Below are 144,179 nucleotides of genomic sequence, written 5' to 3'. Positions count from 1 at the left end.
GTGGATGAAATCTAGCTGCAAAGCCTCGAACGGATACGTTGGAGGAGCAAAATCACCAGCTGGAGTTGGAGTTCCCTTACCAGGATTGTACATCAAACACACCATACAATTCTTAACCAGATTCTCTGCACACTTAGGAATACCAGCATTCTGCCATACTGGAGCTAACAACTTGCAAATCCCTTTCACACTGATATGAGCCATTCCATGAGCCATCGTAACCACTGGAATTACATACGCATTGGGTAACAACCATCTCTGATGCTCTGACAATTCAATCCAAATACCATTCGAATCCAATTTACCCTTGCTTTCTCTCCATTCATTCAACTCTTTCTCTGTAGCTTCAGCTTGGATAGATTTCACACTCTCAATCGTATCTTCACACATACTATCCGGAACCCATCTTGCCGGACCCGCAACATACATTCGACTCGTCACATCTCTCGCAGTTTCTTTCGCAACTTCATCTGGAAACGCATTACCACGACCAACATCATCAGTAACTTTCTTATGCGCACTGCATTTCACAAACGCAACTTGCAACGGCAAAGTAAGAGATTCAAGAAGTTCATTCACCAACTGACCATGCTGAATCTTAGTTCCATGCGAAGTCAGGAACCCACGCTCTTTCCACAAACGCCCAAAACTATGAGCCACACCAAACGTGTACTGTATCGGTGTACACAGTCTCTCGTTTTCCTTTCGACAACACACACGCTCTCGTCAATGCAATCAACTCTGCTGCTTGCGCTGAATTATGTGGGATACGTGCAGCTTCAACAATCGTATGCAAAGTTGTAACAGCATATGCTACAGTCGTATCACCATTCGGAAGCCTGAAGCACGAACCATCATCCCATAAGGTACCATCACACTCTGCAAGAGGAGTGTCCCTAAGGTCTATCCTCCCTTTCTTTTCTTCCTCTGTCCTTAGGAAGCAATCATGCTGTTCAGTAATATCTGTCTCTACTGAAATCGGCAACAACGTAGCTGGATTCAATGTGTTGCATCTCTTTATATGCACATGACTCGCTAAGAGTGTCAATTCGTAACCCGACAACCGAGCACTAGTTAAGTGCTGTGTCTTGGTGCGATTCAACAAGGTATCCACTGCATGTGGAACCATCACAATCAGTTTATTGTCCATCACCAAACCAGCAGACTGTCAAATCGAAACAGCCGCTGCTGCTGTAGCTCTCAGACAACTCGGCAACGCTCTAGCTACCGGATCCAAAGTCCACGAAAAATAAGCACATGGACGTTGCTTATCGCCGAACTGCTGAGTCAAAACTGACAATGCACATCCCTCTCTCTCGTGGACATACAACGTAAAAGGCTTGCTGTAGTCGGGAGTACCCAACACAGGAGCCGAACACAACGCATTGCGCAATTCTGAAAAGCTCTTCTGACATTCGTCAGTCCAAGGAATAGGATTTGGAGTATCCTTAACAGTAAGAGCTATCAAAGGTTTTGCAAGCAATGAAAAATTAGGGATCCACTGTCTACAGTACGACGTAATACCCAGAAAAGCACGTACTTCTCTCTGTGTCTTAGGCACACTCATTTTCGCAATAGCTTGAATTCTTTCTGGGGTCAGTTTCCTTCCCTCCTTCGATAAGAGGTGACCTAAGTAGGTAACTTCTTGTCGACAATATTGCAACTTCGAAAGAGACACCTTATGATGGAAATCAGGCAAATGACGTAACAATGACAAAGTAGCCTCTCTACAAATCTCTTCATTGTCAACAGCAACTAACAGATCGTCAACATACTGAATAAGAGCAGCACCATCAGGTAAAACAAGCAAATTAAGCTGTGTTTTCAAAGCCTGACTATAGATCGATGGACTCTCACAATAGCCTTGAGGAGCGCGCTTAAACCGGAAACTTCGGCCTCCTAAAGAGAAGCCAAAAATATCCCTACTCTCCACGGCAATCGGGATGCTGAAGAAAGCATTCTTCAAGTAAATCACCGGAAACCACGTGGCTGAAGCCGGAATGAAAGTCAGTAAAACGGTGATATCAGGCACAACAGGAAATTGCGGAACAACAATCTTGTTCTCCTCACGGAGATCGATCACCAACCTATATACAGGAGGTTGTGAAGAATCAGTTCTTTTCAGAACAGGCAAAACCGGACTATTGCACACATTACCTCTCGTTTCCTCAATCACACCTTTCTCAATCAGATCATAGATGATCGCCAGAAGTGCTCTTTCACCATCACTGGAAATCCGATATTGTGGAATATGTGGCATTCTAGCATTCGCTTTCAACGTCACAACATATGGTGGAATCTCCAGGAGACCCACATCATTAGGACCAGTAGCCCAAAGAGAATCAGGGAGAGAAGACAAATCAGGTGGAAGTCGATCTTTAGATAAATACATCGGAGAGATCACTCTCTTACCCAATGTAAGGTGTACTCCCGAAGGAGAACAATATAGCATCGCATACAATCTCTTCAACAAGTCTAATCCCAACAAGTTCTCACCACAACCTGTCGTCAGAATAAGGGGTGCTTCAAATTCACAAGGTCCAACAGAAATAGACAACGGACTAGAGATCGGATTCGTAACCGGGGCGCCAAAAAAACCTACTGAAACATTCGTTAAGCCAGACAAAGGTGCGCCAGGGAGTTTAGAGTGCATAATAGAACTCTTCGCAGCACCAGTATCCAACAGAAAAGGCTCTGACACACCTGATGCAATCACTTCAACATAAGGTCCACTCTAATCTACTGGAACTGAAACAACTCCCTCTCTTTGTCTATGCCTGTCCTAGCAATCATTACCATCCACATCCTCACCTTCGACATAGTAATCATCCGTATAGTACTGAGCCGTCCTACCAGACGCACCAATCTGCTGATCAAAGCTATTCATGGAATTCTGTGGAGGCAATGGACGCGCATTCTGACCATGACCTCTACCTCTAGGAGCTTGCTGAACGCCTCGACCTCTCACACCAGAAGCACCATTCGTGCACTGTAACAGAACCGGACAACTACTCTTGAAATGACCCTCTTCTTTACAATACGCACACTGATTAGGGCCTACGGGAACACGCTGTTGAGAAGACTCGAACCTTTGCGATTTTCTCTGATATTGCTGAGGTTGCTGATAATCGCGCTGATTATTACGAGGCGGATAAGCTTGCTGTAGAAGAACTTTAGTCTTCAATTCCTTAGTCTTCCTATCCGCTTTCTCTTTCTCATCCTTATCTCTATTCTCGTAGTACTGGGCAGTAGCCAAAATCTGCGCTGATGAAGAAACAGCCCAAGCACTCTCAGAATCCTTCAACTTATTGCACAACTCGGGAAGCAAATTATGCACAAACTTGTCAACGAACAACCGTTGACCACCTCCCGTACTCATATCCTGACCACTATAGTCGATAAACATCTCTTCGAACCTAGTGAAAAAGTCAGACAAGCTTTCGTCTTTCTTCTGCTTGCACGCAGACAATTTGTCCCAATTAACACGCATAGCAGGCATCAAAGTCTTCATATAATCAATAATCCTACCAGGGAGATCAGCAATCACGTTCTCTGGTTTAGAACCACCAACTTCTCTAGCATCTGCGGCCCTAAGATTATTCCATGTATCACCCAATTCCTGTGCATGATCCGTATGACTAATCAACAATCCCCATAAAGGCTGTGGAACTACGTTTCCAAACAGCATGTCTATATCAGCCAAATTCATAATGCATGATCCTGCAGTCTGAGATAATTCCTTATAGTACCCTGCAGGATTTTTACGTGGATCAGGCAAAGTCTGCTTAAGGGCTAAAACTTCAGCACGCTTCCATGGAACATGTACCCAAACACGCTGAAAATGTGGCTGAACAGATGGATTAGCAGCTGCATCACCCAGGCTCCAAACCGGGGGAACCTCTTGCATCGGATATTTTCGCGCCTTTCTCCTAACTGAAGAATCGGGCTCAAACAGTCGCTGAGAAGGAGATTCACTCCTAAACGACAACAACGTTGCAACTGCTTTCTCAACCTCAATACCCACTAGAGTTCCCTTCGCAAACTCAGACCGTATTCGGTACAACTCAGGCGGAGCTTGTCCTAACTTACCATCTTCCCATTCTTCACGAAGGAAAGAACACATTATATCAAAGACATATCTCTGTGTCAGTGCTCCCCATCGACGGAAAACATCCATAACACACTCGAGACTATAGTGCAAAGGGTACGTAACCCATTTACGTGCTAAGTGATCCAACACTGTCCGTTCATCGGGACCAGGCAATTGGCTACGCAATTGCTTACGCTCTGGAACAGGAGACATACCCAATGACCCAAAAAGAGGAGAAAAGAGACCGGCAACAGTATCGGTCATTCTCTGTCGAACAAAAGGAGAAGTTGACAAAAGAACAGGAGACAAAGCAGAATGAGAGGAAGCCAAAGTCGGAACAGTAACAGGAGGAGCAGGCAATACAGGCGTAGGAGTAGCAGACGAAAGAGGTAGAAAAGGCGGCGACCCTTGAGAAGGCTGCGCCATAGGAACAGGAGCCAACGGAAGAAGAGCTGGCTGTTGAGGAACCACAGGTGGTAAAGCAACCGGAGGTTGCGCAACTACAGGAAGCGGAGGTGCTGTAGCACTCTGCACATAAGGGGGTGGTGAACTCAATAGGTGCAACATTAAAGGATCTTTCGCAAGATCTTTCTTTTCCTCTTGCTGTTGAGGCGGCAGAGCTGGATAGCACTTGTCTACCGCCAATTTACGTTGCCTAAGCAACTGTTCGCTTTCCTGTTCTTCTTCATTATCCCTAAACTGTATAGCAGCTTGCACTATTGACATACCTTTTTCTCTCTTATTTCGCTTCGCTAACTTAATTTCTTTCTGTTTGGCTTCCTTTCGCCATAAGCGGAAAGAGTCAATCATTGCCGGCCGGGCTTTCTTCTTGAACAGTTTAACTTCGAGATTGTCTAAAATGTCTGTCTCAAAGCTACCATAACGGGGCCACAGTAGGACACCGTCTTTCCTGGTATACCTAATCCATACTTCATTATACGTGATGGGGCCCACTCCATGTTTTATATAGAGCTCATAGGTCGGAGTTCCAATCGGAGGAACCGGACACGAGTCCTCTAATCGGGAATCCCTATTACAACCACAACAAAATATCTTTCCAAGTCTGCTAAGACCAGGCATCTTCGCTCACTAGTCTAGCTTTAAACTTCGAGGGAATATCAACGACGATAGTCTCGCAAATACACGAGTCCCTTGGCTTTGAGGCCTGCAGGTCTCAAATCAAAGAATCACAAGGGGATACCAAAACAAAACTAAGGACTGGGAGACTCTCCACTCATACTTAACTGAAATGTCGATGGCGACGCCAGAAGACCCATCTATCGTCTCGCTTTACAAATCGTCTAATGGTTCCAAGACAGGGCGACAGTCAGGCCAGCAGTCCTTCGTAGCCGTCGGAAAGCGGGGAACCTCGCAGCAAAGACTTTCGGACCACGACGACATACAGGGGTCGATGAAGTGGCAGGCCTTCCTCCAGAATTTTCACACGAAGCTCCTCACAATCTTCAGGCTTGGACCGGTACCGCTGAAGTCGCCCCATGTTGGGCGCCAACTGAAGAACCGGGTTTTAGAACCCAGCGGCGCCAGTGGAAATGCCTGATGTCTTTGGGTTCACCTGTCTTAGAATACAGAGACACGGGATACTTCTCGGTGACGTCAAAGACCAAGTTTATTGGCTGCAACCAGGAACAGAGGTCTACGAAGCACAACACGGGTGGTTCACTAGAGACTGCACAAATTCATAGAGCGGAGCATCGTCTTTTATGCTAAAATTCACATTCCTGGCTAGCATCAGTTACATACAAATGGACCAATCAGATGATGACATTTCTAACATATCGCATGACGACAAACCCACTTTCCGTTGTCCAACCCACCAGAAATGACTAGGCAAAATCCAACATTCCTGCTCGGACAGGCCGGACGGACCCATAATAAAAGACCTCAACCCAAATCAGTAATTAAGCCATAAAGGAAGGAACAGAAGCAGATGAGAAGCAAGATAGAAGGGTGTGTGCATGTACCATAAACTCAGCAATGTCCTGCTCTTTGATCTCTATCTGACCAGCTGCCTAACAAGGAACTGGCTCAACGAGGTCAGCCTCGGGCAAGGGAGTCAGCTCATTCAGGTCACGCAAAAGTCAGCTAAAGGTGTACGTGTCCCTAGGACTCGTTCGGCTGTAGTCATCGGCCTATGTGAGGGCAACTACAAAATGGCTGCTGTACACAAAATGGAACCCGAAGGTTCGAACGAAATCCCTGAATACGTAGTGCTTCCCATTGATCTATTATGACGAAAACACTCGTACATGCCGCACTCGTCATTTGCGGTCCGCTGATACCAAAATCGTCATTATCCGACAACCTTTATTGAACAGGTTCAGAATCACGGAACCTCAGTAGTTATAGGCGGATGATGCAGTTTTGCTCTCAAGAACTGCTTTGAACTCTTTTGTGACCTTCATGGACAGTCTGGATGTGCCCACCAATTCCATGAAATCTTGTGTGATAGTGACTAGGTCCAGGACCTTTTGTTTTGGTTCAGGGTCAAGAATTATCTAGTGTGTATCCCTTTTCTTATCTTGGAGTTCTATTTAATAAGTAAGGAATCTGGGCCCCACTTTTAAAGGCAATTTTATTTTACTTTTGACTTATTAATGGTTCTGTTTTTGATTTAGCATCGAAGTTAGTAAACAATATGTGTTGGCAATCTATCAGGTAAAATGCATTTTCTGAGTGACCTATGGAAGTCATATTTATGGATATATTGACAATTCATTACAGGTTCTAGAAAATAAGTTTCTTAGGAATTTCTTAGTTTACGGAATGTTCCACCATCTATTTCCCCTTATGTGGTACACCAAGAGGTGGGACTGTTTTATTAAATCTGATATCTTGCTCTGCAACTCCTCCTTCGAACCACCATCTGCTCAAGTGTTGAGTCATTATACTGTATTGCCTCTTCTTTGGGCAAAGTAAAACGTGTTCCTCGGCTTGCTTATATCGAAAATATATTCACTCAACTAGGCCACTGAGATTTATTCACAAACCCCAAGATTTTGGGCCATATGTATCAAAAAAGAGTTTTGCGATTCTCAAATTGTGGTTTTTAGCTAATCCGAATTAGAGAATCGCAAAATGCAATGTATGTAGGATTTGCTAAACATTTTGCGAATCCTATATATTCCTTATTTGCGAATGGCAAATTGAGATTCGCAAATAAGGAATACCTTTCCCATTCATTCCTATGGGCAAGGAGGCCCATAGGAATGAATGGGAAGGCATTCTCAATTTGCGATTACCAATTAGAGAATCGCAAATTGAGAATGCAATTTCAAGGTTGCAAGGGTGCCAAAAGTACACCCTGTTGCACCCCTGAAATATGCATGTGTGCACATTTTGCGCACATACATGCCAAAAGGCATGTATGTGCGACTGATGGCACTTTAAGAAAAATCAATGCTTTTTTAAAGAAAATCGCAAATTGCCGCCAACTTGAAGTTGGTGGTAATTTGCAATTCTTTAAGGCCAAATAGCAAATTCTGGTGCTTCTAGAATGCATTCAAGGAATCGCAATTTGCAATTCCTTAATTGCATTCGCAAAATAGAGAATCGCAAATTTTGCAATTCTCTATTTTGCCATGGCTTTTGGAATGATACATCCCAAAAGGCTTTTTCCAATTCTATTGGCAAACGAAACGATTCTGTGATTCGACCCATTTGCAAATGGGAAAAAGGCATGATACATATCGTCCTTAGCATGGCCTAGAGCTGCTTTTATCTTGACACGGAGGAGCATGAATTGCCCAAGCCCACTGTGAGAGCTTATGTTTTACTTACTTATAGTCTGTCTTGGCTGTGCCCTACCTGTTTTTTTTATTACCAACCACTGACGTTCCTACCTATTTACACATTTCAGGGTGAATCTGATACATTTGCCTTTATCTATCCTAAAAAGGCTGGGGGTGGAGGTGCCCTACCCCTTGTGAGTGTGACCATGTCTCTCCAGAGGATTTGCTCCATTTGTTTATTAGGATTTGTGGGTTTTACACTGGTCCTCGAAAAGCTTTTATTATTTCACTTTTCAAAAATAATTCTTTTTGACGGATTTATCCTGCTATGTTATTTTTGCATTTACTAAATAATAAACGTGTTTGTTACTTGATTGCTTACTTTTTATCTGCTGCTCTGGCCAGTAGAAAGTCGTTTGACTATTAATTTGAGATTTGTGTGTAAGATTTTAAACTAATAAATGAGTTTTTACCCTGGTTTTATTGTTAACTGGGTTTTTTAGTTTTGCTTCATCTTTGAGAATTTGATGCTGCAATGCATTATGTTGTTCTTTTATGGTTTCTTTTGTTAAACCGAATAAAGATTTTATGATAATATGTTTGAAGGGAGTCCAATCCATCAATCAACTTAGATTTGTAGAGCTCAATTTATCAGTTTCTAGATGCTGGGTTCTTGCTGGGATCACTTGAAAAGAAATGTCTTGACTTCCTTTCTTAATCGGGGAGAGAGGATGATGTTCAGTTGTCGTTCCAGGACTTGGTGGTGAGGTAGGAAAAGGAGCGTCCTCTACTGTTGCTTCGGCAGATGCAGGGCTTGTGAGCGAGGGTGAGGAGGGCAGAGCATAGGTATCTGGAGGGTAGGTGGAAGTTCAGGCAGTGATTGATGTATGCCGGGTCGTGAAGGGTCTTGTAGGCATGTGTCAGCATCTTGAATTGGCATCTTTTCTGGTTGGGGAGCCCCTGAAGTTTCCTGAGGTACGGTTGGTGTGGGTCCATTTGGGGAGGTAGAGGATGAATCTGGCAGCTGAGTTCTGTATCGTCTATAGCCTCTTTATGAGTGGGGCGGTAAGTCCTGCATGGAAGGCTTTGCTGTAGCCCAGCCAGCTGCCGATAGGGCTTGGGTGATGGCTTTCCTGGTATTGACAGGGGCCATCTGAAGATCTTTCAGAGCATGTGAAGGCTGTGAAGGTTGTGGAAGCAGGCAAAGGCAACTTCGTTGATCTGATGTTTCATGGTGAGTTTGCTATATAGGATGGTGCCAATGTTGGAGGTGTGGCTGTTGGTCTGGGTTTGGACTGCCACCATGTGTTGTTCTATGGGGAGATGTTGTTCCCAAAAATCAGCACCTCTATCTTCTCTGTGTTGAACTTCAGGCGGTTGGTTTTCATCCAGTCAGCGACACTCGTCATGCAGTTGTGGATGTTGGCCCTAGAGGTGGAAGAGTCTTCTGAGAGTGAGAGGATGAGTTGTGTGTCATCTGAGTAGGATATTATGTTGAGGGCGTGGGTTCTGATGATGCTGGCCAGGGGCATCATGTATGTGGTGAACTGGTTAGGACTAAGGAATGAGCCTTGAAGAATGCTGCAGATAATGTTTTTGGATTCTGAAGTGAAGGGTGGTTGGCGATTCTCTGGAGTTCATCCTGTTAGGAAGGATGCTATCCATTTGGGTTGTATGGCATCACAACGCGGGCTTTTACCACGCATGCTATTACAACGCTGTTTTTACAACGCAAGTTGTTACAACGACTTGCGCAGTAAGCGCTGGATAGTGGAATAGTTTAATTTTCTATTCCAACTCCAGCCCATGTTACAGTAGGGAAGGTGTTGGAATAGAAAATTAAACTATTCCACTATCCAACAGCGCCCTCCAGCGCAAGTCGTTGTAACAACTTGTGTTGTAATAGCAGCGTTGTAAAGGTAGCGCGTGGTAATACCCGCGTTGTAAAGGCTGTTCCCCTCCATTTGAGGGCATTTCCCTGGATCCCGATGTGGCAGAGTTTCTTGATAAGGGAGTGGTGGGATGCAGTATCGAATGCTGCTGAGAGGTCGAGGAGGATCAGAGCCACTATCTCTCCTTGGTTGAGGATCTTCCTGATATCGTCAGTGGCAGCAATCAGAATGGTCTCAGTGCTGTGGTTGGCATGCAAGCCGGTTTGGAAGGTGTCCAGCTGGTTGTTGCTCTCCAGGTGTTTGTGAGTTGGTGGTTGATGACCTTCTCAAGAATTTTGTCAGGGAAGGGTAGCAGTGAGATTAAGTGGTCGTTCTTGAGTTCGTTGGGGTTTGTGGTGAGTTTCTTGAGGAAGGGTCTGAGTTCTGTGTCTTTCCATTGATGGGTGAAGGTGGCTGTGGTGATAGATGTGTTGAAAATGGAGGTGAGTTCGAAGCTTATTTGAGGTGACTAAGTAGTTGGCCTCCATAGTCGTGACTTATAAAGCTAATAGTGAGATTAGCCTATGCATTGATCTCCGTGTCGTAAACAGAGAGGTGGTGGAGGATACGGTTCCACTCCAAAGTATTGAAAAGATGATCTCCACCTTGTCTGAGGATAGATATTGAACCACACTTGAGCTAATCTTGGCCTACCATCAGGTGGTGTTGAATAAGGACTCACAGGATTTGACTGCCTAACTCCCATGTATCTGTTCACACTTAAAAGAATGCCTTTTGGGTTGATTTCAGCATGCCCTGTTTTTTGGAGAGCCCTGATGTTATGTTATAATATTTATTAAGCACTCGATTACCCCAAATGGTGTCTTGGTGCTAGACACAATATGGCAGTGATTGTGCAGGGTTAATGGGCATATAGTGGGGCATTAAATAGCCAAGGTTTGGGGGATTTTCTGAACCCCAAGGGGTTAGAGGAGGCTTTTTTATGAAATGGAAGCTGATTCCAATCAAGGGCGGCAGCCTACACGAAGGTGCAGCCACCCCACTTCGCACGTGTAAAGCTAGGTACTTAGACTGATGTCAGTTGTGAATGGCCAAGAGGACATAAAAGTGTTGTCAAGGTGATCTTTTGTGCTATAGGGGAAGTGTACAAGCATATGATGAGAGAAGGTAAGGTATTGATGGATATTGCTCTGACTTTAAAGCCTGTCAAATGTAAATTCAAAGTTAAGATGGTGAATTACTTGGGACATTTGATAACGGATGATGGGGTGGGTCCCAGTAAGAGATGATAGATGCCAGCAGAGTAACAAAAGTATGTCTCAATAAGGAAGAATGCTGATAATTTCTTAGAATGGTAAAATATTATGGAAGGACTATGCAGTTAAGAGTGCATGCAGGAAGAAAAGGGTACGAAAAAGGCTACTTCAGTCGGGACAAGGAGTGTCAGAAGGAACATCAGTCAGTAAAGGAGGATTTTATGAATGTGTCATGTTTGCAGGTATTCATTCTAGGTCAAGAAACCATAATTGTTACTGATGCCAGTCCCAATGGTTAGGTGGCTCTCTCATTACAAAAAAACAGGGAGTTGAGCAACTTATTACGCGTGCTTCCTGCTCTCTACACAGTGCCAAGTATAATTACTCAGTAATAAAAAGGGAAGCACTTGCTGTGTACTAGGTACTAGGCAGATTACCAAACATTATTTGGGGCACAGAATTGAAGGTGTGCATGGATCACAAATCCTTAATTGAGTTATTCATAAAAAAAGGCTTAGATAGTATGTCATCCAGAATACAGAGATGGCTCATGGGTTTAAAGGAATTTTCTTTTTCTGTTGAGTACATACCTGAGATCCGAAACTTGTCCTGTAGATAATGGGATCTTAATGCATCGTACTAGGTTGAAGCCGCCTGACGGGGTTAGAGGTAAGGTTTTAAAGCATGCTCTTTATGGATACATGGATGTTGTAAAGACCAAGGAGAGACTCTGTAGTGATTTTTGATGATCTACATTGAACAAGGATGTTGAGCGTATGCTGAGAAGTTGTGTTGAGTGCAACAGTACTGGCAAATGTTTGAGAGTGAGGCAGTTACATATGGTGTACAAGACTATACCGAAAGGTTGTCCTGAGGAACTTCAATTCAAGTCATAAATCTGGATCAGGGAACCCCTCAACCCCCAAAGAGGAGAGAGAAAAATGTTAATAGATCGCAGGGGCAGCAGAGAGACATTTGGTCGACAGGTGAGACACCGAAAGAAAAAGATATGTGTCAGATGGGAGAAAGAGAGTAAGAGAGAATATATTGCTGAGTTAGAGAGGGGAGAAGAAAGGTATTGGACAGATAGAAATAGGTGTGAAATCGGGAGAGGCAGATGAGAGAGCTGATGAACACAGCGACAGGCGAAAAAGAGCCAGGAGAGAGGCAGAGAGGTGGAAGGCAGGTAAATGATGTGATTGGAAGCAAGTGAAAAAGACAAAGCTATGGGACCTAGAAAAAGAAGGGAAGCCAGGTGTGAGAAAGATGATAAAGAGAGGCTAAAAAAGACAGCAGAGATGGAGAACATGTGAAAAACAGGCACCTCCGAGAGGAAATAGTTGACTGTGACTTCATTAAGGTCAAAGGGTGTATTATGTCACTTCCGCTATCCCTGTGATTTTGGTAAATCAACATCCATGGGTCTGGTTGAAGATTTGCAACCACGTATCTGATCCACAAGATAAATAGGCCTATACTGGGAAATATTAATATTTGCATACAGTTCATGGAGCAGTCCTGGTTTCAGTATCTCTACATGTGCAGATGGTTCACGTACTGGAGAATCTGTATTGTATAAGGCTAGGAGTTGCAGATTTTAAAAATGTGTTTTCAATCTTTAATAAACTTTTGCCTTGCAAGAGTCCTCCATTACTACACCCACCGAGCTAAAACGGGCGGATTCGATCTACTTTCTCACACATTTTGCACAACTTACGACTCATTCAGATGCCTGTTTAGAAGTGCAGAATAAGATGGCCTCTGCCTATAAAGTTTGTGAATCTCCTCAAAATCATACCTCTGGAGTGTGCTCACCTTATTTGAGTTAATAATTCCTCCAGATCCCCCACTCTACTCTCTAGGAAATGCTGATGGATCTCCCCCAGCTCCCCAGGTCAAATTTACAAATGTGAAAAGTCTGCATACGGCATTGGACCAATTTATAAATGCTTCATCATAGTGCAAACCTAGTTATTTGAATCACCTGTCAGATTAGCATGCTGTGTGCCAATCTTACATGCTGGAGACTAACTAAGTGGGACAAGTATGCCTAGATGCGGGTCTCGTGCACACTGTGCCACTGGAACAAACCTACACCAGGCTGATCAGCCTATAACAATGGTGAAACCAGTCCTGGGTTGCTTGTGTTCTAGTTCCGGGAGGACCTAGATTGGCAGTTCAGGGTGGACTGTTCCTATTGGAGCAGGGCCAAGACTGATTTGCACATAGCTGGGTCCAAACTGTGGTCGCATGGTATGCAAAATAAGGATGGATTGTGGTACGCCCTGGAGTAATTACCAATGGCTGAGATGAATTCAAGCATTCCATTCATCACTTTTTTGAATGCTGTAGTGTGTCACCTCAAGTCTAACTTAATGACAGGAAAGTGTTTTGAATTACGCCCTGACTGTCTCCACATACATACGCATACTGATGACAAAGGCAGCAGAATATGTTAGATTACTGGAACAAAATCATGTATTTCTCTTGAGGTGTATCTTCAAACTCTGGCATTTGAGATATATGCTCTCAAAAGTGATTCAGTTTTCCTTTTTTGTAATTAGATGCTGAACAGCCAGAAAGGACGGGTAAGAGATGACTTTGGCTTTAGAAGAGGCTTGTCCATAGGACCAAACGTTCCATTACTTGGAATTACTGTTACCAGCTGTACAATACCTCATGGGGGCAGAAAAACAATATATGCTAAATTGGACCCTGAGTGTCAACTATAAAATTGGGAATTACTGCTGGAATTAGATTTAGCATATCGGATTTCCTAGTAATTATTCATTCTTGGTCTTATTTTCACTAAGAGACAGCTCCTGTTTTCAGCTGCCAGAGTTCTGAAGGCAAATTGTCCAGGCCCACAGTTTTACCATGTTACTTATAATCTCGATGGGCCCAGTCACTCCCATTAATGGGCCCATCCGAGATCAGTAGCAACTCAAAATGGAGCCCCTGTGGTAAGGTCAAAATTATCAGCAGCAAAAGATTGATATGACTTCATAGATTTCTGTTGATTATATCAACAGAAAAGGGAGACTTGGTTGCCATTTATCCTGGTGTGCTAAACAGAAAACACTGAGTCCAATTTACAAAGGTAACTTTCGTGTAGTAAAGTTATGAGTGCAGAGTTTATTTACTCAGTGCGGATCTCTGTACTACCCACTGCAGAGAGTGCGCAGTGCGAAGCTTCCACCTCGAGTGCAGAGGTTCTGCCGCGAGTGCCAAGACTCTGCCAAGACTCTGCTCCAACTAGTGTGGAGATTCCTCATTCGTAACTTTACCTTCATGAATCAGGCCCACGGGGAGTGGTAATGCTATTGTAACATGGATAGACTATGGGTCAGCTTACAGAAATTCAACATTTTACCTTACACGATAACTCTAATTGCGGTCATACCCCATCAAGAATCACAGCCTACGCAGAGACCATATGCTATAAAACACTGTACTTTTTATTTAACAAGGGGAGAAATGTAGTGTTGTGAGGCTATGTGTGTTAGGACCAAACCAAAAATTACTGTCCATTAACCTGTCTCCCGTTCCCCTCCAAGATGCTTGAGAAAGCACTTAACAGCGAGCTGACGGAATATCTGGATAAGTATAATATCCTTGATTCCACTCAGCATGGTTTCAGAGCTCAGCATTTCACTGAATCCGCCTTGATAATGGCGACAGAAGAGATCAGAAAGGTGATGGATGGAGAGGGTAGGGCCCTCCTCATATTGCTCGACCTAACCACAGCATTCGACTCTAAACCATGCGGTACTTGTGCAAAGGCTGAAAGAGGCTGGCATCAGGGATAAGGCTCTGGCCCTCTTGGCATCATATCTGACATCTAGGGAACAAGCAATCCACTGGGAAGGACTGCAGTCAGGAAAGTTCACTGTCCCATGTCGAGTGCCCCAGGGCTCCGCCTTGCACCCTACCATGTTTAATGTGTACGTTGCATCATTTGCAAGACTGATAAAAAGCCAAGGTCTCACGCTAGTGTCATATGCGGATGACACCCAATTAGTGTTGACAGTTATGCAAAGCGTGGACTTGATGGCGTAATGGTTCCGGAACTGCCTAAAGGCACTGACGGCATGGATGACTATAAGCTTCCTGAAGCTAAACATGGAAAAAACCAAGGTCATAGAGTTCGGTCAGAAACCTACGGTCTGGAGCCAACTATGGTGGACACCAGAAGCTGGAGAGTTGTCCTGCCTCTGTTCCCAAGGCTAGTAATCTAGGTTTCATGATCAACAAAGTCCTAACACTCGCCCTCCAAATAAATCAAGTGTCTTCTGTATGCTTCTTTACGCTGAAAGTCCTGCGTAAGACTCTTCCTTTTATCCCATCCTCATTAAGGAAAACGGTAGTCACAGCACTAGTCTTGTCAAGAATAGATTACTGCAATGCACTATATTTGGGTGCAAGTGCAAGGCAGCTCTCCAAACTTCAATCACTACAAAATGCAGCCGCAAGAGTACTGCTTGATCTACCCAACCATCATTCAACGTCCGCAAGCATAAAACACCTCCATTCGCTCCCGGTTTGACGGAGAGTAGACTTCAAGGCCCTCTGCCTAGTTCATAAAGTCATCGATGGAGGACGTACAACTATTATTCCCCGGATATTTGCCATCCTGCTGCCTAAGGTCAACTAATACTGGACAGGTACTTCTCCCTAAAACCAGAAGAGTCAGGTGGGGAGGAAAGGGATTCTCATGCCAAGCGGCTAAACTGTGGAATTCCCTTCCCACTCACATGAGACTACAGTCAAGCAGGACCCTTTTCAGAAGAATGATCAAAGCCTGGCTCTTCTCCAAGCTCTAGATCCGGTAGCACTATGGATTGCACTTACCTCAGCGCCAAGACGCCTCTGCAATAGTGCGCTTAACAAATATTCAGTCAGTCAGTCAGGACCCTTGCAGTTCTAGGCGGGCACAAAAGAGGAAGTACGTAACTGGGTGGGATGTGTTAAGGTGTGGTTATTAACGGTTATGACGTAATCAGAGAACAGTGTGTGATTATATGCTTAGGAATAAAGACGTCCAATCCAGAGAAAACTTGTGTGGTGTATTCATTTGCCTGCTCTCGGGCTGGGGAGGACTCTACAACCATATTTCCAAAAGGTGTACAAGGAGCTGGTTTTGGCGTGGGGTTAGACACATGAACCAATTGCAGGAGGGATGCTGAAATACGGAGGGAGAAATTACATCACTTGCCTTATTGTGAAGAGCTTATATAGCCATGCTGTCAAATGACAGGTTATAGGAATTAACTGATTGCATAGGGATGCGTGATGAAATATGGATGGGGTTTATTTAACCTCTACCCTAATTTGAATAATTATTCATGAGCTGCTTGGAATACTGAAAATGATTCTAATGCACATTATTTGTAGTAGAATGGTGCCTGTTGAATCATTTACAGTGAACTACCAAGTACAGTATCTGTGGGCTGAACTTAAGGTGGTCGGTTCTGAGTATGCCTTACCCGCACATGAGAGATTCTCTGGCAGGTTTGTCGGACTCCTAACGCTCCCCCTATTGCTGCACAACTCAGCACCACCTGCCAGTTCTCCATATATCCATGAAGGAGCACGGTTACCTTTTGGCTGGGACCTCCAGTAATTTGGGTATTTTTAGAGCAACAAGGGGGACCCAGCGGGTAGCTACGAACCATGGGTATCAACTGAATTCTAGAAACAAAGGTTCTTAGCTTATTTGGGAATATAGCAATACTGTATAGAACACAATAGGCTACTATACGTTTGAACTCCCTTGCCCAGCCGGACAAGGAATTTATTTATCAACAAATATCAAATATGGTTAAAATACATTTCTACAGCAGTAGCGAGACACAATCCTGTGCCGTACTAGGAGAAAAAAGGAAATAGAAAAGAGTGAAAGGGGTGTTTTCAGGCAAAAGAAAGGAGCAGGCAGGGCACTGTTATAGGTAAAGGATAGTCACAGTGTCGCCTGGAGTAGCACATACAAAACCACATATAAATTATTTTCCCATGAGTTGGCACAGGATTGTGTCTCGCTACTGCTGTAGAAATGTATTTTAACCATATTTGATATTTGTTGATAAATAAATTCCTTGTCCGGCTGGGCAAGGGAGTTCAAACGTATAGTAGCCTATTGTGTTCTATACAGTATTGCTATATTCCCAAATAAGCTAAGAACCTTTGTATCTAGAACTCAGTAATTTGGGGACAAAAACTACTGACAGCATAGGTTAATCGCTGTACATCCCTGATCTCATCCTCGTTTAGCATAGGCACAACACACGCACACAAGCACGTGCAAAGCACAATAAAAGTGCCAAATTATGTGCATACTTCCTTTTTGAAGCCTCGACTGGGAAGCACAGCTTCTAGCAAATACGAATAACTTTGTTTGACTTCTTTTACAAGAGCAAACACATTGTAATCCAAGAAGGAAGTCCTCTCTTGTCCAGCTGCAAGTTATAGCCTGTTAAACTAGAATTTAACCAGGGTCTATTTGCAATACCATGATTAAGATAAAAAGGCACCTAGAGCAGGTGCACTGAAACCTATTCGTATAAAAAAAAAAAAGAGAATTACCTGCAATATTTCAGTACTACAACATAGACATATGTTAAATGCGCCGACTGCTGTGCTTATAATTGCGCTGGGAATTCTCAGAGAAGGAAGGAAATGAACAAAATAGTCATTATTTCCTGGAACTAAAACATAGTTTCAATCATAAGCTCCAATATTATTTCAGCAGCCTTTCAGATGGGAGGATGCTATTTGAGCTATTATCCTTTCAGGCCAATAAGCACTAAGCACATTCTCTTAACATTGTTTTACCCACAGGCAGCTGTATGATAAACAAGCATTTACAATGCAACGGTTTCGCCTTTGTAAAATTTAGAGCTATTGGCATTGTAAATGACACATTTTTTATTTATGTGTTGGTTTTGAAAACAGATAAATAAATGGCATTGCCATTTACATTATCAATAGCTTAATCTCTTGCAAACAGTAAAAATGATTAATAATAACTAACCTCCTTCTTATCAAAGGACCAAAAACCCTGCCTTAAGTTGCAGTCATTAAAGAGCTTGCTGACAATTTAGGAGCTCCCTGAGTGATGGTGTGTGTTTTGTAGGTGTGTGTGTGTGTGTGTGTGTGCACGTGTGTATTGCTGACATGCAATGCTCACATTCAATTAGGAGCTCCCTGAGTGATGGTGTGTGTGTTTGAAGGTGCGTGTGCACGTGAGTATGCACATGTGCACGGGTGTGTGTGCATGATCATTGTGTGATTGAACGTTCACGAGTGTGTATGAATGTGCGCATGTGAGTGAGTGTGCATATGCATGGATCCACAAGGCATGACAATGTATGTGCCACTCTAGTTCGTTGGTCTGCAAGGATTTTTTCATCATGCCCTCTGAGGAAATCATGGACCAGAAACAATGTTTACTGCATGTGTGAGTGAAAGCAAGTGAATGTCAGAATGCATATGTTTGTATCTGTGGCAATGTTGTGTTGAAAGTGGTGCGTGTATGTGTGAGGGTAAGTGTGTGAAAGAGAGAGATAGCCTGCAAAAGACCTTGAAGGGCTGGTGTCAATATGCAACAAATGTCAACAACTCATTCTCCTGCTCATCTATGCAATCATAAACCAAAATGTACGTGTGTGTTCGTGCATGTGCACTCGTGTAAGTGTGTGTCTGTGCGCATTTGTGGAAGAATGCACAAGTGTATTAGAGTTTGAATGTGTGAATAATGCGTACACCACTCTAGCTAGGTGGTCTGGCATATTCGGCCTCCCATTAACATACTCACTGAAGCAAACATAAACTAAACCAAATCTTGTGTGTGAGCTGTAGGGTCTGTTTCCCTTGCGAAAATAAGAGGTGTGAAGCAAATTACCACATGGGAGTCAACCCCGAGCTCCCAAAGTGTCGTTGCCTGCAGGGGAATGAAATCAAATCGTGATGCCTATTACCCCTGTCCCTAATCTTAAGGTTCCCTGGTCCACTCTATAAGAAATCCATTGTGTCCTTGTTATCGCGTTTCCTTAAACCCATTGAGATGGACCGAGCAAACCCAATTACACAGATAATGCCTGCGGTAATGTCAGCTCTGGGGTGGTGTCGAGAGGACTGCAGGGCCAGAAACAAGGCCAGCTCTGCTGCCCCTGGGCCGAGGCACACCTCATCCCTGCTCCCGCGTCACTTTCTCTGCCACATACACACACACGCACACACAAACAGGGCCACAGAAGCAAGGCGCTCAAACAGCACAACACCAGCATGAACACCCAACATTCACGCAAACACGCACACTCACAGTACACACACTCAAAAGGACGTGTGAGCCCAAAACACAATTACTGGAATAACTCACCGAAGCACACACATACAGCAATCAAACCATGCACGCCTATAACAATACAAACTCCTGTGCATTCGGGGTAGGCACACAACCACAAAACACAAACAAAAATGTACAAACATATGTAACACAAATCACAGCAAAAGAAGCACAACCAATCACTCACACATAATGCATACATTCGACACACACGGAACACTCTTATGTCACATAGACATGTACATATCAAAACGACATGTGCACATACCCAAAACATACATTGAACACAATTATAAACTTTCAAAGGCGCACCAATGCAGTTTAGCATACAAGACACGTATGGCAAAACACCAAATACAAACTAAACACACGCACCAAACACACACACATATCTACCAAAAGTAACGAAAACAGGTAACACAAAACCACTGGCCCAGAGCACACTGTGCCCCTCCAGCTCAAAGACAGCTTATGGCTTTGCAACGGACAGGAACAACTTGGGCAGGTACTAGGGGAGGGGCAGCAGGGTCGGAGATCCGAAAGGACCAGCACAGCAGTATTTATTTATTTTTATTTAGGGCATTTTTATATAGCGCGGACATTACCCAAAGGAACATTAAAAAAGCAATGGAGGGGGGGTGGGATCGGAGACACAGACAGCTGGAGGGGGGGCGGGGTAAGGCAGGACAGGAAGCACGAACAGGGGGGGGGGGCAGGACAGCAGCAAGCACAAACTTTCGAAGGCGCACCAATGCAGTTTAGCATACAAGACACGTATGGCAAAACACCAAATACAAGCTAAACACACGCACCAAACACACACACATATCTACCAAAAGTAACAAAAACAGGTAACACAAAACCATTGGCCCAGAGCACACTGTGCCCTTCCAGATCAAAGACAGCTTATGGCTTTGAAATGGACAGGAACGACTTCCGCAGGTACTAGGGGAGGGGCAGCAGGGTCGGAGATCCGAAAGGACCAGCACAGCAGTATTTATTTATTTTTATTTAGGGCATTTTTATATATCGCGGACATTAGCCAAAGGAACATTAAAAAAGCAATGGAGGGGGGGTGGGAACGGAGACACGGACAGTGGGAGGGGGTGGCGGGGGAAGGCAGGACAGCAAGCACGAACAGGTGGGGGGGCAGGACAGCAGCAAGCACAAACTTTCAAAGGCGCACCAATGCAGTTTAGCATACAAGACACGCATGGCAAAACACCAAATACAAACTAAACACACGCACCAAACACACACACATATCTACCAAAATTAACAAAAACAGGTAACACAAAACCACTGGCCCAGAACACACTGCGCCCCTCCAGCTCAAAGACAGCTTATGGCTTTACAACGGACAGGAACGACTTCCGCAGGTACTAGGGGAGGGGCAGCAGGGTCGGAGATCCGAAAGGACCAGCACAGCAGTATTTATTTATTTTTATTTAGGGCATTTTTATATAGCGCGGACATTACCCAAAGGAACATTAAAAAAGCAATGGAGAGGGGGTGGGAACGGAGACACGGACAGCGGGAGGGGGGGCGGGGGAAGGCAGGACAGCAAGCACGAACAGGGGAGGGGGCAGGACAGCAGCAAGCACTCACCAGAGGTTGACTTCTTCTGGCGGCGGTCGGGGCAAATGACAAAATAAAAGGCTGCAAAAAAAAAAAATGTAAACGCCCACCGCCGCATGACCTTTTAAAAGGGGCGGAGAGGGATAAAATGTACGGAACGCCCACGAATCGCCTCGGACAATGACGGACATATCTCTCTTCCAATGGCTAGCCTCCATTTATGGAGCTAGCCAATGGAAGAGAGAGGCGGGACAAAGCCACATACTGCTTCTCAAAAGATTTCGCCTGCGCGAACGCTGCTGAGCAGCGGACGCCAGGCGAAACCTAAAAAGCATTGGGTACAAAAGTCCACAACCGTTCATATTTACTCCAGCTCCCATCTAGTCCCAAATTTTTATTTGGAAGAACAGCAACAAATTAGCTAAAATGGACCCTAATGTTAAATGTATATTAAAGTAAAAAGACACAGGAGGTCATTTATATATAGCCTACAGTCTGCCTTGTCAGTGGAGGCCATCGCTGAGGCTGTTCCAATGAAGACAGTAAAGTTTTGCCAAGTGGGCGCCATGTTTGATGTGCTTGCTCCTCGAATTTTTCACGAATTACCTCCCAAAATTGACTTTATTCTTGTAAGACAAAAAATATCATAAACCTGATGCTCGGGGACTTTTCTCCATGCACCTGGGGTCCATTGGGCAATCCCCCTGCCTGGTAAGGTCATGCTTTGCATGGCGGCCCCGGGCAGGGGAATCTAGTGCCATTAGCTCCACCCTAAATAGAGTGGGAGGAGGGCCGGACTGGCCGTAGCGGGCACCGGGCGTTTTCCCAGTGGGCCGGAAGCGGGTGGGTTTTCAGTTTAGCAGCAGTGGAGGACGGTTTTGTTACTGGGGGCCGGTTTTGCAGCTGTGCTGCAGTATTGTCCCCTGTTACAAAAGCAGGAGCAGTGTGTCGCACCAGCACCCCACCCTCTCCCCTCCGTGCCGGTCTGACTTAATTGCCAGTTGATTTGTGTTCCCACTTTGGCCCTGAGTAGGATGACTATCTCAGTGAGCCCTGTGGTGGAAAGCTGGTCAGGATAGGGGTTTGATGAGCTGGACCTTTTCCTGACTCCAAATAGAGTGGGGGAACCATGAGCTTGGCGGGACAGGAGCAGATTTACAATGGTCCTCGCGCTTTGCAAACTCCAAATGACAATAGTTTGCAGGCAACAGATATGTCTTTAGTTATTTTCTTAAGTAAATATGATTCTCAGCCTTGGGCATATGTATGGGAAGCATTATCCGACCTTAACTATCGAACAAAAAAAACTCTATCAATAGTTCCAACTCTGAGGGTCTTTCAACGTACTACCTCTGCTTGAACTCTGTGGCTTCAAAGGTGCATAGCGATTAATCTAGCTGTCAGGAAAAGTGGGAGTAGTCCTGCAAAATGCCTTTTGCACCGTTGTACTCAGTACAATCCTCAACAAGGAGTCAGTGAAATACACAAACAGCACGGGCCAAAATCTCGGAGGGACAGTCCTAAAGACAGTTAAGCAGCCATATTTTGGGGGGAGATGGCGTCTTGGCAGATGGCACAGATGGTTATAACAATCTAAGTGGGAGGGGGTGATGGCACACAAAAGTTCAATGATTCTCAGACAACAGAGGCAAAGCTCGTCTGTAGATTCTCAAGCAATGGTGGCACAACTTGATCATAACATTGATCAGCTGGTCCGATTAGCATCAATGTGGAATCCCAGATTCTTCACTAATTGCTATTGGTGTAGGAAGTTTACGGAGGCAAGTGGGCCACAGTTCACTTTACCACAGACCTTTCTTTTTGGGCGTGATCAATACTACCCAATTTTCGGAACCTGGCCTGCATCTGTTGATCAGTCCCTTTCAGACAGGAGTGGGATATATCGCTGCCACCAAAGAGTGGTGGTATCACTCTCTAAGCTCCACATCCACTCTGGCAACAAGCATAAGCTAATTAGTAGAAAGAGATGGACAAGGGACTTTACTTCTGATGTTTGGGGTATTTGTGGGCACAGTGCTCAGAACAATTGCTCTTGGAAGAATAATTATTACTTTACTTTTAGTTTTATGGGTAATTCGGACTATGTCCAGTCAGTGTTTCAGAGCTTAGTTTCCAATTTAGATTCTATACATTTATATGAAAAATAGAAATTGTCCCTTTATTCTGTTGTCTGCTCGTAGGCCTATGAAAATCATTATCGCCGCTTACAACAACTCAATGAGGCTATCTTCGTTCTTTGGTGGAGCTGGCTGGATTGTTTGCGCTGCATAAGATTTAAGTGGCGCTCTATTTTCGTTTCAGATTCCCATCCTAATGGGGCTTTTACACTCTCTGCTAGTCTTTACTTTCCTTCAGCATTGCGATGCACCTCTTTTTTCATGGTTTGATTGACTATATGTGGGAGCTACGTTGAAATACAGTCAGAACGTTTGATAAGCCTTATTGCGTGTGCAAAAAAATACAGATCAATTAATGTCTGCTTTTATTTGTACTACATGCATTATACTGGTCACATGGGTACTACCCCATTACCAGGAGTGGGTTCTAAATAGATTCTAACTAGTTTGTCATACTATTTCTGATCCCATGGGAATGTGAAGATGGGGTACTCAAGTCTGCGACTGTCAATATTCATGTCCTAATGTTTTTATATTTTTTTGCAGAGTATTTACAGGTAACCCAAATATTATTCTAAGATAGTTTTGATGTTCTGCAGAGGGTTACATTTATTTTTCCTGCAGGCTAATAATGCACCGATGTGGATGTCTAAATAATGCATGTAGCATGTTTATTCTTCTGAGGAACTTCTGTATCAATAAATAGTTATCGTTTTGTAATTTCTTTGTAGGAGTCAAGTTCTTTTCCTTTGCTTCCCACATAATTTGACATATAATATGCTTGGAGCCTAAATTGAAGAAGAGGAAGGGTATTTGTTTTAATATACATGTTGGAAATAGCCCCTTCTAGGGTTCCTTCCCTCAACTTTTTGCTTGTCTCCTTCCCGGTTTTCCGCTGATATAGGTGCTAGCCTTTGGACTTTGAGCGCGTTTGACACTGCCATTCAGTACCAAAGTGCTGTGCTTATCATATACATACTGGTGATTGGGTATACAGGATTGGCTGATTCGAGTTAGCTGTAAGTCCATTGTCTAGGGGTATGACATATACCCATGGTCTTAGATCTGGCTTTATCCCCAGACTTTTTGCCTTTCTGTTTCTGACCTGTTTTTGTTGGTTTTATGACTCTGGGCACTTTACCACTGCCGATCAGTGCTAAATTATACTTCCCCTGTAAATTGTTATGATGGATTGGTGTTTCCATGATTGGCATATTTGATTTAATGGTAGGTCCCTAGTACAGTGTACTGTGTATACCCAGGGCCTGTAAATCAAATGCTGCTAGTGGGCCTGCAGCACTGATTGTGCCACCCACATGAGCAGCCTGTCAATGTAACTCAGACCTGCCACAGCTGTATCTGTGAGAAGTTTGGTACTGCCATATCAAACTGGCAAGTGCACTCACTTGCCAGAGCGCCATCCAGCGCAAGTCGTTGTAACGACTTGCGTTGTGAAAACCGCGATGTAATAGCATCGTGATGTAATTACTGCGTTGTAAACAATGTTTCCCCTGTGGGCAAGGTGCAGTGTGTGTGAAAGGTAGGACATGCCCTGATGTGTGTGGCATGTCCTGATAGTGAACTACTGCCAATTCGGTTTTTCACTATTGAAAGGCTATCTGCCCACAGGATAGAATGGGAGTTTATTTATAACATCTTATAAATATAACTTCCCACTGGGACAAGTTTGAAAGATGTTTAGTATGTCTGAACTCAGAATATAAAAATGCATATTTTAGTAAAGATGATTTTTATATTGTATGTTTGAAAATACTACTTTTAGAAAGTGGGTATTTTCTTGCTTAGCCATCCTGTGTGCCTCTGCTGGTTTGTGGATTGACAGTCTGGCTTTTGAATGACTGGGGATGTGCATTCTCTCAGATTGCCACCGGATGGGGGTACATGTGTGTCCTGCCTTTCCTGGATGAGTCAGGGCAGGGCTGAATAGACCTGGGCTGCATTTAGAGTAGGGGGAGGAGATTTCTTTCACACCTGAACGGGCCTGGTCTGTCTTGGACAATGCTGTCTCCACTGCCTGCTGGGCAGCTGCACCAGAGAGGACAGAACTGATTTTGGCTGGGCAAAGAGCTGTTCTGTCACCAGAAAACAAAGGAATTTGTGGTATAAAAAGTGGGGCCTGAACTTCAGATTACTGCTGAACTAAGTAACCTGCCAGGAAGAAGAACTGGGAAAGCTGGAGGAGGTGTACTGCCCATGTACTGTATGATGTTAGGGTTGGCCTGCAGTGTTTGCTTCTGTCTTGGGCAAGGAAAGGACTGGACTGTGCTTTCATCATCTTGCTGTTAGAGTTTTCTCCATGGGCTTGAAGTAGAGCTTGCCTCCTGTTGGAAGTCTCAGAGATAGAAAAGACTTCAAATATCACTTCTGGGAATCAAGAGGAACCTTTGCCAAGGAGAAGAACTGGAGAAACTGAGGAGGAGTACGGCCCCTTTGCAGTTTGCTGTCTGGGGTTGGCCTGCAGTGGCTGTTTCTGCCAAAGAAAGGACAATGACTTTGCTGTGTGCTATGTCCCCTGCTTGAGGAAGATCTCCAAGGGCTTGAAATAGAACTTGCCTCCTGTTCTGAAGTCTCAGAGATACAAAGACTTCACCACCAGCTCCCCTGAACTTCCTTGCTGGGAGTTCTGTCCTGCTAAGAGGTGCTTGCTGCTGTTTTGGACCTCTGGAAGCTATTTGTTGCTGGGAGCTGGAAAAGTAATGCAACTTCAATAAGCGCAATGCATTCACACCTGTTTCCAACGCATCGCCAAAGAAATCTATGCAGCGCCCGCCACGGCTCGAGAAATCACCACACTCCGAATCCCGTGCACCCATCTCCGAAGTCCGAGATCACCGCACCAATTCAGACGCATGCCCTGCTGTGCGGCTGCAAGAATCAGCGTATCGTGGGACCGCAGCAGGAGAGAACAATGCAGTGGCACTGCGGATGCCACATCAAGAACTGATGCATCCCGATTGTCACGTATCATATCTGGGTGCCATACCAGCAAGAACACCGGGGTCACAGTAACAAACCGAGGCATCAACTCCCCGCACAGTAAGAAACCAACGCATCACCTCCCCTTCAGTAAGCAGTAGACGCATCACCACCCCTGCATGGGAGTAAGGTACTGATGCATCACCTCCCCTGAAGCAAGGAACCAACGCATCACCTTCCCATGATGTGTGGAACTAACGGATCTTCTTCCCTGCAACAGTTTTTGTTTATGTGCACGACGCATCCAAGATACTTTGTGTGAAAAGTGTTGCATCTGCAATTTGTTTTGACCAGAACTATTTTTACCCTTTAAAAAATCATATTTTTGTATTGTGGTTTTGGTCTTGTGTGGTTTAGATAAAGATTGTTTTTCTTAACGGGTGTGGTGCCCATTTGTAGTGTTTTCACTGTATAACTGTATGTGTTCACAAATGCTTTACACATTGCCTCTGTGATAAGCCTGTCTGCTCATGCCAAGCTACCAAGGGATTGAGCGGGGTTATTTTAGAAGTGTATCCTCCTTACCCTGACTAGGATGAAGGGTCCCTACTTGGACGAAGGTGCAAACCATTGCAAACTAGAGACACTCATTTCTAACACATGGCATGTATCTTGAATGTTCCTCCATGAGCCTGCGGCACTGGTTGTGCCATCCACATATGTAGCTAATTGATTGTGCCACAGGTTTACCCTGGTGGGGCCTGTGTGCACAGGTCACTGTTACTCGGCTTGGCATTTAAAAAGCTACGTGCCAAGGTACTGCATATCGGAGTTCTCTCTGGGGACAGTGTTGGGAAGAGGTAGGGCATGTGTGTGTGTGCGTTACATGCAACAGTCGTGAATGGCACTGGATAGTGTGTTCTGTATGACAGACCCGCTTCTCAAATTGGATTATCATGGGGAAGGTAGGGAAAGGCTATGGAGCAGTATTTCATACGTGCAGAATAGTAGCAGTATGGGGCCATATGTAGGTGGCCAAATACCGGTCGGTAAAACCGAAAACGGCTCATTTTCGGCGTTACCGACCGCTATATAGCCATTTGAGATGTACGTATTACCGAATGGCATCGGTAATAACGAATTGGTAAATAATTACCGATTCCTTATTTACTGATCGGAAAATACCGGAACAATGAATACCGAATCGGAAATAACGTATCGGTAAAAACCCCAAAAATGCGATGTAGCAAACCTCGTTATTACCTAATATGACAGAAATCGGTAATAACGGTACGGTATTTACCACTTTTCCAGAGCAGGTGGTAATCAGGTGCAGTGCATAAATACAGCCCCAAAAAGCAACAGTCTGAACACAATGGCGGGCCTCTACCTCATAGCAAGGCGGCTACGCTTGAGAGCAGTAGGAGTGAGGATCTGGAGACTGGAAGAGCGGGTGTACAGACTACGCATCACTTTGTTCCAATTGACTGAACCTGAAATCCGTGAAAGGTACAGACTGCACCCAGACACCATCCTTGACCTAATACGGGATCTAAAACCCTATCTGGAGAATCAGACGCCAAGGGCCAACGCAATCCCCACCCATGTCCAGGTACTCTGTTGCCTGCACCTCCTTGCATCAGGAAGTTTCCAGGGTGTGATAGCCGCAGTGGGTGGTGTGTCACAGAGCTGTCTATCCCGTTTCTTCAACACCTTCCTGGATGCCATGATGGACAGAATGGAACAATACATTTCCTTCCCCAGTACACAGGCGGAGCTGCAGAGGACCAAGCTGGAGTTCTACGAACTTGCACAGTTCCCACACATAATTGGCAGCATCGATGGGACCCATATACCCATCTGCCCACCTGCAGCAAGTGAATACATCTACAGAAACCGCAAATCTACCCACTCCATCAATGTGCAGGTGATATGTAATGCCAAGAACATTATAACTGCCATTGTGGCCAAATTCCCCGGGAGTAGCCACGACTCGTACATCTTCAGGAACAGTGGTATCCATACACATCTGCTTGCTGGTGAATTTGGAGACGGATACCTACTAGGTAAGTCAATGTGACACACCCTGATGCACACCCTGGCTCAAGCTGTTGGTCACCTAAATTAATGGCACTTTCTTCTGTACATAGGTGACAGCGCATATCCCCTCCGGCCTTATCTACTCACACCATATCTCAACCCAGCCACCCCAAGGGAGAGGAGATACAATGTGGCACATGGGAGCACACGCAATGTGGTGGAGCGCACATTTGGATTGCTCAAAAGCATATTCCGTTGCCTCCACAAAACTGGAGGTGCACGTCTGTACAGCCCCATCAAATGTTGCAAGATAATAGCTACATGTGCAATGCTACACAATCTGGCCACAAAAAAGGAACAGCAGTGGAACTAACTGACTCAGAGAACGAGTACGATGACAACCTTCAGCCAGAGCCCTGCACAGCTGGTGTTGCAAATGAACATGATGGGAGACAGAGACGGGCAGAGATTACATCAAACTATTTCTGAGTGAGTAACGACACAGGGCCAGTAACAGTTACATGTTAAGGTGTTTATTAAGCACACCTCCAGTATTGTGATCAATGTCCAATCGGACATGGGTTACATCACCCATCTCATGTATGGCAACAGGCATAGGTCTCTACTTCCTGCGTCCACGCGCTGCACGTGCATGTTCCCCGGCAACACTGTCTGGTGTGTTGGACTTTTCCTGTACAGCCCCGTGGCGTTCACTGCGCCTCCTGCACTCGGTGGGGGAGGGTGTAATGCTACCACAGCTGGTAGCCTCCTCACTGTCCCCCCCCTTCCATTGTGGCCATCTTAGCATTCTGCATGAGCTCTAAAACTGAGGTCATAGACCCCATCCCCCTGGCCACATGCCTGCTGCAATGCGCCATCTCCTCCTGCATGGCGATGGACCAGCGACACATCAGTGATGTTGCAGTGGCCATCCGGTTCACCGACTTGGTATAGGCTTGAAGCCTCTGCCTCTCCCTGCGCCTGCCAAGACGGTCCTGCTCAAGCTGGCTGCAGAGGTTGTCCACAGAGGTAGCTACTCTCTCCATTCCCGCACACAAGTTCTCTGCCATAGCACTGATGCCCTTCTCCATCCTGTGCATATGCTTGTCATCTCCCTCCATTGCAGGCGCTGGACCTTCAGCATGTTGCCTTCCAGTCCAGCAAACACACTGTCACCCTGCTCGGATGCTTCTGAACTGTCTGGCCTTGCCCTGCGGCGTCGGGATGAACTGTGGGCGCCCTCGGATGGAGTGCCAGCCCTCTCCCTGTTGGATCCCTCATGTATTGGACTTTGTTCGCCCACTGTGCCCTCCTCTGACGACTCTCCATCTGCTGGAGGTTGGCCACGGCATGCCTCCTGCCTGACTGTGGTGGTGGTGGTGGTGTTGGTGAACGTCGCAGTGGGGACTGGGTGAGAGGTGATTGCGGCGTTCCCTGGCGCTGTGGTGATGGCTGTGGTGGAGGATTTGATAGCTGTGATGGCGTCGTGCTTGTGGTCCCTGCAGGCATGCTGTCATCCTCATGTTGCCTCCCCTCTGGCCTGGCTGACTTAGCTCTGCTGCCCTCTGCTGCACTGCGAGATGACTCGCCTGTAATGACACAAATGTAGATGTACTCACTGCTCTGTCTGCAATGGAATTACATTAAACATCATGCCTACTGAGCACAGTGATTGTCATGACGTAGCCAATTACTTTACCATGCTATAGTGTTTGCTAGCCTGACTGTCCTATACATAACTTCCCTCTGACTACAACACCCATCATGCATTGCAGGTAATCAGTAAGACATGGAGTGGAGTGGGAGCCCCTATGCCACTATGGGGGTTGGGGTTGGGGAGGGGGTAGCACAGCAAGCTGGGCATGCTTCTTACCTTGTTTTCTTGCTGCTCTGGCGGAGCTGTCTGCGTCTCCCACGCCACTCACACTCTCCGGCTGGATGGTGGACTCCACCATCTGTTCCAGTGGTGTTGGTGCTGGGGCTCGGTTCTTTACACCACCTGTTTTGGCAGCCTGCTTCTGTCTCTCTGCCATCCTCAGTTTTGCTGTCTTCCCGAGGTCATACCACCTCTTCCGGATGTCCTCTATGGTGCGCTGGGTCACACCTATGGCATTGATTTTGTCACGAATGCCACTCCTGATTTGCCTCTTCTGTGACTCTGGCACTTGGTGGGACTGGGCTCCAAACAGCTTGTGATGGTCTTGGCTGAATCCTGTATCAGTACCTCCAGCTCCTTGTCACCGAACTTCAGTTTTCTTTTCCTGTCACTTCCCTCCTTCTCCCTGTCCTGGCTTGCCATTTCCAGTGCTTGTTCTCTTGTTTGGTTCTACTTGCTTGTAGCTGTGAGGCTCTGTTGATGCTGGCTCCTCAGCTCACCCGCCTGCCTTCCTCACAGTGAGCTCCAGGTCCTGTGCAGCTGCCTGGGTGTGGCCACTTCCTGTTTGGGAGGTAATTGGGTGATACAGGATTGGCTGATTCAACAAATTACGAATTTTTGAATTACCAAATTGGTATTTTACCGATTCGGTAATGCATTCTGTAAATCCGATTCAGTATTTGTATTTCGGTATTTTATTTTTTTACCGATTCGTTCACATTCGGTATTTATTACCGAATTTTAACGAATCGGTAATGTTTACCGATTTTTTATGTACATCGCGTTTACCGAAAACTTAATACCGATTCTGTAAAATTCGGTATTAAGGATTCGGTAATCTTGATTTACCTACAAATGGCCCATAGTGTTTGATATCGATGAGTTAGTAATGGCAAATCCTCTATGGTAGTGCAAATGGATTCGACATTACTAAGGTGGAGATGTCACTTTGGGAATGTAGCCATTTTAATGCTCATGGCTCTGTGTGCCTGTCGCCTGTCTCCAATTCCCATCTGGATGCTGGGGGGGACAGCTACATATGTGCATTCCTGATAGAAGGCTATAAACTAGAGGCTCAAGGGAAACTGCAGACCTCTGACTCTGAGGGGCCGTTCTGGGACGGTAACATGGGGTGGAATTGGGACCTGCATTCCAAGGGCAGATTCTTGGCTCCACCAAAGATAGTGATCAAAGCTCCCGGGTAGGATGGCAGACAGGACAAAATCTAGAGAGGGCCTGTGATTTTAAAGGTGGCCTTTTCAAATGATCACATCTTAAAATGCCTTTGTGGGTATAATTACTGGGGCTTTGGCCTCGGAACGGAGAGACACTTTTGGATTTGGTACCAAACTACGCTGGTTCGACACTGGGATATTGACAAGAGGAACCATTAATGCAGGAGAGACTGCATTTGGATTATCTGTATACTTGTGAAGGCCTGGAGCTTGTTGTGCTCCATGAAGGGGACTATCACTTGGTGAATTTTGCCTGGATGTTGCTGGGATGCAGCTAAGTGGCAACTGTTGGGCCCTAGATCCCTAAGTACTTTCTGAGGGCTGGTGGCTGGCCTTCTGTCCACAAGATCCCAGGGACAGAAAAGATCTCTTAGTTTCCACGAGATCATAAGGACTGCAAAGGGTGCAGCGGAAACGGGTGGAAGTGATCTTCGGTTGGCACAAGGACCATCCTGACGTACATCGTCATTATACTGTGCAGAGGAGTATGCTCGTAAAGATCAGTGGCCTACCTGAGGTCCTGGGATGTGAGGAGGTCAAGGAGCGCGGGGGAACCTTGCATAGTCTGAGGGACCCGTGCTTGCAACCTGGGAACCTGTGCTAACTTGCACTCCAGATGTGTGGTGTCCGTGGGGCGTTGCGGGACATGAGCTAGGAGCTGAGCCTGTCTTCGACTTCCAGATTGGGAGGGCAACAGAGCATGACATCACGACCTCTGTCCGAGGTCGCTGGCTCCCTCTCCCTGGACACACGTCACAAGGTACTTTGTTGTGGAGAACATCGTGACGGGCCCAAAGACTTTCGTTGTGCCTTGTTGCCACCTACGGCTGGCTTGTGGGAGCTAAGGTAACTCACACCTCTGCTTGTGGGGAAACATTTCCAGAGACTTGGAAGCACTCCATCATCCTGGGGTACAATCTTTTGTCTACAGGGGGGAATAACAATCTTGCACTGGTGCAGGTGCCACTGGGTGCTTGGAGGTCTAATCTGAATGGACGAAACAAAGTAGCTGTTTCTTCCATTTTAGGTGGTACTGACAATCTTATCAACATTGCACCAGTAGGGGCAATGTGTACCATTGCCTGGTGTAGTTGAGTGACAGCAGGGCTGGATCATGAGGAGTACATGAAGACCTGTAATTGCTTGACCAGTGCACAAGTTGGGGGTTATGCGATAGTGGGGAAAGTCATGTTGTATGAATTTCTCTGATTAGGGAATGAATGTTCATGCCGCTCTGCCGCTAATGGGAAAGTTTGACATTTGCATATAACTATGAAGTGTATATACAATGTGTTTCTCATTTTGATTTCAATGTGTGTGCAATACAAGACCAGTGTTTTATACATATGGTGTGGAGTCTTTTTGTGGCATACACAGTGTGTTGCGAGGGTGGTAATGTGCGAATACTTTACACTCGGACCCTGATGATAAAACTGACTGCTTGGTGACAAGCTACTCAAGAGAGGGTACAGGTTATTGGACATATGTATCATACTCATCCTATCTAGGATGGAGGATTCTGCTAAGCTCCAGTGCGTCCCAGCCAGCGGCAAACCACTGAGTCCAACAGTACACCCCTTCAATATTTGCAATTACTTAACCAACTCCTATATTCAGATGTAATTCTTAAGTTCACTTTTACCACACACTTCATAATTATGCAGATAAAAAACATTTTTGTCATATTCCTTTTTAGTGCTGCCCTTGGACATGGTATCTCGCTAATGATTTTCAGTTCTACCTTACAACACCTCTACTCGTGATCTTGTATATCAAGTAAGCAATTTTACATATAAAGGCATATATAATATGAGCTTTGACAATGGTGATCTGGTGCATTTATTTGGAATTTATGAAATGTTTACTTATAATAGCTTTTGGTGAAATATGTCTTCATATATTATCTTTGAAAAGTGTTTACACTGTCACACATTTGCATGTTTCAAATATATGTACATAGCACCCTGATTTTCCTTTGATGCTGTTTTACGTAAGATTGCAATCACAAATTGAATCCATGAACCTCTCGATTTCAAATCAAAGCCTGACACCTCATCTTAATTCAAAGATTTAGGGCCCATGTAGAGTTTTGTGGGCAAGATACTCTGACACAAACGTCAGAACCCTATTTAAACTTTAGGAAATCACCATGCTTCTATCTCATCCAAGCTGTGGTTTTGACGTGGTGTTTCTCCCAATGATTTTGAAATCGGGCTTCTTCGTGCGGAATTCGTTCTGGCTTTGGCGTGATCCGTATTAGTGCCTGGATCTGTTGTCTCTTCATTAGGAGGATTACATTCTCTTTTGCGTCTCGTCCTCTTTTTTCCCCGTTTTTTCCTGGAGTTTGTTTCACTGGGTTTTCTCGATTCGTGAGAGCCAGAGACCTCCGAGGATAAGGTCCCGATTTGTAGGACTGGACTTGCTCTACTTGTGTCACTTAATTCGCTTGATTCACTTGAAATGGACATCCCTGTTTCGTAGATGTCCGAATCAGAATCTTCCTCGGAGAATGATTTATTTCCTAAATGTAGATCTCTCCCTCGTGGAAGCATTTGGGAACTAAGAGAAGAAGAGGGATGTTCGATATTTAGAACGCCCATAGGGTACATCTTGCTTTGGTCTGATTGCTCCCCTTGCTTAGTTTTCACCGGTTTTACCCCTAATGGAGCACTAGTCCCTTCCATGTCCACACTAGGATCTGCAATTTGATTTCCTAGGTCTGGATCTGAAGTGTTATTTTCCTCTACATCGAGGTTCTCTTGGGGCATACCTTGGACATCCACGCTCAAATCGCTTGGATGTTTGATCTGTAATTTTTCATTTTTTAAAGCATTGGTCGGACCATCCTTGGGTAGGGGACTAAAAATATTAGAAATTCTGGGCTGAGAGGTAGCCTGGGAGCCTGTTGTTTTTGCAGCAGCCTTTAAATTTTTTATTGTTTGAAGCCTCTGTGCTTTCTTGGCCATTAACTCCAATTTTGCGTTATCCTCTATATCTCTCCCCTTCTCATTCTCATTCTCATTCTCACGCTCTTTCTCTTTGACTTTCCGTCTTGCTTTTTCTTTCTCCTTCTCTAGTTTTTTTCCGCATTTTTATTTTTATTTCTTCCACTCTCATGCGGTTCTTGCCGTTCCACATCTTTTTCCTTTTCCTTTGCTTTGGATCCTCTTGTTTCAGGGCCTCTCTGTCTATCATTAGGTATTTGCGAAGCATATACCGTTTCCATTTCAGCGTTTTGTGGGGGTTGATTGTTTTCCAGAATCTGTGAGTTTCTCAAGCCAAAAAACAACGGGAAACAGAGGCAGCCTTGGAATAACAGCAGAGCCCTCATTGAGTGAAGTGTTGAGCTCAATAAAGAATTTTCATATGGATGTCAAAAAAGATAGCCAAAGGAACCGGGCTGCCATTGAAAAATTGCAAGGCGCGGTTAAAAAAGTCGGCAACATATGTACTGAGATCTCAGAAAGAATGGCCGCAGTAGAAACTCGCACGGAAAATTTGGAAACTGACGTCGCCAAACTGCAAAAAACAGAAAAGGAGCAGGATGGAATAATAAAAGACCTCATGGCAAAAGTCGAAGATCACGAGAACAGATCCAGACGGAATAATCTAAGGTTTCTTGGTATCCCAGAAAATTTTGAAGGAAATGACGCTAGAGGGACAATGATCAATATACTCAAAACAGCGTTCCCGGAATTGGAGGCCTGGGATATGGATAGAGAGACACAGCGTGCCCATCGCTTTCCTTTGATGCTACCAAAACACGCCCATAAGCAACGCCAATATCCCAGGGCCATGCTGGTCCATTTTGGAAACTTCCTTCTTCGTGAAGCAATCTATAATCTTGCCAGACCTACAAGCCAAAGGGAATACAAAGGGTTTAAGTTTTTTGTAAGACCAGATTTCGCCCACACCACCGTTGAGCGAAGATGGAAAATGCGCCAACTTTTCGCGCCTTTTGAAAAAATTGGAGCGACAGTTTTTTTACAAAACCCGGCACGGCTGAAAATCATATTCAAGGGCTCAACAAGAAGCTTTACTAGCGAAGTACAGGCCGAGGACTACTTAAGAGAAATTTCAAAAACTGGGACACGAAATTCAGGAAAAGAATAAAAAAAAAAAAAAAAAAAACACACTTAAAGGAACTGTGGAAAGAGATGGTCATTGAACTTAGCTGTCCTAAACAGCCTTAGAAAGAGTTAAGGTTTGGAAGTATGGGGAATCACTAGAAGGGTAAAATGGGGTGGAGAAGAATACAAGCTTATAAAGCAAAATTTTGTAAGGTTATCTGAACAAGTATAAAGACTCTGGGAAACACTATATTCCATCAACCTGCTCAGGCCACGGGGTCCTCTGTGGCGATCTGATCATACGGACGCCCACAACTAGGACCCAGGACCTAGGATGCCTCATAGGATGGTAAGGGGGGGGGGTTGGTGGGGGGAATCAGGGGTGGGATAAGGGAGTAGTGGGGGGAAGTATAGGACCAAGATATTCCAAGCATATGAAGGATAGAAAAGACTTTGTCTCAATGGTGCCAGATAATTCTGTAATGACCAAGAAAATTGGACATGGATATGATACAAGGCAAATGATAATAATATTCATGATATTATGGCTAAGTTGAAAATTGCTTCACTAAATATATGTGGCCTCAATGATATTAAAAAAAGGCAGAAGGTAGCGGCAGGGCTGCAATTAATGGAAGCTAATATTGTTTGCTTACAAGAGACTCATATTGAAGGTTCTCAGCATTTCTTATTGAAATCATTGGGGTATAACCTTATCACCGCCTCGACACAGGGAGTCCGAACTAAGGGGGTGGCAATTTTAGCAAAAGGTGTGGGGCTCCAATTTGACCGAGTACTTTCTGATAAATTTGGTAGATGGGGAATCGCCGAATGCAAGTATAATAATGGACTGAATAAAATGACAATCTGTACCATTTATGGGAGTGTTTGTGATGAACCCGAGACGCTTACATATGTTTCTAATGAGTTAACTCACTGGCCCCTACCTCTCATAGTTTGCGGGGATCTTAACTTACATCTCCCCAGTGACTGGACAATGGGGCTGGAATTTAAATATCACGGTAGGAAACCTAGAGTTTTTCGGGCACTTAAAGATCTGTGTATGGTACATGGCCTAATAGATGGGTGGCAACATAATCACAGTGGAGATCCTGGCTTTACGTTCTATTCATATCCACATTCGCGACATGCTAGATTAGATTACATGTTTATGTCAAATTCATTGAAAGCTGCATGTACGGTAGATAAACTTCCGCGTTTATTATCGGACCATAACCCTCTAATTCTGAACTTATCTTATACTTTGAATAAACGTCCAATTACTACCTGGACGTTTGAACGGGCTCTGCTAAAGAATGCAAATTATTGTCAACACATGAGGGGGTGGATCCCGGGTTTTATAGCAGATAATTTTGGAAGTGCTCCCGTAGCTATAGTTTGGGATGCTCTAAAAGCGGGCATAAGAGGCGAGACACTGCAATTCTCGCTTAGGTCTAATAAGGAAGGGAAACTCCGCTTAGCTGTACTACAACATAACCTGGGTAAAGCCGAGGAGGATCTGATCGCTGCAGCCCAACAGGGCCAAGTGCTGGACAATGCATTGGCTCAGGTAGCCATTGCAAGAAATTTTATCACAGAAATAATAGTAGAAAAGGCCATCATTAAAGCATCAGTTAATAAGGAGAAAGTGTACGAGCTGAGCGAACTTGTTGGGCATCAGCTGGCGGTGCGCACTAGAGAAGTGGCATCAGCAAGCACTATCAAAGAAATTCAGGACCCCAGATTAGGCTTAAAGACTGACCCAAACGAAGTAAGGGCCGCATTTCAGAGATTCTATCAAGAACTCTATACAGAACCCATTGTGGGGCTTGAGGACCCAGATTTATATTTGAATGTAAATCCGGGGCCCATGCTCAAGAAGGAAGATCAGGAAATGCTGGATGAGTTACCTAATTGGGATGAGATCCTGCTCTCTTTAAATGCGCTAAATAGTGGGAAAGCGGCAGGACTGGACGGGATTCCATCAGAGTTCTATCTGAAATTTGCTGATCAATTAAAAATAGTAATGATTGCCTTATTTGCTCATATATTTCAGGGAGGGGCCCCTCCCTCCTCATGGTCTGAAGCTAAGATTGTGGTCTTCCTGAAAAAAACAAAAATCCACTTGATTTAGGTTCATATCGTCCAATTACCCTGATTAATGGAGATTCAAAAATTTATTCGAAAATTCTAGCAGCTAGACTGGCCCCAATAATTAATAAAATAGTCTCCAAATATCAACATGGGTTTATACCAGGACGGTCAACAACTGACCACGTTCAACGGGTGATCTCGCTATTTGATTATACAGAGTCAACAGGAGACCCTATGGCGCTTATCCTCCTTGACGCGGAGAAAGCGTTCGATAGAGTCTCCTGGAGATTTTTATGGGCGGCAATGTCTCATTGTGGAATCAATAACAGATTCATCATGGCTACCCAAGGGCTATATAATAAGCCAAGTGCTAAAGTATTGGTTAATGGGCTCCTGTCAGAGAATTTTGCGATCACAAGAGGAACCAGACAGGGTTGCCCATGCTCAACTCTGTTGTTCGCGATCTATATTGATCCTTTTATTCGGTGGTTAGACAATTGTGTATCTATACCACCGATTCAAATACGTAATTATAACACAAAAATTTTGGCATACGCCGATGATATTGCGCTTGTCACTAGTGATCCTAATTTAGCCATGCCAGTGATTGAAGAAGAGGCACACCTGTACGGATTAGTATCTGGATATAAATTGAACTCCAACAAAACCCAGATTGTACTCAATAATGAGATTGTGATGGTAGATGCAAGAGTGACGGAGAAGGCCGTTTACCTAGGTGTTACAATAAGTGCAAAAATTCAAAATATTGTGGATATCAACCTAAACCCGTTGATCTCTCGGACTAAGAAAGAGTTGGCCCGACTGGATAAACTACATTTGACCATAGGGGGCCGCTGTAATCTGATTAAGATGCTTTTTTTGCCCCGTTTTTTATACTTCTTCAGGACCATTTGCCTTGAGTTCTCCCCCAAAATCTTTAGGATTATTGAATCTATGCTTTCAAGCTTTATTTGGGGATATAAGAAACCCCGAAGGGCCCTTAAACGGCTGGTATTACCAAAGGAAAGAGGAGGGTTATCTCTACCTAACTTTAGGCTGTATTATTGGGCCACCGTCCTGAAATATTGCGTTAAACTGATTTCACTTGATGGTATTAACCTAGAGATCCCGTCACCTCAAGAACTTATACTAGGAGAAGATTGCGCTGGTTGTTTTTGGCGACATACCACCGATAGCTACTTCAAGAAAGTCAAGTTTAAAACTATTGTAGGTGTTTATAAAGTATGGTGTAATGTCCGTAAGATTTTGGGGTTGGGGCGATTTTCATTTTATACGCCAGTGAACAGCAATAACGATCTACCACCTATATTTCACGATAGCTGTATGAACAGATGGGCCTCGGTAGGGGTGGTGCAGCTGGGCTGTTTTTATAAACAAGGCTGTCTCAAGATGTTTGAAGACCTACATGAGGAATATAATATTAGCCATAGGGACTTCTTTAAGTTTCTGCAGGTCAGGGATTTCTTATCAAAGAAAACTGGCCGGCGGGAGAATTTTCAGAATAATCAATTGATTGATAATTTATGTAAAGAAATTACCCCCAGGATTGGGGAAATTTATGCAATATTGAATCTAGCCTCCCCAGATGATATGGATAAACAATGCACTGCTTGGCAGGCTCTGCTGGGAGTCCATATTACAATCCCCCGCATGGCTTATGATTTAGCCCAAAACTCGTTAATGTCAATAAAGCTACAAGCACAATTTTATGAAACATTTTTTTTCCTGTATTACACACCTAAGAAAATCGCCAAATGGGGAACAGGGAAGGGAACTACGTGTCCTCGCTGTGCACTCTATGGGGCTGATATTGTTCATATGTTTGCCACTTGTAACATGCTCTCCGGCTTGATTAAAGATATGTCAGAATTTCTTTCTGAAGTATGCCAAATAAGAGTAGAAGTTTCAACAGAGGAAATCATGCTGGGGGTAGCGAATGGTGAACAGCAGTTAAATATACAGGGATTGATATTTGTGGCTATGGCAATATTCCGACTTAGTATCGCCTCTGCATGGCTAGATCCTAACCCACCGGCATTCCAACAATGGAGGGCTAGACTATTAGCGACCTGCAGCCTGGAAATGGCAATCTATAGGAACAAAGGAGCTAAAAAAAGATTAAGGGGCATGCAGATCTGGGCACCTATCTTGTTGTGGATTCAGAGACATTTATGATTGTATTCTGTTTGTTCATTTCTTTTTCTCTTTCTATGCTTAGGAAATGCGAATCGTAATGTATTAATTTCAGATTTATGAATGTAATAAGTCGTTTCTTTATGACATGGTCTTGGTCAGGGTGACGGGGGAGGGGTGGGAGGGGTGGGAGGGAATGTATTTATTATGTAAAAAATGTTAATAAAAAGATTTAAAGAAAAAAAGGAAATCACCATGCTTCCTCTGGCAAAGACTTCGCTGGCTTGTAAGGTGGAAACCTCTGAGTAACACAGCCCATCAAACATTAGGCTGTATCTTAGACCATCTGCTCTATTTAGAGTGGACGTTCTGGCATACTTCTTTCTTGTTTGGGACCGCTAGAAAAAGCTTGGCAGTGCTGAACAGTAAAGCGAAAAAATTACCCTGAAACGCTAGGAACAACTTACCAGAATGTCGGGACATTTAGGTTTTTTATTTTTCAATAACAACTCCCCCATTAAAAATATTGGCCACCCAGACAACTTTCAGTGACTTTAGTGGAGCCACAGTCGAAGGCATAGAGGTCTTTGCCTGACTGTCGAAGATCCCTCCACTGACCTAGTAGAATTGATTGCAGCCCACCCTGTTGTAAATAAAGGCCTAGATTCAGGGTCAGCTGCCTTCTAGGTGCTTATAAAGATACCACAAGTAGGCAGTGTCTCCTAAAGATCAGATAAGTGTTAGTCATACAGTAGGCTCCCTTACCTTACAGAGCTCTATACCACAGAAAATGCTAATATCAAGTGTATGCACAAATGTGATGTCCTGCTATGCACTATTCACATGCGCCGTGGATGGGGCACACTCACACAAAGCACGATTGTAGACAATTCATGTTCACCCCTAAGTTCGAAAATTCACATAAATCACTTCTGTTTCTATAATATGGACTGCTAATGTGCAACAGTCATGTATACCCATAGAAGAATAATGTGACAATTGTGCAAGTCTATTTCACCACACATGTTGGATAATAGTGTGATAAATTAATATGAAGCAGTAATGTTACTAATGGATGTTGAGAAGTGTTGTGCAAAATGCATGGTGGGAAAAGATGTAGAAAATTCATAGTGTGCAAAACTTTAAGAAAAAATCACGATTGTCAGAACTGCGAGGAGTTTGAGACCAAGTGTTGGAGGAAGTACATGTTCAAGATTCTACATATAAATTATTGGATGTGTGAAATAAGTCATGCTTCCTTAATCAAAGGGTTAAGCCTTGTCTCTGTAATCTATCTTTTCTTGCGTAGCTTACCTAAAAATACTATTAAAAGGCTCTATTTTCCGAAAAAAACCGTAGCAAAAAAACAAAATCTCTTCTTACAAAATAGCCTTGTAGGTGTTGTGGGAGGAGGGATATGTACTAAACAAGAACAAGCATAAACCAGAACTTGTTTATTTAGAATGATATTCCACTTTGCCAGATGTATTTGCACCTACATGGCTGCAGATGAGCACAAGTTGGAGTGCTGCCAGTGGCTGGTGTAGATTGCCACGTGAGCCGCTTGGAGCCGGCCTCTGGGCGGTGTCATTGCTATGTTAAGGACGGCTCTTTTCAGGATGCTCAGGGCTGGAAGCAAATTGCTGCTCAATGTCCCCACCTTTTCAATGAGTAGAAGGGGTACAAGGACCATCTCTGCTCCAGGAGACACAGGGGCATATTTACAAGCCCCTAATGGACCGGTTAGCCACTTTTTTTGATGCTCAGGTGGCATTTCGACATTCCCCATGTTTACAAGGAGGCAATAAGCCAGTTAACGTCGCTTAACGCCACTTTATAAATATGACCCTTACTGCCACAGTCTGCTTCAGCATAGGGGCGGGCAATGTGTGTTGCTGTGGGCGGTACACCGCAACACCCATTGCTTTTTGATGCCGCCCCAGATTTACAAGGCTGAAGAAGCACCAAAATTTAAGGCCAGGTAGTACCTGGTCTTAGAATGGCGATACGAGGAGAATTTATTAATTTCTCATCTTCTTTTTTTTCTTTTTGTGCGCTGCATTCTGCTGTAAACATAGAAAGAGCAAATCACCATTATTGAATGTTTTTTGTGCAGGAAGGTGTCCCTTCCTGCACATAAACAATTGCCCCTACAGAGCAGTCACCCTTGCAACATGGCGCAAGAGTGCCTGCGTTGTTGCTAGGCACCTTTTTTAGCACCCGTGCTAGGGGAAATGCAGGGGTGCGCCGTATTTTTCTAAATACGGCACATCCCTGCATTTTGAACATGTTAGAGTGCGGCATTGCCAAATATGGCATAACACCGCACTCTGGCATTTTCTTATAAATATCCTGCATAGAGTGGAATTTAGAAGCAGGGCAGTCAGAAGTTCATAGAGAGACAGTTTTGCTAAGAGAGACCGAGTCAGGAAGAAATGAGACACCTACCTCTGCACTTCATGTCAACAACCCAGCCCCATCTCAGCCTACTGACAGGGTGGGAACCGTTTACAAACTATTGTTGAGGGATCATGTGGAACGAGAGGGGGTGAGGTAGTGATCTTGTGAAAGGGGAGTTTGGAGGCAGAAGGTGCTCAGAATTTCAAGGGTGTAGTTGTATGGTTAACGAATAATCAACCCCACCCTACTTGTGTTTTCACGTGCCCTTTTACCCAACTGGTTGTTTATTAACTCAACCTATAGGTTGTTTGTCAGAATATCGAGCACAAACATATCGTGCTCAATGCATACATCTTTAGAGAACACATGCATATACATATACATATAAGAATTATAAAAACATACAAAACACATAAAAACATCTAATAGGATCATGCGTGCACAGGGGTGCATGCCTGATCAATAAAAAGTTTTAAACATTCAGTAAGTGGATTCAAGGACAAATACAACAAGTATGAATTCTTGATTGAAAAAGTTGGACGGAAACATTGCAGCATAAAAACACATAAAGCTGTGCAACAGGCAGGAGACACGGGCCAACCTTGACTTGAACTACAAACCGTTGGAACAAATACATAATCGACTGTTGTATTAATAGTGGAGGACCCAATTATAATACACATGTGCGAAGAGAAGAATAACAATGTAAATTTCTGATGAGATCAAATGGATTAACACTGGCTGAATGATTATGAGTTACAATATGGGAAACATCACTTACAATGCAACTTTTACCACGCAGTGCCTTTACGACGCAACATTTACAACGCAAACCCTTACAACGCATTGCACTGGGGGGGCGCTCTAGGATAGGGAATAGGTTTAATTTACTGTCCAACACCTTCCCTACTATCCACGGGGACTGGAGTTGGAATAGTAAATTAAACTATTCACTATCCAGCGCCCCAAAGCACTATGCGTTGTAATGGTATGCGTTGTAAAACCCGCGTTGTAAAAGCATGCGATGTAAAAGCATGCGTTGTAATGTCGTACATCCTTACAATATTGCCAGTCACTGCATTGATCTACCACAGCATTGAGACCACTACATTGAGGAAGACTACATCATTCAGGCAAGTTTTTATGGTCGGGCTTGATAGTGCAGTTGTTGCCAGGCACTTATGTGAGCATCACTAGAGAGGGCCTTCAGCTCCACCCATATGTTGGGAGCCAGGAGTACATGTTTTGATTGGGCAGAAGTTGTGATCTTCCACAAAAACATTTGCTCAGCGCTTAACATCCACACAGCTATGATCTTTTGGTTTATTTATCCAGCCGCCTGAGCTTGAACATTTACGGGCATACACAAATGACATTATAATGCTAGTAAAGTATCTTAGATAACTTGTTAATTTATGGCATTTTTCTGTGGCAGCAGCACAGATGGGACAAGGGCAGTCATTAACCTTCATAAATGTTTAGGTCTGGCTTGACAGTGCAACTGTCACCTGACCTCTTAACCTACACCAGTATCATGCTACAGTTCTTTGCTTTCACACAAATACATATTCATTCCTATTCTATTTACGTGTAATACTTCACGATACCATACAACATTCCTTTGAACCCAGACCAATTGGCAGTGCAAATGATTGTTTATGGTTTTTACTAATACCTCAAACTCAGTACATCAACCATGCAACTATCTCAACATTATTTTTACCATAGATACTAATAAAAATAGGAACAATAATATTAATAACAATAATGATGCTGAGCATCATAATAATACATTTATTTGAGAGAAATTATGTGGTATGCTTGCTTTTGGCACTGATTGGATCAGAGGCCTTCTTGCGTCTGCAGATCACTTGTCTCAAGGTCCCCTCCGGGAGCCCCTGCCACCCCAATATTGCAAGAATTCCTAACTTTTGGGATAGAGATACTGCTATAAGACTAGTCTGTTAAAACCACACCTTATTCTTTGGAGGCTATCCAATCCCTTTTCTCACAGACATCATTCTAGTGGTACATAAGTGTGGAGGAAATATCTTCTGATTAGAAACAACTCCTAAAGGAGGGTACACAGTAAGCCATGCTCTATCCATCTTGGTTGAAGATTACCCATCAAGGAATATTGTATCTATTTGAACCCTTTCTGAAGGGTCTACCTGGGACTAGTCCTCAACACAGTGACTGTGATGGCCCTCGACCCTCCTCCTTGAGGGTCAATGACACAGACAAGCCACTCGACTCATTAAGAGCATATTACACTACATTGTGGAGATATGCTACACAGAAGCTACTGGTCCTCTATTGTTTATTGTTGGTACATCACTATGCACTAGCATACAAGTACCAGAGTCTTTGCATGACCCTAAATAACCTTTTTCAGTTTGATGAAGCCCCTAATATCATACATGGGGCAACACAATTCATGGCAGATCAATAACGGCGTCTTGCGATTCCAGGATACTGGGGTGCCTGACCCTAAGATGGCGGCCCATCGAGACACAAATGGAAGGCCGCAGATGGCTGGCTCTACACCTCTTCACAGCAAAATTAGTTCCACAGCACAATGGTGCTTCTTGGTATGACCTCTCCTGATAGCCAATTGTGTACAAATAATCTAGTAAACTATCAACTCACACTTGCACTAGAATACTCACAAGCGAAAACACTGGAATATCAAACAGACTATTCAAGAGATGAGCTCAGCTACACATTAGTGTCATAAATAAGGGAAGAGTGAGGTTTAACTCCTCATTAACTTTAACAACAAGAGAAGTTTGATTCACGAAGAACTCACTGGAAGATGACCAAGGAGAAGGAGCTTTAGGTTCATGCTCCTGGGCTCCGAGAGCACTCCTTACTGCTAATCCCTGTGTTCACTCCCCCACCCGCTTTTTTTTATCCAACTGTCACTAAGCCACTAAGAGGGAGTCTAGTCCCTGACTCCTCCCAGCCATACCCCTCTAATGACCTAGAGACCGGGGAGAACTCTGGGTGATAATCCACCTCCCTAACAGAGTCAAAATGATACCGGCCAATTCAACTCCCCTCTGCGCCTCTGAACCGAACTGCCTGAAACCCCATGGCCCTATCATCTCCCCTCCCCCAAGCTCTCACTCAAAGCAAAAAGAAATTTCAAACACAGGCTGATAAGACAACACTCTTAAACACTATTCGCTGACATATTTGTATTTGTATGGGGTATTTCTAAAGCGCAAACTGTCGCTCCGGAAGGAGCATCCTGGCGCTGATAGACTAGTAGGCGTGCCTGAGGTGAAAATCTAGATGGCTGCCATCACAAAGTCGTCCGGCAAACTGAAGATCCAGGTTTTTAACTGTCTCCTGAAGGCATTTTCTTGTGTGAGTAATCTGAGATTTAGGGGCATGGAGTTCCAGGCCTTAGATGCCAACACTGTGAGACTCTTTCCTCCTTTGGTTGTGAGCTTGAATCTTGGGCCCTTATTTATGAAGGACTTGCGCTGCTGGTGTGTCACTTTTAACATGGGAAAAAGTGACGCACCGGCGGCGCAAGTCCTTCATAAATAAGGCCCCTGATGTTTTGATTAGGTTACCTCCCGACGACCTCAAGCATGTCAACGGGTCATATCGGGTGAAACGTTGCCTCAAGTATTTTGGGCCTGTCCCGTTGAGGGATCTGAAGGCGATTAACAGGATTTTAAAAAGAATCCTTTAATGTAGAGGTAACCAGTGGAGGGTTCGAAACGCAGTAGAAGCAGAGGATCTTCTAGGCAGTTTCAATACTAATCTAGCTGCCGCGTGTTGCACGATCTGTAGTTTTTTTAGTGTGGATTTTTTTGTACCGGCCATGAGTCCGTTACAGTAGTCTAATCGGGATAGTATGAGGGCCACTGCGACCGATTTGCGAGACTCTATGGGTAAAAAGTCAAATAATTTTTTAAGGGATTTAATGATGCTGAAACCGCTCCCAGCTGTGCACCTTACATGCTGGTCAAAAGAAAGGGAGGAGTCGAATAGGGCCCCTAAGTTTCTTGCAGTTTCTACTGAAGGAAGGGGAGCGGGATAGTTTTCTGGCCACCAATCCTTGGAACAAAAAGAGACCTCCTTTCCCAGTGGTAGAATCTCTGTTTTGTTAGTGTTACATTTTAGATGGTTGTTTTCCATCCAACGGAATACATCCATCATGCAGGTCTTTAGATTTTGTTCTGCTTTAGTAGAGTTTTTGTCTAGGGAGACCACGAGTTGGGTGTCATCAGCATAAGATGTTACCAATATGCCGAATGACTCTATTAATGCAATAAGTGGGATCATATAGATATTGAACAATAAGGGGCTTAAGATTGAGCCCTGGGGGACCCCTGTAGCGACCTTTTTGTCTTTGGAGAGGAAAGGGGGCAGAGAGACTGATTGCGATCTATCGGTCAGGAAGGATATTATCCAAGCTAGGGCGGTGTCAGTTATCCCTATACCTCTAAGTCTATTGATCAGAATCTCGTGGGAGATGGTATCAAATGCTGCCGTGAGGTCCAATAAAATCAGGACAGCCTTATTACCTTCATCCTGTGAGAATTTAATGGAATCAGTGAGCTCTATGAGTGCAGTTTCAGTTGAATGTCTTGGGCGGAATCCTGATTGTTGTGGATGTAAGATGTCATGGGTATCTACGAAATTCTATAACTCTTGATACACTATCTGCTCTGTTATTTTACCTAAAACTGGAAGGAGTGATATTGGGCGGAGATTTGACAATTCGGTGGTAGGTTTGTTAGGCTTCTTCAACAGTGGCTTGACGATCGCTTTTTTCCAGTCAAGGGGTACGATTCCTGAGCTCAATGAGGCATTGACGATGGTATTAATAATGGGGTTAACTATGTCGATTAGCTGATGTAGTATCTGAGGAGGGCAGGAGTCGGAAGGTGCTCCAGATTTACAGCCTAAGATGACTTCTCTTGTTTGAAAGAGGGAGGCAGGTCGAAAGGTGCTCATAGCGTGGGGTACATTGTTGCCACTCTCCAGTTGGATAGTAGGAGCATCCGGAGGAAGGCTAGGGAAGTCCTTTTGGATGAGCGCAATCTTCTCCTCAAAGAAGTCTACAGTTTGGTGGCAGAAGATTTCTGAGACTGGGATTGTCGGCTGGAGAACTTTAGGGTGCGTAAAAGAATTAACTATAGAGAAGACCGTTTTTTGCTTTTGTTGGGCGTCATTAATGGCCTTGATAAAGTATTCTCTTTTTGCCAGCTTAATATTGGCCAAATAGAGTTTACGTTGTTGGACATAGGCTAATTTGGCAGATAGATCATAGAACTTCCTCCATTTGCGTTCCATTTTCCTACATAGTAGGTGACTTTCTGTTAGCTCCTGCGAGAACCAGGGGGCATTTGATTTTTGCTTTTTGCCCTTACGTTGGTGTGCTGTAGGCGGAGAGCGTTCTGTAATGACTTGTTGCATCCAGGAATGGAATTTCTTGAGTCATGAGAGGCGTCCCCTGACATACTAGGCTGTTGCCGCTGGCATGGGGGGTTTGCTTTTAGCGTCTCAGCAACCTTCCTCCAATTTATATTACAGGTTAATTGTTGATGAGAATTAGGTGTTTTGGTCGGGCCTGGGAGATTGATATTAAATGGAATGAGACTGTGGTCTGTCCAGATTTGTGGGACTGGGTTAAGAGTAGAAAGTGCCTGAAAGTTAGAACAGACTCCGTCCAATGCATGCCCTGCGTAATGAGTGGGCACTGGGTGACTCCACCAGTTGATGCAGGCCGAAGATATCCAGAGTCTGGTAGAAATTAATGGATTGGGCGCCATTTCTAGACTATAACTGTAGATTGCTGATTACTGCTCCTCCAAAGGCCAGAAGAAAATGGACCTAATTTTCCACACCCAGAGCCCTAAGAAATGGAACACCATTCTTAGAACCCACCTTAACAAATCTAAAACAACTAGCACTCCTCTTAGCTGAAAACTGATGTTCTCAATCTCAAACCGCCCTTCTTTGCGACAATAAACAGCAGCAGCACATTCCTGATCCAACCCAACAATGACAATCATGTCTCATTTGACTCCCTTTTCCCCACGCTACACAACACCTTCACTCATCTACGCTATTCCCATTCAAACAACTCCCTATCCCCTAACCGTCTGACCCCCCTGGAGAATTCTCAAAACAATCCGTAAACGCACCTCAACAACACTAACTCCAACTTATCCCCCTCCGACGACACCCTCTCCGCCACTTATCCTGACTCGAACAATACATACCTCTCATCAAGAAGAAACCCGAGGTACGTCTCTGAGACTCTCCAACCCCTTGCCGACTTCCACCTCTCCCCTCCACGATACTATTTCCAACAGGCAACAAGTGAAACCGTCCCTCAGTCAATAGCTCCTAGCTCTCTCCCTTCACTGGCACACAAGAAGCTGCTGCTTGATTCTACACATGATTTTTTACACCACCTGCCCACGGCTATCCTCAGGGGCAACATAGGCAACATTAACACTGTGAGCCACACTCCAAATGATAAGCTCTCTCCATCCCTGGACTGCCTTGCTCTGGACATCCTGAACCGAAACTCCCCTACGCCTCCCTCTATGAATATGACTCAGAGACTTGCTCTGCTGGAAACCCAGCTAGAGATCGTTATACGGGGCATCAACAAAATCTTATCGAAACTCACTATACCTCTGTAGCCCACCCAACGCCCACTCCCTACACCCATAGTTACCAACACAAAACACAAGTCCCACCAAGGCCCAAAGGCATAGCTGGAACACAAACCCCTTCAGAACCAGCACCAGAGGCTTAAAAGAACAACAGCTGCAATGTCTGTGAGAGAGGAAATCGCTATTGCCAACTCCTATGACACAACTTCAGCTGTCAACCTCAGCTCCAAATTCCAGGTTATCACTGGATTTGGTGGAGACCGCATCGCACCTAGAACGTCAAGGCCCCACTTATATCCCCATGGCTCCCCTGATGAAGAAACTCAACAACAAAGGAACGACTAACTGCATACTCATAAAGTGCAGATCTGCTATCAAACATGCAATAGAACTGGCAGAAACCATCCTCACCCATGACATAGACATCACGTTCATCACAGAAACTTGGATGAATGAGTCCCCCTTCCCTATCATTGACATGCTTGTATCCCCGGGGTTCTCAATCATCAATAAAGACAGAAAAAAATCACAGAGGCGGAGGTATTGGAATCATCCACAAGAGCAACATCTCCGTAATGGAAACGGACTCCTTCAAATACAACACATTTGAATATCTAACGTCCACCATCAAGACAACGGACAACAAAAAGCTATACTGCCATCTGCTCTACCATCCGCCAGGTAACCCCCCCTCATTTGGAGAACACCTGTCTGACTTGATAACACACTGCTCACTCTTGGACTTTAACCATATAATACTAGGCAACCTCATCCTACATTGGAATGTTGAAAATAACTCTCTGATCCAATCCATGAATGAACTTCTATGCAACAATAATCTTATCCAACACTGCACAGAGAAAACCCATTACAGAGGCTCAATCCTGGATGCCATTATAGCTCACGAAGATACAGTCACTATTGACCACATCCTTCCTGTTGACTGGTCAGACCACCACATCATTCTATTTCACATCAACCAAACAATCCACTGCCTACCTCGTACACAGGAATCCCTACATTGGATGAGAAATCTAAGACAGATTCCATTTGACGACCTGGAAGAAAAATAAGTTCACTCCTTACCACCAACACATGCGACCTGTCTACAACTGAACTTACCTCACACTACAATGCAACAAATTGACCAAATAGCTCCCTTGAAAAAAAATAGTCAGGAACATTCCATTGAGATCCTGGTTCAACACAGACCTTAACTCTGAAAGAAGACAACTAAGAGCTGCAGAAAGACTCTGGCGAAACAGGTTGTCCATAATCCACCTTGATCAACTCAAAACGGAAAGCAAGAATTATAAAAAACACATCAAAAGTGAAAAAACTTCCTTCTTTTGTGATGCACTAAACAATGCCAAAAATCGTCCCAAGCAACTCTTTAATCCCATTAGACAACAAACATCCAAGCCCCATTCAACCTCAGTGCAGGCTTCCAAAGTCTTATGCCAACTTCTTTACCAATAAAATCAAGAAAAATAAAATCCCCAAGATTAAGCTCTCCCTGGTTGACCTCCTCCGTCCACCCAACGAAGGCCCGCACCCCTGCAAAGAAGACAACAACCCACCCAGGCATCCGCCCCCCACTAACTGGAAGTCATTCAATCCCATCTCCGAAGCAGAAATTATTGAAATGATTAGCAGATTCAAACCCTCATCTCACATAGTGGACCCTACCCATACTCAACTGGCTAAAAAACTCAAACTCACCCTAGCCCCGCTCTGGACCAAGATCATAAACAACGCCCTGAGAACCAGAATCATGCCAGATTGCCTCAAAATCAGCCAAGTCACGCCATTATTTTTAAAAAATGGGTCGATCTCAATAACTTCAGGCCTGTCTTTAATTTCTCCCATCCCTGGCTATCCCTCAACCACCTGAAACTCAACCAAGATAAGACGGAAATCCTTCTCATATCCAAGAAAGCGCAGACCCCCCCAAATCACAGAACGGCTAAAAACCATTGATGCTCTAAACTGTAATCTCATCCCGGCCGACTCGTAAAATCACTGGGAATCACTCTAAACCCAAATTTAGACATGGTCAAACATATCAAGAACACTGCAAAAAGCGCTTTCTTCAACCTAAAACTACTTAACAAAATAAAACCCTTCATCCCTCCCAAAGACCTTAAACAGGCTACACAATCCCTAGTTCTGTCCAGACTGGATTACGGGAATGCAACCCTCACAGGCAAGGCAAAATCTCACCTAGCCCCCCTCAGATCATTTCTCTCCTGCCCTCAGAGAACTAAAAAGGCTCCCAATCGAAATGCGTGCCACTTTCAGAACTGCTTGTCTCACACACAAAGCCCTGCACACTGGCAAACCTGCCTACCTGGCATCCAAACTCAATAAAGCGGGTCAGACAAGGAATCTTAGGAGTACCAACACTCTACTTTTCATTCCTCCGAAAATCCGCAAACAAAAAACCTTAGCACGCTCCTTCTATGGAAAGGCAGCCAAAATCTGGAACGCCATCCCAGTCCATATCAGGACTTACCCTTCCTTCATAATATTCAAAAGCCAGCTCAATTACCTCTTCCTCAACCGAACTCTTCCAAAGGGATAGCTGCCGCCTATTAGAGGATACAGTCAGTTTGATAAGATTTACACCCCCTCCCTCTGGACTCGCTCCTGGGTCCTCCTTCCCTGAACAAGACTCGTCACAAATCTATGTGTTAACTATTGTCACTGTTGTAAAGTGCTCCAATACCTTCGGTATAAATAAATAATAAAGTAACTAACATAGTGGTGAGCACTCAATAGCTTTGCTCCAACTCCCTCATATTATATAGGAGGGGTAGGAGCCGGCTCTCATGGTACAATTACAGGGATTATTCACTTCATGGAGGTCTACAACAGCTAACCCTATCTCTTTGCAGGAAGTTTGGCAATATGGGATTTAAGTAGGGAAAACGTGAGATACATGCCCTGGTGGGATGGATTGGGCCACCAGTATGAACGGAAGGCAGGAGAAAATGTGTTGATATTGTTTTGATATTTCATGTCATAGCCAGGTTCATAGATTGTTCATCGCTTGGAGCGCATTAATCAGCAAGAACCTGCCTTTATTGATTGCACTTCACACCCTTTCAGGAAAACTCCACCATGGAGCAATGTTATGATTAGTTTCCTGTTCTCGTTCTTGAGTTGGAATATCAGGGGACTCGACAACATTCGGAAAATGCATCAGGTACTGCAACATCTTGATAGGCACCAAATAAGTGCAGGAAGCGCACTTCACCAAATCTACCGACCTGATCTTTGTGACTAAATGGGCTATCCACCACATTGCCTCATCATACTCCTTCTATGCACGGGTAGTGGCAATCCTGTTTAAAAAAAAGTGCAATTTAAGATACTCGGCAATCAAATAGATCACCATGGCAAATATGCAGTTTTTTGGAGTATGCTGGAGACATTTGCATCATTATCATCAGTTGCTAGGCCCTATCACTGATAACTCTGAGTTTTTTTTAACTCTCTGAGGCAAGGCACTGTCCACCGAACCCCATGGTCTGCTAATGGGGAAAGGGGCAGGGGGAGATTTCAACTGCATCCTACAGGAACTCTTTGACAGATCCTCTAATTCAGATGGAGGTAGACCAGCAGCTGCTTACTCTCTAAACAGCATAGTGTCAGAAAACAAACTACTGGACATTTGGTGGCACAGATATTAGGATTCAAAAGAAGGTACATTTTGATCTGCAGTTCATAACATGAGAATCACTCCTTGCCTCTACATAAACTAGAAAATCCTGGGCTACCCCTTGAAATTGGGCAGTGGTGTTTGGGATGGAAACCCTGATGGACCAGTTATTCTGTGAGGAACTGAACACTTGATACTAGAATAGTTATAGTTTAATTTAGGTTTAGCAGAGCATATGGGTACAGTTTGAGAGGCAATCAAGTTGGGTGATCAGAGGCAAATGCAAGGCTAAGCAGAATGGGATAGTAAAATACATCTGTCACACCTGAAAAATGAGATCACGGATTTAGAGAAAGCACTTGTACTTTGTGAGCACACATCCATCTAAGGCTGTTTCAAACCCCTTGTATTGTTAAATCCAGAAGAGGTGGTCGTTCATTCTGACAGCCAGACTGTGGAATACCTTGCCTGTGGCTTGTAAAAGTTGTCCATCTGAAATGGTTTTCATGAAAAGTATTAAATCGTTTTTCTTCTACCCAGTAATAATCCCCTCTTGAGCTGATGTTTGCTCTTGAACTCCGTGGACTATGTTATGTTATGTTATGTTACATTTTATTTGTACAGCGCACGTACGCCCGTACGCTTCATGGCGCTAATAAAGTTTTGGAAAACACAGCATAACACTTAAGGTACATTGAGCAAAGGTATGTTTCACATCAAATTATGTTAAAAATGAGCCTGTCTAAAAAGCCAGGTTTTGAAAGCCTGTCTGAAGGAGAGAAGATAGTCGCTCTGTCTTAGCGATATTGGTAAGGAGTTCCATAAGGAGGCGGCAAGAAAATGGAAACTACTGCCGCCCTGACGTTTTTTCTTGTATAGAGGAACCATTAGCAATTATTGATGGGCCGAGCGAAGATTCCGTGAGGGGATATATTTGCCGACCAAATTCCTTATGAATTTGGGTCCCTTGCCCTGCAAAGCTTTAAAAATGATGCAGCCAGCTTTAAATGTAGCTCTTTGAGCTACTGGCAGCCAGTGAAGTTTTTCTAGTCCTGGTCTGATAGATTGCCATTCAGATTGCTTACAAATGAGCCTGGCTGCCTGGTTCTGAACATATTGTAATCTCTTCAACTGACCTGCTGGAAGACCAAGATACAGGCTATTTGAAAAATCAAGCCGAGATAGTACTAACGCAATAGTTACCTGAATCAGAGCAGAGTAAGTTAGGAGATGGGAAATTTTCTTTATCTTTCTTAGGTGAAAGAAACTGGATGAAACTACCATCCCTATATAACTTTTTAGCAAAAGATCCTCACTGAGGGTCACCCCTAAGCTCTTAACTGTGTGGGATTTAGTGGGTGGAATTCCCATGTCCGATGGCCAGAAGTGGGGACCCCAACTGATTTCACTTTTCCCGGGCAAGAAAAGTTCTGTCTTGCCCGGGCTAAGTTTGAGGTGATTCAGATTCATCCATCTCTGGATATGGGACATGGTTTCCTGAAATTCCACCACAGCATCAGGGGAGTCCAGTGAGAAAACAAGTTGCAAGTCGTCTGCATAGTTAAAAATTGTGACTCTGTGATTTTTCAAAGAATACAATAAAGGACGTAAATATAAGTTAAAAAGCAATGGAGACAGAGATGATCCCTGGGGGACACCACAGGTAGATACAGTTTTTGGGGCTGTAAATGTCCCCAATCTAACAGACTGAGTACGTTCAGAGATGAAAGACTTCAGCCAACTCAAAGCTGGGCCCCTGAGGCCGGCCTGCTCGACACGGTTGACAAGAATAGAATAGTCAACCGTGTCAAACGCAGCCGACAAATCAAGTAGTACCAATGCCTGATGAGCGTATCTATCTGCGTTAGATCTCTGGGTATTCTGGACCCCAAGTATCACTGTCTCGGTAGAATGGCATGGGCGAAAGCCTGCTTGATTTGGTTCTAAATATTCAGTTAATTCAATAAAATTCGAGAGACAGTTAGAAACATGAGCTTCCAGAATTTTTGATAGGTAGGGTAAGAGGGAAATCGGCCTGTAATTTGTAAGGTCATATGGATCAATGCCAGATTTTGTTGTTAAAGGGATCAGCAGAGCATGCTTAAACCTGCTGGGTACCTTACCCTGCGCAAGTGATTTCTTTAATAAAGAAAGAATACTTTGAGGGAGAGCAAGTCCTATTTCTTTAAAGATGTGGGGGGCAAATATCATCAGGCGATCCGGATTTAACACGTACAAGGAGTTCCGAAAAAGTTTTAGGCTCAATGGGAGAGAAGGTATCCAGTGTACAAGGATTACAGAATATATCATTTAGTGGAGTTGAAGTAGGGGAGCTGATTATGTTCTGTTTAATGGTGATGATTTTATCCCTAAAAAAGTCATTCAAAGAGTCACATAATTTTTGGGTAGGGATTATAGGGGGGGGGGCTGTCCTATCATCATTGCAAATATCATTTACAATTTCAAATAACTCCTTTGATTTATTCAAGGAGTTCATGATCTTTGCAGAAAAGTAGTCAGTCTTGTGTTGTAAAAGTATTTTTTGATATATTTTCCTAGCAGAGCAATAAATCTCTTTGTCCTGTGGTAAGTAGTTTGCTCTCCATTTCCTTTCTTTTTGTCTAATTTTAAGTTTTAATTTCTTCAATTCTGGAGTAAACCATTTATGGGCATCCTTCCCTCGCGATTTGGGAAAGCTTACCAAGGGAACATAGAGATTTACCGCTTGGCACAGCCATTGTGAAAGTGCCTTTTCACTGGATTCTATATCCTCACATTGAGGGGGAAGGGTGGTAGTATTTAGAAATGCGGGTAAGTCTAAAGACTTCCACTTCCGAATTTCTCTGCCCGCTTGTGGCCTAGATTTGATAGTCCCATCGTTAGCGCCTGGACACCTTTTTAGGTCGCTGTGCACTCTATAAAATGTAATGCATTTTATTTTAAAGCCAAATAAAAGATAAGGTATCTGAATACTCGGAGGTTGCTGACAGAGAATGGTTACTACACAGCAAAAATGCACAGGCCCATGAATATGGAGAGGAAGAGTGCCCTGGTGAATCATTAGTTATGATATATATATGATATATATGTATATATGTATATATATATATATATATATATATATATGTATGTATATGTATATATATATATATATATATGTATATGCACAGGCCCATGAATATGGAGAGGAAGAGTGCCCTGGTGAATCATTAGTTATGATATATATATGATATATATGTATATATGTATATATATATATATATATATATATATGTATGTATATATATATATATATATATATATATATATATATATACCTACTGGTCGCCAGTAGGTATATATAGTTAGGATTTTTTCTCTATGGGATTTTTGAAAATTCTATGTCTAATAACTTTGGTGTTTGTGGATGGAATTGGCTGAAATTTTCAGGAAAATGGCACATTTTGTTTCTGAGCAGCCCTCGAAATTTTGTGGGGGGGTCGTCAAGGGGGGGCCGAGAAAAAAGGGGGGTCCCAAAACGCGTTTTTCCCATGTTAATTTCCATAGGGCGGTTGGCCTCACTTTTAGCTCGAACGGCTGAATGGATTTGCACGAAACTTGGCAAAATTGTAGGGACTGTTAGCTCGATGTGCCTTTGCTAGGTCTCAATATATGTGCTCCAGTGGGTTTTGAGTAATTTAGGTTCAAAAAAAGATATATATCTGGGCGGAGCCTAACCACACATCTGATCTGATTGGCTGTCAGCACTTCATCCAAGAAGTGTTGGCAGCCATCTTGGGACCAATATACATGATAGCACCTCATTAAAAAGCATTGTAGTTAATAGAGGGTTTTAGGACTTTAGTTACATTATAAATCATTTGTTGATGGTACCATACTCGTTTTAGGAATTGTGGTGGGTTCTAAGGTGATTTTACCATGTGAAAAAACCTTCTGCTGTGATATCATGAATATTGTTTGAAAGAAAACTAATATCTCATGATTTTCCCACAGTGGTTTGGAAGGGGATCTATAAGCTAAACTGAAAGCATATTTTCTGTAAATTCACATTATCTTTCTCAGTCATGTGAAAATGAAGTCTGACATTCTCAGTAAAACATGTACATCCAACAAGGACAGAGACTGTCAGTTGATTCCTTTGTGTTCTACTGCAGCCTCCTAGAGTGTTCTAAAGAACAACTAGAGCGCTAACAGTCCTACTTATTACAAAGGTATGGCACACCTGAAGCCATCTTGATTGGAATAAAGTGGTAACTCTTAAAACATTTAATTTAAAAAGAAACAACATGAGGGGGTATATTTTGCCATAGAAAGTATGATTAGTGCTGCAGAATGAAAAATGAGGGCACATTTTGAGTGACTTCTCAAATCCTTTTCTATTTCATTAAAACATTCTGACATGCAGTCTCCCAAAATGGCCACCAGAGACAAAAGAGCCCAAATGTAGCCCAAATATCACCCAGATGTAGCCCAAGTATAGCCCAATGTCAGAATGTCCCAGAGTGTTCTAAAGAACAACTAGAGCGCTAACAGTCCTACTTATTACAAAGGTATGGCACACCTGAAGCCATCTTGATTGGAATAAAGTGGTAACTCTTAAAACATTTAATTTAAAAAGAAACAACATGAGGGGGTATATTTTGCCATAGAAAGTATGATTAGTGCTGCAGAATGAAAAATTAGGGCACATTTTGAGTGACTTCTCAAATCCTTTTCTATTTCATTAAAACATTCTGACATGCAGTCTCCCAAAATGGCCACCAGAGACAAAAGAGCCCAAATGTAGCCCAAATATCACCCAGATGTAGCCCAAGTATAGCCCAATGACAGAATGTCCCAGAGTGTTCTAAAGAACAACTAGAGCGCTAACAGTCCTACTTATTACAAAGGTATAGCACACCTTGAGCCATCGTGATGGGAATAAAGTGGTAACTCTTAAAACATTTAATTTAAAAAGGAACAAAATGAGGGGGTATATTATGCAATAGAAGGTATTATTAGTGCTGCAGAAAGAAAAATTAGGGCACATTTTGAGTGACTTTTCAAATCCTCTTCTATTTCATTAAAAAATTCTGACATGCAGTCTCCCAAAATGGCCACCAGAGACAAAAGAGCCCAAATGTAGCCCAAATATCACCCAGATGTAGCCCAAGTATAGCCCAATGACAGAATGTCCCAGAGTGTTCTAAAGAACAACTAGAGCGCTAACAGTCCTACTTATTACAAAGGTATGGCACACCTGAAGCCATCTTGATTGGAATAAAGTGGTAACTCTTAAAACATTTAATTTAAAAAGGAACAAAATGAGGGGGTATATTTTGCCATATGAATTATGATTAGTGCTGCAGAAAGAAAAATTAGGGCACATTTTGAGTGACTTCTCAAACCCTCTTCAATTTCATTAAAATATTCTGACATACAGTCTCCAAAGATGGCCACCAGAGACAAAAGAGCCTAAATGTAGCCCAAATATCACCCAGATGTACCCCAAGTATAGCCCAATGACAGAATGTCCCAGAGTGTTCTAAAGAACAACTAGAGCGCAAACAGTCTTACTTATGACAAAAGTATGGCACACCAGAAGCCATCTTGATTGGAATGAAGTGGTAAGTCTGAAAACACTCAATTTAAAAAGGAACAACATGAGGGGGTTAATTTTGCCATAGAAAGTATGATTAGTGCTTCAGAAAGAAAAATTAGGGATCATTTTGAGTGACTTCTCAAATCCTCTTCTATTTCATTAAAAAAATTCTGACATGCAGACTGAAACATGCACTTTGAATACCAGCAGCAGACGCCCCTGGTGAGCAGTAGCTTTACTACAGTGATCTAATGTGCAACTAGAGTGCTAACATTCAGAATTTATGGCAAATGTGTGACACATCTGAATGCCTTCTTGATGGAACCAAAGTAAACAAGCATTGAAAATGCAATAGATCTCGCCCTCGTTTAAGTTAAAGCCATTCTGTTTGTAATGAGGTGGCTTTTTAGCTTTGCTTTTATTAGTGTTTTTTCAACTTTCATGTAAATAACATGCATCTGTATGCATATAAGTATATGTATGCATGCATTTATGTTTGTATTTATATAGATATACAGATGATATATGTTTATATATGTATGTATATATATATATTCACTGAAAAAACCATAGGCTATAGACCATATATAGTTAGGAATTAGCATTTACAAAACCTTGAAAATTCACTGAAAAAACCATAGGCTATAGACCATATATAGTTAGGAATTAGCATTTACAAAACCTTGAAAATTCACTGAAAAAACCATAGGTTATAGACCATATATAGTTAGGAATTCGCATTTACAAAACCTTATTTTACTCACACAAAACCATTGAAATTCCATATATAGTTAGTTGCACTAACTATATATCGCGCACCCGCAATCCACTGCTGATGATGTCACATATTACATCATTCATGACATGGTCAGTGACATCACTGATGACATCACTGATGACATCTCAAATGACATCACTGATGACAACATCCAGTGACTGTATGTTTCTGTACAGTTAAAATATGTCTTACATATTGAAGAATGAGTGGATGTATAAGTGTCTGGATGAAGGATTTAGTAGGTGCATGACTGACTGTATGAGTGAGTGATTAAATGTGTCTCACTGAGTGCATGGGTTAGTGACTAAACTGTCTTAATTTGTGCATCATTATGTCTGTTGTTCTGTAAACTGTTGCATGTGTTGATAAGTAGCTATATGAGTAACTATATGGGTTATTGATTGGTTGCCCAAGTATTTGTATGGGAGACTGAGTGTGTGTGTGGGTGGCTGGGAGGTGTATGACTCTGTGCATAGATGTGTGAGCAGTTGATTCACTAGATGTATGGTTTCAAAAGTGCATGTGGAAACAGCTGTATGGGCGGTTGACTGTGTGCATGAGTGTATTGGTGAGTGAATGGATATCTCAGTGCTACATGTCAAAGTAAGTACATATGTAAAACACAGTACATGTGAGAGTTGACATATATAAATAACTGTGCATAAGAGCCAGTGAATGTGTGAGTGGCTGTATGGATCATTGTGAACTTGTTTCAGGGATTGTATAAGAGAGTAAATATGTGTTAGTATATGTTTGAATAAGTAAAGTTTGTATAACTGTATAGTTGAGGAAATGGAGGTGTGATTGATTCTTTGCATGACTGACTAGGTGTGTGAGTAACTCCATGGATGAGTGACAGTCTGTGAGTGTCTGTTTACACTGATTGTATCTAAGGTTATATTAGAGTCTGAAGAGGTTCATCGTATTATCACATGAATGATATCATCAGTGATGTGATCAGTAATGTCAAATGAGATGTCATCAGTGATGTCATCAGTGATGTCATTTGAGATGTCATCAGTGATGTCATTTGAGATGTCATCAGTGATGTCATCAGTGATGTCACTGACCATGTCATGAATGATGTAATATGTGACATCATCAGCAGTGGATTGCGGGTGCGCGATATATAGTTAGTGCAACTAACTATATATGGAATTTCAATGGTTTTGTGTGAGTAAAATAAGGTTTTGTAAATGCGAATTCCTAACTATATATGGTCTATAACCTATGGTTTTTTCAGTGATATATATATATATACATATGTATATATAATTTATATGAGTTATCACTGAAATTGATGTTCTGTCGAGTTTGCCACACCAACAAACGTCCCAGATTGTGGATATATTTTTCACATACTGTGCAGATCTATACTTCTCAATAAGATTGCACTCACCAGTAACATTTCTGCTAACTAGACAGTAATTATTGATTGGAATAAGTCACAGATCTTCCCCTTTACTGTTAATACAGTCAGATTCACACCGGACATCCCATTGGTATGATATGAGAGGTCACTCAAATAGCTAGGGATAAAGATCAACCGGCATACAGATTTAGAGATGAGAGAAATTATGGTGCCACTCTGGATGAAAAGTCAAACCACCCGGTGGTAGTCCCTCCCACTGTCACTGACAGGGAGGAAAGTCCTTATGAAAATGATTATCCTCCCGAAATTGCCTAAACCCTTTGTGAATATTCCTGCTTCTCTCAACAGATTTTTTTGTTCGAACGCTCAAAAACCAGATTATTGGGTTAAATTGGACGGCAAAACAACTCTAGAATTAGGTGGCATTGACATTACTCTTCCATCACAGTGGTTTTGTGGCAACAGCCTTCGAGTTATACTATTTGTGTGCAGGGTCAGGCTTAAGACTGATTTGCATATGGCTGGAACCGAACTGAGGTGACATGGTGTGAAACAAAATGATGGACTGGGATGCAATCCAAGTACTTGCCAATGTCTGAGATTAATTTAAGGATTCCATCTATCACTTTTATGTATACTTTAATGTGTCACCCTAAGTGGGACAGCTATGCCCAAATATGGGTTCAGTGTAACCCTGGGCGGAGACCTCCGTTCTGCATGCAGTGTGTGCGTAGATTTGCCTTCTCCGCGTTCCGTGGAGAAGGCAAATCTCTGCACACTCCGCAGCGGACCGGAGTTGGCCAGCCCCGCCTCCATACCCCCACCCCCATTATAAAAGTAAATGAAACATTATTAAAAAATTATTTTAAAACCACTTACCTGGCATGCAGTGTCCCCAGGCTGCCCTCCTCCTCTTCTTCGCCGTCTCGCTAATCCTTGTGAGAACTGCGCATGTGCGCGTGCCAGAGTAAATCTAGAGTAACGCAATGCAGGCCCAATCACTACCTTGCGTTACTCTGCCTGAGGGAGGCATTTCAGAGGTTGAGATTAGGTGATCCCACGCATCCACTCATGGATTTTGGAGCGTTATCAGATTTGCCATCAGTGGTAGACCTGGTAATGCGTCAAAATGCTACGCCTCCAGAGGTGAGGCGTAACAAGTAGAATTCTTTATTTCTCCTTGTTACTTTCTCTTTCTATGTGTGCTGCATTACAACGCAGGAATCCTTGCACCATGGTGCATGGGTGCCTAGATTGGCACTGGGCAGCACATTGTGCGCCAGAGGTAGAAAAAGACAGGAATGCACTGTACTTTGTGAGATACGGAGCATTCCTGCCCTTTTCCTATCACTCAGCACAGTAAGTTGACTTGCTATGTTGTGTGATTTCTTAATAAATATGTCCCAGAGTTTCTTACTGAAACTTTAGGATGGAGCTAGCAGATTTGATGTGGTAGAGGAGATCGCTCCAGGCTTTGAACAGATGCCATGCATCTGTCTGTAAGGCTCTGTAAACTCCAAGTATAGTGGATGTTTCCCATCCCATGTTTACATTTAAGTTGCAAAGGTGCATTATATCAGTCCTATGCAGTCCAGTTTACGACCTCTGGCTTGAGTCGGAATCCTACTTGGTTTAGTATTAGGTTTTGCTAAACCACTGCTATCATATGGCTTATTTCGTCATTTTATTTATTTAAGCGATGGCTAGACCGACCCGGAGGTATCAGAGCGCTTTACATGAGTATAAGATACATCATTACAAAGGTTACACAGTTGTTGGAGCATAGCTACATAGTTACATGTTAGGTCGGGACAAACAATCAGGTCGAGATAAATAATAAGGAAATATGCATAAGGGAACAAGCAGGCAAGGGGAGATATTCGAGGGAGAGGGGGTAGGAGCAAGGAAAGTAGACAGTGAAAGAAAGAGGAAAAGAAGAGGTGGAGGGTGAGAAACACAGCATGAAAGTAGAGGGGAAGGGTGACGGGGTCACAAACCGGTAGATGAGCAATAGTTACGCCCAAAGTCCAGTAAGCTGTGATCCCAAGGGGAAGTGGTATCATTCCCCCAACTCCGTTGCGAGAGGCTCCCTTAACGCAGTGGACTCTCTCAGAGGGGGCTCTGAGACTCCAAGCCTACCTACTGGATCCTACCCCAAAAAGGGGAGAGTGAGTGCTTTGGCAAGGGGCGCCATACCATACCTCAACTGTGAGTGGCTCCCTTTGCACAGTGGACTCTCTCAGAGGAATCACTGAGACTCCAGAGTATAAATAATTGGTTCTTTCCCCAACAAGGGGAGAAGGAGTGCTTAGTTAAAGGGCACAAGGGACAGGGGCTAGGAGAGATTATGAAGAGAGGGGATAGGAGCAGAGGAAGTAGACAAAGAATGAAAGAGGGAAAGCGGTACGGAAGGGTGATAGAGAGCATGAAAGGGGGGGTGAAGGGTGCACAAGCTGGTAAACAGGTAGATCTCAGCAACAATGTTGCGAGAATTAGTAGGAGGGAGGGGAGGCAGGCGCCATAGCAGGGAGACGAGGAACAACTGTGCCCAATGTCCGGCTGGGTAGGTGACGGTCAAGGGGATTCCAAGGCCAATCTGCTCTATAGCTGTCTAGCAGCTCCACCGGGAAACAGCCATGTTGCTCCCGTCTCAGAGTTCAAGAAAAACAGTTTTGAACAGATACATAGGCTACAGTTGCATGGTGCAGAGCGGAAGAACTTGTCCCAACTAGAGGACAGGGGAAAAAGAGGGGAGGGGAGATATAAAACAATCTAGAGAAGGAGTAGGAGGCTGCCATTTAGACTGCAGAGGAAATGAAAGCTGAGGCAGACGCCATTTCAAGGTCAGGCACATCAAGTCCAGGCCTCTATAGGTCCCTGAGTAGGCATTGAGATCTTATCTGATGTCCGCCATCTTAAGGTCAGGCAAAGTTCAAAAATTGCTCCTACGTTCACTTAAAAAGATCTGGCCCCCAAACTTGCCCCTTCTTACTCCCAACGTCTCCTGCCGTATCGGGAGACTAACCTGACTTTTCTTGTGGCCTTTTCACCGTCTCATGTGATCGATGCACAGCGGGCACCATGCTGAGGTCAGGCACAGACCACGCTAGCTTTTCAACTCTTAGGGGGTCATTAGGATGGAGGATTTTCCGCATCCTCCAGGCCGGCGGAAGCCACCGACGGCCCGAAGGATGCGGAAAATCCTCTGCGGACCCACCAGGATCCACCGCCACATTAGGATGGCTGGTGGGTCATCGTTTAGGTCCGCAGCTTTTCTGCCGCGGCTGGCTTACAACCGCGGCGGAAAAGCACTAAAATGGTGAAGGTGTCTCTTAGACACCGTCAGCCAGATTAGGATGTGCTTGGGAATATGCTTTTCCGCGGCGGCTTTTCCGCCGTGGAAAAGCATGTGTAACTGCACTGCAGGGGCCCATTGCGGGCCCCCTAGGTGTAGTGGGGGGTGGGGGGTGCACATGGGGGGTACCTATGGTACCCCCCTGCATTTGCGTGCACAATGCAGCAGGCACCGCGCGGTGCCTGCCGCTTTGTGCACGCAAATGCTGTGCATGCATTTTTAACATTGCTGCGGGTGCAGCTTGAAGCTCCACCCGCAGCAATGTTAAAAATAGAGGATGTGACCGCCACCCTGGCGGTCACATCCTAATCTGCACAGAGGGAACGCCGCAGCCCATGCGGACGTTCCCTCATGCTCTGGGGTCGCGGACGGACTCAAGTCCGTCCGCGATCCTAATGACCCCCTAACTCTGTGCCTTCAGGTTGCCGAGGGGTCATCCCTGGTCCCCCGGCCCTCCGTGCAGTCTGCCGGGTATTTTAGAGGTCATGGAGAAATTTCATCTTTTGATTGTTAACATGGGAGCAGTGAACTTTGCTGGTTGGTTTTGACGTTACTGTACATGCGCGCGCATGGCATGTGTGTACAATTTACACCAGTATATTTTATACCGCATGTGCTTGTCTCTCAATTTCTGATTATGATTGCTGAATGGTTAACCATCTTTTGTATTTATTCTCTCTTTCCACAGAGCTAAGCGTGTAATGGTTGCCGTTGTGACGATTCTGTTTCTGATACTTTTCCTTCTATCTGGATTTCTTTCCTTCTTTTTTCGTCTTCCAATCCGATATCATGGAGGCGAACAGTAGGTGTTTGTTAACTTTAAAACATTTTCTTTATTTATTGCACCACATTATCAAAACAACATAATACATCACTTTTTTCTACACATTCATATGTTCATGAAATGCCCCAAATATGCATTCCGATCTTACGCTTCTGTACACCTTTTACAGAATATAAACTGAATTCTAAATTAAATAAATTATACATTTTAGCACGCCATCATTCCAAATGACGAGGCTCTGGCTGGAGCCAATCAGCAGCAATACACAACCTAGCGATAGTCATTGCAATAAAAATTAAATAACAATGTTTGTACATAGGCGTCCCTTTTTCTAAATCTTTGCCAATACCCAACAGCATTATAGCAGGGGTAACAGTGATGGGTATGCCCGTAATTTCTGATAACTGATGTTAATAAGGTTTTCACATTTTTGTTGCTTAATAATAGTTTAAAAGAGAAAAACTGCTATACCAGTAGAAAACAAGCATTGTCAAAACCAATACATTTGCCTGTAAAGAAGGAATACACGCACACAAAGGCGTGCATAAATGTTGTTTCTGTATGCTGACAGATACAAACCAGACCTTTTGACTTTGCCAAAGCTTATTTGCATTTGGTTGGAAAATTAAAGTTGATACAAACCTATATCACTGTACCAGTAACAGTGGAATCTTTTTCCAGAAAAATGCAGGCAAATGCTGTGCTGTTTGACCCATTCTTTTTTGTCTGCCTAAAAGGCCGCAATGATGTATGCTAAATGGTCCCACACATAGGTAATGCCTAATGCCACTCAGTGTTAGATTGGCTGCCGGACACTGGCAGATGGACCAGTCTGAAAGTGTTAGTATGGGCTGTTTTTTGGACTGCCTTGACCATATCAAAAAAGAACAGCCCGCTCACTGGCCCTTTGAAGCTGGCCTCTCTGCCAGTGCCACATTACATGAATGGTCTGCCCAACACTGATCCCACTAACTGACCAGGCTACACCTTGTACTGCAATAGTTACAAATCACTTCTGCCTGCACAGAGAACACATTTCTCCTTTTACTCCTGATTTCGTTAGATTCTTGGGTTATAAATGCCCGTATTTAAGGTTATATAGCTGAAGATGTTAGACACAATATTGACCACGAACCTATCACTACACCATCTCCACTATATTTCCCACCACAACATCGTGCATATAAATTGTACACTACACCGACTTTACTCCTAGCCTACATTTACATGCGTTTTTATTCAGATTTTCTTTTCTTTGACAAGTGTAAGCTCTTTTTTTCCTGTGCTTTCATTTTTGTAATTATTGCGCATACCCAAACTCCAACTCTCAATCTATTTAGTTTATTAAACAACATGTATTTTTTACTAACTTTATTCTAACATGTAAATACATATCATTTAAAAATATATTTGATTTATTAACCTAATCAAGATATATTTTTCTTTTTTAACAATGGTAAAAAGAAATTATTAATTTTAGTAGTAGTAACATATCCCTAACCTTTTAATCTATATATTTAATTTGGAATTCATTTCCATTAATTTATTCTTAAGGTATGTTTAATTTATACATTTCTATGTAGTGTATGCGTTGTTTGTTAGTCCGACACAGTGGATAGCAACGATCCCCCATTTAGCATGCTATACTATTGATTACATTTATTTTCATTTAAAATTAGTTTAATCAATAATCTAGCCTCTAATACGTTTTATTCAAATGTAATTTATTAGTATGTTAATAGTAAATCTTTGTAGAACATGCCACAAAGCTACTTCTTTTTTAAATATCATTTATTGTAATATATTATAAAATATTGTATTTTTTATTAATAATTAATGGCACCAACCCTGAAAATTATTTAATAAAAAATATAAATTGATTTTGTGTAATTTAAGATAAAAATTCAAACCCCAAAATAAAATATTTCACTTAACTGGTTGGAGGTGGTCAGGAGATGTAAGTCAGTCTATATAGCAGTAGGATGATGACTTAGAGGCGATGCAGCTGGGTTATACCATACTTAGACCTTGCAACAGGTGATTGCACATTCCCAGTGTGTGCAGAACAGAAACACAAAGAATGCCTCTCAGGACTCATAAAGCTCTCATTAGCAAACCATCTGTTAATTCCTCCAAGTCCATTTCGAATAGTAGGCGAGGACAATTCTCCACCACATCTTCTTGCATACTGACTGATCTATATCTTGATCTCTGCCTATAATCTGGCAACTACCATGTCTGTGAAGGTGACAAATGCATATTGGCTAGAGGAAGAAACCACAAAAACTAACACAGTCATTCTACTCTCTCAATACAGCTTCTTTTTTCCTTTGCAGCCTTCCTTATTTAATCATCATATAGGTTTCCTGTGGGAAAATATATAGGATTCCTGTTGGAAAGTAAAAATTGTATTGAGAACTAATTGGTGTGACGATAACCTATGAGCACCCTTGCAAATGGCAGGTTGCCTATGAATTTGCTTGCTGTTGCCTGCATGCACATTTGCCTCATTACAGGCCTAGTTTATTATATTTTAATTCTGTAGGAAACCTTAGAAGAATCCTTTAAGATGGCCTTATAAGAATCCCCTACAGGCATTTACTACTGCTCTACTAGAGTTGTATTGTAAATAAATCATAGGAATACACTTTGAGTCATTAACACATTGAAAGTAAAACATGCTCTTCATAACTGATGCTACTCTCTTCTGAGGAAGAATAAAGCATTCCACATTTCCTATAGTGAGGATTTTTTAAAAACTTTTTATAGAACACCCTAAGTATGCAGGGCCATAAAACATTAAGTGGGCACAGGAGGTTCTAATTTAAGACAAGTCTCTGGCACAAAATTAGGCCATACTATTTTAGAACCATATATAGTGGCAACTGTTTTTTGATACCGGAACGTTAAAGATACTGGCTGGAAATGGGTCAGCTTTTGCTGACAGCTATAAAGTATACACCAAAACGTAACAGAATAATATACACAAAGCAACATAACAATCCAATTAAAACATAACGGGGAGCAGCACAACAAAACAGTCAAAAAGTAAACACAGTACAATAAATATAGTACAACACAATACATCACCACCCTAATAAAATAAAAAAATTAAAACAAACAACTGTGAATACTACAATGGTAGAAGGAGTTTGCACCAAGCATTGTCTTATGTAACACTAAGATAATGATATATTTTAGTAGTGAGAGTCTGCCTAATGCCGTGACAATATATTGAAGAAAATGAATGTTGATCAGACATCGCTTTGAATAAATAGATGTTTTTAAACAGAGAATTACATTTTGTTTTTTAAATGATACATTAGAAACAACACATTTATTCTGTTTGCTTTTGCAGTCCAGCGGGAATTACTTATTTGAAAGAATACTACATTAAACCATATTGTCGATATGGTCCATTTCTACTTGGCATTCTTCTAGGTATTTTCATGTTCCAAAGAAATGAAGCAGCAATTCAAAACAAGGTATGAAATCAAGTACTTTCAAGCTATTGCCACATTCTGATAACTTCTATCTGTGCTTTAGGTCTTTAGCTAATGTGTTTATGTAATGGTAAGCAATGTGCAGCTTTATAAGAAACTGAGTTTTTGTAATGGAGTATTTAAATGTGTAAAGTAGTTAGTTATACAGCATGGCCTTTGTAAGAGGTCAGTTTCTACCTTAAAATGCCAGCCTGTCTACATCCCTGGTTTGGATTGCAGCTGGGATTAGAAGCCTTTATGTTTTATGCCAACAGTTTAATTCCTTTTTATTCATCCAATGATTCAAGGTATACATGAACACAATGGAGTAGCTCATGCTTCAAACTGTTTCCTGATTTCCATGTCCACACTTAGTTTATTTTGCTTATATAGATTGTTAAAAGATCAATCAACAACCTGACAAAAGGGACGGAGAAGTGGAACTTTAATATCATCAATTATAACAAATTCCTGTAATTGGTTTCAAATTCTACTATGTTTACAATATAACTATGTTTCTCCCTATTGAAATAGGCATGAATACAGTGGGGTGACCCACAGCCATTGAATGTTCCTGTCATTCTCCATCAGGGTTCAAAATCAACTCACTTCAGCAATTTTCACATGCCTTATTTGGCAAACCGACACATCATTAATAGAAATGCCATTCACAGTAACTCCATTTTTATTTCTCACATCCTGTTGTCCTCAGCTTCCTTGTAGCTTTGGCACCCATTTCATATTCACTGGGCAATAGTCTCTAAACAGCAGACTACTTTGCAATAAATGTTTTTTTAGTGCAAGGTTCTTAGTTATTGTGCTGGATGGGGTCCTTTCCAGTAGTAAAGCTTTGCTTCGGAGAACTCACACACCCTTGCACTATGGCGCATGGATGTGCTCATTGGTGCATGGCTGCCAATATTGCACCAGCGAAGGCCGAGAGAAGAACAGCACCATATTTTGGGAGACAAAGTACTGTTCTGCTCTCTCCCTTTCATGCAACGCAGTGTAGCATGACTTCTTAGTAAGTATGGACCTATCATTCATTTATATAAACTTGCATTTATTATCTTTATGAGGGCAGCTAATAATCATGAGATTTCATGAACCAAGTTTCATCTGCAAATACACTTCTTCAATGTAACAAGGGAGTTATGTGAATATCAAAAGTGGATTTTGTGATGTGAATATTCATACTACTTGAGATGACGTTTGAAGGATATGTAAATTTAGCTCTTATAATGTTTAAAAAAGCTTTATTTCAGTAAAACATAAAATACATAATATAAAAATCAATCACTTTAAAGATGTGCCTTACCAAACAGAGTAATACATATTTTGAAAATGATTAAAAACATACTACATTTCATATGCAATACTTTAAGATTGAAACAGTCCTGATACACAAAATGAAGACATGGCTTTGTAGGACATTTTTAAAGAAGAGAAAGGCGGAGGAAATAAATGAAAAAGGAAGCAACAAAAAAAGAGCACAGAATATTAAGCAATTTACTATTGTAAGTAAGTAACAAAATAAGAAGTAAAACACTTTTAACCACAGCAAGGTAATACTTTGAACACAAAGCACAAGGAATCAAAGTAAATTAAAATACTGAAATGTGATTATGATGAATTATTGTGATAAGCAGTTAAGGAGGGTTAAAACCTTATTACATAACAATTGGACCATTAACTAATGACTTCTGTAACAGACAAATATGGAGTGAATCATTTCTGTAATGCAACACTTTTTTATTCAGTACATTAGGAGGGATGAAGAGCAGTATCTAGTTGATTCTGACTGATTCAATTCCACTAGTTTTCCTCTTACAGGTAACATATTCCACGATGAAAGTAAACTACTCAGAAATATATTACATAAAGTCACAGGAACTTCAGTATTCATTACAGAATTAATAAAATCCTAAACTTGAACTCAAAACTAAGAAAGTAAATCAGAGCTGAATAGCATATGTGGAATGCTGCCATTATGTTGTAAACATGACTAGCATTTATTTGGTACCATATGATGAGCTTTATTTAATGATGCCAGGGACTAAGATGTCCTGTTATATAAGTAAAAAAGTGTTTGCATAATATTTTCAGCTGTAAATGTAGAGTTAACCTTAAACTAATTTTCCCGCAGCTGAACAGATCAGATGACATTAGGATTTTTGTCCCCAGTGGCTTTCAACCTTAAATTGTCCTGGATAATATATTTTAGAATTTGTAATTTATAAATGATTGAGGCTTTAGAACAATTAGGGGTAAAGCAAAAATCATTCAGAACCTTCTATGACTCATTCGCAGAAATGTTAGTGAGAATGGGATTGAAATCTAAAAACAATGAAGTAATGTATAGGCAAAAAGAATAAGTAGTACGTTTACACGTTTTTTTTAATTTGAGAGAAGGACCTTCAAAGAGCTGATGAACACATTTAAAACTATGAAAATTCCAATCTTTCCAGTCACTAGTTCTATTATTAACTTTCATCTTTTTGTTATGCCACAAGCGGGATATGAAGAATAAATCTCTGTCTGAAAGACGATATGAAAAAACTGGAGATAAAATGTAGCAGTTTTAAGTAATCTTGAGTAATTTAAAATACCTTGGTCTATTAGGCACCAATGCATACTCCTAAAATTAAAAGAAAGAGATAAAATGTTTCTCCACAGAATTCCAATCTGGTTGATCAGCAAAATCTGTGTCTTTGTACTAGATCTAAGTCTAACAATGCAGAAAATTGAAATTATACCAATAAAAATCCAAATAATTTAATCCAAACTATTCTTTTCATTGTTTTAACTTGGATAGTGAGATTCTCACTGTTTTATTCAGCAGAGGAAATTAGACCTTTTTTTATCAACACATTCAAAAAACGATTTTTGAGTCTTAATTGATAGTATGGAAATCAGATAAAAGACCAAAGGAGACAACATCATTTTTAATGGTATTTAACTCATCCCTCCAAGAAAGGCATAGAGATGTCCATTTTCCAAATAATATGTCTAATTAAGTTTTAACATTCTGCAAACTCAGCATATTCAGGACTTTAATATTATTGATAAACCAAATAACCAGATATTTAATTTGAGCATTATTCACAAATTAAACCATAATCGTGGAATATACACTTAAAATAACATGTATTTAAAGGAGGAATAGTGGATTTATCAATATTAAGTTTATAGCCGGATAAATTGGAGAACAGGTGTAGCTCTTAAAAAAAGCTGGAATGTACAATCTGTGTAGCAAATGGGTTCCATCCATTTAATCCTCCTGGATTTGCCATTTAGGACTACCTGGATTCTGGTCCCTTACTGCGAGTGACTCATACCACATAAGTTTCACTCATGGTAAATTTTGTGGAAATGGACTAAGAGTGCTAATAGCCAGTGCCTGCCTTGTATCAGAGGGCTGCTGCAGTGCAGCTAGGGTAAGAGGCTGGTAGCATGTGGACACAGGAGCTCACATGAGTAGCACTGTGTTTGCACACAGGTAGTCCTTTGCAGAGTAGCGTAGGCCTTGTAATGTGAGTAGGCAGTCATAGTGTAAGTCTGTAGTGGTTACAGAAAGTCTGTGGTGTCTGACTGAATTCTGGGAAAGAAAATTATTTCCACAATCTCAACAAAATAATTATATTTTCAATTGTTGTTTACATTTACATTTATTGATGCGATAATCTTCACAAATCATATCTCTGTATCATGATTCCATCAAAATTCATAAATTATGCATACATTTTATTTTGAGTTTGTGGAAATAATTTTCTTTCCCAGGGAACAGTGCGCATTACTTGCAGATTTTTTCTGCATCTCTCCTGCAATATTTATGGTGTTAGCCAACACACGTGTGTAATGCAGCACCCCAAACAGATTAACTTATTAACTTAATTAACTTGATTGAACACTAGATAATTTAGGGTGTGCACCTCAATATCGAATCTTAGTCTGACTGAATTCCACATTATCAGCAAAATCTGCACCTGAGTACAGTTTCATCCTACTTAGGTCTACAAGGTTCAGTAGGCACATTGTCTCTTCCACCCTATCTACACGCCTGATGAAACTTTCAGAATTTTAATATTTTCCTGGTTCAGCTCATAATTAGAATCCAGTCCTTTGTTCCTATTACTGGGCTAAAAATAATTACTTTGCTGGCCAACAGTAGGATCAAAGGCCTCCCCATACAATAGTATTAACAATCATCCATTTTCTGGGAAAGGAAGGGGAATGGAGGAAATCTATATCTTCTAATTATCTACAGGTAATCTGCAGTGCACCAGTGCAAGAAAGCCGAAACCCACAGAAAACTGGGAGGAAGGGCACACCTCCGAAGCCAAACACAGGAGTGGCCTTTGAAGTTTAGGTGTAAGTGATCAGGCAGCTGTGTTAGTTGGGAGTGGAGCTGAGACTCCCAGGGAATGTCTTTTCACCACTTGAAGTAACCATCATCAAAATGTCCCAGAATGCTGTGCATGAGGGTTGGGACAGGAGCAGAATGATGATGGGGCACCCTGGGATTGACCATGGACATCTGGCTTCTAGAACCTTCCATCCCCCATTTAAAAACCCCTGCACAAGGGAGAGATTTTTGAAAAGACACTGGACATGTGAGCAATAATGGCAATAGAATGTCTGGCTGGAAGGAGAAGCCACCTGCACCACAGCAAGGATGGACTCTAGCTGCCCCCCAGAACTTGGATGGGTCTTTCAAAGGGTTGTATGGCAGTACAATGCATGCAATTACTTTGCATGCCTTTGACACACACTTTTTGCACGCATGTTTTTACCGCGAATATGTATTTAAAAAGCATGCCAATACCATGCATTGTTTTTAGATTTAAAAACAATGTATTTGTAGAGAGAGACCCCTCCACCCCCTCCCAACTTACCTTAAATGCGTGGTATTGGCATGCGCTTTAAACACATATTTGCAGTAAAAACATCCAAGCAAGAAAATGCGTGGTGAAGGCACAACGAGGTAAAAACCTTGTTGTAAAGGCTAATTCCCCTCTCTAAGACCTGTGGTGCTGGCTCCCTTATGTACCCTCCGGAACCGTTGGAGGAATGGACCACCTGGGGGACTCTGGATGGTTCCTCTGGGACGTCTGTGGACTGCCCCTTGACTTTGTTGACACACAGGTGCCTGTCAAGTAGCCAGGAGGCTGTGGGACCTGGGAAGTGTGGCATAACAGTGTTCTGCTAGCTGGCTGTGAAGGGGCTGGGGAAGATGCCCCCAAGCAGAAGAAAGCACCAGGAACCTAGGTAGATGACATGTCTGGGGTAGGTAGCCAGGATATCAAGCTCCCAACTAGAAGTGTCCTATAGAGGATAGGAGGCCTGAAGGAAATCTTCCTGGTAGCTAAGGCCAGAGTTATCACCATTTAATGCTCAGTCCCACAGGGGAACTGAGCACAAATTAAAGTGGGTAGTGCTCCACTATGATTTCAAGTATTCCAACAGGTAGGGTCAAGCCCCTGGGTGTTAGCACAACCTTTCATTGAAACAAAATACATGGAGGGATCCATGTGGCCCCCTGCCTGAGCCCACCCCACCCCCTCGGGCCTGCTGCAATCAGACATGCACCCCCATCCACCTAGAAACAAGTAAATTAGCACTGGGTGCATTGCCTGCCCCCATTGCGCATGTTTGAGTGAGGGGCATGCAGCCAGCACAGACAGTGGAGGACAGCGTGGCTGCTGCCTCAATACATGAGCTGAAGACAGTGGGTTTGATCCTACCTGAGGTGGGAGTAGAAGAGAGTGTTGTAGGCTGTCATGCCTGTCCACTGAAGGTGCACAGTGAGCCAGCAGGGTCCATGGGGGCACTAGGGCTCCCTCCAAGGTCCACATTGAAAGTAATTCTTCTGCTTGTCCAGGGTGGCACCTGTAAGTATGAGAAAAGCGATGGAGGTAAAAAGGCCCATTTGAAAATAAATTGCGGCATGAAAGCCACTAATCAAAAAGCCTGGAGCCAAGGAGCACCCCATAGCTCTTGCCAAGGGGAATGATTGCTTATTTTGCTTCTGTAATGCACCAGGAGGGGCAGGTGCTCCAATGTTGGCTACAAAGTATGTTTGGTGGCTGCCAGAAGATCAGCATCCCCCTGAAATGTTTCTGAAAACCTGCCCTAAATCTCATGGGGTATTAAATCTCTTACCTGTTTCATGCTTTTCTAGAGCTTGACATTTTGCTGATAAGTTCTGAAGTGCGTGGTCGCTTGTTGGTTGGTCCTAAAGCTAAGGCAGAAACATGGTAAATGTAGAAATAAGACTCTGGGACATATGTTTTTCAATTTAAATGGTTTAATGGCAATGTTTTTTGAATATGCAACTTTTATATTACAATGTAATTGAATGATGGTACTATCCCTAGTGACTTGAAGTGAACTGGTACTGTTTCTATTGATTGCAATGTTTTGCATTGGTGAAGCATGACGTGCTGCTGCTTTTGCTAATGTGGTGCTACCCTGACAAAGCTGGTAGGCCTGCGTATTGATAATGACAAACCTTATATTGTAGAATTGCATCTAGTACATGTAAGGTTACTATAGGTATAGGATTCAGGACGCACTAAAAGTTGAACGTGTTATAAGGGTGTCATCAAAGTTATGTTTGTATGCCTGACTGCATATATTTGTAATTAATGTGCAGTACTTAGTAGTGTGTGTAATAAAAGTATAGTGTGTGTGTAATAAAAGTGCTTTTCCTTTTTATAAGAGAAAGTACTGATGGGACAATGATTTATTGAGTGTTGTTGCGTATCAGCGAGCTGCCGTTAGTAGCCCACACCACCTCCCCTGAGTAGGCCTTGGACTCCTCAGCTTCACTACCCTGATAGTTTAACCGCATCGCTGCTGCAGCGATTTTTGCGCTGTGCGGCATTTTTTAAATTACCGCGATACATGACGAGCTCAGCTCGTCATCAGCACATGCCACCCGTGGGTGATGACGAGCTGAGCTCGTCATCAGCATCGAAGGGGTTAAAGTGCTACAAAGAGGTACTCAGTTCCAAGTTAAGAGAAAGTTGTGGAAATATTAGGTATGAATGACTCACATCCTTCGCAAATATTAGCCCAATTTCTTATAATCAAGAAATGGGACATCTAAAAGCACATCATAAGCATAAACTGAAGCTTTGAAGCAAGTTTTTACAAATGAAAATCCCTAAATATTTGCACATTGGTTAGGGCAACAAAAAGGTATTCAAAGCTAAAACAAACAAAATGGAGACAAATATAATCCTTGACTAGTACCTAATCTGAGAAGAAAAAAAAAATGAGGACAAGGTGCCATTGATCAAAACAAAAGATTTAGGGCAACTCTAAAGTGGTAAAAGGTACTTAAGACATTTAGGGCCAGATGTAGGTCGGTCGGTAACGGCCGAAAATCGGTATTTTCGGCCATAACCGATCGTTAAATAGGTGATAGGTATGTAGGGGGCATTATTTTACCGAATCGGTAAAATTACCAATTCGGTAATTTTACCGATTCGGTAAAATAAAAAATCGGTAAATTTACCGAATCTGAGCCACCCAGATGTAGGTGGGACTCTTCAGAGTCCCAGAGGCCTTACCGAATCGGTATTTTACCATCAATTCCAATTTGATGGTAAAATACCGATTCCGGTGTGCATGCACATGTGTGCATGCACACCTATGCCATGTGACAGGCAGACCTGCCCTTAGGGCATGTATGCCTGCCACATGGCACCGAGCCTGTTTTGGGGGTGCCAGAGGGTGTCAAAGTGACACCCCCTGCACCCTTGTGAAAATCGGTAAATACCGAATCGGTAATGCCCATTGATTCCTATGGGCTTCAAATACCGAAATCATCCGAATCGGTATTCCAGCACATCTGGAATACCTACATGTCCACCCCATAGATTTAGCGATTTTTAATTACCGTATCGGATAAAATTCAGTAAATAAAAATCGGTAAATCTATTTCACCTACATCTGGCCCTAGGGACCAAAACCAAACCATTTGGTAGTTTTAAACATATAAGACCATTCCACTCTATCATAAACCATCTCTGCATCCTAGGCAATAGCCAGCACTGGAACAAAATCAGAAGAGACCTTACTAAGGACATTGAGCAATACTCTGGTGTTATCTAAATATAATCCCCTTGTTTAAAACCTGTCTGGGTGACCAAATAGCTAAGGAACAAAAGTTTACAAACTAGTTGCTAGAATGTTCGAAAAATACTGTGCAGTCAATTAGTATTGAAGGAACTGGACTGTGATATCGCATAAGCCTAAGTTCTTGCCTCTATTGCATCTAAAAATATACTGTTCACCTCCTTTAAATTAATACAATTCCCATGTAATTGATAATGTGTATAGACTAATACAGGAGCAAAATGGGAATACAACTTCATAGAAAACCATCTGGTTCAGGCTATTTCCCTTTTTAAGAGTATGCATAGCATAAGTAATTTCTTCCATAGAATTGACTCTTTCTAGTGTGGAAAAGTCACATGTAAAAAAAGAATGTCTCTGCAATCCCGTACAAATATTAGAAAATCTTGTTGAGAGTAAGAAGACCCCAAAGACTATAACCTTTCTTGAACATGTTGAAAACTTGACAAAATCTTAGAAGTAGTGTGAACAACCTAATACAGGTTTATACATTGTATCTGAGACTTTTCTACTTTCATTTTTAGGAAACTAGCCAATAGTCTTCCTATTTAGTTAAATTCTGCATACATTGTAGCTTTAGATTTAAATAGAATCCCAGTAGCATTCTCTAATTTATATGTGTAAAAGTGAAGTTTAGCATAATAATATATTTTAAAATACTTTACTACTTAGATGAGAAATACAACTGTTCCCTGTTCCTAACATGCAATAACATACATTTAAAATTTCGGGGCCGATTGACAAGGTAAACTTAGACTAAAAGTCTTACTTTTATGACTTACAGTATTCACAAAGGAAAGTTACGAGTAGTATCTCACGTCCGAAATCAGGGTGGAGTTTCTACACTGCGTACATAAAGAGCGTGCTAGTAACCTACCTTTGTGAATACCGAAAAGTAATAAGGTAAGACTTTTGGTCTAATTGTAGACCAAAAGTCTAACTTTACCTTTGTGAATCAGGCCCTCTGTCATTAAGTTTCTTTTTAAAGCAACATAATTTAAAATGAAATGTTTTAAACAAGCTTTAAAATCATCCCATGTAATCTGGATTGATGAATCAGAATTGAGCTATAGGATTTAGTTAACAAAATCATTAATAAAATGTGTGTACGGCTCAATAAACTTTTTATCCTTAAGTAATGCAGAATTAAATGTTTAGTGCATATTTCTGGAATTACCAACTACATAATCAGAAATAACAGGAGCATGGATAGAAAAGAAACGTTCCCCAATCTCTGATTTGATAAAATTATGATTGAGGCATTGCTTGCAAAAATATAATGTATTCCAGCATTAGAACCATGTGAGGGGAAGAAGAATGTAAATTCAAGAGTATCCCGGTTGGATACCTTAGGTATTAGAAAGAGCCCTCTGTGTTAGCATCCTAATAAATAACGTTTTCATTTTATTAGAAACATATTTGAATTATGATTTCCTATCTAAAAAGGGGTTAATAATTTGATTGCGATCCCCACCAAAGACCAAGTTATCTTGTGAACAGTCATAAATTAAGTTATTAATCTCATCCCAAAAGATGGTCAATATTAGTGGGCCCATATGCTTTAAAAATCAAAAACAGAACTTCAACATAGACATCCACAGGGGTTTATCTACTATTGACATCACTTTTCTGAATACCAAGTTTAAACACAGGTCCCTTATTCATGTCACAATCATTTCTAGTATGCCTTTCTCTTGTTGATAAAGGGTGCACTGAAGTTGGGTCATAGTGCATACATGTCCCACCCTTGCCCAAGGCCCAGGTGTAAACATTGAAAAATCAGTCTCTTTCTTGTTTAATTGTGTGTAATCAAACAGTTATCTTGCTTAGTGTGCTTGTGGAGTGTCACCTGCTAATCATGAGTGCCTTTAAATATACACACTGCACAGTATCAGACTCGGTATAGTCTCTCCCCCTGCACTCTTGGTGGTCCCTTGTGGGTTTGAACCACATACTTTCAAGAACTCTTGTAAATAAATGTCAGAAATGATTTTTTAACTGGATTATATCTGGAGCCATCACTGTTTAAATCTCATTGTCCCCTTACATCCTTTCCATTAATATAATGAATTTAGCATAATCCCCAATGCATTTCAGACCCTCTCGAGGTCCTTCATCAGGAGGTTGTTTTTTCTGCTAAACAAAAGAAAGTAGTGTGCTCCATATTCTAATCACACAAACCTTTTCGTCATGCTACATGCCCTAATAAACATATATACATTCGTCATTAAAATCTTTTAGCAACCACTCATCACATGTGATCAGTAATCATTCATTATATCACATTCCTTGAATATATTAGAGCAATGTTTATTTGAGATTGTTTTAAACTAAGAACACTTACTCAATGTATAGGTTATTTGGCAAGTTCCATTCTTTATAAATAAACAAATGAGGAAATAAACTCTGTTACAGATTTCAAAGGCTAACACAACAGGAAAATTAAAACTTTTAATGCAACATTATACAAACCAATCCTTGTGTTGTGAAATTTTGCATTGAAAGTTTTAATTTAAATTTTTAAAATAAACAAAGTCATGAATAAGAGACAAATTTATATACGTTTATTGGAACGTAGCATGATGGAAAGGTTTATGTGATTTGAATATGGATCACACAACTTTCTTTTGTTTCGCAAAGAGCAACCTCCTGACGAAGGACCCAAGGGTTCAAAGTCAGTGGGGATTATACTAAATTCATGATATTAATGGAAAGGATATATATGGACAATGATATTTAAACTTTGAAGTTACTCAAATGCATGTTTCATGAATAAAACTGATGTGAGAACTCAAAATATCATTCAGTTTAATTTGATTTGTTTCCCCCAGAGATTTATTTGCAGTAGTTTTTGTACAAAAGTGGTTGGCACCCACAAGGGACCTACAGAGGTGCTAGGGAGACACTATACCAAGTCTGATATAGTGCCCAGGTGTTGTATTTCTTCATGCACAGGTGCTAACAACCTTAGTTAATGAACACAGTTTTGCTCAATTTAAAATTGTAAATCATGCCTTATTTAAAGTTCGTTAAGTGTGCTGGTCCTTATGTTTAGCTTCAGCCCATGCAATTAAAACCTATTCTCAGTCACAGAATACAATTAATCGATGTGTTTAGTTATTGTTTGTAGCACATATATGACTTGTAAGGCCAAGAAGACATTATTGTGGAGCCACCAATCATATATTCATTATCCTCTGCCCCCTTACTTCTTGCCCAAAGTCTGGTCTGATCTGCAGGCTGAATGATCAAATGAAGTCTTGACTTGAGTTTATGAAGAGTGGGGAGGGAGTGCAGTGTTTCAGGAATTATTTAGGATACTAAATTGTTGTGTTGTACCTTTTTATACAGAGGCAGGCTTTCATTGGATGGGTCTGCTCCTTGTGCACCATGTTTCTGGTGATTGCATTGGCTTTTTTATTGGAGGACTCCTATAGTTCATACTCCTTCACTGCTGCCCTTTATCAAGCACTGCACAGAACAATTTGGGCAGCAGCTGTCGGATGGATCATTATTGCTTGTGAAAATGGATATGGAGGTAGGTGGATATCTTTGTCTTAAATTAGATAGTAAACATTTTAAAGAATTAAAAAAATCTTACTTTGGAGCCCAGCATGCAAAAACTAAACATGCAGTTTTTCCACATTTGCAAGAACTTCTCACTGTTCTTTGATTTCAAAGGCCAAGAAATGAACCAATCACAGCTTTGAAGTTTGTATTTGAATAGGAAAAAAATATCATCTTTGTCGTCATGCCACCTTGACATGGCAAGCTATCTGGCAGTGAGCATTTTTGCCATGTCGACAACAAACGTTTGGGAGAAAAAACCCTTTCATACAGCATGCACATTTATATATGGTAGTCAGACCACCAAGGAGCCAGTGGATGCAGGGCCTCTTCCGCTGAAGCGACTTGGTGGCCCATGTACCCAGCCCTAAATTAGACACATATACGTTCTTCCTGGGACGCCAATCAAAAGATTTAAGGCTCGATTGAAATGTGCTGCTTAGACTACTTGAGGAGAGCTTGTGTGCTTGGCAGTTCTGTGGACTCTTTACTGTTTACTGAGAGGCATGTATGGTTCTTTTTAGGCAGAGTTTGGTTTTGAAGTCCCATCAAAACCTCCAATGGTTTATAAATTCAGTTCTCCCATGGAGAGACTATAGATTGTCTCTTCAGCTTATTTCTCTAGCCTTTCCATATGGGAGGCTCACTGAGCTCTGCCTCTGACAGACTGAGACAGCTCTTGTTGCAGTGGTTACAAGGGTTTGAGCTTGTCAACCCAATGGCTTCTACAATGATCTAGCACTTTTAGTACTGGGAGTCTCCAGCCAGAGTTTCTCTCCGTTGTAGGCTTCTCAGTTCTGTTACTTTGCACTTTGAAACACAGGCAGCGTGCCAAGACACTGATTCACTGTACTCTTCAGTGTGTCCATGTACAGGCACAGGTCACAAGGCTGATCAATTGGTCAGGCATGTGGAGGTAAGTATTTTTATGTGTACATATAAGTTTATTATACTTAATTATACTTAACTTCACTTCTATGTATGATATATATATATATATATATATATATATATATATATATATAATATATAGTGAAGGTACATAGATGTGGAGTTAAGAGTTGTAATCTGTACTTAACTATATACTATTATCTCCGCAATATCCTGGTTGGCTATAATTTGGCTTAGATATTATTGCAGCACTGATATTCATTCCTCTGGAGAACCTCCCAGTGCCTTTCAGTTCTGTCCTGGGAACCTACACCTTGTGACCAGATGCACTCCTTAACCAGAACAGTCTAACAGGAAATGTTACATAGCATATCAAATTGTTTTCTTAAGTGCGCTCATGTTTTAATTTCTAGATGAAGCAATATTAAAGTACAGGTGCAGGGGCTGTACCTAAGATGTTTGATGCTCGATTTGCGGGGTCCAGGGATCCCAGTTCCAGATAGTATTGCCCAATGTATGAATAGATAGTTTTGGAGGAGATTCACTTGAGGCACTGGACCTCTATGGCCTCAAAAAAATGTTCATGTGAAACATTATGAGTTCATGCTCCTCAAATTCTTTGATGTTGAGGTAATCAAAGAGCTATTGAGTCATATCAATGAAAAAAGCTTATTTTTTTGGTTTTTAATAAATAATCTTTAAAAAATTCACCATCCTTAATCATGTTTGCTGTTTTTTTTAGAATCATATTGAAAAATGCTAACAGCCGACACTTGTTTCGACCAATGGCTCAAAATAGGCCACCTACCCCACATATTCCACGTTGATGCTTCCCAGTGGGAAATATCGACGTGGAATTATCCCGGACTAAGGCTTTTCAACACAAATCAAACCTTGAAAAAGCCCCGGCCTATTTTTTATAGTTTAACTTTCTTTTATTGATTTTAAGGCAATTAATAATGCACATTATAGACCACACATACGCCTGTTTTTGTTCCCACGGATCTCTCTCCCTCCACCCTGGCTCTGTGCAAACGAATGAAGAAGTTTGTAGTCTAAGTAAGTGTCCAGAGTTGTAGTACAGGGCGGTAGTCACAACTTGATAGGCAATTTGCGATTCTCAAGTTAACAAGAACATCCCTCCAACCCATCCCGTATCCCAACCACCCCCCTCCATGGAATGGGTGTACCATGTCTGTATCGGAACAAATGCGCTTGTAAGTGGTTTAGGATCTACCAGCCTTCAGGAGGACTCCATTGTCTGCGGTGTATCGGTAAGCCGGAGCAGGCGAAAGTACTTTGGGCATGTGACTTCATTGAATTCTAGTGCTAGCAGAGATAGTAGAGGGCGCCAGATAGTGTGAAATTAGGCAGTTGAGTAAGGTTAGCTTGCAGACGTTCCATGCCAATAATGTACCACAGTTTATGTAACCAACCAGTGTGTGTTGGACGGGTCCTTGTGCCCCAAAGAAACAGGATGTGTTGAACTGCTGCTGTAAGTGCCAGTCCCATCTGTTTCCCCCTAATTGATTTCAGTGGAAATTCAAGGGCATTCGGCAGCCCCCGGAGTGTGTATGCATGAAAGCAAGGTATTTTTTTGTTTAAGTGGGTGTCTATGTCGTTGAGAACAGCCGTCCAGTATCCCGTCACTTCCTTGCATTCCCAGAGTGTGTGAGTTAGTGTTCCCTCTTCGTCACGGCCCCTCCAGCATGTCGGACTATGGTCAGGGTTGCCTCTGTTCAATCTGACCGGTGTCAGGTACCAGTAGATGGTCACCTTAACCGCTGCTTCTCGGCTTGTCGTAATGTGATTCACCCGATAGTAGACATCTTGCCATTCTTTTTGAGATAGGTTTCTGCCCAATTCCCTCTCCCACCGTCTCTGCCTGGCCAAGCGTCCTATGGGAGCTCGGGGGCAGAGTATTTGATAGAGTTCATAAATCATCTTTCGGTCCGATTGTTCGGACTTGAGCCATTTCTCGTATGCCGTTAGCTTCCTACTGACTAGGGGGCACACCTCTGGCTGCAACAACTAGTGACGGAGTTGGAAGTATTGGAACCATTTTGTGTTCTTAACATGATACCATTGTGACAAATCAGAGAATTTGAGGAACCCTTCAAGGTTAAATAAGTGTCCTGCTGACTTGCATGCAGAGGTTCGCCATTGTGGGAACGCTCGCTCTTCAAGCCCCGGTGGAAACGATGGATTGTCGAATAGAGGCGTGAGTGGTGAGGGAAAGGAGGTAAGTCCCCGTTTAGTCACTACCATGTCCCATACCCGCACCACCAAGTGATTGGAGATTTTTTTAGGTATGTCGGCCTTTCGGGCCATCTCAAGAAGGGTACTTTCCAGAGGGATAGTTGCACCATTACCCTATCTTGAAAGAGCCATCTTTTCGCATAATCAGGTTTACTCCATTCCACTGAATATCGAAGTTGTGCTGCCCAGTAGTAGCTAAATAAGTTAGGAATCCCCAGTCCTCCCTCCTCAGGGGGTCGGTAGGATAGGTCCCTGTGCAACCGCGGCCGTTTCCCGGCCCATATAAAATGTTGCATCTTCTTTGCAGCTTAGAAATGCATCCCATGGGGGTCCCGACTGGTATCATGTGTAAGATGTATAAATCTTTGGGCAAGATGGACATCTTTACAGCGGCGCAAGTCCCGTAATATTTGGGAGGTGAGATTGGCGTAGTTCTGGGCGACTGTCCCTTTGGTGGACGGGCCTAGAACTATCCCCAAGTTGGGGATCGCGGTTTGGGGTGGGAGTTCTCCAAAGTGCTGGGATATGCCTCTGAGCGAGCTTTCATTAAGACCTAGAGGTAGGAGCATCAATTTCCCCATATTGATTTTAAAAAAAGATACTTTCCCAAATTCCGTTAGCTCCCGCAATAAAGCTGGCACCGACCGCTTGGGTGTTTCCAAGGTTGCCAATATGTCATCTGCGTATAAACTAATTGTATATTGTTCCCCTCCAAAGGGAATGCCTGAAATGTCGGGGTTGACTTGTATCTTCTGCGCTAGGAGCTCTACGTAAAGCACAAAGAGGAGGAGTGACAGGGGGCACCCCTGCCGCGTGCCTTGTCTAATGTCAAATGGTTGTGAACTGGATCCATTAACTCGTATTGCCGCTCTAGGCTTGTCGTAGCAGCTTGCAACCCAGGCTCTAAAGCGATCCCCTGTGCCAAAGTGTGCTAGTGTTTTATCTAAAAAAAAAAAACAATTTACCCTGTTGAATGCCTTTTCAGCATTGATAGTAGTAAAGCATCCATTCCGGTGTAGTGGGCCTTGTCTATTAAATGCATGAGATGTTTGGTGTTGTCGCTGCTTTGCCTGTTTGGTATGAAATCTGATTGGTCCGGTTCGATAATACCAGGCAATCACATGCCCAGTCTGGCCACGAGGATGCCTGTGAAGAGTTTCAGGTCCTGGTTGAGTAGAGAAACCGGCCGATATGCGACACATTGACTAACGGCTTTCCCGGGTTTGGGTATGATAATTATGTCCGCCTCGAGCATGTCCGGAGGTATAGAGCCAGGGCCCTGAAAGGAATTAAAAAGGCGAGTTAAGATCGGAGTTAGGAGCGGGCAAAAGGTTTTATAGGAACCGGCCCAAAAAGCCATCTGGCCCAGGTGATTTTAGAGGTTTGAGGTGAGAAATCGCACTGATCACTTCCTCGACCCTATTGGGCGCGTCTAGTGCTGCGGCTCCAGTCGTGTAAATGGCTGTCGTCGCCGCTTGGCGGAGATAAGCCTGCCTAGCGCTGTCTATTTGTGAGTCCTTGCTATATAGAGATGCATAGAAGTCTTGCAGCACCTCTGCTATCTGGTCATCGCGTGCCACCTTCTCTCCTTCTGTGTTGGCGAGGGCTGCTATTTTGGAGCGTTGGGCAAGGGCTCTGAGTTTACTCGATAGGAGACACCCTGTTTTGTCTCCTCTTATGTAGAAGCATGCTTAAGCTGAAGGGCCGCATATTCAGCTCTATCTAAGTCGAGGCCTTCCAGTTGTGCCCTTGCCGCTTTTAATTGTCGCCATATTCTAGGGGCTCCAGTCCAGCTGTGCACTCTCTCTAGTTCCAATAGCTTTGCCATGAGCAACTCCCTTTTCTCCTTCCATTCTCTGGTTTCGGCAGCGGGGATAGCTATCAATTTTCCCCTCACCACCGTTTTGAGGGCCCCCCACAGCGCTGTCAAGGGTGTGTCGTAGTGTCATTAGTCGTGAGATAGTCAGTAATGCATTTATGTATCTGTTGGGATACCCCCATCCTCTGTAGTAAGGCCTCCTGGATTTACCATCTTCCCTTTGGCCTACGAAGCGGGGGTACATCAATAGTCACTGTCACGGAGTCATGGTTTGATAGCGTGGCTGGGATGATGTCCACTGTGTGTACCAGGGTGCTAATTTCGGATGACCCAAGGAAGTGGTCTAGTCTGGCGTAAGTGTGGTGCACATGTGAGTAGAAGGAGTAATGTGTGCTCTGAGGGTGAGCCTCTCGCCAAAGATCCACCAGCCCCCTATGCCTCAGCCAGTCCCTTCCCTCCTTCGATATTGCTCCTGTAGCACCATAGCGAGGGCCTGACCTATTTTTCTCCGGGTCCATGATCAAGTTGAGGTCGCGCCTATTAAAATCTGCCTTTCTTGCGGGCTGAGGACTTCTGACAGGGCGTCCTTAAGAAAAGGCTCCTGACCTGAGTTAGGGGCGTATAGGGGCCCTACAATTATGGGGGTGCATCACATCCATAGCCTATATGCCAAAACGGCTCTCGACTGGGTTGGGCTTTGACGACCAGTCTGCGTGGGTCTGCTTCTAGGGTGCAGTCACTCGGGCCCCGTCCCGCCCCTCCGTGAGATGGCCCTTTGTCAGGTGTTGGCGTGCCAACCCATGTATTCAACCTAGTTCAACGCGCTCCAGCTCGTGTTCCTTTAATATCTGTCTCCCTCAAGTGGCCCTCGAGCAATAGGTGGGCAGCTTGCAGCCCTGGCGGGGTGATGGATTATCCACCGCCGCCTTCTTCACGCCTCTAGCGACAGCAATGCTGAGCCTAGGCCTGTGTAGGCCAACCGACCTTAATTAAGGCCTCTGGTCTGCTATCGCTGCTTAGCACTCTCTGGACTGGCCCGCTTACTGTTCCAGCAGAAGTCCGTGCAGGTGAACACCTCTGTCCCGTCGGCCTCTCCACTGGATTCCGCTCTCCCAAAAGTCTGACGGGGGCAGCTGTGCGAAGTCTCCGGATAGGGCCCCCGGGGGTCTGGTAGGATCTTGTGCAGGCCTAAAGGCAGCGATTTTCGGGCCTCCCGGGCCTCCAGCTCCCGAGTGCGCTGCCCCTGTCGGCCGCCACACACCCCTACACCCCAGGCTCAACTCACTTTCCTTCAAAGGAGCTGCTGCTGAAGTCCGCTTTAGGAACCGTGTTGCCATCGCAGCTCGGGAGCCGATAGTGGTTGTCCATCTCCTTCCTCTCCGCTGGATTCACGGCCTGATACCAAAGGGGATGATGAACGGCCTGGGCACCATTTTCACCGGAGATCACTGAGCCATGTAAAGAGTCGCCCTGTGGTTCACAGGCTCTCAAACTGATCACGGTGGTTGCGCTTAACCTGCACAAATTGTACCTCTGTTTCTGGCGCACAACTGGGGACTATGCTCGTGGAGTGGCTAGGAGTGAGGGCCCACGGAGAGGAGCCTCCGGATTCCACGTCCGATCAGGTCGCCATCTTGGCCACGCCCCCATCCCCGGCCTATTTTGAGCCATTGGGTTTTGCGTTTTTTTTAGAATCATATTGAAAAATGCGAACAAGATTAAGGATGTAAATCCTATGGTGGATTTTTTAAAGATTATTTATTAAAAAACAAATAAAATAAGCTTTTTTCATTAATATGACTCAATGGTCTCTTTGACTACATCCACATCAAAGAAATTGAGGAGGAGCATGAACTCATAACGTTGTACCTAAGATGTGCAAACAAAGAATGTAATGGTGCACATGTCTACTCCACCAGAGCTGCTAAATTTCCCAATATCATTAGTGAACCCCACCTTAATTAAAACCTTCTTTTAGGACATGTAAGTTCATCCATGGAAGGCCAAAGCAAACCCGGAGGTCTCACATCACGCATGCTTGGATATTGAAGCACACTATCTATTATCCTTGTAACCTGATGGTGCTGTTAATCTTGGCTGGATGGCTCCCGTGTTGGAGTGATTGTTGTTTTATTCTGCACATAGTACAGTCCACAGCACTATAATCAGACAAATTTAATGCAGCGCTATTCAACTAGCACGGCACCCTCACATACACCCATCACCTGCCTCAGTTACAGTACACTAATGCATCACTGCTCAAACAGAGACAGACTGCTTTACTGCACAGTACTGCTTTACTGTACAGGGGCATGGAAGGCAGCCTAGAATGAAGACAATTTTATTGGAGCCAAGTGGAACTAGATACCGGGCAGGCACAGGATTTGAGAAAGCCATCTGTGCTGAAATAAGTATAAAGTCATGCAGCAGATAAACACCAAGGGGCCTATCATGATTGCGGTTTTCCCGCATCCTCCGGGCCGGCGGAAGCCACCGCTGGCCCGGTGGATGCGGGAAAACCGCCGCGGAGCCTCGAAAGACCCACTGCCATATTAGGATGGCTGGTGGGTCTGGCATTCCGTCCGCAGCTTTTCCGCCGCGGTCGCCTTCCGACCGCGGCGGAAAAGCACTAACATGGCTGGCGGTGTCTATCAGACACCGCCAGCCATATTAGGATGTCTAGAGTACTATGCCTTTACACGGCGGCATTTCCGCCGTCCAAAGGCATAAGGATTTTTGTTTGGGGGCCAGGGTGAAGAGGGGATAGGGGGTGCACATGGGGGGTACAGGTACCCCCCTGCATTTGCGTGCACAAAGTGGCAGGCACCGCGCGGTGCCTGCCGCTTTGTGCATGCAAATGCACAGCTTACATTTTTAACATTGCGGCGGGTGCTGCTTCAAGGTGCACCCGCCGCAATTTTAAAAATGAAGGATGTGACCGCCAGGGTGGCGGTCACATCCTAATTTGCACGGAGGGACCGCCGCTACCCCTGCGGACGGTCCCTCCTACTCCGGGGTGGCGGACGGACTTAGGTCCGTCCGCCATCATAATCGGCCCCCTAGTGTTTAAAATACTTGTACTACAACGCCTCGCTTAGCCATTTTCCAACTGTGCCCATTCGACCTTTAAACACATCATGGACAACTTGCTTGGTGCCAAAAAAGGTTGCAGTTTATAAAAACACTTATACATGTATTTCCTCATGATCATACATAACATTTTGTTGCCTCATTTAATGATTTGCTATTGTGGCTCATTCAGTCCATTTTTTCTCGTTATCTGCTTTCAGACAGATCACCTTCTGGAGGGGGCCCAAATACTACGGTCACTGTTTCCAAGGGGTTAGGTTTCAACTTGCTACCGACTTGGTGGGTGTCCGTCCGGACTTGCCCGGGATGCAAGTGCCGTCCCGCTTGCCTTCAATGCCATCTTGGCCCTTCCCTACTCCTCCGGGTTCCTGCCATGTGGCATCCCAAGGACCCCATGTGAGCACCTAGTCCATCCAGCCTGCAGCTGAGTTCTACCTCTCACTCCTTTGGTATCCCTGCGATGAGGTATCCCAAGGGACCTGCGGGCACCTTCCATCTACTCTCTCTATGGCTACTGTTTGCTCCCTCAGTGCCCCTGCCATGAGGCATCCCAAGGACACTGTGTGAGTCTTCCATCTACTTCTATCAATTTTTCTTCCTTTCCTATCTTTCTAGGTTGTCATCCACCACGCTACCTACGGTCTCACCGATTGGAGGGAGCTTCCTCCTTGCTCCTAATGCTCTCCCACCGCTTATGGGAAACCTATTTGCTCGAACACCCCCACAAGGTTTAGCAGGAACATATCCATCCCTACCCCTGTTAGGTGCACGCCATCCTCCAGGTGGTAGCCTGGCGACCTAAGATTTATGAAGCTGTGCCTTACGAAACCCCAGCCATTGGCCCTACATATCTTTGTCATAGTAATGTTCAGCTTGCGTCTGGATCTTTCTACGGCCCCCAGGTCTATCGCCCGCCTCAAGGACTTCCGCACCATTATCTCTGAGAAGATTATTTTGGCGGGAGCACCAGTTTTGCCAATGCAGCTAGGCCTGCCTGCATTGTCATTAACAGGACTATCACTGCTTCTAGTTTGCCACCCCTCCCTAGTGCTTCTTGCACTGCGGGTAGCAGTTGGTCCCATTTCATCCAGGATCGACCCATCCAGACCACCTCGGTGTCCCGCAGTCAAAGCCTGCCGAATTCATGCCTGACCTCTGCCTTCTGTTGCGCCCGTGTGACACAGGAATGTCCCACGAACCATACCATTCTGCGCCGCTTGGTCGGACCTATACGGGGGAGAATATCCGGGCTCAGCATAATGTGGGGCGTACATATCATTTAAACGCACCAGATGCTCAGGCCCAATCCCCTTGATCTGCTCACTGCCCATGCCCAGCCCAGCCGCCATGGTTGCAGCCCCAATCCTGAATGAATGGGAACCGAAAGCCCTGCTTTGGGGCCCCACTGCCCTCAAGAACTTCCTCCTTACTGCTATAAATTGGAAACAGCTAAAGAATGACCCATCCTCACATCTGAAGTGCAGCCCCTCTCTGGTTTCTGCAGTTGCCATGAATCCCCGTAGCAGGCATACCGGGCAGCATGATTTCACACTCATGCAATGCAGTCTGGTTCACCTTCCTTTGGCTGCTTGGTGGGTCTTTGACCTCCATAGCAGGATGTCCATGTGGCCCTCCACGATCCTAAGGTCGGTTCGGTGTATGCATACCGTTCCTGCGTCCCTTTCTGCTGCAGCCACCTGCTCGCTCGCTCTGTATGCCCCAAAGAAAGCTAGTGCGAATGCTGCCCTAAAAAGTATGGCCTCGCCCTGTGATGAGCATAACTCCCCAAGTGCCCCTATTTTCTACTGCAGTAGGTGGAATTGAATGGGCCTTCTTGCGTCTCTATTTGCCTTCTTCAGTCTGCCTCACCCTTTCAATGCCATCCTGCAATAAAAAACCCTGGTGGGGTCCTGCACCGATACCATCTTTGTGTAGCATGCCACTGCACTCAAATGGGTCTGGGCCCATGTTTTTGTCCTACCCGCTCTAAAAGCCCAATCTATGAAACTCAGGACCTCTCTCTGCCCAGCCGGCTGGTCATTTGTAAGCCCTGTCACAGCAGTAAATGTCGCCCAGCACTTACGTTATCGGTGCATTGTCTTTGGGGCAAGTGCATGTTCCAGCATCGCTTCTAAACCAGCTCTACCCATGCCCATACTTCCTCCGGCACCAGGGTCATCCTTTGGTCTGCACATGGAGGGAGTTGTCTATTCCTGGGACGTGTCATGCTCTAAGCGCTATATTCAACTGCGTTGACATTTGACCAACATTCGTAACAGGCCGACCACAGCCATGCATTTTGCCATCCCAGTGTTGATTGCCTGCACTACTGCGTGGTAGTTGGACCACAGTATTATCTGCTTGTTTGCTAGTCACTCTGCCCAAATGTGAAAAGCCACTACTATGGGGAACAATTCCATCAGTGAATTGTTTGCTGTGGCCCCTGCTTATTTCCAGGCTTCCGGTCATGACCCTGCCGTCCACACTGTCCCTAGGATGGCCCAGAAACCGAGGCCCCCGATTGCGTCCGTGTAAGCTCAAGCTGATTCGCTGTTGCCCATGGGTTGCGCCACATGACGGTGCCATTAAAATCAGACAGGAAGGATTCCCACTGTTCTAAGTCTGCTTTTACCCCTTGCGTTAAGCGGTCCCTGTGGTGTTTTGTGTCACGCCCTTGGTCAACCATGCCAGCCTGCTTGCAAATACGTGCCCTGCCGGGATCACCCTTGTGGCATAATTCAGTTTCCTTAGCAACTGTTGCACCTCGCCTAGCTTGGCCTTCTTTTGTAGCCTCAGGCTACCCATGATCTCCTTAAGCTCTGCTACTTTGTTGGGTGGTAATCTGCATGTCCCTGCCATTGTGTCTAGTTCAATCCCTAGGAAGGATAGTTTCTTGGTCAGGCCCTCTGTCTTGTCTTGGACTAGCTGTATTCCTAGCTCCTGTGCCAGTGCTGTGAAGCTCTGCAGGAGGAGGGTGCAATCACCTGTTTGCCTTGCCGACAAAAAGGAAGTAGTCTAAGTAATGGACCCGACCCCCTTGCAGGGCTCGTCTCCCTACTTCCCACTCTAGAAAACTGCTAAATGCCTCAAAATATGCACATGATATTGAGAAACCCATAGGCAAGCATTTGTCGTAGTAATATTTTCAATTTAGCTGAAACCCTAGCAAGTGGTAGCTGTCTGGGTGGACCGGCAAGAGTTGGAAAGTCGACTCAAGGTCTGTTTTGGCTAGTAGGGCTCCCCTTCTTTCCTGCCGTATCAGGTCTACTGCGTCGTCTACTGAGGCATAGGCTACTGCGCAATCGTCTTGCTCCAGCCAGTTATAGACGGACTGCCCTTGCGGTGGGGCAGATGGTGTATCAACCTAATTTCCCTTCCTCTTTCTTGGGTACCACGCCTAGCGGGGAGACCATCAAGCTCTCCAGCGGGGAGCAATTGAAAGGGCCGGCCACCAGCCCCAGCTGAATTTCCTTGCCTACCTTATCTCGTGCTATGTTTGTGTTTTCGCTTACAGATTTCAGGTTCCGGCTCTCCCGTGCCCCTTTGGGACCTTTGTGTAGGGTATTATGAACCCATATGTGAAACCTTCTGCCAGCTTTTGTCTGTCTGTTGTCTAGGGATATTGACCTAATAGTTGGTAGCAGCTGACCCCAGCCCTTGGCCCCTGCTCCCTCGACCGCAGGGGCCTGTCTTAATTCTTCATGCCAATTATTTCTTTGCCTGCTCCGGTTCCCTGGCCTTGCTTGCAGCGGACTGTGGGGTGGTTTCCCCCACAAGACCCGCACGCGTGTTTAAACCTGCATCCTGCCCCCCACTTGCAATCTCCTTCGTTAAATTTCCAGCATGGTTTCCAAGATTTGGTGGTTCCCTGGCTCTTCCCCTTGAACCCTTGGCTTTCGTATTTGACCATACTCCCATAGAGGTGAAAATTGGTGTCCCTGGAGCTGACTCCTTCCCTTGCAGTCACCGTGTGTTTTGGGAACCCCTCCATGTCCTGCCAGTCCCACCAGTCACTGGCCATATTTGCATCTTCTCCCTGAAACCCTCATCGTATTTCAGCCAAGCCTCCCCCTGATACTTCAGCTGCATCTCATGCACCTTCTGCTTGGACAAAATGAGTGCCGCTGCGCTCTGGGGGAATTTCTCCACAAAAACGCAAGCCAGGGTCCTGAATGCTTTTAGCCTGTTCGTTATTGTTCGCTCTACCCTGGGTTTGCACGTCTACCTCCTATCATCGTCTTTCTTGTCCTGCACTGTCTAAGCCTGCCTGGCGTACTCCTAACAGGGAGAAGATGTGTATAAACTCCTTCCTCTATATCCTTTTTTTCACTGCCAGCAGAATGAGAATGGCCAAACCTAGGTGCCTTGTGGTTGTTGGAGGATCGCTAAGGGAAGGGTGCAGGTATGCACTGGCCAGATTCCCCTTAGGGTCTGCGCCCTCCCCTGTCACCCCACCTTCGCCTGCCTTGCTGGCCCTGGGGGCCGTTGTCCCCCCTTGTGCGGCCTCCTCTGGAGATTCCGCTTCCCCCTGTTGTAGCAGTTGGGAGTTCTGCTTACTTTTCCCTGCTGCTCTTTTTGGGCCCCCCTCCTTATGTCTGGCCCTCACTCTGGCTCTTTGTTGCCTCCCAGTCTTTCTGAGGCCCATGGTGGATCCACTCCAAATGAGGATTCCTCCACAGGCCACTGCCACCATGGCATCCAAGCCGGTGGACCCCAAGCCTCCCCGTGGAAAACCTGCTGGTCCCTCCCTTGCCCTAACTGTCAAGGGGAATGATTGGGCCAAGGCCCTTGCATTGCCAAATTGCTCATGCTGTGCTGCGTGCCTAGGTTTACTATTTGCCCTGGGCTCCTTTTCACTAGGCTATCGTGGTGCTGTGCCTGTCCATCCCCCCGCCGCTGCTTTTCTTGCAGTGCTTACCCTTGTCAGCGCCGATCCAGAACGCTGCGCGAGTCCGGAGAGACCGCCGTGCTGGCTACAGATCCATCATCCTCGCTGCAGGGGCGGAACACAGGCCCACGCAGCCCACGCATTGCGGGGGGGCCCCCAAGCTCCAGGGGGCCCCTTCGGGGAGAACAGACACAACACCACCACACATGGTGTTTGTGATGACATTTAGTGGCTGCAAATTCCTATTAGGTGAGAAAATCATCCCGCAGTAGACCTGCACTGAATGAATCGAGGGGGGGGGGGGGGAGGGGCGGCTTAAACTCCGCCACTGGTGCCACCCAGCCGGCACTATCTTCAGTTTGTTCTGGTATCATTCTAGCCAATAAATGAGTGGAGGAAAACTTTCGCTTTCATATTCCGCCGTAGATTTGGAGCGCGTGCGAGGCTCAGGTTCACGTAACAGGAAATTGTCAATGCCCTCCGTGTGCACTTGAGCTTCTAGAGGGTCATTGGCGAACGTGACTGGGCCCCCTGATTTGCTATCCTCTTAGCTTCAAGTTCATGCTGCTTGGCCCGCCGGAAAATAACATTCGAGTGGGCCTCTAATCTCTGCAAACTATCGCCAGCCAGAGCGAGACACTGCTGAGAGCTGCCTCTGTGTGACTCGCCGTGTGCTCTTGTGCTCTGAGACAGCTATTTACTGCACCTGACTGTGGAATTGCAGCACTCGGGTCGGGTGAGTCATGCATTTCATTCTGATAAGTGTTGGCATCTTTCCGAGTGATAATTACAAGCCATTAGTTGTATTTTCAAGTATTTCAAAGGCCTGGATTCTGGACATGACATACTAACTGGAAACAAATTCGTATTTATCGTTCGTTTACTTTAAGTATTAGTCCCTATAACGCATTGAAACGTGTTTTCTATTTATATTTCTTCTGTGAAGCACTTACATACGATACGGGTGCTGCTATTTTTGGTGCTGTGTAGCCGTTTTAAGCTCTTCTTAGAGATTCTCATTGCTTCAATGGGTGTAATTTCTGACATTTATGTTTCTCTCATCTTCCTTGTTGGATTTTGCTCGCGACAAAGTGTCACTCATAGTCGCTGAATGTCACTCTTAATTACACTGAAGTTATGAAAATGTCACACATAAGCAATCCAAAACCTTGGCAGCTATGATTTAAACCTTATTCACCAGAGTCGTAGTTAACGATAGTGCAACAGGTGCACTGAAGCCGGAGCCTACTAGTGTAATGGGGAAGTTGCACCCCAGTACTGTTTGGCTTTTATTAGCCAATATGTGTGAAGGCAGACATCCCTTGCTGGCATTGTGACCTGTTGTGCCCTGTGCGCGCCACAGTTTGTAGCCATTGTGCTTGTGTAGGCGACGCAGTGATGATGTATTTGCTTGAAGCAAACCTGGCACGTAGTGCTTGCCCTGTGTGCATCCCCCACCTGCTTCCAAACACAAACTGCCACAACGATAAAACAGGCAGGTACATTAGAAAGCCAGAACCTCCTGCAACGCATTAGCAACACACGCCTTTTTTACATGAATGCAGGGAAATTAGTCTTTTTTTGTTGTCAGTTTGAGTTTTATAGTCTGCCTCATGTTGCATTGCGCTCCCCCCCCCCCCCCCCCCCCCCCCCCCCTCTAACTGCCTAAGGGCACCACTAGGAGCCTGGCGACGGCCGAATGTCTCTCCTGTGTAGAGAGCCGGCAGTCCGTTGCTCGAGAGGCCCCTCTGCGGACCCCCTCGCTCCTCTTATTCAGTTCTCTATGTGCCCAGGTCCCAGGACGCACTCTTGGAATGGAGGTGGAGGCAACCTCAAGTGAAGAGGGCGCTGAGCTGAGAGTGGGGTGGAAGTGAGCATATAAAGAAGGGGTGCTGAAATGAAACTTCATTGTGTTTTGCAATAAGGGTATACAGTATGTCTGGGGCTTGATGCTTACCCAACCTCATAATAAACAAGAGGCCATGTGCCCACGGGTTCTAACGCGTTGCCTTGTGAACAAATATGCTTTTGTGCAAAATGTGTAACAGACAGACTCTGAAATGTGCTGCTGACTTTAACCTCTTCTCTGCCTAGGCTAATGAATACTGAGCCAGGCCAGCTTTCAGTGAGCATGTTACTAAGGGCTGAAAAACAAGCCAGCATGAGCTATGGTTAAAAAAACAAATACTATTTAAAGCTGCAGTGTTATGCTTCCACATTCAACACAATGTTGGGTTTTGGCTTACTATGTATTTTCTGGCCAATGTAGCTTTCCTGGACACCAAGATAATTAAATCATACTATTGACATAGATGGATGTACATATACATATAAAGTGCTTTAAATGGAAAAAAATAAGTGCAGGTACTCACCATATTAAGATGTGATTGGGGTGGTGCTTGGCGGAGGGGAGGTTATGGGGTGGAGCTACGTGGAGTGCTAAGGGACCCGGCCAGGGGCACAACTTTGATTTGATTGAGATTTAATTGGTGTGCAAAACTAGTAACCCACATGCCTATGTATATAAAATACAAATCTGGGATCAGCATGTTGTGTTTTGCAGCAAGCACATGAATCCTCTGTGCTAACTTATGATGAGTCAATACTGTTATCAGATAAAGCACAGATCTTTTTGGAAAGTACTTTTGTTGGTGTTTGGAAAACGGAACATGTGCAGGTAACCTAATTATTGAACATGGGCTCGAGCTTAAAGTGTCCCAATGGCGCCAACACTACACCTTGCTCCCAGCGAGGCCTCAGCGCCTTTGCACACTCCCACACCCACCATTGCCTGAATGCGATGGCCTGGCAGAGAGGTCAGCTGAAACAAATTGCTTCTGCACTGGGCCAGCCCCTTAGGGCTGATGTGGGAACGGCCCAAAAGGTAGAGCCAAACCTGGCCTTTCAGGAAGGCCTCTGAATGGTACCTGCACTCCCCGCCTACCACGGGATGAATGTGAAGCGCCTGCGGGAGCATGGGAAAAACACAAACTTTAGGCTGCTGACAGCCCCTAGGGCCACAACACCTGGCCTGGCCTCCCTGTAGGCTTCTCAGCCTCCTCACACTCTCTTCTCCCCCGCCTGCCATTGCCTCAGTGTAAGGAGTGCTTGGCAGAGGAGTACTGCAAAGACACTGCTTTTGGTTTTAGCTGTTCCACCTACCGAGCCCCATGTCCCACAGGGGCCGATTTGTGAATGGCCTAATGACCAGAGGAACACCTGCCGCACCCCGACCACATCTATTAAGGCACAGTTTGACGGACTGGCAGGAAGGAATGTGGAATAGCACTGCTTGTGGGGTCTGGGCTAAGGTGAAGACGGCCCAAAACTACAGCCACAAAACTGGCCTCTCACTTGTCTCCCCACCTCTAAGCACAGCCGTTTGTGCTGCAACCTATCTACACATTCCATAGTGGCAGGGCTGGCTCTAGGGCGGTGCGATCTGTGTGACTGCACCGGTTGTTGACTTGGGTTGGGGGCGTCATTTAAAAAAAATGTATACTATCATTTTAAAAGCACCTGTTGCCGTGTTCCTAGCCTCCAGCAATTTTCAGACATCAATTCAAATGTCAATATAACTCAGGTGATTTATCATCGTCCTGGAAAGAGACGGGAGGTTTGTCTAGTGGAAGTTTTGACTCATCCTAAGGTAGGGCAGAGGGTTAAGATGCCTGCTGCTAAGAACGTGTATCATGCAGATAATGAAGTGCATATAATGTAAATAGGTCAGTGGGTAATTGCTTCTGTAAGACAGCACATTTTGTTAATTGTTGTTTCTAAGGCAAAATCCGAATATAGAACATTGAGCTATTAACTGTCATCAAAGAACTGCATGCAAACTGCAAGGTATATGTTAGAGCTATAGGTTTTTTGCCCAGTCTTTCATCATCCTAATCGTGCAAAAAGGGTTCCTTTGGGAAGAAAACAATTCTTATTGTGAAAGAGAACCCCTAACACTGATGTTACGTTTTAAATTCTGAATTTGTGCTTTTCCAGAATAAGGACTCAAACTATATTGCCTACCAGTATCAATGACATGTCACTCCTACACTACACCTTGTAGTCCTGTCTGATGTAACATTTCCTATACACTGATTTGCCCACATATGATTGTCTCTGTGCAATGTGTGTGGTGTAAAGTGCTCTGACACCTTACACTGGTATGAGTGGTGCTATAAAACTAAAGGGTGCTAGTGAGGGAATCCGTGGCAGAGGTCATTGGGGGCGGGGGGGAACAGATATTGTCGCACAGGGCGCCACCAGCGCTAAAGCCTGTGCATAGTGACCTAGTCAGGTGGCCATAGTGATTTGATTTGATTTGATTTGATTTGATTTGATTTTGGGTTTTATAGAGCGCATAGCTACCCTAGGGCATCCCAGCGCTAGTGACCACTGTCCTGTGGGGTGAGGAAACATGGGAGGAGGGCTCAGGGGAAGAGTAGGGTCTTTAGTCGTTTCCTGAACCTGAGATGATTGTGTTCTTGCCTTAGGGAGAGAGGAAGGGCATTCCATAGTCTGGGGGCGTTGTACGAGAATAGGCGACCGCCTGTTCTGGACTTCCTAATTCTGGGAACGTTTGCAAGGGAGAGGGAGTTTGATCTTAATTGCCTAGTAGACTGTTGTTTTGTCACAAGTGGCCTAAGGATGGGAGGGCCTTCGTTGTGCATTATTCTATGAGCTATGCACAGGGATTTAAAGTTGACCCGTTCCTTCACTGGCAGCCAGTGCAAGCTTCTGAGGGCTGGCTTGGCCGAGTTCCTTGCTGCGGTTCCTGTGAGGATTCTGGCGGCCGCATTTTGTGCACATTGAAGTCTGTGGACTACAGAAGCTGGGGCCCCCAGATAGAGGACATTGCCATAATCCAATCTGGAGTTCACCAGCCCCTGCATTAGGAGCTTCCTGGATTGGAGGGGGAGTAGATGTAGAATCTTTCGTGCCATCTTTATAAGGCCGAAGCAGGTTCCAGCGGTTTTCCTAGCTTGACCCAAGGCTCTTAACTTCGGGTTTGGGGGATGGCGGGGTTCCCATGCATGGTGGCCAGGGAAGGGGAGTGGGGATTTTCTTAGGGTTTCCCAGAAGGAGTATTTCTGATTTCTCCCCGTTCAGTTTTAATCGGGAATCGCACATCCACTGGTGTACCTTTTCCAGACAACTGAATAGATTAGGGAGGGCGTTGTCTGATTGGTTGAGGGAAACGACGAGCTGGGTGTCGTCAGCATACATTATTGATTTAATGCCAAAAGGTTTGACGACATCCTCGAGTGGTTCCCTGTACACATTAAAAAGTGTGGGGCTCAGGGAAGATCCCTGAGGCACCCCACACTTAAGTGCTTGAGCCTTGGAGGTGGAATACCCATCTGCTACTTGAAAAGACCTGTCTTCAAGGAAGGATGAGATCCAGGCCAAAGCAGAATCCTCCACTCCTATCAGCCCAAGACGGTGGATAAGGGTTGCATGGTCCACCGTGTCGAAGGCGGCACTCAGGTCGAGGAGGATCACTGCCACTGATCCTCCTGCGTCCAGTATGCTCCTGGCTTCTTCGACTACGGCTAACAGTGCGGTGTCGGTCCCTTGTCCTGGTCTAAAGCCTGTCTGGGACTGACGGAGGAGGTGGTTGGTTTCAAGGAACTCAGAGAGATGTGGGGGCTGGGTGGCCAGTAGGATATTGTGGTTGGTTGTCATCCATGAAACCAGCCCACAGGTGACACTAAGGCAGGACCCATATGCTTTACCAATCCATCCCTGGCTGCTTCCCACATTACTAACTTTGATTCCCATCGGATGTGCTACAATTTCACTATCAGCACCTTCCTCCTCAAGTTTATTTGATTTAGTTCTCTGTTGAGAACAACACCTTCCTCCTCAATCTGACTTCAAACAAGTGCATCTTCTGCTATGCCAGCAGGAATCCTTTCTTAGATTTCCCACAGTGACAATATGCCTACTAGCAGGGCCTGCTCGCACACCTACAGTGCTATTGACGCCACAGAGCCTGAGTGTCAAATATCCCAGTGTGACGCGGGCCCCTCCCAAACTTCCTGTCAGCTCTAAATAAATGCATACGGGCCGCCCCGCAGTTAGCACACTGAGAGCAGATTAGCACTTGATTATCAGAGTGCTTCACGAAAACGGACTGACTAGTCAGGTCTGTCGCGCTTCTTTTAGTACATGCCAAATTGCACTGAGCTTGGCATGCTGCCCCATGAGCACTGGCACTCTCTTTGGCCATGGAGTAGTTCCGGTACTCAAGAGCAGAAAATATAGAAGTGCTGGTACTTAGTAACCGCGAGTACCGGCCCATTTACAGCACTGTATATGTGTGTAAGTATATTTACAACATTATATTTGGACGTGCTATATAGAGTATTGGTGTTTCAGATTCAGCACCTCCAATGCTTAGTTGTAGATTCCTCTTTTCCCCAAGTTATTCAAACCAAATGACCTTCTTTATACTGTAGAAACTTGGAATACTTAAGCTGAGTTTCTTCACAAGGCTACCTCTTCCTCGAACGATTAATCAAATGATTAAGCGTAGTCCCTGGCCTAACTCTGCATGCAGATACACATCTTCTATATTAAGGCACATCTGGGATCCAAATGCGGCATTCTACTTGGAGTAAACAGAACCAATATCACCCCAAGAGGAGAAGAGGGAGGCAATCAATTGGAGTCAGTGCTTTAAATGGAAAATGAGAAGTGCTGGTACTCACTAATTAGACTCGTTGGGCCGATAGGGGCATGGCTATGAGCCAGGAATGTAACAATAGCAACGTAAGTAAGCTTTAGTGCAAATGTTCTGATTGTCATGTAAAGCACTTGAATGCCCATGGGCCGAATTCATACAATATCAAACTGCCTCCTTACATAGGAGACATGTCAAGCATCAGCTCCAATGTCATGTGCAGGGCCTAATTTTTGGCAGTTTGATATTGCTCAAATTTGGGCAATGGACATTTGAGCGCTTTACATGGCAGTCAGAACATTTGCATTGAGGCTTACTTTTTTTAAGCACCACTGGTTAAGGGAGTTGTCCAGAATCACAGGAGGATGAGCCGACATCGGGAATCGAACCTGGTTCTCCAGTTCCACTGTTGGCAGCTCTGGCCACATCCTCATACTCGTTGTGATGACAATTAGAAGCTAACACTGCAGGAGCACCCCAGCACAGGAATACACTACCAGTTGCCTGCCAGAGCGGCACATAAACACGCTCCATCTGAAAGGGTTATTTTCAGTAGTTTTTTGCATTGCACATACCCGTACTTCAGGGCATGCGCCCTGCTGCTTCTGGGAGTACCGATACATTCCTTACCCAAAAACAAGTTCCAGTACTCAGGGGGAGAAAACTGAGAAGTGCTGGTACTCAGTACTGGTGAGTACCAGCCCATTTAAAGCACTGGACCGTAATGCTGATTTATTTCTCATAGGTGAGCACATATCATGCGGGTGCTCCATGACAGGTCTGTCTCACGGTATGCGGGCTTGTTGGACCAGGAGGGGCACCCAAAGTGCTTTCCTTATAGTGGTGGAAGGCTACAGCCATCACCAGGTGTTAAGCGCACAAGGGCAGTGGGGGCAGCATACTGTGTAGTGATCATTATTAGTGAACAGATCCTTTTTACCTTCATTCACAAACCAAAGGGCCATAGTCTGATTAAACTGGTTAAATTTGAATTTTGGATGCTCTTGTGCATGTTATTGTTTGACCAGTCACTTGTTTTTATTACACACTTTGAAAGTGTTTTCACCTTGATGCAAGAAGAAAGGGGGATTGCTTTACGAAATACGCTTGAGCTTTGTATATTACTGGATTGCTGATTCTTTTATTATACACTTTGAAAGTATTTGCACTTTTTTTTGCTTCACCAGCTACAGTTAGTATAGATTCTGTCATTAGGTACTTGCTAATATGGTTTGTTTTTATCCTACATGATGCGGTATTGATGGTGTTGTTTGCACTGGTCTATAATATGTGCACCTGAAATTGTGGAATTAGCTTTGCTTACAATATAGAAATGATAGATACAGACACACATCTGCATCAATGTTCTGAAGCATCCTAGCAGTTTTCATCCTCAGCCTTGTGTGCCTGCCTGTTTATGCCCTGCTTTCTAATAATGTCCTGATGGTAGATATTTAAATTGCACCCTCAGTTCATTTAAAATACCATAGAGTGGTTAATATTGTACAAAATCCCTGACAGACACAAGCGTGTGGCATGCAGATAATTCGCACCAGTTTGTTTATCTTGGTGCTGGCAGGATACTGGGTTATATCTTGTGTACTGCTCGTATATTGTCAGTCAAGTCTGTTAAATTTCAGATTTGGGTTTGTCTTTCAAAGTTTCAAGTAATTTTCCATCAATGTCAATTCTAATTCAGACTCTATGTAGTTGTTCCTTGTTCTTCAGCGATAGGCAGTTCCGAAAACATTACAACCTCTCCTTGGCATTGCTCTGATTCCTGCCTCAGTTAAATAATCTGCTCTTGACAATAATGTTACAAATGGTCTAGCTTATATGGTAAGAGTGTTTCTTACTTTCTTATTAGAATTTTGAGCACGCAAATAAATATAGAGGCATTTCATTAAATGTTAGAGGTTTCAATTCAAATTATACCAGCTTTTTTGGTGGTGGGGCAAAGTGGTAGGCAGTAGGTTTCGTTACGCCACTGCCTCGCTGCTCTCCTCTGCGTCGGAGCTGGACACCAGCTCGGGGGATGCCGCTCTCCTGCTTTTGGCTGGTGCACCCTTGTGCCTGCCTAACGCCGCCTTCTGGCCGCCGGAACCTTGTCCCTTGTCTTGGGGTTCTGGGTGTATGCCCCTTCGTGCCAGGTTTCATGGTGGGTGGTGCTGGTGGGGATGCCTGTCGCTGTTTCTTCCCTCTCCCATGGGCTCCATCCTTGATCTGCTGGTCCACCCATGACCTTCATGACATTGTAGCCCATCTTGCATTTACATATTTTTTCCCGAGGTGTTTCTGCCGTGTTGGGGGGAGCACTTACTGTGAAAATTCTTCAGAAGAGAAATCTACACTTGGCAGGTGGGCTGACTCCGGCCTGGTCTGTCTCTCTAGTGGTTTGGCCCCTGCCCTTCAAACCTTAAATTGCCCTCATAATCTGCAGGCCTGCTTTGTGAGAAAGCCTTTGCTTGGTCTGTCTTTTCGGCCAACAGTACGTTGAATTCTGGGACTTGCAGTTTTGCTTTTCACAAGGCAAGTACAGAATGAAAACTCCCGGCATACATACTGTTGTTGGCAAAAAAATCTTCACTGGCTAAAAGAATCAAACATTGACGGGGAACCACCTTAAAAGCTAAGTGTCCTTCGTCGCATGGGACCAGTAGGGCAGCAAGTCGTATTTGAAATGAATAAGCGCATGTTTAATACTACGGCACACTAATTGCAAAACAGTATTGTTAGCTCAGCTGGGTGTTTAGGAATCCGTCATTTTGAACACGTCTCTTAAAGGTAATCAGAAGGAAACAGCTGCTCCTTGCTTGCCTGTCCTAATCAGGCGGGCCCAGCAACTCTCTTTAGAGATGTTGTCGGACACGGACGTTGGGCGGAGAAGTTACTATTAGACAGAAAAACAATAGAAGTGAATGGCAACTTACCACTTTGAGGCCACAAAAGTCACTGACCAGGCTCCAGACCTTCAATACGCAGCAGGCTGCATGTCCTACCTCTGCTAGAAACGGCGCACGCTTTTATGCCTGTCCATCAGTACAGCGTCATATCCGCAAGGCGCTCTTTTGCTCTGATTGTAAAGTTCCCTTTAGTGAAAGGCTTTCACCTTCACCCCTCACTGACATTTTGTCACCCGCCTCAGTGATGACACCTGGGGCGGCCCGCCCCCACCGCCCCCCCCCCTTCCTACACCACTGTGGGCGAAAACCCAAGGGACCCTTTATTGTGTGGAGCCTTCAGACGCAAGGCCCAGTGAGCAAAATCACTGCAGAGAAGGGCTGTCCCTAAACAAGTCCCTGCAACGGCTACAGAGAGAGGCTTATAAATAATCGGACAAGCTATCCTGCGACAGCAAGGATTGTTGCATCAAGTCCATGTGTGGGGTAGTTTTTAATGACGTCTTGCTGGGGTTGAGACTTTAAACTTCAAGAAACCCTTTCTCCCCTGTTCCACAGCTTGACAGTGTGAACCCCACCTGTCAGGGCCGGACTGGCCGTAGCAGGCACTTGGTGTTTCTCCGGTGGGGTCAAAGGGTGGGGGCCGGTTTTGTTGCTGGTGGTGCTGTAAAGTCGACCCCTTGTAACAAAAGCGCAGCAGCGGTGATCCTGCCAGCCCCCACCCTGGAGGCCGGTCGGACGTAATTGCCAGGGCTGTTTTGCAATCCCAGTCTGGCCCTTCCGCCTGACCCCGGAATGAATAAGTAGCCACTTTCTATGGCCCGGGAAATGATTCTGAAGATTCTCAGCAGCTGCACTGTCCGCTCAGGGCTCCGTCACAGCTGCTGAAGTCCCGTGACTTCAGGGTCCAGTTGTCGCAAGGTCACAACGTTCATTTTCAATTATGACAATGACGGTGCGAGCAGCACTGCCATTTGCTGCACAGTAACTCTGGTGCCTGATCCCCGCTGCGACACTGGCGGCAGCAGGACGTGATGTACTACCGTGGCTATTGAGAGTCGGCTGCTAACAGTTTCGGTACTCCATTGGCCGCAATTTAGTACACTGTAGCACTACAGCACGGCTCAGACAGACAGCCCAACCTACTAGAGAGGCACGCTGCCACTCCAGCAATTAGTTTCAGACTAGCCTTGGAATTAGCAATGCTATGGTTTGATAGCCCGGGGAAGGCTCAAATGCCTATAATGCGTGAGTTTGCATTTCAATGCAGTGATGCGGACCGCCAAACTGAAATGCATTAGTCTAGCACGTGCTGCATGGTACTTCACAGGGCTGAGCACAATGCCCCTTAAACAGAAGACTGAAGCTAGCACAAGTCCTTCCATAAGAAGTCCAAAAAAGAACCCAGCCTTCAAACATCTGCAGAAGCATCATGAACACTAAAAAACACAATGATTGAATAAAACATTTATATAATATGCTTTAAAAACATGCTGAGCATTCTTTGCTGACAGCCAAATACTCCCTGATTGAAGCGCAAAATATATGTGTGCCATATCCTGTAGCATCTGTTTAATTTCTGCATCTGATTTGAATATTAAAATAACAGAAATGTTTTTATTCAAAATTGATTTACCGCTTTTTATCTGTAAAAAGTTTAGCCTAATTAATGCACTATCCTTTTCACAAACTATTGTACATTTGTGTAAGCACTCACTTTCAAATGCTTTATGAATGTTGCATTCCCATTACAATGTGTCCACCACACTACCATTGCATGTAGTTCTTTTGTTCTTTATGGCCAGCTAAATAAAGACCTCCTTCACAGTATGTATTCAGCTGCAGGTCAAATTGTAAATCATCACTACTATTTATTCTATGATCAGCTAAATAGTGGCGATAAGGTACTATTGTGCCAGCCACTGGGTAAATGGCAACGATTTTATAGTTTGGCCTGCAGCCAGGTAAACAGACACTTCCATATTAATTACAAACTTATTGCTCCAATGAAGTTAATGACAGAAACCCTACATACAGTGGTAATATATATTTGTAGGACACAATGTTTCAATATTTTTTACTAACAATATTTTGAGATACAACCACATGTTTCAAGGTGTCACTGCATAGCTAAGAATAACAGTAGTATGTGACTGGCTTCAAGATATTCATGTTGTGTTTTATGTTTTCAGTGTGATTGTGACAGGTTTTTTTCATGCCACGTGTACTTTCCTGTCTGAGCTGTGTGTTGTCTGCATTTTCAAGGTGTGCTCTATTTACTGATTTTGGTGCAATTGTTCATTCTGGTACTGTTGCTCACTGTACTTTAGGAGACTGGCCAAATGCATTCCCTACCACATTAATAAAACCTGCAATAGCATAGATTTAACCTTCACTGCAATCACTATTAGTGCACTAATGGGGAACATTGTATGCTGATTCACATGCAGCATCATATCCATGATCTGCATCAATGTCTAAGAGAATGTAGGTTGGGATAGTGATCGCGTACCTCTTTTTGACACACATGGAAATTATTTCCCATGTTAAGAAATCCCTTCATGGCCGCCTCCGGAACATACTTAGGTGTTCCATACCTTTCCTATCCTAACTAACCCCACTTTTTAAGAGTACATTTACTTGTGGGTTAGGGCCAAAAATGAACTTCATGTGTTTGTGATCATCCCAAAAAATGACTACTTTCTTGGAGTTCACCATGTTTGTAATGGGCACTCCAAAATGAATATCCATTTTACCGCTCAGTTAAACCTGCGCTTATGAATGAAACAACAAGTCACCTGCCCAATTTTCCATAGCTGGAGTGCCATATGTGACAGTAAATATTCATAGGTCTTTATAACATGAATCACAATCTACAATTTACGAATGGTGAGGATAGTGTTTTTTGTACCTATATGACACTTTTCGCACAAAAACTGCATAGGAAGCAAGTCTAAAATGGTCAATAAATAGTTAAAAGATAGTCATAAAACTTAAGGAAGAATGCTCCGAAACCCTTTAACAATTAACTGTCTATAAAATGGCAGACAAGATGCTTGGTTAAAACACAAAACATTGAAAGACTCATCGAACATTTCCTTTCCAGCATGGTGGAACTTACTTTGTCATCACCATAGAATGGACAGAGCTTACACCAACTCCACTACCTTGTTGATTAAAAGAGACTTATTGTGGTTACCTTTGACAAACTTTTTGTCTTGGAAGCTACCTTAACTGTTTATTTTACGGTTTAATATGATAGTTATTGTGGTTACCTTTGATAGGGTTTTTTTTGTCTAGGAAGCTACCTTAACTGTTTATTCTGTTATTTAATATGATAGATTGTTGCTTCATTTGCTATTGTTTTCCTCTTCTTTCTTTCCTCCCTTTTCCATTTTTTTCTTTTTTTCCTTTCTTCTCTTTTCTTTCTTTCTTTCTCCTCTTCCTTATCAAAAATACTCTTTAAAATGCACTTGTATTAAGTATGGTTTTATTTCATAGGGTTACTTTTTTACCATTATTTTTCATCATATTCTTAGCTGTCATAGTTTCCTGCTATATTGAATCTGTACTGTTGCTTTACATCGTTTTACTCTTTTAATAAAGCATTTAAAACACACAAAAAAACACAAAACAATCATTAACATTCTCCATATGATCCACTGAATACTTTGGGAATAAATATATCACTGAAGTATGGAAAGTAGGTTGTTAGTTATCATACATATTTTGTTTATGGAATCAGTGCTACTGTTTACTGTCAAGCTGTGAATGATTTTTCCTCATTTTATAAAGGAGTCATTAATGAAATACTTTCCTGGGACATCTGGAATTTCCTTTCTAAGATCAGCTATTCCAGCTACTTGGTTCATCCCATTATAATCCTTACTTATATTGGAGTTCAAGAAACCTCTTTTCACTTCTCTGGTATAAACATGGTGAGTAGACTTTCCTAAAGTAATTGTTACTACAATACAATGCACCTATGGCTGCTCCTGGTCACACCCAGGGGTCTAGCAGCGTTGTATCAAAAACTAATATTTCAATTTTGAAAATTCTATCTCACAAGATGCTATGGCACAAGGTGATCTTTCATGTAATCACATAATAGACATATATTACACAAATCCTTGCTAACTATACTAACATTCTAATAGAAATAAATAAACTTTTCCTCAAATGCATCTCAATTGCCAAAACATGAATTATTGCATGCTAGTTATTGTCATTTGTATACCTGCCACAGATGAAAAAGTGTGAAGGAAGAGAACACAAGAAAAGAAGCATGAAATAGCACCATTAAGACAAAGATCCATACATCTCAAAATACAAGCAATATAATATAATACCATTCAATGTGCACTTTCTAGACGAAGCAACTTTTCTACAACCTTAGATTCCAGAGAGCCTGCTGGTTAAAGACATTAACCTGGTATCTTGCTTCGTACTCCCACATAAAGGAAATACAGCACACCCACACAGAGGCACACACAGATGATTATAACCACTGGAGAACTGAATGTGCACACAGACGCACTCACACATCACAAAGCCAATATTCAGAGAAAATGTATCACCGGCTGCAATAGCTTCATCTTAGCCCACACAGCCCAGGGGTCAAGAGACTCATCAAGCCAGGAACTGCCACACTGAATAGACACGTCTGTCCCTCAGGTCAAACAACAGAAACATATATGCAGGCAGTTCAAAGATATTCAACTTTCCTGCTGTCACATACAACACAACATTCACAAATATTGCATACCTCGTACAGTTGTAATGGTCAAGAAATCACAGGTTTTGACTATGCCTTGTGACCAGCCCCTTAGCCACTCAAGCTACACCAGCCAACGGTACATATTGCACCTGCTGGCGACACTTTGATTAGATTGTCGGGACCACCTAAAGCAGAAGGAAACAGTTACTTGGTTTTGTTCAACCCGATTAGGCCATCAAGGCACCAAGCGGCACCTTCATGAGTTCCCCCATAGGCAAAGACTGTGAAACCGGAGGCTAGCACACTTCCAACTTGGAGAAAATTTCTCCCCAGGTGGATGCGCGAGTTGCAGTTGCTCCAGGCAGCCAGCTGTGGGGGCACACAAGGCACAACGAGACCCCTTGGGACCAGTCATGATGTTACCAACAACAGAATACCTTGTGGCGTGGGCCCGGGGAGAGGGACCCAGCGACCTTGGACTAAGGCCATGATGTCAGGCACTGTCGTCCTCCCATTCTGGAGGTCGCAGACAGTCCAAGTCATGCTTCCTGCAAACCTAGCAAACGCCCCCCAACACCCATTGGACACCAGACGCTACAAAGTTTAATCTAGCACAAGTTTCCGGATGCAAGCTCGGGTCCCTTGGAGACAAACTTCCCCAACACTCCTTGAACTCCTCACGTTATCACACCCCAGGTGGGCTGCTGATCTTTACAAGCACACTTCTCTGCACAGGGTGATTACTGCATACGTCAGGACGGTCAACCGACAATAACTTTCACCCTTTTCTGCTACACCCTGCACAGTCCTTATGATCTTGTGGAAATGGGGAGATCATTTCTGTCCTTGGGATCTTTTGGGCAGGAGGACAGCCAACCGGCCCTCGGAGAGTGCTCAGGAACCCAGCCACGACAGTTGACAATTAGTTGCAGGCCAGCAACATCCCTGCAAAATCCACCAAGTGATAGTCCCGTTCCTGGAGCCCGACAAGCCCCATCCTACCTTGGGATGCTTGATTGATATCTTTAGTGGGGCCAGGGCCCTGCCTCTTGGAATGCAGATGCCAATTTGACCCCCGCTTATCCATCAAAGGAAAGCCCCTCAGAGTCAGAGGTCTGCAGGTTCCCTTGACTGCCACTAATTTATGACCGTCTATCAGGAAAGCACAGATGTAGTTGTCCCCCGAGCAGCCAGTTGTGGATTGGAGTAAGGCTGACTGGCACACAGAGAGCCACAAGTATTGAAATGCCCACTTTCCCAAAATATTTACAACAAGGGGTGGTGAGGGACAGAGTCTCTGAATTAAACAGAATACTCTCACCCAGTCAAGAGATCAGGGCTAGATCCAACACCGTTTTTTAGCTCACTGCACCATCCCAGTTTCAGAACCTGGCTGTATGCAAATTAGTCTGTTCCTGTCCCAGTGCATGATGGGAACAGGGCAAACCAAACTACAAAAGCCAATTCTTACACTGGGAAGGAAACAAGCTACCGGGGACCGGTTTCTGGCATTTCAGCCGTCTTCGGCCCGGCTTGCTTGAATCCTGATGGTGCAATGAGCAAGGGACTCACATCTGAGTATACCCTTCCACGCTTAGGGTGGACAAAAATATTTACAACAAGGGGTGGTGAGGGACAGAGTCTCTGAATTAAACAGAATACTCTCACCCAGTCAAGAGATCAGGGCTAGATCCAACACCGTTTTTTAGCTCACTGCACCATCCCAGTTTCAGAACCTGGCTGTATGCAAATTAGTCTGTTCCTGTCCCAGTGCATGATGGGAACAGGGCAAACCAAACTACAAAAGCCAATTCTTACACTGGGAAGGAAACAAGCTACCGGGGACCGGTTTCTGGCATTTCAGCCGTCTTCGGCCCGGCTTGCTTGAATCCTGATGGTGCAATGAGCAAGGGACAGACTGATTTGCATATAGCCAGGTTCTGAGCTGGGATGGGATGGGGCAGCGAGATAAATAACGGTGATGGATCAAGCCCTGATCTTTGGACTGGGTAAGAGTGGTCTGTTTAACTCAGACACTCTGTTCATCACCACCCCCTTTTTGTAAATCGTTTTTGGCCACTATAGGTGTGGCAGGGTATACTCAGACATGAGTCCCTTTCTCACTGCTCCATCAGGATTCAAGCAAGCCGGGCCGAAGAAGGCTGAAATGCCAGAAACCGGTCCCCGGTAGCTTGTCTCCTTTCTGGTGAAGAATTGGCTTGGTAGTTTAGTCTGCCCTGTTCCCATGATGCACTGGGCCAGGGACAGACTGATTTGCATATAGCCAGGTTCTGAGCTGGGATGGGGCAGTGAGATAAATAACGGTGATGGATCAAGCCCTGATCTTTGGACTGGGTAAGAGTGGTCTGTTTAACTCAGACACTCTGTTCATCACCACCCCCTTTTTGTAAATCGTTTTTGGCCACTATAGGTGTGGCAGGGTATACTCAGACATGAGTCCCTTTCTCACTGCTCCATCAGGATTCAAGCAAGCCGGGCCGAAGAAGGCTGAAATGCCAGAAACCGGTCCCCGGTAGCTTGTCTCCTTTCTGGTGAAGAATTGGCTTGGTAGTTTAGTCTGCCCTGTTCCCATGATGCACTGGGCCAGGGACAGACTGATTTGCATATAGCCAGGTTCTGAGCTGGGATGGGGCAGTGAGATAAATAACGGTGATGGATCAAGCCCTGATCTTTGGACTGTGTAAGAGTGGTCTGTTTAACTCAGACACTCTGTTCATCACCACCCCCTTTTTGTAAATCGTTTTTGGCCACTATAGGTGTGGCAGGGTATACTCAGACATGAGTCCCTTTCTCACTGCTCCATCAGGATTCAAGCAAGCCGGGCCGAAGAAGGCTGAAATGCCAGAAACCGGTCCCCGGTAGCTTGTCTCCTTTCTGGTGAAGAATTGGCTTGGTAGTTTAGTCTGCCCTGTTCCCATGATGCACTGGGCCAGGGACAGACTGATTTGCATATAGCCAGGTTCTGAGCTGGGATGGGGCAGTGAGATAAATAACGGTGATGGATCAAGCCCTGATCTTTGGACTGGGTAAGAGTGGTCTGTTTAACTCAGACACTCTGTTCATCACCACCCCCTTTTTGTAAATCGTTTTTGGCCACTATAGGTGTGGCAGGGTATACTCAGACATGAGTCCCTTTCTCACTGCTCCATCAGGATTCAAGCAAGCCGGGCCGAAGAAGGCTGAAATGCCAGAAACCGGTCCCCGGTAGCTTGTCTCCTTTCTGGTGAAGAATTGGCTTGGTAGTTTAGTCTGCCCTGTTCCCATGATGCACTGGGCCAGGGACAGACTGATTTGCATATAGCCAGGTTCTGAGCTGGGATGGGGCAGTGAGATAAATAACGGTGATGGATCAAGCCCTGATCTTTGGACTGGGTAAGAGTGGTCTGTTTAACTCAGACACTCTGTTCATCACCACCCCCTTTTTGTAAATCGTTTTTGGCCACTATAGGTGTGGCAGGGTATACTCAGACATGAGTCCCTTTCTCACTGCTCCATCAGGATTCAAGCAAGCCGGGCCGAAGAAGGCTGAAATGCCAGAAACCGGTCCCCGGTAGCTTGTCTCCTTTCTGGTGAAGAATTGGCTTGGCAGTTTAGTCTGCCCTGTTCCCATGATGCACTGGGCCAGGGACAGACTGATTTGCATATAGCCAGGTTCTGAGCTGGGATGGGGCAGTGAGATAAATAACGGTGATGGATCAAGCCCTGATCTTTGGACTGGGTAAGAGTGGTCTGTTTAACTCAGACACTCTGTTCATCACCACCCCCTTTTTGTAAATCGTTTTTGGCCACTATAGGTGTGGCAGGGTATACTCAGACATGAGTCCCTTTCTCACTGCTCCATCAGGATTCAAGCAAGCCGGGCCGAAGAAGGCTGAAATGCCAGAAACCGGTCCCCGGTAGCTTGTCTCCTTTCTGGTGAAGAATTGGCTTGGTAGTTTAGTCTGCCCTGTTCCCATGATGCACTGGGCCAGGGACAGACTGATTTGCATATAGCCAGGTTCTGAGCTGGGATGGGGCAGTGAGATAAATAACGGTGATGGATCAAGCCCTGATCTTTGGACTGGGTAAGAGTGGTCTGTTTAACTCAGACACTCTGTTCATCACCACCCCCTTTTTGTAAATCACTTTCCCAAAATGGCATTTCCACATTAGTAATGTCAAATCCACTCTCACTACTGGAGAGGATTTCCCATTACTAATCCATTGATACCAAACACATAATCCCAGTGTTCTGCATGTAGGAAATACAGCTCAATAGCCTTTCCATCGATCCCCCATGTTAACCAATGTGATAAGCAGGCCTCAAACCACTGAACACCCTATTCAGTACTCCTGGGGTATTCATTACTAGGGCATGTGGCACACAGGTGCACATGACTTACCTCTTCGGTACAGCTCACCGTGCCTGCATGGTGTACTCACATGTAGCGAGAGACATAAAGAACGTTGGCAAGGATCTTTTAAATGCCAAGCTGAGTAACAGTAACCTGCACACACAGGCCCTGCTATGACAAACCTGTGGTACGTTTGAAGAGCTACCTCCGTGAGTGGCACTACCAGTGCTCCAGGCCCTCAGAGTAGCATTTGAGTTACATGCCCTGGGTATATGTCTTACCACTGGACAAGGGATTTACAGCTAACTCAAATCAGCCAATCATCTATATGACAAGCACAACACTTTGGCACTGATGGGCAGTGCCAAATCACTCACAATCCTAAGCCAGCAAAACACTGTCCAAACATGAGATTGGAAGCCACAAACTCAGGGGAGACCACGCCAAAAGATGCCGGTCTAACCCCATAATCACCAAAAGCACTCCCCTCTGAGCTCCGAGCACTTCATATTTCTTTCAGAATGAAGTACAAAACCCACCACTTTTAGACTTGTCAGTCCTCTCAGTCTAATGTTTCACAGAGTCATCAGCACTAAGATAATTTGTGGGTTCTAATGCGTTCTACAAAACTGTTTTTGTGTCACAAAAACAAAACAATTTTCGAATTAAACGTTCCTCAAAGATACCACTCTCTCTTGCCCGTCTACTGATCTGGTATAATTTTGCAGGTTCCCAATCCTGCCACGTTTTGAATATTAAATTGTAGTTTGCATACATTTAACCACATACATCTATAAAACTGTGCAAAGTACAATATCGGATCATTAAGAAAAGCCTCAACGCGATATGACATCTCTTGTCAATCTTTGACAGTCTGTTCAATTAAGTTGAAAGTGGACAATTGCAATCACTGAGCAATCACAGAGACAGGCTGCTCTTGTCACCGGCATGACTGCTCAAGAACAAGTAGGAGCCTTCCCTTGAGCAAAATCAACCTACCTGCTTTTCATGAAACACCTGTCTCAATGGAACCCAATTATGTGGTACCAAATTACACCCTTTTGAAGCGAGCCGATATTTTGCTACTCATTTATATAAAATCTATTATGTCTGCCACTGGCTCTATCACAAAAGTGCTGACTACTACCATGCAAGTATGATGAAGCTCAGTGCACCCTGAACTGGCCGCATCACACCTTGTTTTGCAAGATGAAAGATTTGTATGAAAAATAAATATCCGGTCTCTCAGCTACCCTTCCAGTAGGTCACAAATGTTCATCTCAGCATCATCTGATTTCTCTACATACCTTTAGCTACTGAAATATTCATGCTTTAACCCGGTACAGTGCTCCACTGACTTTTGGCCTGGTTCGGAATTTATAAATATCATATGCATATACAGAGCTAAATGCTCTGCCCGCTATCTTCCATATAACAAATCACTAATCTCAGTTTTTCTTAATATTATGTGAATAAGTTCAGATCAGGCCCACTTTCAGAGACACAATAGAAGAATATTAATGTTACCTGCAAGTGAAAAGCCAAATCAGAAGACTCACATATGTCATGGATTTAACAAGAACTGAATAGAAAGATAGTGAATAGAAAATGAAAATACGTATTTGCTGCTACTGCCAGGTTGATGTCCTGGTCCACTCAGTAGCCCTGCAGCAGCGGTTGACTGGTTAATTTTGAGATCAACGCGCACAATGGAAGCCCACCAGCAGGAATCCTTGGGAGTCTCTTCTTATGCTGTCATCTGTACACATTAGTACTTGGGGTATTCCAATTCCATTTCTTGGTGATCTAAGCAGTTCCTTTTATCACAACACCCTGGCTGCATGCCATATCCAGTGTGGCTCATGGTGTAGAGCAGGCAGACCCGGAAGCTGAGGTCAGACCCGGGACCAGGGTTCAATTCCCGACGCGGCAGGGTCTTGAGCTCAAATGTCCACGGACTCGATAATTCTCGCTTCGGTGCCTGCTCTAATCATGGGTCAAACTATGCAACTCTGGGCATTAAGCTTGCTTAATCTCCACAACGGCCCCCCTGTGGCGGGATGCCTGGCTTTCACCTTGGGTATGCCCTGTAGGGGCTATCTCACAGGGAAAAAAGCCAGGACGGGTTCCCAAGGCAAGCGCCGGGAAACCTCCGGGTAGCTGTGCGCTCAATAAATGCAATAATAATAATAATCCTCATCCTCGTGAAATGCTCAGGAAAACCCCACATTTGGTAGCCATTAATCGATCCCTGTGATTTCCTTGTTTCTAGGAAAGTGGTGGGCAATAGTTATGTTTAACAGTAAGCACATCAATGATGACAGGAACAGCAATCCTTCGATGAGCAAGTAGATTTATTGAAAATAAGAAGTAAACTATAGAGCGCATGAATTAAAGCCCTGCTTCCTGTAACTGGATCAGCAACTGACACTCCCACCAACAATCCAGACCCAGAACACACAGACTGCTGGAGAAAACACGAGGGCACAAGAACCATTACATAACATACCACGCCTCATAGAACAAAAGATACAAGTGAGGAAACCAGAGCAATCAATTAGAGTAGGTTCATCTCTTGGGTGCAGATGTGATGGAGACACTTCTCCTTCGTCACAGGGGATCTCCCGCAGCTAGTCTTGAATGTGTGGCACTCCATCAGGGGATGCAATGAAATCAGGGGGCTAGAGCAAAATGTCCCACCCCAGTTTTCAACTTGTGGGCTTAACTTCCATGAGTATGCCTCCCCTGGCAGCCAATGTCTGAAACGGGTATCTAGTTTCACACAATTCTTATATGGCAAGTGGCTGGTAGCCCGCTTGCAAGGGTGCGTTGGAGATGTGACTTTTATCACAAATTTGAAGAAATCCCTGCTACCTTCCAAGAAAGGAGGCAAGTGGTAGGACTTGAGCAGCAATGGGTATCCACCTCCTCTAACCAAAGTCAGTCACTTACTATATTGAGATATATAACTGATGCCCCTTCAGCATCTTCATTATTTGACCGGGCCTCAATGCAGGCCCTGTCAATTAAGAATCTTAAGGTTGATTTTTCCAAAACTTATCCTCATGATTTCCGCAAACCTATACAATGCAACTGCATTCTCTCTATTGATCCAGTTGTGGTTCTAGAAAAAAGACATAGGTCTTGAGGAACCCCTGCACTATGGCACACATTATTTGCAGCACTTTCAAGATGACTCAATTGAATTGGGAACCTACAAGAGCACAGGGAATTTACATCACTATTGGGTTCATGGTTGTTCACCCTTTGCTAAAGGCCATGCTCATTTGTTTGCCCCAATATTCACAATACATTTTCACTTGATGTGCAACTCCAAATATAAACGCACAAGTCTTTTTTGTCAATGCACACCATGTGTGATTTGAGCATTATATTCGGAGAAATAAATATACTGGCATTAAAATGTTTCTTTGTGAACTTGGCCCTATGTTTAAACTTTCTCAGAATAAAGGGTGCTAGGAGAAGTACTAGCTGCTAATGGCTTTATATCCTCCATTTCATAGGGTCGACCTTCAATGTTCTGATTCATGTAAATGGAAATGCACAATTCTCAAGAGTCTGTACTTGTTTAGGTTTCTTCAGCTATCTATTCAGTATGGTAGGGTAGGGTAACAGGACAAAGGTACTTTCAAGTTTCACCCTATTGCTACCAGGCTTCATGGAAGAAATTTGTCGACAAGGCAAGATAATATTGCCTATGCTGATTTCGAGCAGGGAAAGTGTGCTCCCCAAACTATTGGAAAAATAGGAATTTGCCTTGGGCAAAATAAATTATTTCCTACACTGCAGTAGTGGGCGGATGTCGACAATAGCCCTCTGTGTCCTCCATCAACCAGCTTACTTGCTCCTAGACTACATTAGGGGTCTTCCAACAATGCATGCATTGTATATTTAGCCCTTGCAAATACAGCAGTCCTAGTTCTAATTGAAAGTTTCCAAGTTTCAAGGGTAATTAACCTATTCAAAATATCATACTTACACAGAGTTTAATAATTCACAGTGATTGCACCCCATACCTTTATCCTGTCTATGAAACTGACAACTAAAATCTAGATCAATGGAGTCTTGCTGTCATTTAGATGTCTGCCTAAACGGTGTCTCCAGATAGTAAAGTCTACTCCCTCTCTTTGGTGTAATCTCTACATTAACAAACCAATGACAGACCTAGTCTCTACCACAGATAACTGATGTTAAACCAATCTGGCTGGGATTTCTTTAACTGTAACTAATTGATGAAGACTGCAAATTGAAACTTAGGATAAGGATAATGCAGCATTAATCCAACAGCCTAATTAGGCAATGTATGTATGTTACAAAAGAGTAAAATTAACAAACATATGTTTTTAATAGCTCTACCTGTTTTTTGGGCACTCCGTGATGACGTTCTTTGCTGGACTTGCACTGACAGTCTTGATTGAGAGGCCATTTCAGAAAACGTTTCGCTTGTGATGTGCTACTTGGTTATTTTCGACTGAAAAGGTAAAAATAAATTATAATATTGTTGTTCTCTGAAAAGTGGCTACTTGGTAATTTACATAATCAATTTTTACAACCTAATGAACATTGGTGCTCATACAACTTGCATATTGAGTCTATAAGAGAGTTGACTTTGTTAGATCAAGAATCTGTTGTCCATAGTGTTGAATTCTAAAAAAGGAGGCATTTCATGGATGTAAAGCAGGTACACATATATTATAGTTTGGGATCTTACTTTTTTTTCTTTTAGGCACAGCGCATGTGTATTTTGGTATCCCACACTAGAATAGGGGACTCATAGGAATTTAGCACTATTTGATATGGGCAGAAACAGCTTTGAACCATGCCAGAAGTGCATTAATAAAGATATGAGGGGTCAAAGGATTAATTATGAAAGGTGTATCATTCCGGCCAATTATGAGCTATGAGGAATCCATGTAATGCAAGATTTATTGTAGCTATGAGGGTGGAACACTTGGTATGCATAAACTACAGGAAGGTGATCTGCCTTGACCCATTCTTTCATGAAATTTCTCTATGAGGTATGATTTACAGGAAGGGGGGGTGCTAGGTTATGTTATTGTGACTTATAAAGCGCTACAGCTGCCCCAGCAAAGGGGCGTCCCGGCGCTGATACCAAAAAAGACTGACATGAGCAGATGGAGCAGACACAGACTAAAGTGCAGGAAAAAGGTAAGTCTTAGTGGCCTTCCTGAATTCTAAATAGTTGACGAGGCCACAAATCTGCACAGGAAGGGTGTTCCAGAGAGTGGCATCTCTGTAACAAAAGGAGCGGCCACCAGCTCAAGCTCTTCGTGTTCAGGGAACCACCACCAAGTGCTGGCCCTGTGAGTGAAGAAGTCATGGGGGACATATGGCAAAAGGAGATTGGCCAACATGGAAGGAGTGGATAATTTTAGAACTTTGAAGGAGATGCATAAGGTTTTAACAACTTCGCTGCTCATGACGAGCTCAGCTCGTCATGCAATACACTGGTCGTGTGCTTATGACGAGCTCATGGGGAACATGCATATGCAGCACAGGAGGGGAAAACTTCTAGCAGCCAAGGTGTTAAATTCAATGCACCTGGCCACAGGTAACTAATGAAGACAGCGAATGGTGTTGGACACAGAACAGGGCCTGCGCAAGCTTAAAAGGGTTCTTGCTGCCGCGTTGTGTGCCCTCTGCAGCCTCAGGACCTCCGCCTTGTTGGACCCCAAATAAATGGAGCAGGCATAATCAAGTCTGGACAATACCGATGCCTGGATGATAACTTGACGCGTAGGAATGTCAAAGAAGTCCAGCAATGGTCTAAGCCCCCTTAAGAGTCCAAAACAAGTCTCTTCCGTTTTTTTGGTTTGAACTCGGTAGTTAAGAGATTAGTCCAACCAAACACCTACATTTTTTACTGCCTGTTTGGGGGAGGGGGCTTGTCCAGACTGGCTGGCCTCCAGAGTTCACTCCACTAACCATGGTCCTTTCCCATTAACAGTACCTCCGACTTGTTGGAATTCAGCTGGAGGCAGTTGGCGGTCATCCACCGCAAGGTCGGATTGCCGCAAGGTCGCCCTGAAACTTAAGGGCGTCCTGCTCGGTGTTATGTTCAATAAATAATAAAACAAAGTAGCTGTGCCCCAAACATATAGTAAATGAAGGTGAGGTATACATATAATGCAGACTGGTGGTTTATACAACATGCATTCAGGGCAATGAGCCTGGAACCAATGAAGTGCATCTACAGGATGTTCCGAGACATGTGTATACACTGCAATACCACTCTGCTATTAGCCAATGGTAAACTGCAAAATCCAAAGGGCCATAAAAAAATCCCATATGTGAAGTAGGAGGTTAACCTATGGAATATTGAATGTATAATACAGCTGTTGAGCAACTGTTGGGCAGGGTAGGAGGTGTTTGAAAAGGATAATCAATTGATGTGTGATCAGGGCAGAAAGACAAAAAGCTCTAGAATTAAATTATGGGTAAAGATAATGTACTGATGGTCTCAGTTTCAAGCCATCAAACAAAATGATTGTGCATGTTAGCATGTTGTAAGGTAGTAGCAAGTGCAAAAAAGCAAAAGACCCAGGGTCTGAAAGGAATGATTTGTGGAAGCAACTGAGAAAAAAGAAGGGTAGGAAGAAGAAAAGAAGCAAGAAAGCTTAAAGTGAATACCTAAAAGGCTACCTGGTCAAATAGCTGTACATACCGCTATCAATTTAACGTGGTGCTTCATTGGTCTTGTGCGGTAGTATGGTCTTCTCTTTGGATGCATCAACAGTCTCATACAGCTTTCATTCACCTCTTTTTATCTAGCCTGTCATTGTAATTCCTTTTTCTCCTTGGTTGAGGTAATTTTTTTCTTGTAAACTGCTATGATACACTTGATTTATTGGGACTAGAAAACCTTGGATATAAAGTGCAAATACAATGTATTGATTAATGAATAGGTTTCTAACAATGTTTCAATCACTAGAACCAAGAGGTAATTTCTGAAACACTTTAATGGGTCTGGAAGCCCAAATAGTGAGTCTTAGCTATAAAATACTTATGTACTTGGCAAGGTGCTTTAAACCAGATCTCAGTCTTGCCTGGCAGACAATAAAGGGATTGTAGTCTATAGTGGTCGGTACTCCTGGATTACGGCCTTTTTGAGAGTCAGTAAATTTTACTTCAAAATGTGCTTCAACAAGACATTGAAATAGTAAGATTTGAGCTATCAGTTGTTCCAAACAAAAGTGGTAAGTATATCTAGTGGACTACTAGTATGATCCTCTAAAATGTAAAGAACTGTTAAAAATAGTTTAGCCAATACATCAACATAGAAAGTTTTTTTAGTTTAAATTGCGTTATTCGTTTATAACAATGAAACATTTGTGCAATCATTTACTTATTTTTACCGCCATGTATGTGTTGTGTACATTGTCCACCACCGTACCACATTGTCACTGACAATCAATTAAGGTTTGTAATGTATAGAGGAAGTCAGCTTTGCATTTGGGCTCACATCTGCACTTCCAACGGAGCAGGAGGACTTGGAACAACATTAAATGTCAGATGTCAGTGAGCCTGATCCTCGTGGGTTAGCAGGTGAGAAGTGTACTTACACATTAGTAGCAACTGTGGTCTACATTTCCTAGTATATCCTTCTCCATAGCTAACCGTTCTCCATTGTAATGATCTTTGTGAAGCGGGGTGCTGCTGTAGCAGTGAAGTACGACTTTTAAATACATCTTCTTCTGTGTGAACAAACTGAGTGTAGGTCCATGCCAGTCCAGCTGGTGTTCAAACAAAAACAATGGCTCCTGTGGGTAAATACTTAACAAGTTATAATAGTAGAAATGCACAATGGCAATCTGGGTGATATACAAAAGACGAAAGGCAAGTAAGTGGTATATGCACTGGAAGAATATATTAAATACCAGCAAAAATTAGATACACATGTAAACAATTCATACATTTATATACATTTATACAATTTCAAAACAGTGTGATCGTGTCCCAAGTGAATAGATTCTCGCAAAAAAACTAAACATATTCCAACAAATCATAATGAAAAAAGTAACATGAGGTTCCTAACATGGATTTGTTTTTTGCAAAGGGAAGAAGCGACATGTATATTAATTTCCAAATAAATGCAAAAAGTTGCCCAATAGCGGCAACTTATTTTCAAGAACGGTCCGCTTCTTTTAAGTCCAGCTGGTGTAACATAGCTTCGGGGTGCAGAGCTTGCTAAGGGCTCACTGCCTCGCCACTCACTCCACGGCTCACGGATTTGTTTATGGTGGAATGGTGTCATTTTTCACTTTCAGTTTTGTGCTGTACACATCCCATATTAGTCTGATGAGGCCCTGTCCTTCTCTTAGTTGGGTTAGTGTGATCATTTCTTTCTCCAACCCAGCCCATTTCTGCAAGTCATGCAACCATAGACTCACATCTGGTGCCACGCATGCTTTCCACAATATTGCAATGCATTATTTAAAAAGTATGAGAGCCAAGTCTACAAATCTGCATAGTAATTTGTAATTTTTAGTTCTATGCATGACCCTTGGTAGAACGAGCTTTGAAGTAAGGGGTAGTGGAAGGTCCACCAATTCCAAGATCATTTCCAATACTGTCGCCCATGTGGGCTGCAGTACCTGGCATTCCCACACCATGTGAAAAAAGTTGGGATCAGTCTGAGGGCACTCCCACAAACATACGTTGTATGACTTTTGCGGTTTGAAATGACTGATGTATGTCATTAAATTGTGCGAACTTGAATCTCGCACTGCCAGAGACTTTTTTTGACATGGGCTGTGATTTTCTTCTACTTTTCAGTTGACAACTCTTTCACAGATTAGTTTCCCATTTAGTTCTGCTGCTTAGGTTAAGATTGTGTTGTTGCGCTTTCAGTAGATTATACAGCTCAGTCACTGCTTTTCCGCCAGTGTGATGGCTTATAAGCTCCATCAGGATACTCCAGAATGAGATACACATTTGCACTGAATTATTAATGTTAGCCTTCAGGAATTGTTCACTAAGGTATTATGGACTTCTGTGCAAAATACTGTAAAAAGATACAATATGATGAGCATAGCTAGTTAGGTTAATGTAATTTCCATTCCATGGACCACCATCTGATTGTTATTCAAAAATGTATCAGAAGGTTTTAGTTTTTTGTTCAAGTTTTCGCACTCAAGTTGTCAAGTTGCTATGCTTGAACTTGGAGTCATTTTGGCTAGGATTGGACTAAAAGGTTGATTTCTCCTCCAGATAGTTGATCTGGTCCTTGTTACTGTGACTTTCTGCTGTAACATCTTAAGCACAGTGCTCCCTGAGAAGAGACTGGCCAAATTCTAAGGATCCAGAACCATGCTAACCATTCAAACAAGACTTTAAATATTCTTTTATTGCACTATATTTGAACGTCTGCTTTTCAACAAACACACAGGTGGTTGATTACAGGTCTCACAATATATCAATGATTTGCAATTGATTGATCTACTTTTTGTTGATAATGCCTGTTCCTTATAAGAAAAAAAACGATTAAAATGTAAATATTGTAACTAAAATATGGCAAAAAAATTTACATAACACCCTTTTCTTTGTTGTGTATGGGAGTAACCTATTTAAATAATAATTATCTGAATAATTTATATAAGCTTTATCAAATGGTATATGTGGAATAATTGAAGCAACCTTCTTAATGGTAACAGAGTAGTGCATATACATTAATTATATTGTGTGTCATTTCATAACCTCCTGGGAGAATTAACTCTTGTTAAAAAATTTAATATAGCTAAACTACAATGTTTCTTCAACCCCACCATTATAAAAACAGAAACAAAGGTGGCCACACGTTTTAGGGACTCCTGAGTTAAGTGCTTACCTGTTAGGGAGTCACATTTCAGTGCATGTTTTATGTTTGCTATCCAATAGACTGTTTGGGTCATAGAGACACCTGTTAAACCCCACCTATAAGGCCCTTGCCTCTCTTGCATTAATGCGGTGGTTCGTGGCACTTTTGGTTTCATACACAAATTATAATGTGATGGGCCAGCATGTAGCCCCAGAAGCATCTAGAAGAAAGGTAGACTCTCTTTGACAATATTTAGTCACAAAACACACTTAAGCCATTTTTTATAAGAACAGTTTCCCTCTAGTCACCCCAGTGACATACTTTAAGCTGATGGAGCAAATTCAATCTGTAGCCTTTGTATCAATATTATGGTTTGATGAAGGTGTGTAAAAAACTCGAGTCTATAGTTCAAGTTCAAGTTCTGGCATTTATAAAGCGCACTACTCACCCAGAGGGTCTCAAGGCGCTAGGGGAAGGGGTTCATTATTTGTCGAAAAGCCAGGTCTTAAGTTCCTTTCTGAAGGAGATGTGGTCCTGAGTAAGGCGGAGGTGAGTGGGGAGTGAGTTCCATGTCTTGGCAGCCAGGTAGGAGAAGGATCTGCCACCCATGGTGGATTTCCGGATGCGCGGGACTGTGGCGAGGGCATGATTGGACGATCTAAGTTGACGGGTGGGTTTGTAGAAGGACAGTCGAGTGTTGAGGCATTCAGGTCCTAGATTGTAGAGGGCTTTGTGTGCGTGGGTGAGAAGGCGGAAAGTAATTCTTTTGTTAACGGGAAGCCAGTGGAGGTCTTTTAGATGTCTGGTGATGTGATCTTGGCGCGGGATGTCTAATATGAGTCTCGCTGACGCGTTTTGGATGCGCTGGAGTTTTTTCTGTAATTTTGCTGTGATTCCGGCGTAAAGTGTGTTACCATAATCCAGTCAACTCGTGACCAGTGCGTGGGTGACAGTCTTTCTTGTCTCGAGGGGGATCCAGCGGAAGATCTTTTTGAGAATGCGAAGTACGTTGAAGCAGGAAGACGAGACGGCGTTGACTTGTCTGGACATCGAGAGAGAGGAGTCTAGGATGAAGCCAAGGTTACGTGCATGGTCTGTGGGTGTGGGTGCTGCTCCCAGTGCGGAAGGCCACCAGGAGTCGTCCCAAGCTGAGGGGGAAGAACCTAGGATGAGTACTTCCGTTTTGTCTGAGTTGAGTTTTAGGCGGCTATGTTTCATCCATTCGGCTACTTCTTTCATGCCTTCGTGAAGATTGGTTTTGCCGGTGTTGGGGTCTTTGGTGAGGGAGATGATTAACTGGGTGTCGTCGGCGTAGGAGATGATGTTGAGGTTGTGTTGACGCGTGATGGAGGCGAGAGGACTCATGTAGACGTTGAAGAGGGTGGGACTGAGTGAGGATCCTTGAGGTACACCGCAGATGACTTCGGTGGCCTCTGAGTAGAATGGGGGAAGTCGGACTCTTTGAGTTCTCCCAGTGAGGAATGAGATGATCCAGTCCAAGGCTTTTCCTTGTATGCCGATGTTGCTGAGTCGATGTATAAGGGTGCTGTGGCAGACTGTGTCGAAAGCGGCGGAAAGGTCAAGTAGGATAAGGGCCACTGTTTCTCCGTTGTCCAGGAGTGCTCGGATGTCGTCGGTCGCTGCAATGAGGGCGGTTTCGGTGCTGTGTTTGGCTCGAAATCCAGATTGAGATGGATCAAGGGAGTTGTTGGATTCAAGGAAGGCGGCGAGCTGGCTGTTGACGGCTTTCTCGATGACTTTGGCCGGGAATGGGAGGAGGGATATGGGTCGGTAGTTTTTAAGTTCAGAGGGGTCTGCTGTGGGTTTCTTCAGAAGGGCGCTGAGTTCGGCGTGTTTCCAGCTTTCTGGAAAAGTGGCAGAGTTGAACGAGCAGTTGATGACATCACGGAGATGGGGGGCGATGATGGAGTCAGCTTTGTTGAAGATGTGGTGGGGACAAGGGTCAGTGGGCGAGCCAGAGTGGATTGAGTTCATGAGGCGAATGGTGTCTTCAGTGGTAATTGGGTTCCAGGCGCTGAGGTTGTAAGTTGGCTGAGTAGGATCAGAGGGGGTGGGGAGGGTTGATCGCTTGGAGAATTCTCGAAGCTGTTGTGGATGTCAGCAATTTTGTTGTAGAAGAAGGAGGATAATGCGTTGCAGAGGTCTTGGGAGGGAGTGATGTCGTTAGATGCTGCGGTGGGGTTGGTGAATTCTTTGACGATGTTGAAGAGTTCCTTGCTGTTATGGGTGTTGTTGTCGAGGCGATCCTTGAATGCTGATTTCTTTGCGGATCGAATCAGTTGGTGGTGTTTGCGGGTGGCTGACTTGAGGGAGGCCATGTTGTCTGAGGTTGGGTTTTTTCTCCATGTCTTCTCCAGAGTGCGGCATAGTTTCTTGGATTTTTTAAGGTCATCATTGAACCAGGGAGCCTTTTTGCTGGTTGAAATGATCTGGTGCTTTTTCAGGGGTGCTAATTCGTCAGCACTGTGGGTGATCCATTGCTTGAGTTTGGTGGCCGCTTGGTTTGGGTCCAATGGGAGGGTGGGAGGGTTTTGGCTGAGTGATGTGAGGAGTTGGTTGGAGGTGATTTTGTTCCAGTTTCTCCGAGGAATAGGTTGAGGGCGATTGTGGGTTAGGGAGGTTTTGTAGCTGAAGTGAACGCAGCTGTGGTCCGTCCAGTGGAGAACTGTGGTGCGATCGAAGGCGATGTGCTTGCTGGATGTGAAGATGGGGTCGAGCGTGTGTCCGGCTACATGGGTGGGGGTGTCCACAAGTTGTTTGAGTTCGAGATTGGCCAGGTTGTCCAGAAGGGTGGTGGTGTTGCTGTCAAGTTTGTTTTCAAGGTGGTAGTTGAGGTCTCCTAGAAGAATGTAGTTCTCGGAGGCTAGGGCGTGTGGGCTGATGAAGTCCGTGATGTCATCACTGAATTGGGTGCGGGTACCTGCAGGCCTGTAGATGAGGGTGCCTCTCAGTGTGGTCCTGGGGTCGGTGTGGATCTGAAAGTGGAGATGTTCGGCGGTTGCAAGATTGTCGTCGGAGCTGGTTGTGATTTTGATGGTGTTCCTGTGGATGATGGCGATGCCTCCTCCTGTTTGATTGGTGCGGTCTTTGCGGATAATCTTGTAAGTGTCCGGTATGGCTATGGCAATGTCTGGAGCTGATGATGTGTTCATCCATGTTTCAGTAAGGAAGGCGATGTCAGGTGACGCAGAGTCGATTAGGTCCCAGAGTTCTGTAGCGTGTCTGTGGACCGAGCGGGTGTTGAGCAGGATGCACTTTAGGCGGTTTGAGTCGGAGTTGTGTTCGAAGGACGTGGGATCGGTGAGGGTCCTGAGGCAGTTAAACTTGCAGGAGAGGCAGGCGAAAGGGCCGTGAGTACGTCCTGGAGTAGCTTCGCAGCAAAGTGGTGGAAGTCCGGGATTGAGGGCGAGGAGAGTAGCGGCAGCATATGTGATTCTAGAGGGTTGGGAGCGGCGGGGGCCAGGGGGACAGGCGCTGGGCGCGGTCCAGGCGCGGACGGGTGTAGACGGGCTTACCTTTGGCACACCTTCGGCGCGACCGCTGCGCGCAATTGCATCTGTCATAAATGGATAGTGGAGGGGGAGGGGCGAGGGAGGTACAGCTGGGAGGCCGAGGGCGGGGTGTAGGTCCGAGCAAGGAGGCACCACAACAAGCGTGAAAATGGCTGCTAGCCAAATAACCAAGTTGGATTGTGCAGTACTACGCTATGCAAGCATGTATTCTCAAACAGTTAAATAAATAGATAAATCAAGGCACAATGCGGACTCGCTGACTGCGCGCTTCACATATGTCACTTTCTAGAATCCTAATTAAACAACAGGGGGTGGTGATGGACAGAGTTTCTGAATTAAGCAGAATACTCTCACCCAGTCAAGAGATCAGGGCTTGATCCAACACCGTTTTTTAGCTCACTGCACCATCCCAGCTCAGAACCTGACTATATGCAAATTAGTCTGTCCCTGGCCCAGTGCATCATGGGAACAGGGCAGACCAAACTACCAAGCCAATTCTTTCACTGGGAAGGAAACAAGCTTCCGGGGACCGGTTTCTGGCATTACAGCCGTCTTCGGCCCGGCTTGCTTGAATCCTGATGGTGCAATGAGCAAGGGACTCACGTCTGAGTATACCCTTCCACGCTTAAGGTGGACAAAATAATTAAACAACAGGGGGTGGTGATGGACAGAGTTTCTGAATTAAGCAGAATACTCTCACCCAGTCATTTCGATCAGTGCTTGATCCAACACCGTTTTTTAGCTCATTGCACCATCCCAGCTCAGAACCTGGCTATATGCAAATTAGTCTGTCCCTGGCCCAGTGCATCATGGGAACAGGGCAGACCAAACTACCAAGCCAATTCTTTCACTGGGAAGGAAACAAGTATTCTGCTTAATTCAGAAACTCTGTCGGCAGCACAAGCTCCCATCGAAAAATTGGTGTTTGTGTAAATTCCTGCACCATGTGGCAGGTACCACTCCCTGAGGGATGGGGTCCTGCTAAGGGCCCTCTAAGTCACTTTCTGACAGTAATCCTGACATGGAAAGCCTGTCGGAAACCAACATCATAATCCCAAAGGCGGAAATGCCATCCGCACAGGATTATGGTGGATTTCTGACTGCCCTACTGGATCCTTGAGCCCATCAGAAGCCAGCCGAAATGACCGGCCGGTTTCAATTCCGACGGCCGTATTTCCTAATGTGCTGACTGGAATTCAAATCTAGGATGTCGGTCGGAAAGACTCCGGCCTATGGTCGGAGTCTTTCCGACCGACATCCTAATGAGGTCCTGTGTGTCAGCAGAAGTGATTTATATGAGATGAAGATTGAAACTGGACTCTAAATCTTATATAGTGATTATAACCACATTAGAGATTTTGGGGTTGTTGTTTGACCTCTTTTTGTTGATATCTTTTAGGTTGATTAGCATTGGTAAGTAATCCAAATCTGAAGTGGTATCAAAGCTTCACCCATTACACTCAGATGTATTCTCCTTTTGATCATGCAGAGGTCTGTATCTATGATTGTCTATTCAAGCTCAATTAGTTCTGCGCTCAGGACGCTGAGTGAAAAATTGATAGCCAGGTAGGCAGAGTTGATAATATTTTTAGTGCCAGTTCTGTAATAGTTGATCATATTTCCTTTGATCGGTGGTTGTCAATTTTCCTTTTATTGTTGGGATTTTGGAGTATGCCAGTTTTAAAATACTTTGCAGTAAGTAAGATGGCCTTTTCTACCACAAATACATTTTGGGATAGAGTTCCAGATATCTTAGCCTGGATTTGAAAGGGTCTCCACATCAGTATTTTTATGTTGAAAGGATACGCAGAGATGTGAAGCTCAGAGGCTCATCGCAGGAGGTTGTTTGACCGTACATGTTCATTTTCGGTTGAAGGAATTCAGGATGGATTTTATGGATTGCATTATGCGTTAAGCATTGTCACAAAATGATTATGAAAAGCGTTGGCAGCGAGTGTAGTAAGGTTAGCCCAGTTGGTATGTGATCTATAGTTTTCATGTGATGCTGGAGTCTGGATTTCTGCATGTGGGAGTCTGCATTTTAGGTAGGTCAGGAAGCAGCTAGAGAGGTCATCAACAGCGTCAAGGGCGAACAAAAAATACATTACAAGAACTAACGACTAAACGATTATATAAACTGTTCTTGAGGAAGTTGAATCAGATGTAGATTTTGCGGTTGGGGCAGACTAATTGGCTATGTAAATTGGAAAAGAATGTTCAGACTTCATTCCTTGGTGATGTGGAACTTTTTATCTTTTGTGGGCAGGTGGAAAGGACGGTAGAAGAGGATGAGATGTCTCCAGCAGAATCACATTGTTAATCAGTGCCACCGTAGGAACAGGACAGTAGTGAGAGCTGCAGGATTGATGGGAACAGCATCGGTGTCTTTCATCAGTTTCTCTGATTGATATGAAGTGTCCTGAGTTGAGCAGTTGTGCAGAAGGTGGTTATCAGTCCAGCCTGCAAGCTCTAAAATTATTTGGTTTCTAGTTGCAAGACAGTCAGTCTTCTGTTCGGTCGACAGTGCTTAATTTGAGCTGGTGGTTGCTGGTGGAGCCCACCAACACTTCTTTTTGGGCAACACCACTTATTTTTCCTCACCAAACTTTGACCCAGCACCTGGGTATCCTCGTAGGTGACAAGAAGCATTCTACAAATCTATTGATTGATTGCCGTAGAACAAGAGAGAGAAAAACACAAAAGAGGTAAAAGAGGAAGACAAAGACGGAAAAACAGTGCGAAAGCAGACATGAAAAAGAATGTGTGGGAGGGAGTTTGAGGGGCGTGGATTGTATGGTGATGGATTTAAGATGAATCATGGCAATCAAGACTACGCAGCCTGGCTATTTAGCACCACAACCTTCTTTAGCGGCAGCTTCTGAGCAAACGTTTGGGCCAATAAACTTACTATTTTACAAATTAAGCACTGGCTTTAGGGGGCTGTTCAGATTCAGCCTGTATCATCTAGATGTTTATACCAACCTACAAGTGTGGAGAACGTGCTAAGAGTTGTGAGATGATGTTAGACAGAGATGACACTGTTCAGGTAGGTTACTAGCTCCAATGGCTTTTCAGGAAGAAGAAGAAACAAGTGTAGGTGCCTTAGATGAGCTGATTGCTTATGTGCATGCAGTGCCAGTGTTTGATGCATATTCACTTGCTTTCTGTTAACCATGGTGAATGGTTATGTTTTTGTTGTATGTATCGCGCTCCTGTGTGCAATGGTTACAAAGTCTCATGTATGATGTGAGCATACATAAGATAATGGTGAAGGATGTGTCCAAGTTTCCGAAGTGGCTTGTTGTGCAGGAGCCTGAATGTGTTCTATGAGAAACCCTGGTGTGCGCAGTGTGGCCTGTTGTGTGTGTCATATTTTTTTAAAAGTGTGGGCAATATTTTGCCAGCTGGTAGAGAACTAATTATCCTACTTGCATCTGCCCGGAACTGACACAATTTAATTGACAGATTATGGGCCAATTTTTCAAACAGCCTCTTGGAGAATTTCTGCATACATTAAAGCAATTGTAGGTGAGCACTCTATTCCACTATGATTGCAACTTCTGGGACCAGAGGATGTAAGAGCTTGACCAGGAACACAGGAGATCATAGCGCACAAATACAAAGCCAGAGCACCGGTGTGCCTTTGATCAGCCATTTTCTATGTTCCACAAAGTGATACTGAAGAAGAGAGTGAAGGCCAATTGGACTCTTTAATCATCCCAGCATTGGAGTTTTCATAGGTGGTGCAGAAGAAGAGAATGAAGGCCCTATAAATAGATATATATTCTTCCGAACAAATTTATTATATTCATTTTGAAGATCAATACAATGCCTGGTCTTTAAATGGACACTGTCACATTGGAAAATGTTTGTGTCCACACACTTATATGCGGCTAATGAATCAATAGATCATTATGGAGCCTTTTTATATAGTGGTTGCAAATAATACAATTTTTTTGCAAAAATAGTGAATTTCAGACATTTCTAAGAAGCTATCCAAGCACCATATTTACATTAGCTTGATTCACCAACGGGAGCAGCTAGCGTGCGCATGTGTGCAGAGTTTTCTGCTGGCTTGAAGTGAAGGTTAGCAAGGAACAGGTATTTCTTGAACACCTTTCCTAGCCTTTCTAGGAGCCTTTAGACTCTGTAAATTGACTGTCTTTGCTCTAGTGAGCGGGAGGCAAGTGAAGAAGGCAAGGATGTAAAACAGCTTTACACTGACAAGGAGCATAAATACACACTATTCCAAAATTTGAGTTGGAGGTGGGGGACACTCTTGGTGAAGCAGGAGCTGCAGAAGACTAAGACAGATGTCATTTTGAGGGGTTGATAACCTTCACTATTGTTGCTGCCTAACCTGAGAGTCAAACGGGGATTGAAGACACTTTTCTTTACCTGACCAGAGGCAGCCAAAAAGGTTATTAATTATTCTAAAGGGAGCTGACATTCAGCTGATTAAGTTCAAATTTCATGTGGGTGTTGAGAAGAATGTAGAATTCAAGCTAGACCTAAGGGATTGTGTGTCTGTGCGCATGTGTGCGTGTGTGTGTGTGTGTGTGTGTGTGTGTCAGTATGTGTATGTGTGTGTGTGCGTGTGTGTGGGGGTGTATGTGTGTGCGTGTGTGTGTGCGCATCTGTGTGTGCATGTGTGTGTGTGCGTGTGTGTGGGTGCGTGTGTGTGTGTGTAAGTGTGTGTCAGATAGGAGTTTTTGGGAATTTGTTACTCTTAGCTGTAATGGTCAATGTATTCTATGAGTCACTAGGAGCTGGTGGAGCTCTTTTCAAACCATTAAATTAACATTATTTAAACAACAACTCACTAATCATTTCCTTCAGATTTGCATTACCTTTCTAACAGAAACCCTATTCAAAGTGTCGTGGTGGTATTTATTTTCCAACACAATTAATAATGTACGTGGGAAAGTTGGTCAATGTAACAGTGGTTAATTTCTAAAAAAATAAGGGCCTGGACTCTCGTCAGGAGGCAGCTTAAAACAGCCCATTTCTCTTGTTAGCGCCGCCTAAATCACAACCACCTACTAACCATGAAAGTGGGGAGAGGATCTGGCATAACGGCCAGAGCTGCAGACTTCGGAGCTGGGGAACCAGGTTCGAGTCTCGGTGTTGGCTCAACCTCCTGTGATGCTGGGCAAATCACTTAATCTCCCTGTGCCTGCAATAAATTAACGTGTTCTTAACTGGTGCTAATGAAAGGCGTCAGAAACCACCGGCTCATATTAAGCACTGCAAAGTGATCAACATAGCATTATGGACTATTTTGTGTCAAGGGGGCATTCCTTGGGTGGTAAATGGGCATTCCCATGCAGCCACCCATGGATGTTTTATGACACAAATCCCTAGCTAGTAACAATGTAGACAGGTATTTGCACCAAACCGTACACTTTCCTGAGGCAGGCATATTGGAGCAGAACTCTTTTAATTTCGACATACTTTTCAAACTTTGCACATATGCAGCATTGTACGACACGCATACAAAGTGGGAAAAGTGTTACATCATAGTTTTTGTCATGGAAGGAGGCCCTTCTAGTACACAACCTATGCTTGACAGAACACAAACACCCTTGCACTTTGGTTGCTGTGCAGCATTACCTCACATTTTAGTACATTTTCAGTGTCCTGTTTGTGTGCCAGGACGTGTGTTGCATGCTAGTACTGTGTGTTGGTTTAGAGTGTTTCCTACAGGAATTCTAAATTATTCGAAGAAATGAGAGGGGGCAACATACCACCAGCATAATTGCTCTAGCAATGAAAAGTAAAAAAATATGTCAACTTTTGTTTGTTCAATTGAGGATTAAATACAAATATTGTTTTGACAAATCACATATTGAAATAAATGTTGGCTGGAACTAATGCACATGGTTTTCATTTTTAGTCACTTGGCTGCTAATATCAAAGGCTCAAGAGAATCAGAGCACCAGGAACACTTCCAGAAACCGACCAAGAGTACACCAGCAAGGCGTACTGAACCGCCTTTGCAGACGAGGCTCGGATCACTGTGGATTATCAAGCTGTTTCCTTGGTTGTTTATCAGAAGTTGACATGCTTTAACAACTAATAACCACATTCCAATGTACTTGCTCTTTAATAGATAAACTGAATAGTTGACAAATCAAAGTGTTGTGATTCTCATTATCTAGACAGATATCCACATCTATAAACTTTGTAAATGACATGTGATGTTGTTCTACAGATGTCCAGTTTCAATTCCTATAAACGTTTCTGACTTAGGGCCCGATTACGATGTCGTTAGGAAACGTTCGCAAACGAATCGGTTCCAGGCTAGTTTCTAAATGAATCGGGTCCTGCGAGTCCGGACGACTGATTACGATGCTTCCCAACAAGCAGGAGCAACCACCAAGGACTCTCTAGTACCCGAGGCTTGAGAGGACCAGAGACTGCTGTCAGAGAGACTACCACAAACCTTCACAACTGAGAAAGGGAATACAGTCAGGATTTACTTCTGAAAGTTATTTTTTTGGGGCACACCATTACAAGAGGAGGTTGTACGGAATCCTCGGACGGGGTGTGTGGTGGATGCTGGGAGCCACTTAATGTGAAAAACAAGATGAAGATAGTGCTCTCTAGGACAACCGCACTGTGCCTTGCAACCGTAAGGTAACATGCTCAGTAGGTTCCTTGTAGGAAGAGAAAGGCTGGAGTGGGGAACTCATGTGGGAGATAATGTAGACGATGGGTTCCTTAAAAGTGGAAAGATGATGTGAGAGGAGTCAAAAAAGCTGAATAGGAGACTGAGGGCCATATGTAGGTAAATGGCATTTACCGAATCGTAAATACCGAATTTTACCGATTCGGTATTTACAAATCGGTAAATGCCATGTAGGTAATTATTCGGTATCAATTACCGAATCGTTATGATTCGGTAATTACCGAATTGGTATTTACCCATTCGGTAATTGCCATTGATTCCTATGGGCCTTGGGGCTCATAGGAATCAATGTTAATTACCGAATCGTTAAATACCGATTCGGTAAATTTACCGAATTGTCAAGGGAGACAGGGTGTCACTTTGACACCCTGTTGCACCCCTGATTCTGGCTTGTGTGCCACGTGGCACACATACATGCCCTAAGGGCATGCACAGATGTGCATGTACACAGAAATTCGTTATTTACCATGCCATTGTATTTCATGGTAAATAACGAATTTCTAAGGGCCTGTGGCACTGTTTCCAGTGCCACCTACATCCCATATTACCGATTCTGTACATTTACCGAATCGTTAATTTACCGATTCGGTAAATGTACTGATTCGGTAAATATACAGAATCGGTAATTTTCTGGCCCCCTACATCTGAAAGTACAAACACCGGTCGGTAACGGCTGAAATCGTCCGTTACCGACCGGTATTTGGCCACCTACATATGGCCCTAAATAAGATATATGAAACAGAAGCCAGCCCCAAGATGGGGAGTTTACAGGGGTCAGTCTCGCAAAATCTGGACTTGACTATCTCTAAAGCTATGCTTCTAGATATTGTCTAATGTTTAATAGTAGTGCAAGAGCAACAATAGATCTTCTGACAGAGGGTACAAGTGTGGCAGTATGGGCATTGGGACTGGCAAGCAACAAAGGAATGGTACTGAAGCACACAAGTAAGTCCCAACAATTCTCATGGACAATGATATGTCAGCAGTAAAGGTGAGCAAATGTTGTTTTCATATTCTTCACGTTTTCCATACCCTAGTCTTCGTATTACATACAACACATCTCAAAAAGCCAACCAACACTTTTTTCATCTACACAACTTTTTCAAGGCTGCAAATAGTGAACATAAAAGGCTTATATTACTCTGTGTTAAGATGACAATTAAGAAAGTCAAGTAACCCCTATGGGGTTACACTACAGTTAAGAGGCCAAAGAGAGAGGGCTCGCCTCTGAAGGAAGAAGAAGCAGTAAATGCGTAAAGTGATAGTTTACTCATAACCATTGTAGAGATATGAAGACAGCTGGAAACTCACGCTGTGGCTACAGCTTGAGAAGTGCAAATTGTAACAGGGGGCCAGTGGTCATAAAGTAGAAATCGAGCCGCGAATAGCACCCTAAGAAATGAGTGAGCCCGAGACACCATTGTGGTTAATATGGCTAAGATCCTACGTGCATACCCGGCGCAAGGGGCATGTAAATAAGCCTCTGTAAGTTCCTATGTCTGTGTAGTGCTCAGTTCAACTTTGTAAAACCAAGGGGAGAGGATGTAGCTTAATGGCTAGGACGACCAACTTTGAAGCTGGGGAATCGGGTTCCAGTTCGGCAGGGACGCTCAACATCCTCTGATTCTGGGCAAATGAACTGTCTGTAATGCAACTGGTGCTCATGTCCTAAGTTAGACCTAAGTGACATGTATGGCGTTCTGAATAATACAAATACAAACCACAGGTCCTCACCTCTGTCATTTAGCTGCACTATGACCTTCCCTAGCAGCTTAGTTACGTAAAAAAGATGGCTTTTAAGTGTGTGTTGTGTGCCTGCTCAATGGTGTGTAAGTGTAAATGTGTAAAAATGTACGTGTGAGGAAAATTGAAAGTCACAGGGCATGTGATGTCCAGACCCATGCCCTCACCACATCTTCAACAAAGCAGACTCCGTCATAGCACCGCACCTCCGAGACGTCATCAACTGCTCCTTCAACTCCGCTACCTTCCCAGAAGTCTGGAAACACGCTGAACTCACCGCCCTTCTGAAAAAACCAACAGCGGACCCCACCGAACTCAAAAATTACCGCCCCATCTCGCTTCTTCCATTCCCGGCCAAAGTCATCGAGAAAGCCGTCAACAACCAGCTCGCCGCCTTCCTCGAAGCCAACAAATCCCTCGACCCCTCACAATCTGGCTTCCGAGCAAAACACAGCACTGAGACCGCCCTCATCGCAGCAACAGACGACATTCGAACTCTACTGGACAATGGAGACACAGTCGCCCTCATCCTCCTCGACCTCTCTGCAGCATTCGACACAGTATGCCACAGCACCCTTCTACAACGCCTCAATAACATCGGAATCCAAGGAAAAGCACTTGAATGGATCACCTCGTTCCTCACCGGAAGAACCCAGAGAGTCCGCCTTCCTCCATTCAAGTCCGAGGCCTCTGAAGTCATCTGCGGCGTACCTCAAGGATCCTCACTCAGTCCCACCCTCTTCAACGTATACATGAGCCCCCTCGCGGCCATCGCCCGCCAACACAACCTCAACATCATCTCTTACGCGGATGACACTCAACTGATCCTTTCTCTCACCAAGGACCCCAGCACCGCCAAAACTAACCTACACGAAGGAATGAAAGAAGTCGCAGAATGGATGAAACAAAGCCGTCTGAAACTGAACTCAGACAAAACAGAAGTCCTCATCTTAGGTACATCCCCCTCTGCTTGGGACGACTCCTGGTGGCCGGAAGTCCTCGGAAAAGCACCCATCCCGACAGACCACGCACGGAACCTTGGCGTCATCCTGGATTCTTCACTCTCAATGAACAGACAAGTCAGCGCCGTATCCTCTTCCTGCTTCAACATTCTTCGCATGCTCAGAAAAACATTTTGCTGGATCCCCTCCGAAACAAGGAAAACAGTCACCCACGCTCTGGTCACGAGCCGACTGGACTACGGAAACACCCTCTACGCAGGTACCACCGCTAAACTCCAGAAGAAACTCCAACGAATCCAAAACGCCTCAGCCAGGCTCATATTAGACATCCCACGCAACGAACACATCTCTGGTCACCTTAAAGACCTCCACTGGCTACCCGTCAATAAGAGGATCACTTTCCGACTGCTTACCCACGCACACAAATCACTCTACGACATCGGACCAGACTGCCTCAACTCACGACTGTCCTTCTACACCCCCCCCCGCCAACTACGTTCTTCCAGCCAAGCCTTCGCCACTGTACCTCGCATCAACAAGACCACCATGGGAGGCAGATCCTTTTCATATCTGGCTGCTAAAACATGGAACTCACTCCCCGCTTACCTTCGCCTCACCCAGAACCACCTAGCGTTCAGATAGCAGCTTAAAACGTGGATATTTGACAAATAATCCTCCTCCCCTTCCTAAGCGCCTTGAAACCCTCTGGGTATGTAGTGCGCTATACAAATTTTATGACTTGACTTGACATTTCCGCTACCCCATACATTTTGTTGAACTGACTTTCATGGCTGTTTTCCATAGTGTCCTGAACAAATCGTTCTGCCTTTCAGGACAGTGACAAGGCGAACAAATCTTCCCAGCCGAGTCTGAACTGCCCCTCCACGGTGCTCTTATCCTGATGAAAAGGCAGGAGTCTGAATGGAAAATCAAAAGTGTAGGACCCCTGAGATGGGCAGTGTCATGTGTGATCAGAGCCCCGAGAGGTGCTCGCTGCACTTAACCAGCTCAAGGTGATACAGCTGACCATAGTCTCCATGAAGTGCACACTGGGGGGAGGCGGGGGGGGGAGGGGCTGGGGGCGGGGCACCGCACGGGATGTCATCTATCAAATTTCCATTTTTCCGATGTACATATTTTCATCCATCACAGCTGCTACAACTTTCCATAATACAATACAGATGAAAGGGTGAATTAACCACATGCGAATTCTGAGTGATCCTAAAGGTGCGGAGCTTAACACACGGTATTATCAGTCACTCTACAGGTTTATTTACAAATAGTATTGGAAATGGTATGCCTGATAACTCAGTGCTGTAATACCCTCATGCATAAGCAGGCAATGATCTGATCAACCTTTTTCCAGTAACAGACTAAAAGTAATTTGTGCAATACGATGACAGTAAAGGTACTCATGCAGGAAAATATATTCACTTATGCAGATTTTACATTTTTCGATAGCACTTTACTATCAGAGCCCTGTGGTGAATGACATAATATGGAAATGGTCCACTTCAAAATAGAGACCCAAGTTAATTTCGCAACATAAACATGTTTATGTGGTTTGTCGGCTGCCTTTTACACGTGTAATCTCCAAACTGAAGGAAAAAATGCCCCGTTACCTGATGCCAGCAATCTGAAATGTGCTGATGCAATCTTTCCACGAAACAATTCAATTCTTGAAGGTAGCCTAAGAGAAGAATGAGGAATCACCATAGTCCCATTTTTTAGATGGAGCCTAGGCAGTGCATGCGCTGTCTCTCAACATGGTGTATCTACTCTATGGGCTTTCACCACGCCCATCACTTCTCATTGGTTCCTTTTCGTGCCATTCAGAAATCCCTGGTTTTCAGTGGTGCATTGGCTTTATTTGTCTCACCTTTTGGTGTTTGATTCCCTCCTTGGTTACTGGCCCTTTTACATGTTGTTGTTATCAATGTTTCTGTCTTTTTCAGTTACCATTAGCTCTCAATTTTTTTTTGGGTCTTGTCTCGTTTCGTTTACTTGCTGCTGTTGGAGCTCTGTTTATTTTTAGTCACTCCGCTCCAAACATACAGTTGCGGTATGTATTTAAATGCACACACACGTTTTATCATTATTTTCTTTTAGTTGCTTCACTTCGTGCTGCGTTGTTTTCTTGTAGTCACTCAGCTTTCTGTTTTAAAATGCTTCGGGAAGCATGTGCACTTTAGAAAAATAAACAAATAGGTTTCTGAGGCATGCACTGCTATTCCTGCTGTACACCCACTTGAAACTGCTAATGCACAACCATTTCAAGCTCAACAATGGTATGTTTATTTTTGCCACTGGTGAGGTACTACTATTGCAATGATATTAATGATGACATTGTCAGGAGAGCCGGTATTGCAGTCGCCGGGAAGTACAGACTCCGAGAAGGACAAAACACAATCGGACGCAGAGACTTCGGAGGCGGAGGGTAGTAAAATGCCAAAGGTCACCCCGTCTACAGCGGATGGACTCTTAGATGAGTGATTGTATACATTGTAGTGTCTGGTGGTGGGCAAGGTGGGTCGGGTGAAGGAGGCTTGATCGTGGACCCTGTGTTAGTTGCGGGGTGTTGCCAGGAGGGTTTGCAGAATTCTTGGGGAGTCTTAGCTGTGTTTTATTGGAGGATTACGGCGGGGTTACTATGTGAGCTTAGGTATGAGGTATGTGTTGGAATAGTTTGGATGGGGACTAACTGTTTTGTTTTAGGACCTGTTCTTGGTAGGGTGGGGGGTGGGGAAGTTGGGGGTTGGATTGGGTTCTGGGGTTCACTGGTGTGCTCAATTGTGTAAATGGAGGAGGGCAGTGGCTGAATTGTGATGATGGGGCAGTACCTGATCTGCGATGTATTACTTGGAATGTAAGGGGGTTACATACGATGACACGGCGCCATAAGGTTCATGCATATCTGGTCAGGAGAGGAGTGCACATAGCATTGCTTCAGAAAACGCACCTTACTAAATCGGAGGGCCTAGCACTGCAGCGTAGATGGAGGGGACAGGTTTTTAGCACTTCTTATTCGGCATTTGCGAGGGGGCGTTGGTTTGGATCAGAGCAGGGGTTCCCTTTCAGATGCTTAAACAAACAATAGATGGTGAGGGCAGATTTGTTGCGGTTGAAGGGCGCTTGTACGGCAGGGAGGTTACCTTATGTAGTATTTATGCCCCAAAAAGTGCATCAGGCGCGATTTCTGGACGGGCTGTCTGGCACTCTGGCACATTTCCTGGCGGGCCCAATTATATTGGGTTGAGATTTTCATTCAATAGCGGATACGGTCATGGACAGGTCTCACCCCCCTTGCCAGATTCCCCAGTTCATAGACTGTCTAAGTACAGGCTTGATTGGCAAGCTAGGTGGCATTTGGTTGATGTGTGAAGGTCGTATCACCAGCGAGTTAGGGATTATTCCTACTTCTCAGAACTGCACAAGCTTCATGCTCGGCTAGATGCCATACTGTGCTCCCCATCGGTGGTGCCTTCTGTGACCCACTCTGAATATCTCACTAGGACCCTGTCTGACCACAACCGGTTGCTGATTACCTTGCATTGGACGAGGGAAAAAGCTGAAATTCCCACATGGCGCTTGCGCCCTGAGACATTAGAAGGCCCAGTGTTCCGTAGCGAGGTGGAAGAGGGGATAACACACTATTTTAATGAGAACGCAGGAACTTCTACTACTAGGGCGGTGGAGTGAGACACCTTTAAGGTGGTAGTAAGAGGGATATGCATAAGCAAGTACGCGAGGGTAAGGAAAACCTGCTACAGGACGTTGAGAAAGCGGACAGACGATTGAAGTTGGCGGAGCAGGCACGGCCGGAACACCCGGAGTGTCAGAAGGAAGTATTAGAGGCTAAGGAGTCCCTGGCCACGGAGGTACAGCGGCTGCGCTGCTTTGATCATAGGAAATACGTCGAGAAGGCTCATGCTGAAAGCGATAAGGCAGGAATGCTGCTAACTTGGCTGGCTAATCCTATACCGCGGGGCTCCCCGATCTTGGCACTGGGGTCGGGTGAGGGTACTGCGGTTTATACTCAAAGTGGGATCATGCATGGGTTCCGGGAGTATTATGAGAAGCAGACGAGACTGATATTGAATCCTTCTTGGAGAGCGTAACACTTCCACTTCTGGATGAGGAGCGAGCGGGACACCTGGGTTGGGACATTACGCTTGAAGAGATTAGGAGCGCTATTGAACAGATGGCGCGGAATAAGACCCCGGGTGCAGATGGGTTGCCTGTTGAATTTTATATGCACTATATAGACATATTGGCACCAAGGCTACTAGAGGTCTATAGTGAGGCACGGGAATTGGGACAGCTCCCGATGACTATGCGTGAGGCCCTCATTGTTCCACTATTGAAGCCGGGACGGGACAGTACGGGCACGGCGGCGTACCGTCCATTGTCAATGCTGTCCACAGACTATAAGATACTTAGTCGGATCCTGGTGTCACGCCTGCTGCAGCATATGACTAGCCTGATACACAAGGACCAGGCTGGGTTTATCCCTACCAGGAATACTACTACTAATGTGAGGAGACTGATGAGGCTCTTGGGAGAAGTGTGCGATGGCTCGCCCATGGCTGTAATCCTCTAAGTAGACATAGAAAAGGCCTTTGATAGCCTAGAATGGCCGTATTTGTATAAAACAATGAGGTATTTTGGGCTGGGCGAGGCGTTTGTGGGGTGGACGACGGTGCTGTATACCGCGGCAGTGGCTAGAGTTAAAGTAGGGCAGATGATTTCCCCCCGCTATGCGGTCGCCCGTGGGACATGACAGGGTTGCCCACTCTCCCCACTGTTATTTGCAAAGGCAATAGAAATTTGGCAGCTCGGTTGGGACAGAGGTATGAGGGCTTACAGCTAGATGCATCAAGCGAAATACCGTTTGCAAAGGGGCAGATTCTCAGAATCTGCCCCTCTGCGACCGGTATTTATGCATTTGGGATGCATCATCCCAAATGCATAAATCCCTATTTACGATTGCATTTAAGAAATCTCAAATTGAGATTCCTTAAATGCAATGCATGAATGTAAAATAGCTAGCGATTTCGCTGACAGGGGTCGCTATTTACCGTGAAATCAAACTTCATGCTAAATAGCGAAAACTGTGAAAAATGCACTAAAGTGCATCTTTCAAAGTTGTATGTTACACACACACATGTCCTTGGGACATGTGTGTGCGCAATACCAGTGTCCAGGTCAATTTAAGGGGTGCAACAGGGTGTCCTTTGGACACCCGTCACCCTTGAGATTGCATTCTCAAATTGCGATTAGCTAATTGCTAATCGCAAATTGAGAATTCCTCCCCATTCATTCATATGGGCCTCTTGGCCCATAGGAATCAATGAGATGTCATTCCTAATTTGCGAATCGCACTCTGCGAGTCGCAGATAAGGAATATTTAGGAATTGCTAATATTTTAGCAAATCCTACATGCATCTGATTTTGCTAGTCCCTAAATGCGAATCCTTAAACTTCGCAATTAAGGACTCGCAAAATCGAACATTGATGCATCTAGCAGTTCGTTTTTAGAGGGGAACAGCACTACATTTCATTATATGTGGATGATTTACTGGCGGGGGCAGCGCACCTATTGTCGGACTTTGGGACGGTTTCAGGACTGAGGGTCAATTGGTCTAAAACATGTTTGTTCCCAGTGCAACCAGGGAGGATGGCGCCTAGGATCCTGAGGACCGTGAGGTGGGAACCGTCTTGTTTGGTGAACCTCGGAGTACATATCTATCATGGAGCAAGTGACATGTTAGAAGACAATATAGGGAGATGTATACGAGCACTAAAGGGAAGCATGGCATTTTGGAGTACCCTTCCATTATCAGTGATGATGAGGATAGCCTTGCTGAAGATGGTAGCATTCCCTCGGCTGCTGTACCTTTTTAGAACCTTACCGATATGGGTGCCATGCTCTGTGTTCGCTAACTTGAAGTCTATGATAGTGGGGTTCGTTTGGGGGTCAGGGAGGCGCAGAGTGGTTCTAAAAACATTGATGAGGCCAAAAGCGGAGGACGGATTGGCGGTTCCTGACCTGGAATTGTATTATGTTGCAGCGCAACTACAGGTTCTTACACAGGCGGTAGCAATGGAATTCAGGGGCTCTGAATCCGCGAGAGGTGGTGGTATCCCGAGGCATGTCCTGTCTTTTATAGTATTGCAACAGCGTTTGGACCTGAGCGCTCTCACTGTGGAGGAGAGGACTCTGAGGTTGGGTTGGAATAGGAGTCAGTTGAGAGCAGGTGTGCATCACCCTTATGCACCTGAGATCCCACTAGGGATGCTGACAGCATTACCCCACGGGGGAGACTGGACATTATTGTGGGAATGAGAGCAGGCAGGGGTCCAAGTGATGGGGGACTTATACGAGGATGGAGAGTTGTTGCCTTATCAGATACTGCAGGAGAGTTTTGATCTCCCTAGGGGAGGTTTTTTGATACATGCGGCTCTGGTGCGGGCAATTAAGAAACATTGGAAGGGGGGATTGATTGAGCCTAGTGTAACATTGGCGTGTCAATATGTGGTGATGGCAGCTGGTACGGTCAAAGCAGTTACATGCCTATACTTGAGAATGTTGAATGAGGGTTTAGCCCAGTTAGATACACTGCGCCTAAAGCTGGAGGAGAGCATTGGGAAACCCATACCGGAGACCACATGGGGGCATCTCCAACGTAGGGCATGGAAGGGCTCCAGAAATGCACGATTCCACCTGGTGCACTTCTTTATATTACATAGAGTGTATTTGAAACCGGGTAAGATCATGCAGTATTATGGTGTCAGTAACGTGATGTGTCCGAGATGCACTAAAGTGGGAGCAGAATTGGAGCATATGTTGTGTGGATGTCCGAACTTGGGGTGCTATTGGGGAGAAGTGGAAGACCTATTAAACTTAATTACGGAACGCCAATTGGACTGTGATATGGCTACATGTATACAACACTGGTTCCCTCACACCTTCAAGATGAAGGTCACAAGTAGGTTTGTAGATATGAGTCTAGTGTTGGCGAAAAGAGAGATAACGATGCGCTGGAAATCAAAAGAAGGTCCCAGCAGTAAGAGATGGAGGGCTGAACTGCTTAAGTGCACTAGTAGTGAGGGTGCTGTTCGCTTCCAGCAGGCGCGACGTCAGAATAATGACAAGGCACTGGAAGAAGCAAGGGCATGGGAGGAGCTGGTACAGACGCTGATAAGCCAATCGGCCGGGGAAGACAGAGAATGAGTGATGGGGCGCGCGAGGGAACTGTAAAGCCCAGTAGGGATATCCTGGTTTTATGTTAACACAAGCATTAGCTATTGAATTTTAGTGGATATATGGAACACACCGGTGGAAGGGAGGGGGGAGGGGAGCAAGGGGAGGGAATTCTAACTTGCTCATTTGTTTAGACATAGTATGTAAACATTATCGGTTGTCTGGCACAACACATGTGGATGGGCGGTACGTTGCAGTTTCTCATTGTATTGTAAGGGGAACATTGAGTAAGACAATTACTTGGCAGAATGGGTGATATGTACCTGAACCCAATGTTACCTGATTAATGGGGGGAAGACTGTTTGAGAAATGAGGATGATTATCTGATTGTAACAGTGAAAATCAATAAAATATGTTTACAAAAAAATTGCAATGATATTAATTTGATCGATGAAGTCCAAGCACTGGAAGAGCCCTTCGTTAGGCTCTCCATGTTCCCGGTACCAGTCTTCTAGACCCGGCAGCATAAAATGGTTGCTGCCGACCACAGACACATTCTGCCCTCCTGCTGCTGAGCCAAGTTCGAGCAGGGGAAGGCAGAACAATATGTATCCTGTCATAGGGAGGTGTGACCACCTTCCAGACAGGATTTAATGTATTGGGCCAGGGTGGGTGTGCTTGACAGCGCCACGCAATCTGAATGAGGGGCACATTTGGTGTCCCCATGCATAGTCCAGTTCCAACCAGCTCTGGGAGCCATTGTCTCCCACTCTGGTGCAAAACTGGACAAAGGATATGGGAGCAACCTCCCCACTGTTCAGACCCTCCCCTGGGAGGGTCCAATGAATCGTCCCAACCCTTTCCCTAGGGTATTTAAGAGCTTACCTGTGGTTGGGTCCCTAGATTTACGGTGGGACACGATTTAGTTTTGACACCACTTCAACTTCTACCGTCAGGGCACTCTGGACTTTGTTTGGGCTCGATTTCGTCCCGCCTCAGTCTGGTGCATCGTCTGTGCCTGTGCATCATACAGGAACCTTCAAAGGCCTGTGGGCATCCAAGACACTTGACGGAATCTCCCTCGAAGTGAAGGAGTCACTTCCCTGCATCCGCAGGTAGCACAACCATGCAGACCCGTCTGTTGATCCTGAGCTCCTACAGACTTCGAAAGGTTCAACAACACAGGTGGTGGTTCTCCACAGCTCTCAAGGCCTGCCCTGCCCTCTCACCAAGTTTGAGTCCAGTATCCCTTGTGGGAGCCGCAGGAACCGATCCCTTGTGCACCGTGTCAACTTGTCGTTGCCAAGGCTTGTTGGGTTACTTCCACCAAGATCTTCGGGTCCAAATAGCCCCAACCTCAAGCATCTCCAGTGACCAGAATCTACATCCATTGATTGCATTGTGACCTGCATCTTTTGGTGAGCTGCTCAAGGTCCTCTTGCTACTCCCGTGCCTCCTACCTGTGGGTCTTGCTGAGGGTCATCTTTGTTTCTGTTGGGATCCCCTGATTGCTCAGGGCCAGCCATGACTCCCCTACCTGTGGTGAGTCTCCTGGACCATGCTGGTCCCAACATTGCACCTTCTTCGACTTCTGCATGGGTTGCAGCTGCCAAGGTTTGTTGGCGCTCCCGATGGACACCGACCCCTCAACACTCGACAACTGACATGGGACAGCTCATACATGGCTCCTGTTCCTCAGCATCGCCTGGTCCTCACAGCTGCAGAGTAAATGTCACTGTCAACTCTCCTGCGACACCCAACATTGGTGGGCATTCGTTTTCGAGATCTCCGGGTCACTCCTGAGTCACATAGACTCTGTGTCCTCTGCTTGCAAGTAGCTCAACTAGAATCCACCTTCGGATTCCCCTGGACACTTTCTCCTACTCCAGCAGTGGCACTTTCCTGAAGTGCTCCATTGGGTTCGACAACGCTTTTCCAACACTACTTCACACCTATGCACCCTGTCTTCCATGGGGTTTCTTCGGGGTGCACTGAGAAGGGTCCTTTTTCTTTAAAAATCCAACCGCCACTTACACATTGATTTGAACGGAGAACGCGGTTGTGTTCCCACACTGCACACGATCTACGTGGGGTTCCTAGTCACTCACCTTGGGTGGTCCTTGGGGGCCCGGCACTTCTACGTCCTCTAGACATTGTCTTGACATGAGTTGTGGTTCTCATACCACTTTCTTGATATATGATTTGGTCCGCCCCTTGGATTCACTGTTTATTCTTTGCTACTTACGTGATTTCTATGCAAAGTGTGTTGTGTGCATTGTGAATATCTCCAGGTAGAAGACTTCTAAAAAGTGTTAGAGATTACTATATAATAAATACATATTTTTATAAATACCTTGTGTGGTTTTCTCATTTAATCTATACCTAGATTGCATTCTTGTGAAACAAGCTGCTTTAGACTCCTTCTGGACTAAGCCTAAAGGCTGCTCTCCTTAGCCACCACTTAGAGAACTTTGCATGGTTGTCTAAGACCTCCTAAATCACAATAAGGGTTGTCTGGACTGTTGCAGGGTGTCCACTTACATAAGTGTACATCATATACCAGGTGAGCTTCTCACATTGGTGTGCAGCGGTTGGGATTCAAGCCTGCATTGTTTTTCCAGATAAATCTTTGATGTGATTAGGTGAAAAACCATCAGTAATACTAGGCACATATAATATAAGCTTAGAAGAGTAAGTTCTACTGAACTTAGGGTTGAGTAGTTAAGGGTCTAGCACACCCTTTCTCCAACATCAGAGAGTTTTTTTCTCACTAGTTTAGGTAGGTGCAACACCTCACCATACTTAGTATGTCTACTGAAGGAGATGCCAGTGGCTCTCTGCCTACTAGATACAGTGAGCTTTCATTCCAAGAATTGAAAGCCCTGTGTGCCTCTAGGAAGCTGAAGGAAGGGAAACATTCCAACACTCAACACCTCCTGGAGGTGTTACTGTTAGCTGGCCTAAGAAACCCCAGTGGGTCAGATGAACAGGAAAGAGTGGGTGGGCAGGGGCAGAAGATAGATCAGGAGGGTAACCCCTCTATGACCCTGAGGCTGACCCTGAGCAGGAGGACCTTAATGACTCCCACCTAGAGAACTTAGATCTCCTAGTGAATACAGCAGGTGGCCTTGAGGAAGCCCCCTTTGTTTATCCTGGGAAGGTGCAGAGTAAACCAAGGAGGTCTAGATCCTCGTCTGCAGAATCCAATGCTTCAGGACTGTTAGTAGGGACCTTCATATCTAGTAATAGGGAGAAAGTTTTGGATAGGGAATACCATCTTCTTGACCTTGAGAAAGCTAGGCTTAGGCTCCGGCAAGAGCAGATGGCCCTTGACAAAGAGTCCATAGAAGTCCAAAAAGCAAAGAAGAAATTGGGA

At 44.2% G+C, this 144,179-nt stretch overlaps 1 protein-coding gene across 1 annotated transcript; it reads left to right on the top strand.

Annotated features, from left to right (window-relative positions):
• Positions 1-67,418: 67,418 nt before the first annotated feature.
• Positions 67,419-130,218, top strand: LOC147726345 (O-acyltransferase like protein-like). Its single transcript, XM_086962919.1, has 5 exons — positions 67,419-67,522; positions 79,016-79,202; positions 105,556-105,698; positions 115,204-115,332; positions 130,100-130,218. The coding sequence occupies exons 1-4, from the start codon at positions 67,487-67,489 to the stop codon at positions 115,300-115,302; spliced, it is 465 nt and encodes a 154-aa protein (XP_086819045.1). The 5' UTR covers positions 67,419-67,486; the 3' UTR covers positions 115,303-115,332; positions 130,100-130,218.
• The last annotated feature ends 13,961 nt before the right edge of the window (positions 130,219-144,179 follow it).

Source organism: Lissotriton vulgaris, chromosome 3_1 (genome assembly GCF_964263255.1).
Source record: "Lissotriton vulgaris chromosome 3_1, aLisVul1.2, whole genome shotgun sequence".
In the NCBI taxonomy this organism is placed as follows: domain Eukaryota; kingdom Metazoa; phylum Chordata; class Amphibia; order Caudata; family Salamandridae; genus Lissotriton; species Lissotriton vulgaris.
Note: the sequence above shows the minus strand (reverse complement) of the source record. Positions and strands in the feature narration are given on the sequence as shown.

Bases quoted from the DNA above. Each gene is read 5' to 3' on its own strand.
- LOC147726345 (XM_086962919.1), top strand. From the start codon at position 67,487: ATGTTCCAAAGAAATGAAGCAGCAATTCAAAACAAG. The intron at 79,203-105,555 runs GTAGGTGGATAT...CATTTTATAAAG, and splicing joins TTGTGAAAATGGATATGGAG to GAGTCATTAATGAAATACTT. The intron at 105,699-115,203 runs GTGAGTAGACTT...TGTTTTTAATAG, and splicing joins ACTTCTCTGGTATAAACATG to CTCTACCTGTTTTTTGGGCA.